At 37.9% G+C, this 144,179-nt stretch overlaps 1 long non-coding RNA gene and 1 pseudogene across 1 annotated transcript; one reads left to right on the top strand and one right to left on the bottom strand.

The window, feature by feature from the left end:
* Positions 1 to 33,806: 33,806 nt before the first annotated feature.
* Positions 33,807 to 34,387, bottom strand: LOC125118079 (ferritin light chain-like; annotated as a pseudogene).
* A 30,150-nt stretch (positions 34,388 to 64,537) lies between these two features.
* On the top strand, positions 64,538 to 138,248 carry LOC125118802 (uncharacterized). Its single transcript, XR_007132894.1, has 3 exons — positions 64,538 to 64,602; positions 88,062 to 88,110; positions 137,850 to 138,248. It is a non-coding gene; the product is annotated as an uncharacterized LOC125118802 (long non-coding RNA).
* The last annotated feature ends 5,931 nt before the right edge of the window (positions 138,249 to 144,179 follow it).

Here is a 144,179-nt window from a genome sequence, read left to right as displayed (position 1 = left end):
TTCTCCACTTATATGCTTATATGCGCCACACACTCAGCATTGTTAGAGGTCATTATCTTTCACATCAAACTTTCAACTACAAGTGATTTCATCTGTTAATACCTGAAATATGTAATCACAGGGTTAGTGTAGACATTTTTTTGTACCCTGTGCCCAGTCATCTGTCAAGTTCTGTATGATAAAATACTGCATCTCTTACTCTCACTTTTATCCCCGTCCCCGTCCATTCCTCTTCAACCATCTTATCTTGGCCCCTCATGACATATTACTCAGATTATAGTAAATCTTCCCTTTGTTCACCCTCTTTCACCTGTCTCTAATACATCATCTATAACCCTGGAGACTAAGCTGAAACATAAGTCAGATCAGAGTACTCCTCTGGTTAATCCCCTTCAATGGGTTCCTATGGCCTAGTAGATAAGAATATAGCTCAAAAGGGCTTCTCATGATCTGGTTCTAATCAGCCTCACATTTCATCATTTTGCCATAAATATGTTTCAGCCATACTACACTACTTAATCTGCCATGCTGGCTCTTGCTTACACATGTTGTTCCCTCTGTTTGGACTCATCTTCCTGCCTTCTCACTTATCCATTGTCTCTGCCTTGCTAACTCCTACTCAGCCCTTAAGACTTGGCTTAAATATCACCTCCTCCATGAAGTCTTCTTTTATATCCCCCATTGTGTTTGCATGGCTCCCTTGACATAATACTTTTCTTTCTTTTCTTCTCTTTCTTTCTTTTTTTTTTTGCCACACCCATGGCATATGGGTATTGAATTTGAGCCATAGCAGTGACCTGAGTCACAGCAGTAACAATGCAGGATCTTAACCGCCAGGCCACCAGGCACCTCTGACCTAATACTTTCCCAACACATTCTATTGCAATTGTTGATTAACTTATCTGTATCTTTCCCTAGACTGTAAGATCCCTGAAAACAACAATTTTGTCTCATTCGTCTTCATATCACCAAAGCTAAGAGGTTTCTTTGCTTAGGTAAATACATGTTTGTTAAATGAAAAAATGAATATAAACTTTATCATTAGCACAGGGAACTATATCCAATTACTTGTGATGGAATAGGATAGAGGATAATGTGAGAAAAAAAATATGTATATAAACTGGGTCACTTTGCTCTACAGCAGAAATTGGCAGAACATTGTAAATCAACTATAATAAAAAATAACATTAAAAAAGAAATTCTGACCAGCATACCACAGGGCAGAAATTGGAACATAAGTCACCAAGAGACTGTGGTTTAGATTAGGGAAACAAAGTAATTTACTAGAACCAAAGTATCACACCAGAGAAGGCAGAAAGAAGGAACACAATGTGATTATACTTAACGCCCAAGAGATGGGATGGATATACTAGGGACATAGAATGAAAACCAAGATCATAAACAATTTGAGCAAGATTAAGATTCTGAGTACCAAACACAGAAACCATGAAAGGAGGCTGTTGTTGATGAATCAGTCAAGGTCCTCAGGCTTTGGTGAGAAACTTTAGACCAGCCCTTGAGTGGGAATGTTCAAGAGATGTGTTATGCCTGACTTCTGGGCCTCTTGTATGATAAGTATTGGGCTAGAGAGAAAATATTAGTGACCTTGAGTTAGATCTAGAGATCTGGCATGTCTGCTGCACTGGGTTAACCATTTTTGCATTATGCATTGCTATATAAAGAGCAGACCAAAGTCTTATTTGTGAAAGCTGAGCTTAATGCAACATGTAGTTACAAAAATCAAAATTGTCATATTAAATTGGCCTTTAAAAGGTTCTTTTTAATGATGATTTTCATGGTTAATAAAGCTGTTAATTACCCAAAAGGAGTGACCTTATATACTTTACATTTTAGCTTTAATGTTTAAATCACTATACAATTGATTTAATTAAGGAAGCTGCAGATAGTTCTTTAACAACATGACTCACTTTACATTTGTAAATATTTCAACTGCCATGAATTTTGCTATAAGAAGTGGGACTTTTATGAATCTTAAATGCTTTTTAAAATAACTATGTACTGATTCCATATTAAGTATAGATCAGAACACATTGGAATGAGTTTCTTAGGTCTGAAACGTATTCATTTTAATCTCTGTCATATTTCTTCTACCAGATATGCTTTTTAGCCAATCACATTAGCCTAATTAACTCCCTGGTTTTTTTTTTCCTTTGGCAAAGACAACAGCTCTTCTACTCTGGGGAGATAAAGTAACAATAAAATGTTTAATAAAGTTACTTGAATAATTTTTGAGACACGTTTGATAGCATTTGGAAAGCCCGATACAGTCTGTCAAACTGTGGTAAATTGGATTCATCTGTTATACTGTTTCATTCATCATGTTTTACACTCTATCTAAAGTATATACTTCTTTTTTTACTTTATTTTTATTTTATTTTATTATTATTATTTTTTTTTGTCTTTTTGCCATTTCTTGGGCCGCTCCTGCGGCATATGGAGGTTCCCAGGCTAGGGGTCTAATCAGAGCTGCAGCCACCAGCCCACGCCAGAGCCACAGCAATGCAGGATCCGAGCCGAGTCTGCAACCTACACCACAGCTCATGGCAACGCCGGATGGTTAACCCACTGAGCAAGGGCAGAGACCGAACCCGCAACCTCATGGTTCCTAGTCGGATTCGTTAACCACTGCGCCACGACGGAAACTCCTACTTTATTTTTTTAATTAAAGTATAGTTGATTCTCAGTGTTGTGTCCATTTCTGCTATACAGCATAGTGACCCAGTCACGCATATATATACATTCTTTTTCTCATATTATCTTTCCTTATGGTCTATCCCAAGAAACTGGGTAGAGTTCCCTGTCCTATACAGCAGGACATCATTGCTTATCTATTCTAAATGTAATAGTTCGCATCTACTAACCCCAAACTCCCGGTCCCTCCCATTCCCTCCCCCTCCCCCTTGGCAACCACAAGTCTGTTTTCTGTCCATGAGTCTGTTTCTGTTTTGTAGATAGGAGTATACACTTCTTGAAGGCAAGGGTTATGTTTGATTCATCCTGTGAGTCACAATTCTTAGCACAGAGTTGGTACTCAATAAATATTGACTAAGTAAATGTGGCTTTAGATGGCAATTTTGCTGCTGTTATAATTAACATTCTTCATATTCCACCTCTGCAATATTTATAACCTATTCTCCTTTTTCTAACTCTTTAATGGCCAAATGGAAATTTATATGACCTAAGGCTAAAGCCATCAAATTTGGATTAAATCTTAGTTACCCATTGCAGTGAATAAGTTTCTTAAAATTTTTAGTTTAGACAGTCTATTTTTATTGAGCATGAAAATATAAAATTAGTATATATAAGTTGAAGTATCAATTATTTTTAAACAAAATATTATGCTTCCTTTTTAGATTTCTTTATTAGAGGCATGAAGTTTATCCCTGCAGAAAAAAAAATGGGTTGTCTGGTGAATTCATGGGCTCGAAAATGAAAGCCACCTTGAGAAATTATCCAGGACATTTCTTGGATACCCATCACAGTCTCTTCAAACAGTTTAGACTAATTTGCATTAATATTTTTTAGAGATTCCCTGGCTGAGCAAATTCCTATGGTAAACCAGTCTGAAATTTACCAGAAGTTTTTCTTTATATGTCATCTAAAACCTTTCTGGAAAAATGCCAACTTGTTTCCTCTTTGCTATATTCAGGGAAGATATCAAAGGAATTATCTAGGAACCTTTTAAAAATACTTTGGGATTAAAATATGCACAGTAATATGTATAAAATAGGTAAACAACAAAGACCTACTGTATAGCATAGGGAACTATATTCAATGTCTTTTTTTTTTTTTGCCTGTGCCTTGTAACATGTAGAATTACCAGGCCAGGGATCAAACTCACACCACAGCAGTGGCCTGAACAGTGGCAGGATCCTTAACCTTGTCACCACAAGAAAATTCCTCAATGTCTTTTAATAACCTTTAATGGAAAAGAATCTGAAAAAGAAATATATATGTATAAATATATATATATATACACATATATATATACACACATATATATATCTGAATCATTTTGCTGTACACCTGAAGCTAACACAACACTGTAAATTAGCTATATTTCAATTTTTTATATATAATGATTTTAATTTTTTTAAAATTATAGCTGGTTTACAGTGTTCTCTCAATTTTTTACTGTACAGCGTGGTGCCCCAGTTACACATACATGTATAGATTCTCTTTTCTCACATTATCATGCTCCATCATAAGTGACTAGATACAGTTCCCAGTGCTACACAGCGGGATCTCATTGCTTATCCATTCTAAAGGCAATAGTCTGCATCTATTAACCCCAAGTTCCCAATCCATCCTGCTCCCTTCTCTCCCCCTTGGCAATCATGAGTCTATTCTCCAAGTCCATGATTTTCTTCTCAATATTTCAATTTTTAAAAAAAGGTTAAAAAATAAATTAAAATATAAAAATCCCAAATACCACCCCCCTCCCAAAAATGAGGCTGTAGTACAATAAAATTTTTTTTAAAAAAAACCAACTCCACTTTGCATCATTGATGGAAGGATTCAATTTATTCTCTGCCTTCTTAGCTTTGGCTGATTTATCCTCACTTATGTTCCTGACTCTATGACTCTATTTTTTCTGTCCCACCTATCTGGAATACTCTCTTCCAACTCTTCCAGGTTATTATTTGCCATTTTTTTCCCATTCATTTCAAAAGTGGTTATTGGAACTTAGAACTGCTTGAAAAAAAAAAAAGCCCCAGGTTTCCTCTAGATGAAGAGTTTGTAATGTAATATAACAAAATCAAATGATAATATAAGGCAGGGTTTGGCAAACTAAAGTCCATGGATCTGCGAACCAAGTCCAGCCTCCCTCCATTGTAATAAAGTTTTATTGAAACATAGTCAAGCTCATTCATTTGCAGATTGTCAATGGCTACTTTTGCCCAAGGAGTAGAATTGTGGCTGAAACTGCATGGCCTACAAAGCTGAAGATTCAGGATCTGACCCTTTATGGAAAAAGTTTTGCTGAACCTTGATTTAAAGCAGTCAATGATTAAGGGCTATTGGAGCGGTCAACATTTAGTAGGTACAAGTAGGAAGTGGTAGAGGCGTGTACTAAATCTGTGCTTCTCCACCCGCATAAGAAAGAACTAAGGTTTTTTTTTTTTTTTTTTTCTCATCTTTTTAGGGCTGCGGAGGAGGAATATGGAGGTTCCCAGACTAGGGGTTGAATTGGAGCTGTAACTCCTGGCCTACACCACAGCCACAGCAACACGGGATCCAAGCCAAGTCTGTGACGTACACCACAGCTCACGGCAACACCGGATCCTTAACCCACTGAGCGAGGTCAGGGATGGAACCTGCATCCTCATGGATGCTAGTAGATTCATTTCTGCTGAGCCACAATGGGAGCTCCAAGAAAGGACTAAGTTTTTTTTCCTCTAGTTTATCATGGGCTAATACTTTTTAAAAATTTTGTCGAAGTATAGTTGATTTACAATGTTATGTGAGTTCCTGGTGTACAGCAAAGTGATTCAGTTATGCACATATAGATATAGAGTCTTTTCCATTATGGTTTATTACAGGATATTGAATATAGTTCCCTGTACTATACACTAAGACCTTGTTGTATCCATGACTGACACCTTTTAAAAAATACAATTAAAAAAAAAAACTGGGAGTTCCCTATTGGTCTAGAGGTTAGGATTTGTTGCTTTCACTGCTACAGCCTGGGTTCAATCCCTGGTCTGGGAACTGATATCCCATATGAAGCCGCTGCACCCCACAGCCAAAATAATAAATAAATAGGTAAAGACAATATAACTTTAAAAAATACAATAAAAACAAGTCATTAGAAATGTGAAAGAAAGACATACAAAATACAAGCCCAAAGTGTTTTTAGTATTAGATTCAACCAGTATAAAATCACTTTGTTAAATGGCTATAAGTTTCTAATTGCTTACTCTTAGCTTTGGTACTCCTCATGGACCCATAACAAAGAGTTCACATAATGGAACCAGCTCAAGGATTGTACTTTGAGTAGCACTTGTCTAAAAAGTTTCTGACTGAATCAACCTCCCTTGCTTGACATATTAGGTTATTACACAATCTTCAGTCAAGTTATGGTCAACAATACCTGCAGGCCTGTGAAATATTCTGTCTCTTGAAGGTAACTTTTTGTGATTCTGATCTGATACATTGCGCTGATATAATTTCCATCTGAGAGGACAATTCTCTTTTTCTTTATTTTCAAGTGTTAGTCAGTGCATTACAAATGGACTCATTCTAGCCAAGCTAATAGGACAATATTATTTTTTTTTTTAGTAAAAAACAAGTGTTACTGGCATGTCTTTGGGAGCAGTGTATTTTCCTCCTTGTTGACAAATTTATATAAGTTAGGTCATACATTCTATATCTAGAGTGTGGTGGTGGTTATACATCCATATGCGTTTGTCAAAACTCAGAACTAGGGAGTTCCCACTGTGCTGCAGTGTGTTGAGTCCAGTGTTGCTGCAGCTGTGGTGTAGGTTGCAGCTCTGGCTCAGATTCAATCCCTGGCCCAGGAACTTCCATATGCCACAGGTGTGGCTGAAAAAGAAAAAAACAAACAAACTCATATAACTGTACCCCTAAAAGGAGTGATTTTTAGGAGTTCCCGTCGTGGTGCAGTAGTTAACGAATCCGACTAGGAACCATGAGGTTGCAGGTTCGGTCTCTGCCCTTGCTCAGTGGGTTAATGATCTGGTGTTGCCGTGAGCTGTGGTGTAGGTTGCAGGCGTGGCTCGGATCCCACATTGCTGTGGTTCTGGTGTAGGCCGGTGGCTACAGCTCCGATTCGACCCCTAGCTTGGGAATCTCCACATGCCGCGGGGAGCGGCCCAAGAAATAGAGAAAAAAAAAAAAAGAAGTGATTTTTATAGTATGTAAATTATCCTGGAATAAGGCTGACTTTTTAAAAAAATGCAGTTTATAGGGCACCTCCCATTGAAGTTTCTCTTCCAGTAGATAGGAAATGCTAGCACCAGTGGGGTTAGAAATATGAGAAGTCTATTGGCTGAAAGCACCCATACCCTCTCCCCATGACGGATGTCTTGCCTCAAGGAACAAAAATATTCAAGTTCAGGACCCAAGCCTCTGTCTCCTGAGGAAGATGCTTTTTGGACAAAACTAGCAGGCTCTAGGTTTTGAGATTTGTTATCCCTTTAGTGATCAACTCTTGCTTTCCTTAGAGACATAAACTATTTCAATTAAAACACGATCAAGTGTGGGAGGGCTGTGAGTCATTCTGACCATAATAGGTGACTTTGCATGTTTCTGTTCTGACTAATTTTGTAAAATTTCCTCCTTCATGACCGAGTTCTTGTGGTTGAGGTGGAAGTTAGCAAGAGATATCAGAGTGTAGCCTTCAGATCAAGTCAGATTCAGATCAGTGGTAAGAGTATTCGGTGAAGGAAAAAGACATAAAGTGCCATAGCCGAGAAGGTTTCATGGAAGAGATGGGATTAATATGGCTACCCATAGTTGGGATTTGTACAGAAAAGTATTCTGGATGGGAAACTTGAGGCATATTGCTTAAGCCATTCTAGCTGGGCCAGAGGATTACCACTGGGGTATAGTGTATGTGATAAGGTGAGAAAAACAGATTTATTCTGTCAGCAATGAGAAGCCATTACAAGTTTTTCATAAGGGATGTGTAATCCTTGTTAAAAGTCTAGCTAAAACCCCACTTGCTCAAGCCTATACTTAAAGTTCATATTGTAGAAGACTTGCTAGCATCCTACTGTCTGTGTTTGCACTTTGTTTTTCTGATGAGACCATGAGCTCTTACAGACAGGAAATCTCTTGCTTGTCCTGAGTGGGCAGTACTTACTGAATTAGCTTGAAAGCATTTCTTATTTCTTTAATTCATCACAGTCTTCTAGGTTGATTTTTTAAAATCAGTATCAGATTTTCTACCTCTCTCTTGAGTATTCAGTCTGAATCTTATAAGATTGTGATCTAAAGTTGGAAAGTTACCTAATAGTTCCTAGATGGTATGCTCTAATTACTACAAGCCATTGTCATGGCCCCTCTTTGTTTTTTATCTTAATAACAGTGCAGTGCTGACTGGTGTTTATCTTGAGTTGATACAATTTCAAATCCTTGGCAGGAGATTTAGATATTTGTTGTGCAACACAATCTTTGGAAATGTACCATAAAATGCTCTCTGAATATGGAAACTATGTTATGAAAGGCTGGCACCCTGCAGAATAAAGTAGATTATCTGGAAAGTTTACAGCAAGATTTATGGTTGTTTCCCAACTTGTTCTGCCCAACAACCCTGTCATGTCTCATAATGGTTGCTCTTGGTTGCCAAGCTTGAGTGGTAATCAGAAAATCTTGCGGTAACATAAATTTTGGTGGGTCACTTTAGGGTTTGGAGAGGAATAAATAATCTACCAAAGACTTTCTTTCCTTGAATAAAGAAGATGGGAAGAAAGCTGTCATTAGTGTTTTCAATAGCAAATGTGCCCTCACTCTTCCATCTGTCCCACCCCAATCCTATCTTGAGTGAGCCTCCTGTATATGCTCAGAGCACCCTGCAATTATTCTTTCAAAGTGCTTACCACATTGTATTGACATTGTGGGCATATGGGTTGATTTATTCCACATTGTGTTGCTTTTTCAATGACGGGAACTGATTCATCTCTGTATCCCTGATGGCTAATGGAATGTTTGACTCATGGTGGTTAGTTAATGAATATTAGTTGAATTTAACTAAGACTAAGACTAATAATAATAATAGCTAGCATTGAGTGCAATTACTTTGTACCAGCCATTGCTTTAAGGACTTTTCAAGTATTAATCCAATTACCCCTCTACAATTCTATTCAAAATACCCAATTCAGATAAATAACAATGAAGTTAAGTATCAGGTAAATTCAAGATTGTAAAGCCGATGAGTGGTAGACATATATGTTTTTTTGTCTATGCATGTGTGCTTTATGTAACCATGTACATGCTTTATAATGTGCTTTAACAATGGATGGAATATGTCTTTACCCATTCCCCTATGGATGGACATTTAGGTTATTCTCTCCCCTTTTTTTCCTACTATAGAGAATACTGTAGGACATATTTGAGTATGGATATTTCTCCAGAATTGACGAGGAGGAATTGATGGGTCATAGGATGAGTGCATTTTTCCTGTAATAGACATGACCAAATTGTCATCCCAAATGTCTGTTACAGTGATGATAGTAGTTTCTCCACACCAAAGATAGCTGGAGTAAATGGAGAAATATACCATATCCTTATAACGAAAAGCTCAGTTTACTAAAAATGGCAGTCCTCATCAAATTAATTTGCAAATCCTATGGAGCTTCAATTAAGGCCAAATAGAAATTTAAAAAAATTTTATTACTCAATGAATTTTATTTATAGTTGTACAATTATCATCACAGCCAAATTTTATAGCATTTCCATCCCAAACCCTCAGTGCCAAATAGAAGTTTTTTATTAAGTTTGACAGACCGATTCTTACTTTTAAGAGGTAGAGAGGATTTCTCTTGTGGTGCAGCAGGTTAAGGATCTGGAATCGTCACTGATGTGGCTTGGTTCACTGCTGTGGCTCGGGTTCAATCCCTGACCAGGAACTTCCACATGCTGTGGGCAGAGACAAAAAAAGAGGTAGGAAAATAAGCAAGAAGAGGTAAGAACTATTGAAAAAATAACAAAAATAGAAGGAGTGGTAATACTACCATGAATAGGAGAGGGGAGGGCATGAGAGGAAAGGAGAAGAGATGGCTGAAGAGAAGAAATAAAGAAAGGCTACCAATCAGAACATTTCCCATGATATGTTACAAAGCAAGCCTGAAGAATATAATTTCTATCTTTAAAATGAATGCAAATATGTGAAATTTGAAAATGCATATAAGCAAGGACTAGAAGAAAGACTGCCTAAAGGAAAACATTGATTCAGTTAGGTGATGGGATTGTAGACTATTTTCGTTTTGGAATGCAGGCATTTTAATATATTTTTTCAATAATGTGCATAAAAATAAACAAGATCCGGAACCTTAAAGAAAATATTTTCTTCCATCTTCATCCTTCACAATGTTGCCAATGACAGTTCAGGTGTTATTGATTATTGCTCCTTTCTCTGGAAGCTAAGCTAAGAATTTTTTTTTTCCTTTTTATTCTGGAATTTCACCACAGTGTGTCTAGGTGTGGGTCTTTATCTATACATCCTGCTATCCTGCCTGACTTCCGATGGGTCTCTTTTATCTGAGAACTCATGTCTTTCTTCTATTCTTTTTTTTTTCTTTTTATGGCCACACCTGCAGCATATGGAAGTTTACAGGCTAGGGGTTGAATCAGAGCTATGCCATGGCTTCACAACTCGGGATCCAATCCGAACCTGCAACCTTCACCACAGCTCACAACAATAATGGATCCTTAACCCACTGAGGGAGGCCAGGGATTGAACCCACATTCTCACAGACACTACGTTGGGTTCTTAATCCACTGAGTCACCATGGGAACTCCTCTTTGTCCATCCTTCCTATCCCTCTAAAAAAAAGAAAAAAAAAAGAAAAGAAAAATCTCATCTTTGAGTTCCCATTGAGGCTCAGTGGAAACGAATCTGACTAGTATCCATGAGGATGCAGGTTCCATTCCTGGTATGGCTCAGTGGGTTAAGGATCTGGCATTTGCCACGAGCTCTGGTGTAGGTTGCAGAAACGGCTTGTATCTCCTGCTGCTGTGGTTGTGGTGTAGGCCAGTAGCTACAGCTCTGATTTGACCCCTAGCCTGGGAGCCTCCATATACCAAGGGTGTGGCCCTAAAAAGACAAAAAAAAAAAAAAAAACCAAAAAACAAAACCAGCAACCAAAAAACAAAAAAGCTCATCTTTTTCTCATCACTGATTGTAGACAAGTGTTGGAAATTCCAGATACATGCTTTGTATTTATAAATTTTCTTCCTTGTTCCCCTGCATTTCATTCTTACAGACATATTTGTTTAATTGAAGGGGAGTTAATGACTGTCATTGTCAGGGCAGGTGGGTCAGAAGAATTTCCCAATTCCTATAGGGGTGATAAAAAAGAAGAGTTTATTGAGAATAGAAATGCTGCTAGTGCAGGGGGATGACTTCCTGACAATCAGGGAAAGCTGACCCCCAAGGAGGACAAAGAGTTTATTGAGTGTGGCGAGATGGAGAGAAAATAGAATTTATTGAGATAAGAGGTGCTGCAAGCACAGTGGGACAACTTCCTGATGATCAGGGATGGCCAACAATGAGCGTGTGGTCATGTCTGTTTTTATAACCCAGGGAGAGGAGAGGTCTCACGATACATTTGCTGCCTGGCTGATTAGTTGGGGAAAGAGGGGTCTTATCATACACTTGGTTTGTTGGGGGCATATAGGGCCCCCACAGAGGTGGGGTGAGGAGTGGGCCACATACTTTTCCTACTAGGGGGTAGGAGAGAGTAGGCCAGGTTGCTCAAGGTGGGGCAAGGGGCATTATAATGAGATGGGTGGGGTGATGATAAGGGTCTGATAATTTTTTTCTTGGCCAGAGGCTTTGCATTCAGTCTCCTTGAAGGGGCCTTGAAACCCAACAATGACTGGAGGTGGGGAGTCTAAGGAAGGCTTCTGGGGAATTGTTAAAGTTCTGTTTCTTGATCTCAGGTTAGTTACATGTGTTTGCTCAATTTGTGAAAATTCTTAAACATTAGTTGTCTGATATATACAATTGTTTTCATAAAGAATTTTTTGAAAAATAATAACTTTAAGTTTTTTATAGACCAGAACAACTGGAAAGATTGTTGACCAAAAAAAATGCACAACCTAAAAGTTTAGAATTATGTTTTATTCAGTAGACTTTCTGAGGACTTAAGACTGGACTTCAGTCTCTCAGAGAGTTTTGAGGGACTTTGCTGAACAGGTTAGGGAGGAGCTAGGATATACAGAAGTTTTGCAACAAAAACCAGGTAGTTGGAACATCAAAAGATTACTGTTACAGAAAACCAGACATCTCAAGTTAATAAGTTTAGTGCTTTTTTTGCATGGGAAGACTCAAGAGTCTGAGCTCCTTGAAATCATTCCTTTGATATGCACATTAGCTATCTAGGGCCAGTATTCTGTTCTTTTCCAGCCTGAGTCCCCTCTGGGTACACTATAATGGGTGGCTGCAGTAGCTGAGGGCTTGGCAGTGGGCAGCCCATTTTTCTCCATCCTGACTTCCCTCAGGGCTCACTGTCTGGGCTGACTGTAGTGGCTTGATAGCTGCAACATCCTTTGTTGATATGGCAGGGAACATTTTTCATTCACAGATGAAATTGCCATCTGAGATGAGATCTGACATGAGGTAGAGTAGATCTGGGAGAAGACCAGGAGTTCAGGTTTGAACATCTTGAGTTTGAACTGTCTTAGATATATGCAGGAAGAGATGTCAATTATTTTGTCCAATTTTCCTGATGAGCTGTCTTAGTCTATTGAGGCTATCATAACAAAACACCACAGATTAGAGGACTTATAAACAACAGAAAAATTTTTTTCAAAGTTCTGGGGGCTGGAAGTCTGAGATCAGGGTGCAAGTATGGTCGGGTGAGGGCCTCTCTCAGGTCACAGACTGTCATTTTCTTGCTGTGCCCTCACACATTGGAAGGAACTTGGGAGCTCTGCAGAGCCTATTTTATAAGAATACTATAATACCAGGAGGGTGAAACCCTTATAACCTAAGCACCTCCTAAAGGCCTCACCTCTTAATATTATCCCATAGGGCATTAGAATTTCAACATATGGATTTTGGGGACACAAATATTCAGACCATAGCACAGGTCAAGTAAAATGAGGACTGAGGATTAGCTATTGGATTTAGCAATTTGGAGTTCACTAGTCACCTCCATGACTGTTGTTAGAGTTAACCAAAGGGCTAGAAGCTGATGAGTCATCTAAGCGCATGAAGAAGAGGAACTGGAAACAGGAAGTATAGGCAATTTTGCTGTTTGTTGTCTGGCCCAAGATCAGGATGGAGGCATTACAGTGGGGTCAAATTTCTGACTGCTTCTTCTGTATGGCTCACCTGTCATCATTTTTGTTGCCCCATGGTTTCAGCCAACTTTGTGTTAGAAGCACTCCAGAAGTTTTCCTCACTTCCAGGAGTCCCTCCTGTGCACCTTTGGACTATTATTCTTCCTTCCTTCCTTCTCTTTTTCTTTCTCTCTTTCCTTCTCTCCCTCTTTCTCCTTCTCTTCTTCTTTTCTTTATTTTCTTTAATTTGATCTCACCTGATTACTATCTTTGGGGCATTTCTTTTTCCAGTCATCAAGAGCACCTTTTCTTATTTTCCAGCCTGTCATATCAATTCAATTTTTTCACTTTTTGAAACCCCAGTTTCCTTACCTAGAAAATATGCCAAAGAATGGAGTCTTAACCCATGGATTAAGAAAGGAAAGTGCTATGTAAATTGTATACTCTATTAAGAAAGGGTAAATTTCTTTTAGCTTTTACTTTTTTGAGAGTAATTGATTTCATCAATTGACTATATGGACTCTGTTTTCTTTCTTTCTTTTTTTACTTTTATTTTTTGCTTTTCAAGGCTGAACCTGTGGCATATGGAAGTTCCCAGGCTAGGGGTCGAATCAGAGCTGTAGTTGCTGGCCTACACCACAGCCATAGCAACACGGGATCCTAGCCATGTCTGCAACCCACACCACAGCTCATGGCAACACCGGATCCTTAAGCCACTGAGCCATGCCAGGCACTGAACCTGCATCCTCATGGATACTAGTTGGGTTCATAACCCACTGAGCCACAACGGGAACTCCCTGGGCTCTGTTTTCTAATTGTGATGATTTTCCGTGAGTTTAGATGGCTCACATTTTAGTGAGATCCCTTCCCCATATCCTCTGCTTTAGCTTCTCTCTGAAGTACCTAGATAATAGTATCTGATGCACATTTCCTGAGTTGTTTTGCAGATGCTAAAACCCCACCAAATAGAAGTTAACTACTTGATGACCATGAGCACATAGCCCCCAGACCTACTGGAGCCTAAGGATTGATAACATTAACCCCTGTGACACTGCCCTGTTACAGCACTATCGACCAATTAGAGAATTGTGCACCAGCTATTCACATGCCCTGGGACAATGCTCCCTCACCTGGCCTTTAAAAAGCCCTCCCTGAAACTCATTGTGGAGTTCAGGTGTTTTGAGCACTAGCTGCCTAGACTCCTTGCTTAGTGCCCTGCAATAAACACTGCACTTTTCCTTTACCACAGCCAGGTGTCAGTAGATTGGCTTTACTGTGCACCTGAGTTTACTTCGGCAACACCAGCACATTTAATCAACTCTTCTGCCTCTAATTTGTTTCAAGTCGAGTAGGTAAGGAATGTCAGCTGGTGGCAGCCTCATACAATTTCAGTTTTCTGTTGTTGGGGTACCGTATTTACCCTGTTTTTGCTCCATTTATTCACTCTTTTTTTCTGGGGGTTAGTGTTAAATAAAAGTAGTTCCTCATCCTCTTATTCTATGTCAACCTGACTTGCTTTTTTTCTTTCCTTTTTCTTCTTTCTTTGTTTTGGTTATTCAAACTCACACTGAGGTTCTGAAATATCTCATCAGTTTTAATCCCTAATTTTTCCACAGGAAGAAGAGAAATGGCTTTTTTCCCCCCCAAAGAACTCTATCTAATTTTAGCATTGTTTATGCAATGATTTTGGGAGTATGTTTTCAAATCATTGTTAGTCTCTGTGTAGCCATTGTGGCCAAAGCAATGATGAAGATTAAATGTTAATACATTTAGAGAGAGAAAAGGGCCTGATCTAGGAAAATGCAACAAATATTTATTGAGTGCCTACTATGTGTCTGTGTAGTTATAGGTCCTGGAGAAACCTAGCAGTGAAAAAAACATACAGAAAAAGTGGAGATACAAAATGTATACTTATACTAAAAACTGCTTAAATGGCAATGAAAAATGCATTTTAAAATTCCTCTATAGGGAGTTCCCATCATGGCTCAGTGGTTAAAGAACCCGACTAAGATCCATGAGGATATGGGTTCTATCCCTGGACTCGCTCAGTGGGTTAAGGATCCAGCATTGTTGTGAGCTGTGGTGTAGATTGCAGACAAGGCTTGGATCTGGCATTGCTGTGGCTCTGGAGTAGACCAGCAGCAACAATTCTGATTAGACCCCTAGCCTGGGAATCTCCATATGCCACCGGTGGGGCTCTAAAAAGACAAAAGACAGAAAAAAATTCCTCTAGAGATGATGTAATTTTCCTTTGAAAACCAGTTGTATACATTTGTGGGTTTAATCTCTGTGCTGTAATAATTTTATTTTGAAGGATTAAAACCAAAGAGTTACTTGCCAATTTTTTCCTTTTTCTCTTTTGGTTGCCTCAAAACATCTGCTAAGTTTGCATTTGTATCTTAGCCTTTTGGTAGTAACCATTAATTTAAAGCAATTTGGGGCATTGAATGCGTTCACTTCAATGAGGACTTCTGCTCAAAGCTTACTCTACATTTTTCTGGAGTTACATGCTGTTTGCCATAAAAAGCAGACTATAATATTTATCATATGTTAGTGAGATTGAAGATCTTAAAGTTGAGGAAGCTGTTTTTTAATGCTTTGGCAGGAATCTTAATAATTTTGTAGTACGAGTGAATACAGCTTATTTTGGGGAGAGGGATTTAAAATTCTTTAGCAAACTTTTTCAATTTTTCTGTATGTACCCTGTGATGAAGGTGAATACAAAGTGCCTTTTTATTCCTGGTTTGTTGGTGGTGACACATGGATGGCTTGTCAAAGAATGACTCCCAAGAGATTGTCTTGTAGCTTTGGAGCATAATAGATGCTTCCCTACTCTGCTCCACCCAATTCCAATTTCTCTTCCATAGTTAACCCCCTGCTGCTGTTGAATATTTAATTATAGATTTGTTCTGATAGTACTTGTTAACTGATTCTTGTATGCTGACCTCACTAATGAGAATTTTATATTATTTCAAAACTCCTGGCAACAGGGTCAGTGTCTTGAAATGTAACACACCTTTCTTTCTTTTTTTAAAAAAATATTCTATTGATGTATAGTTGATTCACAATGTGTTAATTTCTGATGTATAGCAAAGTGATTGTTATATTCACTGACATATACATACTCTTTTTCATATTCTTTTCCATTATGGTTTATTCACAGGATATTGAATATAGATCCCTGTGCTATACAGTAGGGCCTTGTTGTTTAACCATTCTTTACATAATAGTTTGCATCTGCTAATTCCAAACTACAAATCCATCCTTCCCCCACTTTCTTCCCCCTTGGCAACCACAAGTTTGTTATCTATGTCTGTGCATCTGTTTCTGTTTCATAGATAAGTCATTTGTGCCATATTTTAGATTTTGTGTATGTGATATTGTATCACATTTTTCTTTCTCTTTCTGATTTGCTTCACTTCGTATGATAATCTCTAGGTCCATTTATATTTCTGCAAATAGTATTATTTCATTCTTTTTTATGGACTGAGTAGTAGTATTCCTTTGTATGTATGTACCACACATCTTTTTTATTCATTCTTCTGTCAATAGGTTGTTAAAACACTTTTATTTTAAACTTTATTTTCCCCTTCAACACATACCACATTGATAAGCATTTAGTAGGAATTTGAGTGTTACTTTTGGATTCATTCATTTAGTCAAGATGTGAGGACTAGTATAAGCAGTGTGTTGCCATGGAGTGAATGCCAAACTGAAAGTCCGGAGAACTTGATTCAAGACTGAGCTCTACCCTTTACCAGCAATAGGACCTTAAGCTCTTCATGATCTCTCTGTGAGATGTGATTTTTTTCCTTTTAAAAAAAGGTGACCTAAGTAACTATTTTGTTTTTGGAAATTCACTTCAATTCTATGAGCTAGTGATCCAAATGAGTGAATAAAAGTCCTCTATGTTTCTAATTTCCCACCCATGCCTTATAGTTTGTGGATGTTCTCTTATCCTCTGGGATTTATATTTTTGGTTCCTCCCTGATGGTATGTAACAAAATGATTTAAAGAAAGGAAAGAACTTGCATACAGTGTAGTATGTTCAGTAGAGAATTAGTAAATACAGAATTTAAAAAGAAGATTTTTTTTTCACAGTCTATTGTTTTTCCAGGCACAGTTACCAATGGTTTCAAAACACATCCTTCAAAGAATAACAAGCCTTTTTCTCTTCCATGCTTTCCTTTACATATTTGCTTTATTTTTAGCTGACATGAGGATCTGTGTGTTATAGACCAAATTTCTTCAAACTGGCCTTCATTTTAACATATGAAATTTTTCTAATCACAGTTATTTGTGAAAAGAAACTGTGCATGCTGATAGGAAATACAACAGAGTCAGCTAGTTTTAGAAATAATTATACCAGTCATAAAAATAAAGTATTGGTCTATGTGTTTAGGGCCTTGGAAGAAATCAGTCTGGGATAAATACATATATGAATCTCTGATATGAATAAAATTCTTTTTTATTCAAGTATAGTTGATTTACAGTGTTGTGTCATTTTCTGCTCTACAGCAAAGTGTATATATACATTCTTTTTCTCATATTATCTTCCATCATGTTCTATACCAAGAGGTTGGACACAGTTCCCTATGCTATGCAGTAGGATCTCATTGCTTATCCATTCTAAATGTAATAGTTTGTGTCTACTAACCCCAAACTCCCAGTCCATCCCTATCCCACTTTTCTCCCACTTGGCAACCACAAGTCTGTTCTCCATGTCTGTGAGTCTGTTTCTGTTCTGTAAATAGGTTCATTTGTGCCATATTTTAGATTTCACATATAAGTGATATCACATGGTATTTGTCTTTCTCTTTCTGACTTCATTTTGTCCTTTTTTTAGATTCCACATGTAAGTGATACCATTTAATGTTAGTGTCTCATTGTATGGCTGACTTCACTTAGCATGATAATTTCCAGGTCCATCTATGTTGCTACAAATGCCGTTAGTTCTTTCCTTTTAATGGCTGAGTCATATTCCATTGTGTATATGTACCACTTCTTCTTGATCCACTCCTCCCTCGATGGACATTTAGGTTGTTTCCATGTCTTGGCTATTGTATATAGTGCTGCAATGAACATCGGAGTACATGTGTCTTTTTGAGTAATGGTTTTCTCTGGGTAGATACCCAGGAGTGGGATTGCTGGATCAAATGGTAGTTCTATTTTTAGTTTTCTGAGGAATCTCCATACTGTTTTCCACAGAGGTTGCACCACTTTACAATCCCACCTACAGTGTCGTATGGTCCCCTTTTCTCACATTCTCTCCAGCACTTATTCTTTATAGACTTTTTGATGATGGCCATTCTGGCTAGCGTAAGGTTTGGATTTGCATTTCTCTAATAATTAATGATGTTAAACATCTTTTCATGTGTTTTTTGGCCATCTGTATGTCTTCTCTGGAGAACTGTCTGTTCAGATCTTCTGCCCATTTTTTGATGGGGTTGTTTGTTTTTTTGGTATGGAGATACAGAAGGTGTTTATAAATTTTGGAGATTAATCCCTTGTCAGTTGATTCACTTGCAAAGATTTTCTCCCATTCTGTGGGTTGTCTTTTCATTTTATTGAGGGTTTCCTTTGCTGTGCAGAAACTTTGAAGTTTAATTAAGTCCCATCTGTTTATTTTTATTTTTACTGTCATTGCTCTAAGAGGTGGATCTGAGAAGATGTTGCTGTCCTTTATGTCAGAGAGTGTTTGGCCTAGGTTTTCCTCTAAGAGTTTTAGAGTGTCTGGTCTTATATCTAGGTCTTTCATCCATTTGGAGGTTATTTTTGTGTATGGTGTTAGGGAGTGTTCTCATTTCATTCTTTTCCATGTGGCTGTCCAGTTTTCCCAGCACCACTTATTGAAGGGGCTGTCCTTTCTCCATTGTATCTTCTTGCCTCCTTTGTCAAAGATTAGTTGGCTGTAGGTGCATGGGTTGAATTCTGGGCTTTCTATCCTGTGCCACTGATCTGTATTTCTGTCTTTGCCCCAGTCAGTACCTTATGGTTTTGATGACTGTACCTTTGTAGTATAGTCTGAAGTCAGGGAGCCTGATTCCTCCAGCTCCATTTTTCTTCTTCAGGATGTCTTTGGCTCTTCTGGGTCTTTTGTGCTCCCCCCCCCAAAAAAACCTATAAAATATTTTGTTCGAGTTCTGTGAAAAGTGTCCTTGGTAATTTGATAGGGATTGCATTGAATCTGTAGATTGCCTTGGGTAGTATAGTCATTTTGATAATGTTGATTCTTCCAATCCACGAGCATGGTATGTCTTTCCATCTGTTTGTGTCATCTTTGATTTCTTTCATCAGTGTCTTATAGTTTTCAGAGTACAGGTCTCTTGTCTCTTTAGGAAGGTTTATTCCTAAGTATTTTATTCTTTTGAATGTGATGGTAAATGTTATCACTTCCCTAATTTCTTTTTCTGATATTTCATTGTTAGTATATAGAAATTCAATCAATTTCTGTGTATTAATTTTGTATCCTGTGACTTTGCCAAATTCACTGATAAGCTCTAACAGTTTTCTGGCAGCATCTTTAGGATTTCCTAGGTCGTCTAGTATTTCATGTCATCTGCAAATAGTGATAGTTTTACTTCTTCCTTTGCAATTTGGATTCCTTTGATTTCTTTCTCTTCTCTGATTTCTATGGCTAGGTCTTCCAAATCTATGTTGAACAGTAGTGGTGAGAGTGGACATCCTTGTCTTGTTCCTGATCTCAGTGGGAATTCTATCAGCTTTTTACCATTGAGAATGTTGTTAGCACTGGCTTTGTCATATATGGCCTTGATTATGTTGAGGTAGGTTCCCTGTATGCCCACTTTCTGAAGGGTTTTGATCAGAAATGGGTGTTGGATTTTGTCAAAGGCTTTTTCTGCATCTCTGGAGAGGATCATATGGTTTTTATTCTTCAGTTTGTTAATGTGGTGTATCACACTGATTGACTTGCCGATATTGAAGAACCTTTGCATCCCTGGGATGAATCCCACTTGATCATGACGTACAATCCTTTTAATATATTCTTGGATGTGGTTTGCTAGTATTTTGATGAGGATTTTTGCATCAATGTTCATCAGTGAAATTGGCCTGTAGTTTTCTTTTTTGTGATATCTTTGTCTGGGTTTTGGTATCAGGGAGATGGTGGCCTCATAGAATGAGTTTGGGAGTATCCCTTCCTCTGTAATTTCTTGGAATGTTTTCAGAAGGATAGGTATTAACTCTCCTCTAAATGTTTGATAGAATTTGCCTGTGAAGCCATGTGGTCCTGGACTTTTGTTCATTGGATGTTTTTTATTTACATTTTCCATTTCAGTTCTTGTGATTGGTAGTTCATTTTTTCTCTTTCATCTTGGTTTAGTCTTGGAAGATTATAGTTTTCTAAGAATTTATCCATTTCTTCTAGGCTGTCTGTTTTATTGGCATATAGTTGCATGTAGTAGTCTCTTATGATCCTTTGTATTTCTGTGATGTCCATTGTTACTTCTCCTTTTTCATTTCTAATTTTATTGATTTGAGTCCTCTCTCCTTTTTTCTTGATAGGTCTGGCTAAAGGTTCATCAATTTTGTTGATCTTTTCCAAGAACCATCTTTTAGTTTCATTGATCTTTTCTGTTTTTTTTTTTGTTTGTTTCTATTTCATTGATTTCTGCTCTGATCTTTATGATTTCTTTCCTTCTACTAACTTAAGAACTTGTCTGTTCTTCTCTCTCAAGCTGCCTTAGATGTAAAGTTAGCTTGTTTATTTGAGCTTTTTCTTGTTTCCTGAGGTGGGCTTGTATTGCTATAAACTTGCCTCTTAGAACGGCTTTTGCTGAATCCCATAGTTTCTGGAGTGTTGTATCTTTGTTGTCATTTGCTTCTAGGTATTTTTAAACTTTTTTTTTCCTGCCATTTCTTGGGCTGCTTCTGCGGCATATGGAGGTTCCCAGGCTAGGGGTCTAATTGGAGCTGTAGCCACCAGCCTACACCATAGCCACAGCAACTTGAGATCTGAGCCACGTCTGCAAGCTACACCACAGCTCATGGCAACGCCGGATCGTTAACCCACTGAGCAAGGGCAGGGACCGAACCCGCCTCATGGTTCCTAGTCGGATTCGTTAACCACTGAGCCATGATGGGAACTCCTGCTTCTAGGTATTTTTAAATTTCCTCTTTGATTTCCTCAGTGATCCTTTGGTTGTTTAGTAGCATGTTGTTTAGTCTCCACGTGTTTGTGTTTTTTGCAGTGTTTTTCTTGTTGTTGATTTCCAGCCATATAGCATTGTGGTTGGAAAAGATGCTTGATATGATTTCAATTTTCTTTTTTTTCTTTTCTTTTTTTCTTGTCTTTTTGCCTTTTCTAAAGCCACTCCCATGGCATAGTGATGTTCCCAGGCTAGGGGTCTAATCAGAGCTGTAGCTGCCAGTCTATGCCAAAGCCACAGCAATGCTAGATCCAAGCAACATCTGTAACCTATGCCACAGCTCACAGCAACACTGGATCCTTAACCCACTGAGAAAGGCCATGGATCAAACCCACAACTCATGGTTTCTAGTCGGATTCATTAACCTCTGAGCCATGACAGGAATTCCTGATCTCAATTTTCTCAAACCTACTGAGGCTTGATTTATGTCCCTGAATATGATCAATCCTAGAGAATATTCTTTGTGCACTTGAGAAGAACGTGTATTCTGCTGCTTTTGTATGGAATATCCTATAAATATCTATTAAGTCCATCTGATCTAATGCTTCATTCAGGGCCTGTGTTTCCACGTTGATTTTCTGTCTGGTTGATCTGTCCATTGCTGTAATAGGGGTGTTAAAATTCCCCCACTATTATTGTGTTATTGTCAATTTTTCCTTCTCAGGTTGTTAGCAGTTGCCTTATATATATCTAGGTGATCCTATGTTGGTTGCATGTGTATTTAAAATTGTTATATCTTCTTCTTGGATTGATCTTTTGATCATTACATAATGTTCTTCCTTGTCTCTTATAATATTCTTTATTTTAAGGTCTATTTTGTCTGATGTAAGTATTTCTACTCCAGCTTTCTTTTGATTCACGTTTGCATAGAATATTTTCTTCCATTCTCTCACTTTCAATTTGTATGTGTCCCTAGAAGTGAAGTGGGTCTCTTGAAGACAGCATATGTATGGGTCTTGTTTTGTGTCCATTCAGCCAATCTACATCTTTTGATTGGGGCATTTACTCTATTTACATTTAAGGTAATTATTGATATGTATGTTCTTATTTCCATTTTATTAACTGTTTTGGATATGTTTTTGTTGCTCTTTTTTTCTTCCCTTCTTCTACTGTTTGCTTCTCTTGTGGTTTGATGACTATCTTTAGTGTTGTATTCAATTTGATTTTTCTTATTTGTGTGTGTATCAATTGTAGATTTTTGGTTTGCAGTTATCCTGAAGTTTTGATATAGGAGTCTATATATATATGAGATTATTTTTAGTTGTTGGTCTCTTAATTGCAAGTGCATCTCCAGTGTCCTGCATTTGTACCCTCCTCTTCTCACAATTTCTGATTTTGGTAGCATATTTGTGTATGAATGATTTCTCACCTTTACTGTATATATGCCTTTACTGGTGATCCTTGTCATTTGTGGTTTTTTTGTTTCTGGTTGTAGCCTTTTCTTTTCTGTCTAGAGAAGTTCCTTTAGTATTTGTTGTAAAGCTTGTTTAGTGTTGCTGAATTCTCTTAGGTTTTGCTTATCTTTAAACCTTTTGATTTCTCCTTCAAATCTGAATGAGAGCTTTGCTGGGTAAAGTAAGCTTGGTTGGAAGTTTTTTCCTTTCATCACGTTAAGTATATCATGCCACTACTTTCTGGCCTGCAGAGTTTCTGCTGAAAAATCTGCTGATAAACTTATCATCCCAGAGTTCTCTTAGGCTGTCTTCATTTCTTTTCAATCTCTTTTTCTCTTTTCTGTCCCACATCAGTGATTTCTACTAGTCTGTCCTCCACCTTGCTTATTCGTTCTTCTGCCTCCTATATTCTGCTATTGGTTGCTTCCAAAGAATTTTTTATTTCAGTTGTTGTATTTTGCACCTCCACTTGCTTAATTTTTTTTTGTCTTTTTGCCTTTTCTAGGGCCACACCTGAGGCATATGGAGGCTCCCAGGCCAGGGGTCCAGTTGGAGCTGCAGCCACCGGCCTATGCCAGAGCCACAGCAATGCCAGATCTGAGCCACATCCATGACCCACACCACAACTCATGGCATCACTGAATCCTCAACCCACCGAGCAAGGCCAGGGATCAAACCCACAACCTCATGGTTCCTTGTTGGATTTGTTAACCACTGAGCCACAACAGGAACTCCTAAATTTTAAATCTTGTATTTCTTTGCTCAGTGTTTCCTGTAATTATCAGTCTTTGCCTCCAGTTTATTTCCAGTGTCTTGCATCATCTTTAGCATCATCAATCTAAAGTCTTTTTCCTGGAGGCTGATAACCTCCAGATCACTTCACTGTTTTTCAGGGTTTTTTTCTAGCTCCCTTATCTGAGTCATAGTTCTGTGCCTTTTCATTTTTATAGGCTTTTGGTGTTGTCTCCTCTTTGCAGACAATAGATTTGTGGCCTCTCTTACTTCTGATGTCTGCCCTCCTTGTGGCTGAGGTTGGTATGGGCACTTGCTGTAGACTTCCTGATGGGAGGGACTGATGCCTTCCCTCTAGTAGGTGGAGCTGATTCCTATCCCTCTGGTGGGTGGGGCTTTGTATCTGGGTGAGATTAGAGGCAGCTATGTGCCTGGGTTGTCTTTCAGCAGCCTGTTTACTGATGGTTGGGGCTGTGATCCCACCTGGATTGTTGTTTGGCCTGGGGCTTCTCAGTGCTGATGGGTGGGGCCAGATTTTCCCAAAATGGCCACCTTAAGAGGAATACATGGTGATGAAAATTCCTGAGACCTTTGCCTCCAATGTCCTTCCCCCACAATGAGCCACAGTCACCCCCTGTTTTCCCAGGATGTCCTCCAAGAACTGCATTCAGGTCCAATCCAGATTCCTATGGAGCCTCTGCTTTGCCCTGGGACCAAATGCACATGAAAGCCTGTGTGCACCTCTCAAGAATGGGGTATCTTCTTCCCCAAGTTCTTTGGAGCTCCTGTACACAAGCCCCCCTGGCCTTCAATGCCAGATGCTCCACGGGCTCCTTCTCCCAATACCAGATCCCCAGGCATGGTGACCTGACGTGGGGCTCAGAACTCTCACTCCTATAGGTAAATCTCTGTGATACAGTTACTTTCCAGTCTGTGTTCTTCCAACCTGGCAGGTATGGGTTTTCTTATATTGTGTAATCACCCCTCCTACCTCTTGCTGTGGCCTCCTCTTTGTCTTCTGGATTAGGATATCTTTTTGAAAGTTTCCAGTCCATTTGGTTGAAGGTTGTTCAGCATTTGGTTGTAATTTTATTGTTTTTATGAGAGAAGGTGAGCTCCAGTCCTTCTTTCATTCTTTAAAATCTTTCTTTTTCTTTTTTCTTTTTTTTTTGCCTTTTGTCTTATTAGGGCTGCACCAGTGGCATATGGAGGTTTGCAGGCCAGGTGTCCAGTTGGAGCTGTAGCTGCCAGTCTACACCACAGCCACAGCAACACCAGATCTGAGCTGTGTCTGTGACCTACACCACAGCTCACAGCCATGCCAGATCCTTAACCCACTGAGCAAGGCCAGGAATCAAACCTGCAACCTCATCGTTCCTAGTTGGTTTTTTTCCACTGTGCCATGATGGGACCTCCCATTCTTTAAAATTCTTAATCAAATTAGAAAAAGGATCCTAATGGGACATGTTATCTAATCTGTCTCACCTTCCTACATCTAAGAGTTATTGCAAGGACTTAACAAGACTCAACACATTGATATTACTTGACCATGAGTAACACCTTAGATCTATCTCCTTACCACTAATGCCTACTCTGGGGTAAGGAGAAAGGCACACTCTTCAGTGCCTCTAGGATACCTTAAATTGCCATTGGTGAAGACCCCCAAATTGGCATTCCAACCTTGTTTCCTAACTTAATTTCCAATTTGAAATTTCTAACTATCAGGAATCAGGCATGTGATAGTGAATCCCACTATCATTACAAAGTCGATAGAATCACAGTACAATTGATCACATTTATCTTACCTCAATTATTTTTTTCTTCCTAAACTTCCTAATTTTTCTCCAGTCCAGTTTTTCCCAGTGTAAACCAGAAAAGGAAAGATGTCTTGGGCTTTGCCTAAGGTGATCTAAACTTCCAAGATGGAATGATAGTGAGAAAGAAAGTAGCTAGGTTATTGGAAGTTGGAGAGGTGAAGCAGTAAAGGAGGTGGAGACAGAAAGGTTTGGAAACAGGAGGATTCAAAGGCTAAGGAAAGCACAATGAAATTAAACGTTAGTTCAGGAACTAATAACACAAATTTGGTTCATCTATTTCACCATCCATCTCATGTGGCTCAAGCACATTTGGGGGCTAGAATCTTATTTTTAAAGAGCCAGAGAGTTTAGCAAAATTTCCATTAATATAAACACTACTTTTTGAAGTCCTAAAGGCTTGAAAGCCATTTTGGAATCTTCACACCCTCAAATATTCCAACAACTACATGGCACCCAACAAATGCTTGCTAGAATGAATGGACAAAAACCCTATTGATTCTTCCTCCCCTAGGCCCTTTTTTATCCTTTATACCCCATTTCCACAGTTAGCCTAGGCAAAACTCTCCCCTTTAGTACTTGAATTCTTCCAAATTTTATTTCCAACTTCATCTTTCCCTACTGCTCATCAAGACCTCCCCACTCATGTAAAGCAGTCTCCATCCACTGTCTCCTGGTCATGTTGATTCTTTCTTTTTTAATGGCCACACATGCAGCATATGGAAGTTCCAGGCCTAAGGGTCAAATTGAAGCTGCAGCCAGAGCAACACAGGATCTGAGCCACGTCTGTGACCTACGCTGAAACTTGAGGCAACACTGGATCCTTAACCCACTGAGTGAGGCCAGGGATCGAACCTGCCTCCTCATGGAGACTACCTCGGGTTCTTTACCCACTGAACCACAATGGGAACTCTCCATTCTTTGGTTTCTTTATTCTTTCTTGTGCATACACTCTCTTCTTCTTTCAACTTAGTCCAACATCCCTAATACCCAATTCAAGTCCTTATCACCTCTGTGAAACCTTCTATATATATTTCAGTGAAGATAAATCTAGTTTTTTAAAAAATTTCCATTATAACTCCTGTTGTATTATACATGTTGGCACTTAATATTTTTCTCCTGAATGGTGTATGTGTCTTGACTTTCTAGAGAGTGTGTGTGTCTCTTTGAGAGAAAAGACTATACATTACACTTCTTTTGTGTTACTTACAATGTTTAGCAAAAATGCTTTTGAATGAATGATTCATGTTGAGTACAGAATAGAGAAAAATGAAATAATATGAACATATTTAATTTTTTTTGTCTTTTTGCCTTTTCTAGGGCTGCTCCTGCGGCATATGGAGGTTCCCAGGCTAGGGGTCTAATCGGAGCTGTAGCTGCCAGCCTAACCTCCAGAGCCACAGCAACGTGGGATCTGAGCCGCATCTGCGACCTACACCATAGCTCACGGCAACACCGGATCCTTAACCCACTAAGCAAGGACAGGGATCGAACCCACAACCTCATGGTTCCTAGTCGGATTCAATAACCACTGCGCCACAACAGGAACTCCAAATTTTTTGTTTTTTTAAACATATTTCACTTTATTATTCAAGGGATCAGCAAAATACCTTAAAGATGGACAATATCCTTAACATCCCAAGTTTATAATCACACAACGTATACACAGTTGATACACAGATATATACAAAGATTACTATATATATCATCTTTACAATATGTAATTGTATATAAAAGACGGAGGAGACAATTTTCTAAAATAAGGGCTTAATAGTTGAAACTAACATAAAAAACTTCTTTTTACAAACATATTTGAGAATTTGGAAAGGAATTTATGCTCTTTGGAGTTTAGAATGAATCTATTCGGCTTCTAATAAAAGATAAATTGATCCCTGAAACATGTCCTTTTTTGATAAAGTTCTATTCAGTAAATAGAGATAACTGCTGTTTTACTTCTTTCAAAACTTGAAAAAAAAAAAACCATTACCATTGAATGCAGATTTTTAAGGCAGTGATCTAATTATCTCCACATATTTCCAGGAACAATTTAAAACTCTGATAACTAAAGTCTTGGAAGAAACAATCAAGCCATTGAAGGCAAGAAATCTTTTGAGGCTATTACTGGTAAGCAAGGTAAAAATAGGTGAAAATTGTAATTGTTACAAATGTTATTTTTCAGATAGGTAAACTTTAAGCAGAGAGAAAACTTAGATTAGAAAAATGTTATCTGAACATTTCTGAAGTGGAGACTGGTCTATTGGTCTGAAGATTATAAAATAATAATAAAATTAGCTCCTTCTGAATAAAATGCTAATCTTGAACCACTTCATGAAATTGACATGCGTGCCTTTAATGGCTCATTTTTCTTTTTTCCCTTTCTAATTTTTTTCTCCTTAACATTTTATAAATGTCATAATACACATTAAGAATCATGATGCCTCCCCTGTATTTCTGAAATCATTATCTTGGGTATTACTGAACAATTTCAAACATTCTAAATGCTGACATTGATTGATAAAGTTATTCATAATACATGCCTATTGCTGATTTAATTACTTTGGGGTTAAATGAAGAAGCATTTTAAATGGTGTGCTCTGATAAAGTTCAATTATTGAAAACAAATCAAACAAGAAATATGTCTCAAGAAAGAAAGATGATCAAAGGACATCATTTTTGTGAAAAAGTTTGTTTTCAAATGTAGAATATTTATAAATTAATGGCACACAGAAAAGATGAATTCCTTGTCTTTTCTCTTTAAATATCAGCATCATCAAATATTAAGTGCCTGTAAATATCTACTCTAATTGATCTCATGCTTTTCTTTGACCTTGATACATAGTTGGATGTTTCCCTGTTCAGTCCTGCTGCTTTGCTGGCTAAATGATTTCTTCCTGTTACTAAATCACTTGTTCCCCAAACCGTTTTCCAGGTTTTAACCTCTCCTCTCAAAAGTTCCTGTCTGTGCCACAACCCATCATGTTAACACTGTCTGCAGGACTTGTCAGTAAGACAATTCTGCAGTAAAAGTAGTGCCACAGCTTTTAATGCAACTCCAAGCATAATACAGTCAGCTTGCATTGGGAGATGATGTAAGATGAAGTTTCAGGGCTGTGGTGAAGAGGTCTTCAAATCTAAATAGCTTCTGCAAGGCAAATGGTTCTGTGTTTCTCAGGTAATTGTAATCCTTGAAGCCAAAACACCTCTCAAGGTGTGTGATGACATGGTTATCAAATGTTTTCAATGATTTCTCAAGCATCCGAGCTGCCTAGAATGGAAGATTTAGATTTGTTTGAAATTTATAATATTTGTCATTCAGCCTCTGAACCAGCTTGTTCCCATCATTTGGAATGGGGCTATACAGATGGCAATCCACTGGAATGCTTTTTTTCCCCCCCATAGAGTAACTGCTCTCCTAGAATTGTAGCAGCATATTAAAGAAAAAAAATTACACCCTTTAAAAATAAATTTCCCAGCTCCCATGGGATGTTATCTTGGGAAAACTTGATACTTCATTAAAAAAACAGAAAGAGCTCATACACAACAATATCTCATGTCAGTTAAGTGCTTTGAGGAAAAGTTTCCTTTGGTGAATCTTATATGTTTCTCATTGGAATTTTAAATTTATTTTGCTTAAATATTTCCAGTAAGATTAGCTTATATAATTAATAAGAGCAATTATACTCTAAGATGTTTTCTCAACAATAAACTCATATTTTGATCTTGAGGACTACAGTGCAAAAAATATGAATCTGCCCTAAACAATGCTTGTTAACCATTAGTGAGAAAAATAACAAAGAAGTTAATGTCTTTTTAAAAACTTGCCTTGGATGACTATCTGCTTCATTCTTTAATGTTGGTGCTTAACTTATTTTAAGAAAGATTTCTGTTTTTTTATCATAATATGGATAATGGAGTATAAAGCATGCTAATTACTTTCCCACACATATAGGGAACAGAACTCTTCAAAGCAAAAGAAAATATCTGAGAATTCTCTTGTGGCGCAGTAGGCGAAGGCTCTGGAGGTGTCATGGAAGTGGCTTGGGTTGCTGATGTGATGTGGGTTCAATCCCTGGTCCAAGAACTTCCATATGTGGCAGGTGCAGCCAAGAAAATATCAATCAATCAATCAATCAAAGAGCATATCCAGGTCAGTATAGATGACATGGTGGCAGCGCCTCCTAATTGCAGGCAGAGAACATTAGCAATGAATAAAAATGCAGGGAAGCCTTCAACTGTGCTATTTTGCAGTTGTTTATGGGCATGCCTCTTGCATAGACTATGCTTCTTGAAGGTAAGGACCCTACTTTTCTTTTTCCTTTTTTTTATTTTTTAAATTGAATCGTAATTGATTTACAGTGTTATATTTAAGTACCCTGTTTTGCACCTTCATTAAACCCCTTCACTTAGCACATAATATTAGGGGCTAAAATAGGTCTGCTGATTGATGGAACACCTTATGATATAAAGACCCATGAAGACAGTGACTCTGTTTTATCTCTTGAGCACCTAGTATACTTTCTGGCTACAGAGATGTGGAATAGGTGGGGAAAAAGATTTATATTTTGTGAATACATACATCGTCTTATTTCAGCCTTTCCTAAGCTTCATGGACTAATAGATAGGGTATTTTATTATTTAGCCCCATTTTATAGATGGGGAGACAAAGATCCAGAGTGATGAACTAACTTACTATAACTTATAACTATTTAGTGAAAATGGGGCAAAGGGGCTCATCTATGGGTCAGTAAGTGCCCTTAAGAATAGATATTTTTCTCATACGATAAAAAGAATATATTCATATATATATGAATGACCAGGTCACTTTGCTGTGCAGCAGAAATTAGCACAACAATGTAAATAAACTATCCTTTAATGAAAAATTTTTAAAAAGAATAGGTTTTGATGAGGAGTTCCCTGGTGGCTCAGTGCATTAAAGATCCAGCATTGTCATTGCTGTGGTGCAGATTCCATCCCTGGCCTCAGGGAACTTCTGAATGCTGTAGGTGTGGCCAAAAAAAAAAAAAAAAAAAGGTCTTGAGCAGGTCTGCTTCCACTCCTAAACAGAGAAAAGAATGTTGTGATTGCAAATGGATAATGTCAAGTACTTATTCTTCCAAGATATTTGAGTGTGTTTGGTGTTTGGTGACATTCTTTCAGCTCTTTCAAGGATGTGAGGACTGATTATTTATACATCATCTAATGTTTAACAATTTTTTTTCCACATTCTTTGTGATGTGCCAACTAATGTGTGGCCTCTTTTAAGGTGGTGGAATATTTCCTCAACTTTTGTCAAAAGCAGACAATCTAAATGAAAGTGTGATCATAGAGCTGATACTCTGGAGTTGAAAAACTATCCCAACAGTTTGATTAAAAAATTAATGTCAGAACATTCTGGAAAAATAGTTTAGTTCATGTTAAAATTGACTGGAACTGAGTGTTTTAAGGAAAGCAAAACTTAGGGAAGATAATAGAAAATAACTTTTTCCACTTATTGCTAAGAGATTCTAAAGCATACTTTCCTTAATGTAGTCCATGCTCTGCTTCATCCTCACTCATAATGGTTTTCCAATAATACAGAAGTTTGATGTTATCATTTTAAGTGGAAATCCACTCTGATCAAATCTTAAGTTGCTGCTACAGTGTTTGATTAACTCCAGATATTTGTTACTGCTGCTCTTTTTTCATTAATTAAAAACCTCCTAGCAGGTCACACGATCTTATGCTATTCAGCAATCAAAAAGCTTTTGGGTCATTGCCAGTGTGAGGGAAGAAATAGAGACATGTGCGATGACCTCTTCAAATTAGTGAGCTTTAGAGGACCTTGTGGGTGGAAATATTTTGCTAACTTCTGAGTTCTTTCCTTTGAAAAGATTTTAAATGTGTTACATGAGGATTATTAAAGACAGTCTTTATTTCAGTCTTCCTAAGATCTTCATCAAGTTGAGTACAACTCCTAGAGTCTTAAACCTATCCTGCTTGGCTCAGAGCCAACTCATTTCTAGGAATCAATCTCCTTTTTTGGGGATGGGAGGTGGAATGGTAAGTAAAGAGTGGAGCAGTTCCATTCTTCCTTCCCTTAATTCTTCCATCCATCTCTCTTTTCTTCCTTTTTCCCTCCCTCCCTCCTTCCCTTCTTTCCTTTTCTGCATTTACTAGGAGCAGCCCTAGTGGGAAAATTCACAAAACAAAAGCACTCCAAAAAAACCTCAAACAATAACACCTGTCCAGGTCTTTGTTGGTAAAGTCTGGAGTTTCTTCGAGGATAGAAGTTTGTACCTGCTGTCAACTGGCAGATGATTATTACTGGAAAGGAAGAGGTTCTTTGAGACTGTGGTCAGGGATGTGGCAATACTACTGTTGGTGGAAGGCATATGCAGGAGACTGATTAAAAAATCCAAGGTTTTGGAGTTCCTATTGTGACCCAGCAGAAACGAATCTGACTAGTATCCATGAGGATGCAGGTTCACTCCCTGGCCTCACTCAGTGGGTTAAGGATCTGGCATTGCTGTGAGCTGTGGTGTAGGTCACAAATGTGGTTCACATCCTGTGTTGCTTTGGCTGTGGTGTAGGCCAGCAGCTATAGCTCCGATTTGACCCCTAGCCTGGGAACTTCCATATGCCACAGGTGTGGCCCTAAAAAGAAAAAAAAAATCCACAAGAGTTTTGTCAAGAGGTAAATCCTAGAGACACTGGAAGTATGGAAAAAAACCTCATCTTCCTGCCATGCACACCACAGAGTGTTGGTACCTGGCAGATGAGAGAAAATCAGAATTCAATGGCCTCACTGGATAGCAGAATCATCAGTAATGATGGTGGCCACCTGATATTAAGGATTTCTCATTTCCCTGTGACTTAGTTAACGCTGAGATTCCTATAGAATCTGTTACTGTTGTAAGCTCCAAGAATGATTGGTAGTGAGTACCCTATCAGCTAGGAGTGTGAGGGTTCAGAACTAAGTTGAATTTTATTTTAAAAACAAAACAAAAAATGTGCTATTTCTTATAACAAAGCAACCAGTAACAAACTTATGCCTATCACAAATACATTTTAAAAATGGAAGGATGGCAGTTCCCTAGCGGCCTAGAAGTTAAAGTTTCAGCATTTGTCTCTGCTGTTGCTCAGGTTACTGCTGTGGCACAGATTTGATCCCTGCCCTAGGAACTTCCACATGCCATGGGTGTGGCCAGAAAAAAAAATGGAAGGCTGCATCATACCTCTAGGAAGTGGGATGGGGTCCAGAAGAGCTTTTACTTTTTACTTGAAATGTTTATGTGCATGTGTGTGTATCTGTGGGAAGGGAGAATAATCTTTTCCTTTCAAAACCAAAACAAAATTCAATTTGGATTGAGAAGAGGATCTGGAGATGCATAGATATCTTCAAAGTCATGTGGACCAGCTCTTAACCTGATGCTTATTCTTAGGATGACTTTGAAAACCTGGAAGCCCATAGATTCAGACAGAGCTTTGAAGGGGATAAGCTATGAGGAAAGCAAAAGTGTATGTTCTCTTCTACTCATTTTCCAATTCCACAAAGGATGTTTGCAAGTATGAATATTTTATCCTATTTCATAAGCTGCAATTATATGACCTTTAAATACCACTTATTTATTTATTGAACATTTAGTGACTATCTCTTGGTAGCCTATTATGTACCACGCACTCTTCTAGGCACTTAGGATATATAGCATGATAAAAATAAATGAATTCTTCTCTTTCTGCCTATTTTAGTTGACTATTTTTGTGTGCCTCCACACTGTTGGTATGGGATATACCATTCTATTATATTGTTTATCAGGTTGTATTAATCAGTTTATGCAATTTGGGTTGAAAATAGCTTTTATGTGCCTGTTGGTCATCTGTATGTCTTCTTTGAAGAAATGTCTCTTTAGGTCTTCTGCCCATTTTTCAATTGGGTTGAAAACATCTTTTATAATATAAAAGTAGAAAATATGAAAAGATGAGAATAATGGATTTGACTACATGAAAGAAACTGCACAGGAAAAAAATCAAGGACAATGTTGAAGTAGGAGAAATATTTGCAACATAAATGACACACAGGTTTTCTATCTGTAATATATAAAGAGTTCTTCCAGGACACTAAACAACAAATCAATAACCAGTTGAAAAATCTCCAGAGGGCACAAACAGAAAGTGTACTAAAGAAGAAATACATAGCTAATAAATATATTTAAAAATTAGAAATATTTATGCTCACTAGTAACCAAGGAAATGTAAATCTAAGCAACAAGATACCATCTCTGGCTATTGAATTGGCAAAGACTAAAATTTCTAAAACTCCAGTTCCAATTCTTTAACAGTTTCTCAAAATCCAAACTATTGACATTTGGGGCAGGATCATTCTTTGTTGGTGGGGTTGGGGGAGGGTTGTCCTGTGCATTGTAGGATGTTAACAGAATCCCTGGCTTCTATTTACTAGATGCCAGTAGCTTCCCTTTCCTGTTGTGACAACCAAAAATGTCTCCAGGTGTGACCAAGTTTCTTCTGGGAGGCAAGATTGCCTGAGTTGAGAACCACTGCTCTAAACACATAGGGGTGCTTAATCTTCTTCCCACCCATCATCCCCTCTTTCAGATCTGTGCACATTCTTTTTTTTTTTTTTTGGTGCTGCAAAAAGCTTTACTATTCCCATTTGGTCCAAAGCATGGGAGAGTTTTCCTGGTTGGTTAAAAAGCTGCCTAATGGCTTCAGAGAGGGGCTTCAGGCAGACCCCTGACACCAGAGGGTCTCCTCAAAGGCCACTGGGTTCTGGAAGCCCCTTGGTCATGCTGGAGGATGAGCCTTTCCAAGAGATACTCGCCTGGCCCAGCCTGGGAACCAGCCAGCCTGTGGAGGTTGGTCAGGTGGTCGCTGTCTTCTGGATGAGTTTCACCTGCTCATCCAGGAAGTGGCTCTCCAGGAGGTCAGAGGTGAGAGTCCACTGGGCAGAACCCAGAGCAGGCAGAGCCAAAAGGCTTGGTTCAGGTTCTTCTGCAGGAGCAGGGTGGCTTCCCAAGCGTCCTGGGTTTTACCCTGTTCATCCGGAGATGGCTTCTGCATGTCCTGGAAGAGGGCTCTGCAGCCATTAAGGAATGGTTGGTGCCCTCGTGCTTCTCTCTAGCCAATTTGTGGGAAAAAAGTGGCCCCAGCCCTCCAGAGCCACATCATTACATTGGAAATAGAAGCCCAGAGAGAGGTAGGTATAGGAGGCCTGCAGGTGCATGTTGACCTGTCAGTTGATGGCGGCCTCCACCTTGGTGGAATAATTCTGATGAATCTAGGAGCTCATGATTGGTCTATAATAAGGATATAAGTTCAAAAACTGGTGTTGGTGAGGCCTAGGATAGCTGAGTGGACATTTAGGTTGCTTCCATGTCTTGGCTATTGTGAATAGTGTTACTATGAACATGTGGGTGATGTATCTTTTTGAATTTTAGTATTGTCCAGCTATATGCCCAGGAGTGGGATTGCTGGGTCATATGGTAGTTCTATATTTAGTTTTCTGAGGAACCTCCATACTGTTTTCCATAGTGGTTGTACCAATTTACACTCCCATCAACAGTGTAGGAGGGTTCCCTTTTCTCCACACTCTCTCCAGCATTTGTTATTTATAGACTTATTAATTATAGCCATTCTGATTGGTGTGAGGTGGTACCTCATTGTAGTTTTGATTTATGTTTCTCTAATTAGTAACATTGAACATCTTTTCATGTGTTTTTTGGCCACCTGCCTGTCTTCTTTGGAGAAATGTCTATTTAGGTCTTCTGCCAATTTTTTAATAGGGTTGATTTTTTGTTAAGTCATATGAGTTGTTTGTATATTTTAGAGATTCAGCCCTTGTCAGTTGCACCATTTGAAACCATTTTATCCCATTCCCTAGCTTGTCTTTTCATTTTTTTAATGGTTCCTTTTGTTGTGCACGAAATAATTTCAACAAAGTCAAGATATACTTATCTAATTAGGCCTTTTTCTACACTTATTTGTGCTCTAGTTTTGATCTACTTGAAAAATATTCCACATTGTCTCATCATATTTATTACTAAAATATTTTTGATATGATTTTTAAAAAATTTAAAGAGATCCTTGATCATCTGGCCTTTCACTTCATTTTGATATCAAATACTTGTGGTCAGAGTTCCTGTTGTGGTGCAGTGGTTAATGAATCTGATTAGGAACCATGAGGTTGCGGGTTTGATCCCTGGCCTCACTCAGTGGGTTAAGGATCCGGCGTTGCCGTGAGCTGTGGTGTAGGTTGCAGACGTGGCTGGATCCCGAGTTGCTGTGGCTCTGGTGTAGGCCGGTGGCTACAGTTCTGATTCAACCCTTAGCCTGGGAATCTCCATATGCTGCAGGAGCGTCCCCAGAAAAGGCAAAAAGACCAAAAAAAAAAAAAAAACGAAAAAAACCCACTTGTGGTCAAACTGAAAATATAGGCCCACGCCCCTGGTATATATCAGATTACTTCATGTGGATTCTTCTATAATTTTCTACTGGCTTTCTTTTATTTTAAAAAATAAGAATATAATAAAAAAATTTGCAAGTCTAATGGAATGTGTAAGTTAACTGACAATTAAAGCGTTCATTTTGCTTTGCTGGCACTTAGAATTGTGGTTCCAACAGTTTTGTGAATGTATAATATTGTCAGTGCACCTAAGGGGTCATCAGGCCCTGCCATATTTGGGTTCATAAGGCCCTACCATATTTATCTGTTCTAACCAGTATATAGTCCTGCCTTCAAAGATTTCAAAGATTAGTGCTATTCATAATACAGTTTCCCTCCTAGAATTAGAATGCATGCATATAGTCAGCCCTCTGTATCCACAGGTTCCAAATCTGTAGATTTATCCAATCATGGACCAAAAATTCTCAGAAAAAAAATTCTAGAAGGCTCCAAAGAGCAGAACTTGAACTTGCTGCATAGTGGCAACTATTTACATAGATTTTACATTGTTTTGGGTGTTGTAAGTAATCTAGAGATGATTTAAAGTATACAGAAGGATGTGCTTCGGTGACATGAAAATACTATGCTATTTTATATAAGGAACTTGAGCGTCCTTGGATTTTGGTATCTGCAGGGGTTCCCAATTTGTAACCAAAAGCCTACCAAGTATTTATGGAATAAGAGCAAAATAATTGATAGTCTTGGGAGAAGAGTACATCATAGGTGTTTTTTGTTTGTTTGTTCTTTTTTTAGGGCTATACCAGCACATATGGAAGTTCTTAAGCTAGAGGTCACCATGGGAACACAGGATCTGAGCTGCATCTGCGAATTACACCACCACTCACAGAAATGCCAGATCCTTAACCCACTGAGCAAGGCCAGGGATTGAACCTATATCCTCATGAATACTAGTCAGGTTCCTTAGAGCTGAGCCATGACAGGTACTCCCATAGGTGTGTTTAAGTCAAGCAAACTACTCCTATTCTAATCTATGGTATATCTTTTTAGCTACAGAATATTTATGTCCTCCTGCTCCTTTAGCCACTGTTCAAAATGTTGTTTTTCTAAAACTAGGAGTCATGATGTTGTCCTTCTTTTTTAATTTTTTTAAAAAAATTATAGTTGATTTACAATATTCTGTCAATTTTTGCTAGACAGCAAAGTGACCCAGTCATATATATATATATATATATATATATATATATATGCTGTCTTTCATTGTCCTTCTTGAATTCAAAATTTTATACTTTTGTAATTTTGCAATTCCCATGAAAGCAGATATTATTCACTGATAGCATGTTAGGCTGTGTGATTTGTAATGACATGGCCAAAAGCTCTTTTGTTTTATTAATAACATCTCTCTTTGGAAGGTCCCATCGTGACACAGCAGAAACGAATCTTACTGATATCCTTGAGAATGCAGGTTCAATCCCTGGCCTCAGTGGTTCAGTGATCGGCATTGCTGTGAGCTGTGGTGTAGGTTGCAGACGTGGCTGTGATTCTGCATTGCTGTGGCTGTGATGTAGGCTGGCAGCTGCAGTTCTGATTCAACCCCTAGCCTGGGAACTTCCATATGCCTGGGTGTGGCCTTAAAAAGAAAAAAAAATAGCATGTCTCTTTATAGGATGGATAATCTTTAAACAGCTTTCCCATTGTGTACTAAATCCAGCTGAAGAATGTGAATTCTTATTTGATTCTACAAAAGGTGTGGCTTAATTTGGTTTCTCTTTGTTTTCCGCTTCAATTAAGCCTCCCTAATCCTTTTTCATCAGAATCAACTGCTGTTACCCTGAACTCTCCCAGTAGGGTATTTGTATCTCTATTTAGTACTTATTCTGCTTTGGTTATTTGCCTAGTTGTCTTATCTATTACTAGAAGGAAGAAGGTACTCTCTTATTCATCTCTGTGCTCCCCTCAGCCCCTAGCATATGACTTGTACAGAGTAGGTCTCAAAATATTTTTGCTGGATTAAAAATAATTACAAAGATGAAATAGAATTTGTAATACCCATGATATTCAGACCTTTAATGCATATTTTAAGAAAGTATACAAACATTTTAACAGTATGGGTGTGTGAGTATATTTGGTGGAAATCCTGTGTGAAATCTGCCTAGATTTTTTTTTTTTCAAACAGGATTTTCATCAGCTAAGCAGCATTTAGTGTCCGCAACCTTATCACTACCAGCAATAAATTTCTTTGAAAATGCCAAGTGAGGGTCATTGGGCTAATGGATTTATCCATTATGATATTCTAGGAAATTATGCTATCCAACTTGCCGGAAGTTGCTTCAAGGTCAAATACTGTAATATCTAATTAGATTACAAGAGTGCCTGGAAGATCCTTTTTTGACAATCTTGCCTATTTATACATCTCTTTTCTCAACTCTGACTATATATTTCTACTATCCAATGTTCAGATGTACTTTCTTTACCACTCTCTATTTACATTTAGGATCTGGCACTTATTTGAATTTTCAGCTCACCGGCATTTCAGAAAATTTTGCCCTTTGGCAAGCACTTCTTTGGCTCTAAGGAACCAGAAATAAAAGCAGGAGGATGAAAATAGTAATACTTAATTTAGAAATGGCTTCCTATAGAACAAATGAATTCTGGTTAGGAATTAGAATGTGATGCACTGAATGGGCTGAACAACCTCTCTTATGAATTCATGTGTAATGATTGGCAGGTATTGGACATATTGTTAGACAATGAAAATATACAGTTCCTCTGCAGTTGATTCCTCTGAAAACATTATCCCTCCCTGGCCACTTCCTGTGCAGTGATTCACTCAAGACAGGTCTTCAATTACTTGGCCAATTATAAAATACAACATGGAGTTCCCGTCGTGGCGCAGTGGTTAACGAATCCGACTAGGAACCATGAGGTTTCGGGTTCGGTCCCTGCCCTTGCTCAGTGGGTTAACGATCTGGCGTTGCCGTGAGCTGTGGTGTAGGTTGCAGACGCGGCTCGGATCCCGCGTTGCTGTGGCTCTGGCCTAGGCCGGTGGCTACAGCTCCCATTCAACCCCTAGCCTGGGAACCTCCATATGCCGCGGGAGCGGCCCAAGAAATAGCAACAACAAAAACGACAAAAGACAAAAAAAAAAATACAACACTAGCTACCTGGTTACCCTCTGGCTTCCTTTTTGACAGATCTCTGACCTGGGTTAAAGGAAAAAACATCATGGAAAGACATCAGGTATATAACAAAGGTCCCCAGCTTGAGCCTAAATGGTCCTCAAGTATGTTTCAAAATGCCCTGAAGGCAGAAACCATCTCTCACATTTTCTGAGCTACACTTATATGTTCATTGTCACTTTTGGACTTATTAGTTTGATATTTATCCTGTTTGATTTTTTCTTTTTTTTTCTTTTTTTGCATTTTAGGGCCACACCCGGACACATGGAAGTTCCCAGGCTAGGGGTCGAATAGGAGTTACAGCTGCTGGCCTACACCACAGCCATAGTAATGCCAGATCTGAGCTGCATCTGTGACTTACACCACAGCTCACAGCAATGCCAGATCCTTAACCCACTGAGCGAGGCCATGGATCAAACCTGCATCCTCATGGATCCTAGTAGGGTTCATTAACCGCTGAGCCATGAAGGGAACTCACTGATTTTTTTTTTCTTGATGCCACATTTTATTTTTATTATAAAAATCTTTAATTGAAGTGTAGTTGTTTTACAGTATTATATTAATTTCAGGTGTACAACATGGTGATTCAAATTTTTTTATAGATTATACTCCATTTAAAGTTATTATGAAATTTTGGCTATATTCCCTGTGCTGTACAATATATCCTTGTAGCTTATTTATTTTATACACAATAGTTTGTGTCTTTTAGTCCCCTACCTGCCCCGCCCCCTTCCCTCTCCCTGTTGGTAAGTGCTATATCTGTGAGTCTGTTTCTGTTTTGATATGTACATTCATTTATTTCTCCAGTTTGATTTTAAATTCCACATCTGTTTTGGCTTCATTTGATTACATATGACTTCCATACTATATGTGTTATTGGTACTTTGGGGAATGGAGGAGGAAGAGTGCTAGATGAGGGGAGGAGGATGGAGTGGGGAGATAAGAGGTCATCAGCTTTCAGACATATGATGATAAGGGGATGGAAAAATCAGTAAGGGATGTATTTTGGAATGACATTTTGTTTCTCTAGTCACTAACCCCCACCCCAGAAATTCTTGGATTTTAGGGAGGCTGCTGAAAAGTTCATTGTATAAATCTTGGTGATCTATATCATTTTATATCCCTGGTCATCTAAGTGGTTAGGATTCAGCAATCTCAGGTATCATTTTATAATTGGCTATTACATGAAAGAGTGGCTTCAGAAGTGTGGAGAACTTGGCATGATTTGAATACTTGAGTAAACCTTTTTTTTACATTGCTATTCAAATCTATTAAGAATTCTGTTGTCATCTGGCAATTGTATACAGCTATGTTTATTTAAAAAAAATCCTGGGTTGGATTTTAACCTGGCTGAAGAGGAAAAGCAAAGAGGGGGCAGAGAAACCTTTACCTCTGTGCCAACGGAGTATATGAAAATTTCAACACAAAAAGTAGCCCTGGATTTGATTCAGGAAAATACCAGCAAAGACTATAATTGAGTTCCTATAAAGAAATAAGTTCTTTAATTCAATGTCATCTTTTACTTACTAAGTAGAACATACCATCTCAGTGTGCCAGTAAAGTAGAATTCTATTATATTTACCTTGAGGTGCTGGATGTAATGGAGTCATTGGCAAAAGCTACATATTTTTTAAAGGCAAGCAAGAAAAAACAAATGATAAAACTCGAACCTCTACATTTCTATTGATCACAGGATGCAGATCTTATTTATTGTCTTTTTATCTGTCAAGAAATGGGAACATATAGTTTTAAAAAAATGTCAAAACTTTGATCTAGTTTTCTTCTCTTCTTCTCTGGCAAATTTTATGAGTATTTGAAAAGATGGAAAGATTAGAGAAAACTTTTCTTTTGATGTCTGTGCACTATTTGGTTAGAATCATAGCAAACATGTTTTGTTTTTGAAGAAGTAGTGCAGAATACTGTGTCAATGTAATGATAAAGTATACAGTGGTAATACCTAAGTGTTAAATAGTCTTTAAACACTAATACTTGAATTTGTAATAAATTTGGGGAAATTGCATTTACTGAGTTAAGTGATAAATTATAAAAACTAGACTTAGTTGTGATGTGTAACATGTTCAACCAAAGAATAAATATGCTTGTAAAATGAAATAGTTTAATTCTGTATAATTTCTCAGTATGTTATAGTTATGTGTCTTTTCTTTGCAGGAAGAAGTAATGGACCAAAATATAGTCTGTTAGCAAACTAAGTATAAGAAATCATAAAATTTTTATATCTATTGATTCTTTCTTTTCAAAGTGGAAGGGATGTTGTATCTACTCTTTGGTAATGTTTAGTCCTTGCCCTTGTTTTTTCTTCTTCTTAGGGCTGCACCCATGGCATATGGAAGTTCCCAGGCTAAGGGTCAAATGGGAGCTGCAGCCACATCTATGCCACAGTCACAGCAACACTGACCCAAGCTGCATCTGTGACCTATGCCACAGCTCGTGGCAACACCAGATCCTTTACACACTGAGCGAGGTCAGGGATTGAATTTGCATCCTCACAGAGACAAGTTTGTGTCCTTAACCCAAACAACGGGAACTCCTCTTTGCTTCTTGTTTCATTTGCAGGGGATCGATTATCACAAAGTCTTGCTTTGGGGTCTGGTGGAAGCAGATGCTTGAATTTGTACTGTTCAGTCACCATGTTTCACAGTGGTTTCAGGCAAGAAATAATAACTACTGTGATGACTGATAGTTTCCTGTCTATGCAAGTCTAAATAATATGGAGGGGCGCCTGACACATCACTGTCACTGTCACTGTTGTGTGTTTAGGAGACTCATTGATGTTGCTCACCTATATTCAAAGGAAAAGAGCAGAGGCATGAACTCAGACAATTATTCTAAGTTCTCAAGCCCAGTCCTCCATGTGTTGAAAATCAAAGGCCCACATAGAATTAGAGATACAATTTTTCCTCTTTTCATAGGAAAGGGGAATGTGAGGAAATTTATTAAAATAAAGTGTCAAATGTTCTCAAGCAATTTGAGGATGGTCGTTAGCTTTTTTTTTACAGGAAAATTATTTTTCTATCTGTGTTATGGTATGAAGGTTACTTTTCATTTGGAGGATTTTGTAATTTTGCATTGATCGGGAGACTGCTACTTATTTCCAAAACTAGTGTATGCAAATTATGATTAAATTCATGAGTATTTAATATTTTGAATATCATTTTAAAAATAGGAATGATGGTACACTGAGATGATAATTAACTCATTATGAATAATTTATTTTATACCTTGAAACTCTGCATAAAGCAAAGTCGATGTTGCCTAAATTTTCAAGCGGATTCTAGTCAAGATAGCAGTAAGTTCAAGTTATAGTTTTATATATTAAGTGAGAAATCTCATTACAAGTGTTTTACATTTAATGTTTCTTAGTTTATAATATTCATGCTAAAAACCCCCAGCTTGGGACCCTTGAAGCAATGTAGTATCCAAATAATTTTTCCTAGTAAATGTATTTTAATTATTTTAGCCTTCCTAAAGAAAAAAAGGTAATTAAATCTACTTTGACTAGAGGTAGGTTTTATATATTAAAAGTTTACAGCAATTACAATTAATTTTTTAAGCTGATGAGTGAATATAACCATCTTTTGATTACAAATTTCAAATAATGGAGGCCATTGGACATCATACGATATTCCAGGATCAAACAGCATATCATTCATAGATTATGTTTAATTCTGATGACAAGGAGGAATGCCTCAATCCACTCTTTGTCTTTTTATTTTATCCTTAATGCATTTTGTTTAACCATTTAGCCTTTACTATGTGCCTGACAATATTCTGAGTATTTACAATAATCCTATGAGGCAAGCACTGTTATGATCCTCATTTTATTGAGGAGGAGTGTGGTTTGATTAAAAAAAAAAAAGTATGGGGAGTTCCCATTGTGGCTCAGCAGTAACAAACCCAATTAGTATCCGTGAGGACACAGGTTTGATCACTGGCCTTGCTCAGCAGGTTAACCAATCAGGCACTGCCGAGAGCTGTGGTGTAGGTTGCAGACATGGCTCGGATCTGGTGTCGCTGTGGCTGTGATCTAGGCTGGTGGCTACAGCTCTGATTCGACCCCTAGCCTGGGAAGTTCCATATGCTGCGGGTGTGGCCCTAAAAAAAACCAGAAAAAAATGTATGAAATTTAGCATCAAACAGACTTGGATTAAATCCTGAATATAACACTTACTAACAATGTGGCCATGGGCATTTAATGTGTACTGATGTCTCTGAGCCTCAATTTCCTTTAGACAAAATGAGGGAAGATACTAAGTACCTTCCAGGGTTACTGTGAACATCAAATAAGAATATTGGAAAGCACCCAGCACAGTTTCTGGCATATCATAACTTTTCAATACAGTTTAATTTTCTTCCCATTCACTTTAGCTTTGCATTAGGCAGGACTTTTAGTTACAAGTGATGGAAACCCACATCAAACAGGCTTTAAAAAAAAGGAATGTGTTCATCATATATCTGGGAAATTCAAAGGGTTCCACCAATGCCATTAGAAAGTTTCATGGCTAGAGGCAGAAGAATCAAGTGCCCCACATTTCAATTGCAATCAACCGTTCCACGTTTGGGATCTGTTACTTTCCAATATTACTCTTCTAGATGTCAATGTCAATTTTATGAAATATCCCTTTGGACCATGACAGAGGTTTGACTGCTATTGGTCCCTTTAGCAGTCCTTGCAGAAATATCAGCAAGGTGATTTCCCTTAGCTTCCAGAATCAAGTCAATCATAAAAACAGCTAAAGCAGCAGGTAGTGCATTCAATAATTCCCAAACAAAGGGGCCATTTTAAATTTTCTTTCCATTAGAAATAAGGAAGCCATGTTGTTTATATAACATTCCAAAATCATAAGCTACTCCAAAAGCATACCTGCTATCAGTGTAAATTTTGGCACTTTTGTCCGTGGCTAAAACATAAGCCTGTGTATGATCTTATAATTTAGCCTATTGCACCAAAGTAGCCGTAAGTAAATATGTTACCTCAATAACTTCAAAAAGATTTGTAATACCACACCTGGCACAATATTTACCATTGCCATCATTTAAATAAAAACCATCAGTGAACCATGAGAAGTCAGTGTTACCCAGTGGAATTTCCTGTGGATCATTACGAAGAGTCAGGAGGTGGTCCATCAGCCTTAAGCAGTCCTGAGGTACATCATTGGTGACAAAGAGAAAAAGCGGCTGGGTTAAGGTTATTACAATGTGGAGAGTTAAGTGAGGAGCAGTTAACGAAAGGACTTCATAGGAGGTGGCTGGCTGAGAAATGTTTAGTGTGATGAGAATTCAGGAAAGTTCCTGAATTAAAGGAGGTGGGGTGGGGGAGGGAAGTATTGGGAGTTTGGGATTAGCAGATGCAAACTATTATATATATGATGGATAAATAACAAGATCCTACCGTATAACAAAGGGAACTATACTCAGTATCCTGTGATAAATCATAATGGAAAAGAATATGAAAAAGACTATATATATATATATATATAGATAGATAGATAGATCCATATATATATAACTGAGTCACATTGTCATACAGCAGAAATTAACACAACATTGTGAATCAACTATACCTCAAAATTTTAAAAAGAGAAATATGGACAAATGGGATCATATAATATATTTTTTTAAATGGTTAAAGGGGATCCCACAATGATGGTCTCAGTGGCTTTAACTAAAAGAGCAGTGGACTTAATGACTCCAATGCAAGGGACATATCTCTGCGCCACAGGACCCAGTTGCTGGCTGTAACACCCTGTAGTTTGTTGGTGGTCCCCGTGATTTTGAGTGAGTACCCTGAGGGCATTTCCTTCTCTTTCATATACAAAAAATAAAAAGGGAATCTGATCATTGGGCCATCCAAGGGCAGGTCGATTCTTCAAACTCTCCTTCAAGGCTTTGAAGGCTATGTCATCTGTTTTTTTCCCCATAAAATTGGGTTGCAATTATAACCATTTAGTAAAGATATAGAGGCTTGGCCAAAAGAGAGATATTTGGAATCTAATTTTAACCAACTAACCTGAAAAAACCTCGCAGCTGGGGCTTAGTTTGGGGAAAACTTGGATCCCATGAAGTCTATCTGGATCTAGGTATAGCCCTGATTCTGATAGCAGATGCCCTAAATATCAAACCTGGGTTTGGGAAAACTGTGATTTTTCTTTTGTGACCTTATGCCCTTTATGCCTAAAAGCTTTTGCCAAGAGGGTGCTGTCTTCCTGTGAGGAGACTTGAGAAGGAGAGCAAAGAAGCAAATCCTCCAGATATGACAAGAGGGCAGAACCCCTGGGGAACTTTATATCATCCAGATCAGCCTTCGGGATTTGTGAGAAATAAGGACTCTCACTACAACTCTAAGGTGATTACCATCCAGGTGAATTGTTTCTCTTCCCAAGTGAAGGCAAAAAGGTATATTGGCTAGCTTCACCAAATGGAATACTAAAGAATGCCCTGCATGAATCAATTACATAAAGAATTTGCTTCCAGTGGGAGTGGATGTTAGTAGCCTATGGAGTTGGGAACAACAGGATGTGGAGGGATAATGGTGGTGTTTATTGGTTTGAGATGCTGTACAAATTCCCACTCTCAGCCCTTTCTCACCAGTAAATAGGAGTAATTCTGGGAGAAGTATTAGAGATAATGAGGCCTTGAGTCTTATAATCTTCTATTATGGGCTTTATGCCCTGAGGGTTTTTTACTTTTAGTGTATTGACTAATTGTGGGGAGAGGTTTTGAGGGGTCTGTTTGAATTTTGATGGGAGGTATGCTGTGAGTTTTGCTGACATAAGTTGGAGATTTTGCCCATAAGGAAAGTGGTAACTGATTTAATAGGGACAAATGATCAGTGTTTCCAGAATCAGCTCTAGTGCCATCAGAGAGAAACAAATAAAAGACGCCAAAGTGAAACTGACAGCACTAATGGCCTGAACCTAGCCAGAACCCAGATTGGGACTTGGACCCATGTTTTAAATTAGAATCACTCACCTGATATCTGAACTTACTGAGGTTCGGGTTCTTTATGCTTCCTCGCAGAAGGTATTCAGTGAGAGACAAAGTGATAGGCAAGAAATATATTTATTAAGATAGGATGCTTGTGAGAGATGCAAGTGAGCAGTCAGGGAAGCTCAGCCCCAAGGATCTGGTGGACTACAGTTTTATCATCCCAGGGGAGTGGGGGTCAGAAAAGACTGCCTCTTCCTTTCTGGGAGTAGTAGCTCCTCCTTGGTATCTGGTAAGGTGTGCATTCAAATCAGCAAGAAGGGCGTCCTCAAACTGCTGCCCTTGGTCTGAATCTGAATGCAGGCCTCATCCCATCCCCCACCCAACAACTTGAGGCAATTCTCACACCTTCACTAGTCAAGCAGGCCTGCCTTGTTCTGATGACTTTTTTGAGCAATTTATTAACTTACAGTGATCTCCCAACATCCCCCAGATTCCCCTCTCTATCTATGACCCTCTACTGAGACTTCTGAAACTACCTGTGTCTACTCCATCCCTATCATCTTCATAATTCTCATTAGCAACATGAGGAAAATCTTCACTGACTTGATTGAAGGGAGAGATGAGCACTTACATATATATTCTTGAAAGGGAAGATAAAAGCCTGCTCTCCAACTGACGAAGGCAGATTATTGAGTTTCACTGATCTTTTTTTCCCCTCTCCCCCTAAAATGGTTGCTTCACTTTTCCTCAGTTTGCTTTTCTCTACCAAATAATAACAAGACTTACTCTGTGGCTGAGAACTAAACAGCCAGGTCTTGACCTGAGCATAAGGGGAGAAGGACTTCAGATGTAATTCTAGCTGTTACAGGGTGGCTTTTTGCTTGCATTTCTTTGTAACAGATAAATAAATGATACAATCTTGAGAAAGCTTTCAGAATTCCCCTGAGGGGTGCCTTAGAAAAAGCCAACTCTCTGTTGAATTCAAGAAAGAAAGCAATTTCTGCCCATGCGAAAGACAGAGAGGGAAAACAGTGGGTTGACCACTGTGGGGATTTTAAGAGTATCTGGGGAAGATCTGTTTCCCTGGAGTATGATTTGAGTTTTATTCCATGGATGATATTTGTTGATGCAGTTCTGTCTTTTGTAAAGAAGCAAGCTAACTTACTGTTGACTTAGGAATCTAAAGAAAAAAGGCAGGGAAAGTGTAAAGCAGCAGTCTGGTTTATACCTGTCAGGTCTATATGGATTTTTTTTCTTTTTTGTCTTTTGTCCTTTTAGGGCCACACCCGTGGCATATGGAGGCTAGGGGTTTAATCAGAACTGTAGCCGCTGGCTTATGTCAGAGACACAGCAATGCCAGATCCAAGCTGCATCTGTGAACTACACCACAGCTCATGGCAATGCCGGATCCTCAACCCACTGAGCAAGGCCAGGGATCGAACTCACAACGTCATGGTTCCTAGTCGGATTCATTAACCAATGAGCCATGATGGGAACTACTCTATATGGATTTGATGTCAAAATGAAGATAACATTTGTCTTGGGAATCACTTTGAATAATTTAGAAATAATATTAAATGATTAACACCTCATATGTTCTGTCATTCTTGTTCCTACCCGTTCTCACACAATATAACTTATTATACATTGCGCTTCTTCCCAAAGGATCCCAAAGTGGTTTACAATCACAGCACACTTTTAAATCAGTCCAGGTCTCCTGGTTGAACAATGTATTTGGAATAACAGAATTATAACTTTCTTGGCAGAAATTCATTTTCCATGCATAATTCACCAGGAGTATCTACGGTACCAAAAAAAATCAGTTTATATATAATTCTTAGTAATGGAAAAATCACTCCTTTAGTTACATGTGTGTCAAACTGAGGGAGAAGGTGAAACAGTAATGCTGAGTAAGAGTACCAAATTTGTGTACAACTAAAGGATAAAGGTCACCATTCTGCTTCCATCACAAACAGGTTTGTAATGGATTGTGTAAAGGGGACTGATGCACGTAGTGAATTATATAGTTCATGTATCTGGATCCATCATTAAGTTATAATGCATTGCCATCTGGTCTAGAACTCTAGCTGGATGAAAGGGCTTCCTGGACATACGATAACCACTCTTAAAAACTTTTAATTTAAATTTTTAAAATTGAAGTATAGTTGATTATTTATAATATTGTGTTGTTTCATTTGCATAGCAAAGTGATTCTTTCCCATTATAAGTTGTTACAAGATATCAAATGTAGTTCCCTGTGCTATTCGGTAGGTCCTTGTTGTTTATCTATTTTGTATACACTAGTGTGTATGTGTTAATCCCAACCTCCTTATTTATCACCCCCTTTCACCTTTCCCTTTGGTAACCATAAGTCTGTTTTCTATGTCTAATAACTACTCTCCTTAAGTGATCTGTACCAAACACACTGTGTATCCTGCCTGCTCACTTGGTGTTCCCCAAATTTAAACTCTGTATTAATTTAGGGGCTACCTTTCATTTTCCTCTATTTTATTAATATATTAAGGAAAAAAAGGAAAGCAGATGAAATTGAACAAAATCAGCTTGTGAGTGAGAGCTTTTACAGCATATCTGCTAATAAAACGTCACTTATAATTTAAATTTTCTAATAGGTAGAGCTCAGCATAATGTTTAACTAGGGAAAATTTCCAAATTTCTTCTACTTACAATTTTAAGTTTTAACTGAAGATTAAGGGGAATTAGAATTCAGTAGTGTATATAACTATGGCATCAAAAACTTAAGGCATGTGAAAGAAATCATTTCTTGGTCTTAAATGGAATGCCAATATTTATGATGTACTGTTATGAAATGTAGTTGACTATGGTCATTTTTTCATGAATATTTTACATTATATGTACTACCATCTGTATCTCAATTTCTCATTGGTATGTTCAAAGGTGGAAAACACATTTTGAAAAATACTTAAAAATGTGGTCTTTTTCACCATGCCTGCTGGCTTTTTTTTTTTTTTTCTTTTTTTTCTTTTTAGGGCTGCACCCAAGGCATATGGAGATTCCCAGGCTAGGGGCTGAATCACAGCTGCAGCCACTGGCCTCCGCCACAGCCACAGCAACACCAGACCCAAGCCAAGTCTGTGACCTACACCACAGCTCATGGCAATGCCAGATCCTTAACCCATTGAACAAAGCCAGGGATCGAACCTGCATTCTCATGGATACATGAGTTGGGTTCATTAACCAATGAGCCATGATGAGAACTCCCCCTTCTTATTTCCATAGCACTTTGAACCCCTATAGCCCCAGTGGCAGTAAACTGTTGGCCATATCTACTTTGCTTTGAAAACCTAGAACCAGCAGGCTGGTGGCTCTAGGACTCCTTATCACTTTACATTTCTGTTTAATTTCTGGTCCATGGAGATGGATAAGTTTTTTTTTTTTTTTTTTTTTTTTTTGCTTTTGAGCTTGGTTGTGTCTTGTTTTTATCTTTATGTATTTTATCTAGAATTGCAATGTGTTTGGAGCACTGGAGATACATCAAATTTTGACCCTTGCCATTAAGAAGTCTTTTTGTAAAATTTTTTCACAATTTTACTTTTGGTTATTTTTTCCAAATAAATTATTCAGTATTTAGAGTATAAAAGAAAACTTCTTGGACTTTGAATGACCTCTGTAAAATCATTTACTCTTGAAATATCCTAAAATCAGGTTTTATTAGAACTTTTTGAACCGTGTCATATTTTCCAACAACAAACATTAAAATGTCATATTCATAGTCTCATACTGCTTTTAAATAAAGTATAAGATGCTCAATATTTTAAAAACTTTATTATGGGAATTTTCAGATAGAAAAGATAGAGATAATTAGTATAATGAATACTCATGTATTCATCATCCACTTCAGCTATTATCACTATTCTGCTATTCTGGGTTTATCGATCCCCTCTCCACCAACATTTAATTCTGCTTGTTTATGTTGGAGAATGTCAAAACAAATTTTAGCTATGATAGCATTTCAACCATATATACTTCATTATATATCTTTAATAGACAATACTTTAAAATTATAACCATAATATCATTATCATCACAAGAAAAATAACAGTAATTTGTTAATATCATCTAATATTGTTCATGTTTACTTTTCATAATGACCTCAAACATGTCTTTTTAATTGGCTTGAATCAGGATCTAATAAAGGTCACTACTGAAGTTGTTGATATCTTTCAATCTATTTTAATCAATAATAGGTTCCCCTCACCCGTTTGTCTCCTATGCCATTTATTTCTTTAAAAAATCCAAATTGATTACAGGACATAGTAATTTTACTTGCAAAACTGGTTAGAAACAATTACATTTTTGGAGAATGGGCTTAATGTCCTTCTATGTGTAGACAGCTTGTGAAAGACCTAAAAAAGAACACTCTGAAAAATAATTTTAACCTATAACTTAATATTAAAATATTCTCTATTAGTTATCTATTGTTCTGTATCAAATTATTCTAAAACTTATCAGGTGAAAACAATAAGCATGTTATCACATACAGCTTTGAAGGGTCAGGAATTTGGAAGCTGCTTAGCGGGGTGGTTGCTTGGGATCTCTTAAGAGCTTGTGGTCAGCCAGGGCTGCAGCTTCTGAAGATTTTACTAGGGCTGTAGGATGCTCTTCCAAGATGGCTCACTCACATGGCTGTTGGCAGAAGGCTTCAGTTCCTTGCCACCTGGATGTCTTCATGGCTTCCTCTGAGGAGGTGGGGCTAAGACAAAAATCACAGTCTTTCATCACCTGATCTTGAAAGTTATATACCATTACTTCTGCTATCTACTAATGGTGACAAAGACCAATTCTGGTACAATCCAAGAGGGGAGTGGTGAATACCGGAAGATAAGCAACACTGGAGACCACCTTGGTAGCTGGTTACCTAAATGGGCAGTAAACCAGAAATAAACTGACTTATCATTCTGTCTATCACTGATCTTACAAATAATGTAATTTCTTTCCTTGCAGTAGGCCACAGAATAGGGTACTGATATGACAATATTAATGGAAAACCTCTGTTTTCAGCTTCAGTTCACATTTTATATATGGTAGGGAAGTGCTTCTATTCATATGAACATTTCTGACACAGTACTTAGTGAAAGGATGCTTCTGTTTTTAGTATAAGAAACAATAACCTCTAATGACCCCTTCAACCCTGCAAGCCTGCTTTTCTATGAGCTAGCTGTTCCCAAGAATAACCTTATACATAGGAATTGCACCATTATGATCTCATCCCATTTTAGGGATGATTTCAGCAACAAAAGTGAATGAATTACTCAGAAAACACAATCATGAGTTATTTGTTAGCATTTGTAGGCTGTTAAACTTCTCATTAGCACAACATAATTAGTATTCCAGGCATGTATTATTAATGTTGTCATTATGGAAACAGGAAAAAGAGTACTTGTAGTAATACCATGGATTTCAAAAATGTCATCAGAATAAGAATTATGCATGCATGAATAAGACGTTCATTATTTTATTGCTTCTTATTTTCACTATATTTATATGCACACTTAGTCAAATAAATTTAAAGCATGGCCAAAAGTGCAATACTATAGATACAATAAAGGTATAATGAACATATTGTACTGGTAAGTATTCACTGGCTATTTTTTCATAATTCAAATAATAAGACATTAGAACTGGATAAGCCCCTTAAAATGCATATCATTTTATCCCCTAATTTTAAGACCCATACAGGTAAATTGATTAACCACAAATCAAAATGCAAATTTGCTGTCAAACCTTAACTAGAAGTGGAAACAAGGCTCTTAACTCTTATTTCAGAAATTGTTCTAATACATTGTACCAATACTCGAATCACTAAAAACAAGACTTACTCTCAGTACCACATATAAGGATATTATTAAATTCAGTGTAGTTTATGAGGCAAACTACTATAACATCGGCAGGAAAACAAAACCAAAATTAATCAAGTTGCAATTTTATTTTAAGCAGTCAAAGAAACACATTATGTAAGTGATGAGGAGCCTATTTAGTCTCTTGTTGACCACTGATCTACTGAAGAAATCAGCTGATAGACAACACCCAAATACTGATAAGCCGACAAAAATTTGGGGTGGTAATCTTTGACTCATATAAGGACCTTGAAAAAATATAAACAGCATTAAATTCCATTTTAATGATCAGGATCCATAAAACAAGATGATAAAAAGTTCTATAGAGTTTCTATTCATTTATTCTTTAAAACTCTCTTTGTTTGCAAAGAAAAAGCAGCCTGTTGAGTAGCACATACAGTAAAATAAGTGGGAAAATATAAATAGGAACTATCAGGGCAAGCCAAAATAAAATCATGAGCAGAAAGTCAATATCAGGGAAAATCAAGCATAAGAGTTCACGTAACTCCTGAAGTTGTGAGGCAAATTTAGCTTTGAGACTCCTGGGAATCAAAGAAAAAAAGAAACAGAGTCATTTTCATGATCCTCAAAGAATTTTTTTAAAACAATTTTTACTTGTTCCATTATAGTTGGTTTACAGTGTTATGTCAATTTTCTACTGTGCAGCAAAGTGACCCAGTTACACACACACACATATATTTACATTCATTTTCTCACATTATCCTCCATCATGCTCCATCACAACTGACTAGATATAGTTTCCAGAGCTATACAGCAGGATCTCATTTTTATCCACTCCAAATGCAATAGCTGTCATCCATTAACCTCAGATTCCCAGTCCATCCCACTCCCTCCCCCTCTCCCTTGGTAATCACAGGTCTGTTCTCCAAGTCCATGAGTTTCTTTTCTGTGGAAAGGTTCATTTGTGCCATATATTAGATTCCAGATATAAGTGATATCATGTGGTATTTGCCTTTCTCTTTCTGACTTACTTCACTTAGTACGAGAGTCTCTAGTTCTATCCATGTTGCTGTGAATGGCATTATTTTGTTCTTTCATGGCTGAGTAGTAGTTCATTGTGTATATATACTACATATTCTTAATCCATTCATCAATGGACATTTAGGTTGTTTCCATGTTTTGGCTATTGTGAATAGTGCTGCTATGAACATACAGGTGCATGTATCTTTTTCAAGGAAAGTATTGTCCAGATATATGCCCCAGAGTGGGATTCCTGGGTCATATGGTAGTTCTATATTTAGTTTTATGAGGTACCTCCATACTGTCTTCCATAGTGGTTGTACCAATTTACATTCCCACCAACAGCATAATAGGGTTCCCTTTTTTTCACATCCTCTCCAGCATTTGTTATTTGTGGACTTTGTTAATGATGGCCATTCTGACTGGTGTGAGATAGTATCTCAGAGTATTTTTGATTTGCATTTTAAAGAACTTTTTAAAGTGATAGTTGGATTCTAAAAAAAAAATCCACACACTTGGGGATTTCTGTTAGGAATACTGAGAGATATAATGGACAACAATTTTGATCTACAGCAAATTCTCTAGTGAAATTCTTATTATTTCTTGTGTTCTTTGAAAATTGACCTAATGTTAACACAAATTTGACTTGGTAAAGATTATTTCTGAAGGTCTAATGTAGCATAGGCCATGGATATACCATTCTGATAGTCTAGCTTAATCCAAAAGCAGAATTTAAAATATCCAGAAAAGTGAGGGAACTGAATAGTCATAATATTTGGTCATATTAAACATTGAAAGCAGCAGATAGCATGCCAAAATTAAGACCAAATATATCACTTATCGTGATAAGTGTGAATATATTAAACTCTCTTAATAAAAGACTAATATTCTAAGACTAGATCAGAGTAAGGTTAAAAGTGAAGTGAAGAACAAAGCTATACCAGGCATATGAAAATGAGAGAAAAGAGAGATTCACAGCCTCAACACCAGGCAAAGTGGAATTAAAAGCAAAGAGGATAAAACTACATTGAGAAGACCAATTTTTATAGACAAAACAATGGTTAAGTATTAAATAAGACATGAAAATGTATAATGTGAAAGTTGTTGACTATAAGGGAAAGTTGACAAAAGAATGAACATCAGGAGGGATTTTAGCATGTCTCTCATAATCTTTGACAAATTAAATAGGAATAGAAGAAAGTAAAGAAAGATCAGTAATACTATCAATTTGACATGCATATTTATAGTACAGAAAATACACTTTTTTTTTCCAAGTGTCTGCAGTAGATTTACCAAAATTTCTCATAGAGGATCTTTACTACTTTCCCCAAATTGAAAATTGTGTAAATCATTTTTTGACAAACATGCAGAGGACCATATATTAACAGCAGAGTTATAAATAGAAAAAAACAAAACCATTAAGCAACTAAAAATCACTCTCCTATAATTATTGACTCTATGAGAAAATCAAGCTTAGCTTAAATCACAATTTAGAAAATATTGTCAGTAAAAACAATACTATCAAAACTTATGAAGCCAAATCTGTATTCGGAGTAAACTTACTAGTTTTAAATGCATTTATTATTATTAAACAAGAAAGAATGAAAATCATGTTCATCTCAAGAGGTTGGAAAAAAGTACAATCTCCCTTAACGTCAAAAAGAACAGAAAGAAAAAGAAAACTGAGAAAAATTAGATAAATGAATTAAAAGTAAAAAATCTATTAAATAAAAAAAAATACAGGGAGTTCCTGTTGTGGTTCAGTGATGACCAAGCCAACTAGTATTCATGAGGAGGCGGGTTTGAACCCTGGCCTTATTTAGTGGGTTAAGCTTCCGCTGTTGCCACAAGCTATGGTGTAGGTTGCAAATGCAACTTCCATCTGGCCTGCAGCTGTAGCTCTGATTTGACTCCTAGCCTAGAAACTTACATATGCTATGGGTGTGGCCCTAAAAAGACAATATATATACAGTTTTATTGACAAACAATTATGAGAGCTATTTCTTCAAAGACAGGATTAAAATGGACAAGCTTTTAGGAATGCCAAACAAGAAAAAAAATCATAAATTTGCAATACTAGAAAGTAAATAAGTGGGATAACTACAGATAGAAAGGTACTTTTAAAAAACCTATTTAAAAAAATCTGAAAACCTTGGTGTTCCCTGGTGGCCCAGTGGTTAAGGAATTGGCATTATCACTGCTGTGGCTTGAGTTTGATTTCTGGTCTGGGAATTTCTGCATGTTGCAGGCATGGCCAAAAAAAAAAAAAAATCTGAAAATCTCAATATAATGCAGGGATATTTGGGGTAATATGAATTATTAAAATCAATCCAAGTAGAGGTAGAAAACTTGATTATAATTGGGACTTGTCACAGAAAATACCTTGTAGAAAGCTACCAAGACAATTTCATAAGTTATTTCAAACTTCCAAATAACAAATGATAGGGAAAGAAAGAAAGCTTCCACCAATTATTTTACAAAGCTAGTATAAATCTGCTGCCAAAATTTGACAACACAAAACTAGAAAACAACTGTCCAACACCAATTGTGAATGTTGGTGCAAAAATCTAGATGCCAACGAATTGAATCCAGTGACATATTCAGAGACTAATAATTAAGTAAATGCTATACTATTAATGCATAGATGGCTCAATATTTAGAAAGTCAGAGTAATTCAACATAAATCAAAGGAGAAAATATTTCAACAGTTTCTTAAATATTTTTTGGAGGGAGGAATTCAACAAACATTCCTAAAGAAAACCTCTGGTGAAATAGAAATATAAAAATAATTTCTTCATGTGATAAAAGCTAATGCAAGTCAAAACTAACATCATAGTTAATGAAGAAGTACTAGAAGAATTCCCTTCGTGGCTCAGAGGAAAGGAATCTGACTGGCATCCATGAGGATACAGTGGGTTAAGGATCCAGCATTGCCTTGCCGTGAGCTGCAGCGTAGGCTGCAGATGTGGCTTGGATCCACCATTGCTGTGGCTGTGGTATAGGTCAGCAGCTACAGCTCTGACTCAACCCCTAGCCTAGGAACCTCCATATGCCTTGGATGCAGCCCTAAAAAAAGACCAAAAAAAAAAAAAGAAGTACTAGAAGTCTAGAAGCATTCCCATTAAAATTCAAAACAAATAAGATTGTTCACCACTCCCTCTACTATTTAACATAATATGGACATGTTTGTCAATGAGTTAAATATAAATATACAAATCAAGTATAAATGAAAAATTGAAAAATTTTATTGCTTGTAGGTGGTATGATTCTCTATTGCCAAAACCCAGAAAATGAAGTACAAAACTATGATGTTAATATAGCAAAATCACTATTTTTTATTTTAATAATCCATTTGATAATAAAATGGAAGAAATCACAATATTAATAAAAAGAACCAAAATAATAAAGCTAACAAAAACATGTGCATCACCAAATTAATAAGACAACTACAAATTTCTACTAAAAACATAACACCTTAGTAATTGGAGGAACATATTATAGAAAATATATTTTTATGGAGAGACCCATCTACTTATGATGCCAGAAAGATGTTACCAGAATCCAGGTTCTTATCCATGCAGTCAAAGAAGAACTTCATGAACACACAGGCAGCAAACAAGCAAAGTCTTTATTACATGAAAGCAAATAGCTCCCAGGGCTGCTGGGAGAGGGGAGAAGAGCCCCCACTCTCTATTGTCCTATAGGGGTTTTTATCCCTTAAATATGGGGGAGGTACAAACATGGAGTCCAGAAAGATGTGGTTTTCTCCCATTGGCCTTGCCCAGTTACATCTATCAGTCCTTGTCCAATAGGGGTTTTAAGGATGGAAATGTCCCGTAAGTTTTATGGTTTCTTTGTCCTTCTCTTCCCATAGACTAAGTCACCATTCCTCTCATTCCCTTTCTATCAGTTGAGTGGGTTAGAGATTAAAGTCCATAGAGGGATAGGTATACTTCCTAGAGTAAATAAGGCCTGTGGGAAGGCACACTTCATATAGTAAACAAGGCCTGTGGGGGTGTTACTCTCTGGAGCCCTTAAACCACATGTTAATCAATAGCCATATCAAAGAATGCATCGAAGCCCATGCTCCTACACTGACTACATGAGTTAGTATTCTGCCTCACTTATGCAACACACTCTCAATCAAAACCACATCACAGTATTTATTATTATTATTATGTATTTATTTAGTATTTACGTGTATGAAGAAAGAGATGTGATGTGACCAGAGCATCTTAGAATTCATCTGAAGATGTGGTATATATACACAATGGAATACTACTCAGCCATAAAAAAGAATGACATAATGCCATTTGCAGCAACATGGATGGAGCTAGAGAACCTCATACTGAGTGAAATGAGCCAGAAAGACAAAGACAAATACCATATGATATCACTTATAACTGGAATCTAATATCCAGCACAAATGAACATCTCCTCAGAAAAGAAAATCCTGGACTTGGAGAAGAGACTTGTGGCTGCCTGATGGGAGGGGGAGGGAGTGGGAGGGATCAGGAGTTTGGGCTTATCAGACACAACTTAGAATAGATTTACAAGGAGATCCTGCTGAATAGCATTGAGAACTTTGTCTAGATACTCATGTTGCAACAGAAGAAAGGCTGGGGGAAAAATGTAATTGTAATGTATACATGTAAGGATAACCCGACCCCCTTGCTGTACAGTGGGAAAAAAATAATAATAATTAAAAAAATTAAAAAAAAGAATTCATCTGAAGAAATAAACATGAGAAGATATCCAATTAAATTCTGATAAAGAACAACTAAAGAATGGGAGGAGATGACTAGATATAAAAATATATTCTAGAGCTACAGAAATTGACATGGGATGCCAAAGCTGAACAATGAATGCAACAGACACATGCAGCATTTCAAACTAGTAGAGAAGGCACTGTTTTTCAATAAATAACTCTAAACACCTGGATAACCATTTGCATAGGAATAAATTCAAGATATATTGAAGAATAAATCTACCAAGTAATAGATCCCAACATATATGAGAAGATAATATATAATAGAGATGATATTTCCAATTCAGTGGTAAGAGGATGAAATATTTGATCTATGGTTCTGGGACAACTGGGTATCTATATGGAAGAAAATAATTTTAGACACCTATCTCACACCATATTAAAAAAAACACACCAGAAACACAGGGAACTATATTAAATATCTTGTAATAACCTATAATGGAAAATAATCTGAAAAAGAATATATATATGTATATAGATAGCTGAATCTCCTCATTGTATATCTAAAATATCATAAACCAACTAACCTTCAATTAAAAAATAAAAAAATTTTAAAAGCACCAGAAAAACAGATGGGTTAAATGCTAAGTGTAAACAAAAATAAAACTATTGGAAGAAAAATAAGACTACATTTACAGTTTAGGAATAGAAAAGACATTGGTAAATTATATTTTAAAAATGTAAACATATCTGACTATGTAAAAGTGAAAACATTTGGTAAGGGGAAAAATCCAATAAATCAATGGAAAAATTTTTAGATTTGGGAAAATTCTGGTACTGATGATGACTACAAATTAATATCTATAAAATATATAGGAACAATTACAAAATGACAGGAAAAAGAAAATAACCCAATATAAAATGAAGGATATAAAAAAGGAAATCATAGAATATTAAATCCTTCCCCCAAAATGTAAATATGCTGAGCTCAATGGCAGTCAGAGAAATGTTTTTAAGCAAAATGTTGCGTTACCATATTCTGTTAGTTCAAACCCCTTTTTTTCCTCTCAGTTTTTCATTTTAAAAATTGGAATGTGCCTTAGAATTGATGACATTCTACAGTCGATGTAGGCTAGGTAATAATCCTGCTATGGTTACCCTGGCTGCACAGGCATGAATATGGTTGTTGCTTGGAGGCATGGCTAGAAAACTGCAATCCCTCAATGTTTCATTCAACCAGATCGTTGGGGAAAAGAATGAGTCCTGACTGCTTTTTGAAAACCCTGTATTGCCACTTTCTTGTATGATCAAGAATGCAGCATCAGAATTTGGAGAATTGATGTAAGTGGCTTCAAATAAAATCTCAGTGATGATAGTGAAGCTCTTTTGAGAAAAATGCCTCACAATCAATTGTGTGCAAATCTATGGGTGATGATAACTCTGACTTGAGAGTGTGCAGAGAAATTGGACTCGTGAGAAAGTTTTCTTTTAAGAACTGCTGTAACTAATTTAGTTCTTTTATAGTTTTTTAAAACATATGCACAAGAATAATATATAAAATTCTATGTGTTAATATGTCTCAAAGAACTCTTTCTTTCTTTTTTCTTTTGGTTATGCCGAAGACATGAGGAAGTTTCTGGGCCAAGGAACAAACCCCCACTACAGTTGTAATCACAGCCACAACAATGACAACACTGGATCCTTAAGTTTACTGAGCCACCAGGGAATTCCAGAACTCCTTCAATAAGAATAAAAACTCTAATAAGAAAACATTGTGTCATATTTAAGTGGTAGCACTTTTTCTTTCCTAGTGGTACATAAAGTAATAAAATTAATCTTTCAATCAAAGGCATTTTAAGACTTAATGAAATACAGTAATTATTATGTCTCACCTATCAGGAAAACAAGAGCCTTGGTCCAAAAAGATTTGTATATTATAATACCATTTTTGTAAAACAAATGGTGATCCCAAACTCTCATATATAATGATAGGTAACGTTTACATTACACATACAATGTGCCAGAACTCTTCTAAGGAATTTACATGTACGCACTCAGATAGGTATTATGATGATGCTTACTTTAAAAAAGTAACTGAAGTATAGGGAGGTAAAGTCTCTTGTCCAAGTTCACACAGCTAGTAAATAGCAGAAATGTGATTTCAACATGGACATTTAGGCTCCAGTGTTCATGGTCCCATTCTCCTCCCTCTCCTCTTCCTCTCTCTCTCTTCTTTCTCTTACATGTCCACTTGTGTGCGCACACACACACACACACCCACACTTTGTTTGCCTTTTTCTGTCTCTCTTATGGTGCTTGATTATATGAGGATGGGAGAACTCTGGAACAATACACACTAAATTTTTAACATAGGTTCTGATGGTGAGGGTGATATAGATGTATGTCAAGCAAAATGAGAAAGGAAAAAAGAGAAAAACTTCACTAAAGCTATAGCTGTGTATGATGTGGTTGTCTTTATAACTTATGTACACTTAAATATGTGTATATGTATAAAACATAACAAAAGGAAAAGTGATTTAAAGTTAATAAAAGATAGTTCATAAAATAGATACAAAGGGTCAATGCAGGGAGTTCCCTGGTGGCTCAGTGAGTTAAGGAACTGGCATTGTCACTGCTGTGGCTTGGGTTGCTGCTATGGTGCAGGTTTGATTCCTGGCTCAGATGCTGTGGGCATGGCAAAAGAAAGCATACTCCCCAAAAAGGGTTAATGCATATGTTTGAATTTTACTAATTATCAAAAAAATCAAATTAAAAAAAATGGCATATGATTTTTGCCCATCAAATTTGCAAATATGGGGAGTTTCTGTTGTGGCTCAGTGGATTAAGAACCTGACTAGTATCCATGAGAATGTGCTTTTGATCCCTGACCTCGCTCAGTGGTTTAAGGATCCGGCCTTGCCGCAAGCTGCAACATAGGTCACAAATGCAGTTTAGATCCTACATTGCTGTAGCAGTGGCATAGGCAGATGCAGCTCTGATTCGACCCTTAGCCTGGGAACTTCCATATGCCACAGCTGGGGGCCTAAAAAGAAAAAGAAAAAAAATTGCAAAGATGAAGAAATGAAATATACAACGTTACTAGTAAAGCAAGGAAATAGGAGCCCTTATATGCTGTGGGTGAATATTTAGTCCAACCTATTTGGAGGAAAATGACAATATAATATTAAAAATTTCAATTTAGTAATTCTATTTCTAGGAATTCATCTTAAGGTAAAAATCAGAAATGATGACAAATGTTAGTATTAAAGATGTTCAAAACAGTGTTATCATCTATGTATCTAACTATCCTTTCCTTTATCAATACATTTATTTATATTCTGGTACCAGCATGCATATCTAAATGTTAATTACAACAGCAAAGAAGGAGAAGGAAGAGGAAGGGGAGGAGGAAGATGCAGCCTAGATGTCTAAAAATATGGATGGTTAAATAGTGGTACATTTATTCAATTGAATGTTATACAGTAATTAAAATTCCAGTCACATATTTTATGACAGAAAAACTTCCTATTACATCACAAGGTAAAAAATTACCTATATTTAATGATTTTAAATTTGTGTGATAGCTTTAAGAATTTATAGAAAATTGAACAAATTACAGTGGTTATTTTTGTGTATAGGAACTATTTAATTTTTAAAAATCCTTAATCATATTTCAAAATATTTTATAATTTTATATTAGCTATTTATAGTTATATTACTACATATTATATTTATTTCTATACTTTTTATACTATATAATTAAGATGTAATGTTCATTATGTTATTTAAAATGAAAAAACAGAAACAAACTAATACTAGCTCATGTTTTATACTGGAAAAAAAATAAAGCATTCTAGTAAAGTAGAAGGTGGTTCAGGAAGGACAGTCTTTCTTTGAGGAACTCTCTTTCATAGTTTAATGTCACAATTAACATTCCTAAGAGCCAACAGTTATAGAGCATGAACATGTTCCTGGCCTGAATATAAGTGTTTTATATGTACTAACTCCTTTAAAACTCACAACAACCTTGCTCAGAAACTGAGGCACAGAGAGTTTGAGTAACTTGCCCAAAGTCACACAGCTAATAAGAGATAGAGCCTGGATCTGAATCCATGTAATTTGGTTTCAAAACCTGGGCTCTTAATCCTCACACTTATGCCGTTATCACAAAAGAAAAAGACAATGATCACAAACATATCTAGACCAATGGTGTAACCATAGAGTGTAACTGGAGATGGGTCTGAGATATGGGGACATTTCGGTTGGATGAATATGCAGTTAAGTAAGAGTATCTGAAATATTGTCTGTGGTAGCTTGGGCAGAATGTGAAGTAGTGAGTTACAATCTTAGCTCTTTGCTGCATTCAGTGGATAGCTAATAATTTTGGGTAGATAATTCACAATGGCCCTTCCTCCCTCCCTCCCGCTTCCCTTCCTTCCTTCCTACCTTCCTTCCTTTCCGCTTTCCTTCCTTTCTGCCTTCTTCATTCCTGCCTTCCTGCCTTCTTCCTTTTTTCCTTCCTCAAAAAGCAATTCTCAGGTTTTTCTCCAGGCTATTTTTTTAAGGCCTCTACTAGCCCACAGACTCAATAGCTGCTTCTTTATAAAATACCCCCATGTTGGTTGTTGCTTTAGGCAGTCTCCCCAAACTTTACATTCCCAACCTCCTCCCTCCATCTTACGCCTCCTATATGGGACTCAGATCCAAATCTTGCCAGTGACCATCCATCCATCCCCCACCATGGTGCCATCTGGGATCTGATGGTCCCTTGCTTTACTATGCTGTCCTGCCTTGGACATAGGTTTGGTTCCCTTCCCACCAGCACTGGTGGGATCATGCTCTGCTGAAGCTTAGGGTAGAGTATCCACCCTTCTCTCACTGGAAAAACACAAAACCCACCTGTATGTCTTCTTTGGAGAAATGTCTATTTAGATCTGCCTATTTTTTTGATTGGGTTGTTTGTTTGTTTTTAATATTGAGCTGTATGAGCTGTTTATATATTTTGGAGATTAATCCCTTATCAGTTGCATCATTTGGAAATATTTTATCCCATTCTGTATGTTGTCTTTTCATTTTGTTTATAGTTTCCTTTGCTCTGCAAAAGCTTATAAGTTTTGTTTAAGATGTGATATATATATATATATATATACACAGAATATTATTCAGCCATTGTAGCAACATGGATAGACCTAGAGATTATCATACTAAATGAAGTAAGTCAGACAGCGAAAGACAAATACCATATATCACTTATATGTGGAATCTAAATATATATACACACTCATGAATGAATTTACTTTCAAAAAAGGAAGAGACTCACAGACATAGAAAACAAACTTATGGTTACCAAAGGGGAAAATGGGGTGAGGGGAGAGATAAATTAGGAGTTTGGGATTAATATATACACAGTACTATATATAAAATAGATAAGTAACAAGGACCTATTGAATATCACAAAGAACTGTACTCAATATATTGTAATAACTTTTAAGGGAAAAGATTCTGAAAAAGAATATACATATAACTGAATTGCTGTGTAGTATGCCTACAATTAACATGATATTGTAAATCAACTATATTTCAATTAACAAAATTTTAAATAAAGTTGGTGTCAGTAAAAAAATAGACAAAAGAAAATATAAAACCTAAAGCAAACATATAAGCAAAATGTTAACCAAAACGAAACCAATTTTTGTTCTTTTGGTTGAAAGCAGTTGGTGAATATGATGACTTGGTTGAAAATAAATAATATAACTGTATTAGTCTGCTCGGGCAGTGTATGGTCAGGCCCCATAAGATGGCTGCTCTCATTCTCTGTGCATCCCCTGCTTGACCTGGCCCTGCCTCAACCTTACCTTATGTGCATGATGGCCTCCCACTCCTAAGCTGAGAGTTTAATCAGTAACCACCTATGTGATTGGCCCAGCCCCCAGCTAATGATTGTTCTAGCCCTGGGACCAGAACAGCTCCAGTATATTCTATCATCTACAGGAGAACAGCAGCCCTAACCCAGTTGCCATGACAATGAAGGAGCCCTTCTGATATCTTGCCCCCTATAACTGATAAACTCCTCCCCTGTGTAGCAAAGATTGCTGCTGGGTCCTGCCTATCCTTGGCTGAACACCCATACACAGTGGGATGCTGTTCCAGGACCTTTGCTCTGACTTGTTGCCCCTGTCCAACAAATCATTGATGTCTCCATTGCTGACTCTGGTTTCTTCATTCAGTCTCCTTGCTGGGATGTTGCAAGAATCACAGGACTGTGGGGTGCAGTGCAACAGGCCACCATAACAAAATACCCTAAACTGGGTGTCTTAAGCAACAGAAATTTATTTTTCACTGTTCTGGAGGCTAGAAGTCCAAGATCAAGTTGTCAGCAGGTTTAGTTTCTCCTGAGGCCTTTCTCATCTTGTGGATGGCCATCTTCTCACTATCCTTACATGGGCTTTCCTCTGTGCATCCATATCCTTGGTGTCTCTTCCTTTTCTTCCAAGAATATCAATCAGAATAGATTAGGGCCCCACCCTTAGGACCACATTTTACCTCCTTGAAGGCCCTTTATCCAGTCACATTGAGAGTTAGTGCTTCAACACATGAACTTGGGGGAGATGATTCAATTCATAGCAATCACCCTCATGATTTTTTTGAGGATTGGTCATTTGTGTGCATTTTCATTTTATATGAAATGGGACATTACCATGATTGCTATATAGTGACTGGTTATATTGTATTTAAGTAATCAACTATTTAGGCATTTAAGTCAAAACTACCATTACCAGTGCTTCTAGTAATAATACTAATACCAATATCAATACCATTAATGATTAATTCCTAGGATTGATGTGGGGATATAATAAAATATAGACTGAAAAATAGATTCACCATAATTCCTGCCCCCCATTAAGTGGTTAATGAATGCTAGCATAATTTAAAAAAATTTCTTTTCTATCTCAGACCCATATTTCCAGCATTTCCTCTCATTTTTCTCCTGCTGCTCCTACAGTCTTCACAATAAAATACAAACCACTGAGCATATCTTGCAAGAAGTTTCCAATTTTGTGCCTGCCAAGTATATTTCTTTCAAGGACACTTTCCTTACTGCTCTAACACAAAGTTCGGTTGCCCTTTTCTGAGCTTGTGTACCATCTTTGATTCCTCCATTAGAGTGCTCATCGCAGCTCATTCTTAATGCTTGTTTAATTGTCTTCTCTGCTAGATCAGAAGTTTTCTGATTATGCAGCTTGTTCATTATGTCCTCAGCATCTAGTACTGTACCTGGCATAGATTTGGCACTTCCTCTGCTGGGCTTCTAAGTAGAGGCATGTCTTCTCTTTCTGCAATAGGCTTGCTAGCTGCTCCCCTTGTCTCCCAAGATCATTGAGAGGACCAGATGAGACAATACATGTGAAATAGGTAATGTATATAAAGTACTCCACAAATAAAAAGCATTTGAATAATTTGTATATAACCTTGCACAAGGTTAATAAATCTTAATAGTTCAGAAAATTATAATCAAGTTTTAATGGGCAAATGCTAATGTACATTCTCTACCAATATTTAGTCATTATACAGACAAAAAGTAGGAGACATTTCTTACAGTTGAGATCTTTATAGTGTATTTCAACACATGATAAATTCATGAACATATCTTATCTCCTAGAGCAGTTGTATATCTTAAAAACTCATCATCATAAGCATTCTCTGGATTTTTGCAGAATTAATCCTGAATAATTAATGAATATAAAAGAGTTAGACAAGTACTGTAGCATGCTAATCATTTGTTTCAATGTCAATTAGAGAAAAATAGTCCTTTTGGCCTGCTAACTTGTAATATGTACTCTAAAGTTAACTTTTAATTTACAAATATGAAATGTCTTGAATTGTTAATGAATATATTGAGATAGAGATCAATGTCATTGAAAGTTATATTTTGTAGAAAAAAATAGAAGCGCTGTGATTTAACAGAATTATTAACCACATTGAGAAGTTCTTGCAGGGTTTCCTAGTGGCATAGCAGGTTAAGGATCCAGTGTTGTCACTGCTGTAGCTTGGATCACTGCTGTGTCATGGGTTCAATCCTTGGCCTGGGAACTTCCACATGCCTCAAGCGTGCCCCCCCAAAAAAGAAAGAGGAAGTTCTTGAAAATATATTTAGTTTATAGATCAATATTTACATAATATTTACATATTTCCTCGAAAATGGTATGCTTTCTTAAGCACAAATGACTTTGGAATTACAACAAATGCAAGTCTTAAATAATTTTGGGCAGAATGAATATAAATTTAACACAAACAATTGAAGGGGCAGATAATGTTCATTCATACTTTGCATGTATCTCAAATGCATATAAGCCTTGATTATTCTGTTTCTAAGGATTTCACTCAGTTTCATCTCAGTCATGATTTATTGGTGCCTGCTTGAAGTTTCAGCCATAAAGTAAGGTGAAAGTCGATATAACTAAATGAAAATTCTTAAAATATGTAGACTTATTCCATTAATTTAGCTAAGAAAAGCAACTTCTAGGATGAAAAAAATAATTTAACTATTTATTTGTCCTTGAGTTAGGTTTCAACATCAATTGTAAGGATGAAAAAAAAGTCTTTCTGTTAGAAGGTGAAATTCCCTTATTAAATGGTTGAAAGATTGTTCATTTAGACTTGAAGAGTATTTTTCTTTCTTTCTTTCTCTTTCTTTTCTTTTCTTTTTTTTCTTTTTTTTTCTTTTCAGGACTGCATCTGCAGCCTATGGAAGTTCCCAGGCTGGTGGTCTAGTTGGAGCTTATGGCAACACCGGATCCCTGACCCACTGAGTGAGTCCAGAGATTGAACCCTCATCCTCATGGATCCTAGTCAAGTTAATTACCACTGAGCCACAGCGGCAATTCCCTGGAGAATATTTTCTAGGCATTGCTATGATTTCTTCATGGGGAATACCTCTGTCTGTAGTTATAGAATCTTTTGATGACAAACCAGAACTGAAAGTTTATGGAATTTGTCTTCTTTCATTGTTCATCTATGCACATGGCCAAGAGTTGTAAGGATTGGCCTTTTCCCTAGAATGGCGCATTAATGATTCTATAATGATCAGAACAATGTAAATTGTGAACTTAGTGGGAAAAGCACTGGATTATAATTCAGATGGCTGAATTTAAGACTTATATGGGAGTTCCCATTGTGGCTCAGTGGGTTAAGGACCAGACATTCTCGCTGTGAGGATGCAGGTTCAATCCCTGGCCTCCAGCAGGTTAAGGATCTGGCTGTTGCTGCAAGCTGCAGTGTAGATAACAGATGCGGCTCAGATCCAGCATTGCAGTGGCTGTGGCATAGCCCTCAGCTGCAGCTCCTACTCCACACTTAGCCTGGGAACTTCCATATGCCACTGGTGGGGCAATAAAAAGAAAAAAAAGAGAGAGAGCGAGAGACTTATTTGCCACTGATTAGCTCTGTGAACTACAGGAAGACCTGTAGTCTTGAGTTTGTTTTTTAATATGTAAAATGGTCATAATGCTTACCTCACAGGGCTGTTGAGAGGATTAAATAAGATGTTGGGTATCTAAGTACTTTGTAAACCACAGGATATCACACAAGTACAAATAATTTTTTTTTGTTTTTGTTTTTTGTGTTTTGTTTGTTTGTTGGTTGGTTTTTTGTCTTTTTAGGGGTGCACCTGAGGCATATGGAGTTTCCCAGGCTAGGGGTCAAATTGGAGCTATAGCTGCCAGCCTACGCCACAGCTACAGCAATGCCAGATCCCAGCCTTGTCTGCTACATACACCACAGCTCACGGCAATGCCAGATCCTTAACCCACTGAGCAAGGCCAGGGATTGAACCTTCGTCCTCATGGATATTAGTCAAATTCGTTTCCACTGAGCCATGATGGAGACTCCACAAATAATTTTTCATAGAAAATTAACAATTTTGGTTCACTAATAAATTAAAATCTTTGTTCAGTTTGTTCTTGGATAAATAGATTTTGTTTTGTATTTCAGCCTATTCCTTTCTAAAGACACTGAACTAATTTTAATGGACTAATTATTTTCATAAAAAATGTTGGAGTTCCCGCAATGGCACAATGGAATCCATGGTGTCTCTGGAGCATGGGGTTGCAGGTTTGATCCTTAACAGTGGGTTAAGGATCTGGTGTCTGCTTTGGCATAAGTGGCAGATTCGGCTCAGATCTGATCCCTGGTCCAGGAACTCCATATGCTGCAGGGCAGCCAAAAATAATAATAATAGTCTAATGTCTTAGGTAAAATGTGCTATTTTCGTACATGGAAATACAATAAGTTAATACTCAATGAATTTCAGATGACCTCTATTTTAATGTGCTAAAAGATTAGCATGATCTTGTGATTTTTAAGTTAGTGTTTTTTAGTATTTACAATGCTATACTTCCTTTTGCTTAATCTTGGGTAATTTAGACGTTTTAAATATATATTAGGAAACATGTTAATACCTAAATTGTATCTTTAGTAAATATGAATTTATTTTTGCTCTGTAAGATCTAAAATACCTCTTTGACCATAATCTTGCCATCAAAGCTGTAGTGTCCAGTGTTATTGATTTGCCCTTTCAGGAATCAAATACATTGTTCTAACTAGTTAAGAACTGAGCCACGAATGGAGCTCTTGTTAAAAAGTTACAAAGTCACAAACCTGGCCTGAGTTTATCCACTTGTCTTTATTTAGCCAGAGTCAGGAAACTGCCTTCACTGTCACAGACACACATTGGAGGGCTAAAGCATTGGGGCACAAGAGATGAGGCTGCTGACTAATGCTGTCTCTACAGTCTAGTTCAAAGCCAGCTGCCCTCACAGAAGGCCCTCATGAGGCTGGACCTTGGTCACTACAGGGCAGCTCAGATCCAGGTGGAGGGGGTTGGAAAACCAGCTAAGGGTGATTTTCCTTTGGTGGTTATTTTTTCAAGGTAAGGATGCAATTTATTGGCCAACCAATTGAAGTTACCCCTTGGGGAAAGAACATGTGCCATTGAGCAAGATGGGCTCTTTAATTTCCTAATGTTAATGGGACAATCCATCAACAGTCTCATATCTTTTTCCCTCTGAAGTCTGCACCACATCAGTCTTCCATATGGTTGCTAATCTCAAAACAAATAAAAACTTGTGCCTACATTTGAATTTCTGCAAAGCAAATATCATAGTTGTTAAACACAAATGCACCATTTTACACAATAAAGATGTACTAGCTATTCTCCATAAGGGCAGTTTAGGTATTGGGTTATTTGGATCAAACCCCCTGGCTGAAAATAACTCTAAATGAGTCACCTTAAAAGCACTGAGGAGTTGAAAAGATAGTACAGCCCTACAAGGCCAGTTTCGAGGGGAAGCTTGACCCCAGAGGCTTGAGGGTTATTTGACTGCCAAAGTTGCTTTTGCCTTGAAGACATTGGAGGGTCAAGGTGTAAAGACTCTTACAGGATACATTTTCCTATATTAAGCTGGATCCCAAAGGGCTATACTCTCAGGATTAGGATGGATCAGAACTAATCTGTCACCTCCTGATCCTCTCAACCCTATAGGCCCAGAGAGAAGACTTCTTTGGACCTAAGAAGAGCAGGAGAAGGGAAAGTAAGGGGGATAAAATACTCCTGAGAAGATGTGGTCACAGACCTGCCCTCATATAGATTTTTACCCCAAGAACATAAAACACAGATGGTCATGAATTTGGGTTGACGTGATTCCCAATTTGTAGAGCCCTCAAAAGGCAGCTAGAAGGAGGAAATTATACTTATTACAAGCCTTGGGGAATCTCAACAAATAATATTTTTGATTTAATAAAGTTGTATTTTGGGGGAGTTCCTGTCGTGGTGCAGTGGAAATGAATCTGACTAGGAACCATGAGGTTGTGGGTTTGATCCCTGGTCTTGCTCAGTGGGTTAAGGATCTGGCATTGCCGTGAGCTGTGGTGTAGGTCACAGATGTGGCTTGGATCTGGCATTGCTGTGGCTCTGGCATAGGCCAGCAGCTGTGGCTCCGATTAGACCCCTAGCCTGGGAACCTCCACATGCTGTGGGTGCAGCCCTGAAAAGACAAAAAAAAAAAAGACAAAATAAAATAAAGTTGTATTTTTCAAAATGTACTGTTGTGAGTCATGTACATGCATCTTTACCACCAGCTGTGGCATCTCCACCCTTGATATTTCTGGTGTAAATAACTTGAGCTCTGTGTTTCAAAACCAGTTTAATAAGTCCTTTACTAAGGAGCTCCTAAGAGGCCGCATCAGCCAGGGAACTACAAATTTTGTCTCTCAGAGACCACAACTGGGATTATAAGCTTATGGTTGGGAACTTCCTTACCATTAGTCATATGTTGCTTTGTCAAACAAGCCTAGGTTATTGAGCTTGTCCTAAACTTTGTCTTTGGACCACTTCTTATTTTTGGCCTTGCCCCCACATTTGTCCCCTGAGTCTTTGTCTTTCTTGACCAATTTTCTGGCATCTTTCTTCTTACCATCCTTGGGTGGCATAATGAAGCTCAGAGCAGCTACCACCACTGATGCCTTGCTAGGATGTAGGACCCAAAGTCCACAAATTAAGTTCTTAAAGGCAATAACCAGTAAACCAGTTGAAGATAATTAGACACAGAGGAAATTTAAAAAAATCAGACATGGACATCTTAAATTACATTAATTAGTAATTTTGATGAATATTATGACAAAATCAGACTAATCTGTTATGGGTCCTCTCTCCTAATGCACAAATTGTATTATGATGTAACTATCATGACCACCATCCTCATATTTCTCAATATAAGTAAAAATAAATATTCTGTAATAATTATCACAGAAGTAGTTGCATGTTATATGCTCTTCAGTGAAGTGTTGAAGATTAGTTAAGAGCACTAGTATTTAATTTTATGGAACAATGGCCTGCTTAGTACATTATCTGATGTTTCTAAAACAGACATCGATGACTGGTATGTAAACATATATTTCCAATAATAGTCATACAGAATTATTTCCTGAATCGTCTTTCTATTCCATAATATTTAGAGAATAGTAAAAGATAAACCTACTTTCCATTTTTAAAACTCCAATGTAGCTAGAATAGAAAATAAAACCAAACAATTAAAGTGACAATAATGAAACTTTCACTCAAATCCAGAGTGGTTACTATAGTAACTTAAAATTGGAGCATTATAATAAAAGTAGAATGAAAAGATACTTTCAAGTGCTATATTAATCTTTTGAAGTATGGAGAGGGGAGTTGGTGTTTGATATTTGAAAGGGACTAGATTGCTCTTGCAGCTTCCAAGGCAACTGATTTCGTCTTGCCTGATTTCTCTTTTATGTTAATGTAGGAAACCTCTGACTGTAGGCATTAACTAGGAGAGAAGAGAACTGTTAATTTTGCCTCTATTAATCTCTCTAAGACTGACGACAATAACTTTATACAAGCAACTCATAATTACCTATGGGAGTGGAGGACAGATTGAATGAAAAAGTGCATTTACAAATGACCTAAAAGATCTAATTTTGATGTTTTTTTCCCTACTTTCTCCATCACCAAAGTAGGGGTACAGACACAGATCCATATAGAATGCAAGAGTTAACTAAAGAGGAAAGGAGTTCGGGATGAGTATGGTACAGCATTCAGCAGGTCCCATATTAAAACCCCTGGGAGTTCCCATTGTGGCTCAACAGGTTAAAAATCCGACTAGTATCTGTGAGGATGTGGATTTGATCCCTGGCCTCCCTGAGTGGGTTAAGGATCCAGCATTGCCACATGCTGTGGCATAGGTGGCAGATGAAACTCGGATCTGGCATTGCTGTGGCTGTAGTGTAGACCGGCAGCTGCAGCTCTGATTTGACCCCCAGCCCAGGAAATTCCATATGCTGTAGGTGCAGCTGTAAAAAGAAACAAAGAAACAAACAAATACACATACAAAACCACTGTGTTTTACTGTATTGAGGTCACTTTAAAACTTCATGCTAGTGGTACAGTCATTTTCATAAACTGATTGGTACTAACACAGCTTCCTGTGTCTGGAACCTAGAGATAGAAGTTAATAATTAAAAAGGGAGTGATAAAGAAACTAAGAAAGTAACTCTGACAAAGAGAAAAACCTCAAATAGTACTGCCTCTGACTCCCATAACAGGGAAAATCCACTCTCTTCTTAATGGAATACAATCCTCTTGCCTTCCCTCCTTCCTTGCTTCCTTCCTCTTACCCCTTCCTTTCTCCTTTTCTTCTCTTTTCCTTCCACAAACATTGAGCAACTTCTATGTTCCAAGCCCAGTGCTGACCCCATGTGCCATGGGGAATATACCCCTGAACAATATTGATTTAGTCCAGATGTCATCAAGCTTATGGTCTAGTGGAAGACAAAGACAATAAACCATTACATGGATACTTAATTACAATGAGATTTGGGTGTTCACTGGAAAAAATGCACAATGTGAGCACTGTGAGTTCAGTTTTATTTGGGGAATTTCTGAGGACTGTAGCCTGGGAGATAGCATCTCAGATAGCTCTGAGGAACTGGTCCCAAGAGGTAGAGGCAAAAGTTAGTATATTTGGGTGAAGGGGGTTCATGCAATCAAGAACACATGTTGGTAGACGGTTGCTGCTAGTCGTGAGGAGTAGATGTCTGTGTTAATGATGTCAGTGCTTTCTAAGTATGAGAAAATGCAAGAAATTAGGTTCATAAAATTTTGTCCGGAAAATATTTGACTAAGTGAAGACCTGTTCTGCCAGTTTTACCAAGAGCACAGAGTGCCTCATTCATGATCCCCACCCTGAACTCCTTTCAGGGTGTGCTAAAGATCAAGAACTGCAGTAGCTTGTGAATTCATTCTGTAGAACCAGATGGCAAACAATATTCCTTATTTTTAAAAATTTTTTTATTTTTAATCACATCTGTAGTTGTATAATGATCATCACAATCCAATTACACAGGATTTCCATTCCACAACCCAAGTACATCCCCCCACCCCCCAAACTGTCTCCTCCAGAGACCATAATTTTTTCAAAGTCTGTGAGTCAGCATCTGTTCTGAAAAGAAGTTCAGTCTGTCCTTTTTTTAAGATTCCACATGTCAGTGATAGCATTTGATGTTGGTCTCTCATTGTCTGACTGACCTCATAAGTGATAATTTCTTTGTAATTATAATTTCTAGGTCCATCCATGTTGCTAAAAATGCCAGTATTTCTTTCCCTTTAATGGCTGAGTCATCTTCCAGTGTGTATATGTACCACCTCTTCTTGATCCACTCCTCTGTCGATGGACATTTAGGTTGTTTCCATGTCTGGGCTATTGCAAAGAGTGCTGCAATGAACATCGGAGTACATGTGTCTTTGTGCGTCATGGTTTTCTCTGGCTAGATGCCCAGGAGTGGGATTGCTGGATCAAATGGTACTTCTATGTGTAGTTTTCCGAGGCATCTCCATACTGTTTTCCACAGTGGTCGCACCCCTTTACAATCCCACCAACAGTGTCCTAGGGTTCCTTTTTCTCCACACCCTCTCCAGCACTTAATGGTTTGTAGACTTTTTGATGGTGGCCATTCTGGCTGGTGTAAGGTGGTACCTCGTAGTGGATTTGATTGGCATTTCTCTAATAATGAGTGATGATGCGCATCTTTTCATGTGATGTTTGGCCATCTGTATGTCTTCTTTGGAGAACTGTCTGTATACATCTTCTGCCCACTTTTGGATGGGGTTGTTTGTTTTTTTGGTATGGAACTGCAGAAGGTGTTTATAAATTGTGGAGATTAATCCCTTGTCAGTGGATTCACTTGCAAAGATTATCTCCCATTGTGTGGGTTGTCTTTTCATTTTGTTGAGGGTTTCCTTTGCTGTGCAGAAACTTTGAAGTTTAATTAAGTCCCATCTGTTTATTTTTATTTTTACTGTCATTGCTCTAAGAGGTGGATCTGAGAAGATGTTGCTGTCCTTTATGTCAGAGAGTGTTTGGCCTAGGTTTTCCTCTAAGAGTTTTAGAGTGTCTGGTCTTATATCTAGGTCTTTCATCCATTTGGAGGTTATTTTTGTGTATGGTGTTAGGGAGTGTTCTCATTTCATTCTTTTCCATGTGGCTGTCCAGTTTTCCCAGCACCACTTATTGAAGGGGCTGTCCTTTCTCCATTGTCTATCCTTTCCTCCTTTGTCAAAGATTAGTTGGCTGTAGGTGCATGGGTTGAATTCTGGGCTTTCTATCCTGTGCCACTGATCTGTATTTCTGTCTTTGCCCCAGTCAGTACCTTATGGTTTTGATGACTGTACCTTTGTAGTATAGTCTGAAGTCAGGGAGCCTGATTCCTCCAGCTCCATTTTTCTTTTTCAGGATGTCTTTGGCTCTTCTGGGTCTTTTGTGCTTCCAAACAAACTTGAAAATATTTTGTTCGAGTTCTGTGAAAAGTGTCCTTGGTAGTTTGATAGGGATTGCATTGAATCTGTAGATTGCCTTGGGTAGTATAGACATTTTGACAATATTAACTCTTCCAATCCACGAGCATGGTATGTCTTTCCATCTGTTTGTGTCATCTTTGATTTGTTTCATCAATGTCTTATAGTTTTCAGAGTACAGGTCTTTTGTCTCTTTAGGTAGGTTTACTCCTGGGTATTTTATTCTTTTGGATGCGATGGTAAACGGGATTGCTTCCCTATTTTCTCTTTCTGCTCTTTCATTGTTCGTGTATAGGAATGCCATCGATTTCTGTGTATTAATTTTGTATCCTGTGACTTTGCCAAATTCATGGATGAGCTCTAACAGTTTTCTGGTGGAGTCGTTAGGATTCTCTAGGTATAGTCTCATGTCATCTGCAAATAGTGATAGTTTTACTTCTTCCTTTGCAATTTGGATTCCTTTGATTTCTCTCTCTTCTCCAATTGCTGTGGCTAGGACTTCCAAAACTATTTTGAGGAGAAGTGGTAAGAACAGACATCCTTGTCTTGTTCCTGATCTCAGCAGGAATTCTTTTAGCTTTTCACCGTTGAGAATGATGTTCGCTGTGGGTTTGTCATATATGGCCTTGATTATGTTGAGGTAGGTTCCCTGTATGCCCACTTTCTGAAGGGTTTTGATCAGAAATGGGTGTTGGATTTTGTCAAAGGCTTTTTCTGCATCTCTGGAGAGGATCATATGGTTTTTATTCTTCAGTTTGTTAATGTGGTGTATCACACTGATTGACTTGCCGATATTGAAGAACCTTTGCATCCCTGGGATAAATCCCACTTGATCATGACGTACAATCCTTTTAATATATTCTTGGATGTGGTTTGCTAGTATTTTGATGAGGATTTTTGCATCGATGTTCATCAGTGAAATTGGCCTGTAGTTTTCTTTTTTTTGTGGTATCTTTGTCTGGTTTTGGTATCAGGGTGATGGTGGCCAAGTAGCATGACTTTGGGAGTATCCCTTCCTCTGCAATTTTTTGAAATAGTTTCAGAAGGAGAGGTGTTAGCTCTTCTCTAAATGTTTGATAGAATTTGCCTGTGAAGCCATCTGGTCCTGGACTTTTGTATGTTGGAAGATTTTTAGTCACAGTTTCAATATCAGTTCTTGTGATTGGTCCCTTCGTCTTTTCTCTTTCATCTTGGTTTAGACTTGGAAAAGTTTACTTTTCTAAGAATTTGCCCATTTCTTCTAGGTTTTCCGTTTTATTGGCGTATAGTTGCATATAGTAGTCTCTTTGATCCTTTGTATTTCTGTGATGTCCATTGTTACTTCTCCTTTTTCATTTCTAATTTTATTGATTTGAGTCCTCTCTCTTTTTTGCTTGAGAAGTATGGCCAGGGGGTTATCAATTTTGTTGATCTTTTCCAAGAACCAGCTTTTTGTTTCATTGATCTTTCCTATGGTTTTCTTTGTTTCTATTTCATTGATTTCTGCTCTGATCTTTATGATTTCTTTCCTTCTACTAACTTTAGCTCTTGTCTGTTCTTCTCTCTCAAGCTGCCTTAGATGTAAAGTTAGCTTGTTTATTTGAGCTTTTTCTTGTTTCCTGAGGTGGGCTTCAATCACTATAAACTTTCCTCCTAGAACAGCTTTTGCTGCATCCCATAGGTTTTGGAGTGTCGTATCTTCATTTTCATTTGCTTGTAGGCATTTTTTAAATTTCCTCTTTCATTTCTTCAGTGATCCTTTGGTTGTTTAGTGGCATGTTGTTTAGTCTCCAAGTGTTTGTGTTTTTTGCAGATTTTTTCTTGCTGTTGATTTCCAGTCGTACAGCATTGTGGTCGGTAAAGATGCTTGATATGGTTTCAATTTTCTTAAAGTTACCCAGGTTTGATCTGTAGCCCAGGATGTGGTCAATCTTAGAGAATGTTCCATGTGCACTTGAGAACAATGTGTATTCTGGTGCTTTTGGATGAAATGTCCTATAAATATCTATGAAGTCCATCTGGTCTAATGCTTCCTTCAGGGCTTGTGTTTCCTTATTGATTTTCTGTCTGGTTGGTCTGTCCATTGCTGTAAGTGGGGTATTAAAGTCCCCCACCATTATTATGTTATTGTTGATTTGTCCTTTTAAGGTTGTTAGCAGTTGCCTTATATATTGTGGTGAACCCATGTTGGGTGCATAGATATTTAAAATTGTTATACCTTGTTATTGGATTGATCCTTTGATCATTATGTAATGACCTTCTTTGTCCCTTGAAATATTCATCATTTTAAAGTCTATTTTGTCTGATATGAGTACTGATACTCCAGCTTTCTTTTGATCTCCATTTGCATGAAATATTTTCTTCCACCATCTCACTTTCCATTTGTATGTGTCCCTAGAAGTGAAGTGGGTCTCTTGAAGACAGCATATATATGGGTCTTGTTTTTGTATCCATTCAGCCAGTCATTGTCTTTTGGTTGGGGCATTTAGTCCATTAACATTTAAGGTAATTATTGATATGTATGTTCTTATTGCCATTTTATTAACTGTTTTGGATTTGTTTTTGTTGCTCTTTTTTGTTTCCTTCTGATTTTGGTGGTATAATTGTGCGTGGATGATTTCGTATCTTTCCTGTACATATACCTTTACTGGTGAGTCTTGTCATTTGTGGCATTTTTGTTTCCTGTTGCTGTCTTGTCTTTTCTGCCTAGAGACGTTCCTTTAGTATTTGTTGTAAATCTGGTTTACTGTTTCTGAATTCTCTCAACTTTTGCTTATCTGTGAAGGTTTTGATTTCTCCTTCGAATGTGAATGAGAGCCTTGCTGGGTAAAGTAATCTTTGTTGGAGGTTTTTCTTTTCATCACGTTAAGTACATCATGCCACTCCCTTCTGGCCTGCAGAGTTTCTGCTGAAAAATCTGCTGATAACCTTATTGGGGTTCCCTCCTCTATGTTATTTGTTTCTTTTCCCTAGCTGCTTTCAAGATGTTCTCTTTGTCTTTAACTTTGATCAGTTGGATTAATATGTGTCTCAGGGTGTTCCTCCTTGGGTTTATTTTATATGGTACTCTTTGCACTTCCTGGATTTGAGTGAGGGGTTCCTTTCCCATGTTAGGGAAGTGTTCGGCTATTATCACAGCAAATATTTTTTCTGTCCCCTTCTCTCTCTCTTCTCCTTCTGGCACCCCTATAATACGGATGTTGGCGTGTTTAACATTGTCCCAGAGTTCTCTGAGACTCTCTTCATTTGTTTTCAATCTTTGTTCTCTTTTCTGTTCCTCATCCATGGTTTCTACTAATCTGTCCTCCACCTTGCTTATTCGTTCTTCTGCCAAGAATTTCCAATGTCTTGCATCATCTTCAGCATCAACAGTCTAAAGTCTTTTTCCTGGAAGCTGTGAATCTCCTCCTCGCTTAGCTGATTTTCTGGGGTTTTTCTTCTCCCTCATCTGAGTTATAATTCTCTGTCTTTTCATTTTTTTGTTGTTGTTCTTTTTGCCATTTCTTGGGCCACTCCTGTGGCATATGGAGTTTCCCAGGCTAGGGGTTGGAGCTCTAGCCACCAGCCTACCCCAGAGCCACAGGAACATGGGATCCAAGCCATGTCTGCAACCTACATCACAGCTCACAGCAATGCCAGAACCTTAACCCACTGAGCAAGGCCAGGGATCAAACCTGCAACCTCATGGTTCCTAGTCGGATTCATTAACCACTGAGCCACAACGGGAACTCCTGTCTTTTCTTTTTTATAGGTTTTGGTGTGGTGACCTTTTTACAGTTAATAGAGTTGTAGCCTCTCTTACTTCTGGTGTCTACCCCCTTGTGGCTGAAGTCAGTATGGGGGCTTGCTGTAGGCTTCCTGATGGGAAGGACTGATGCCTACCCAACTGGTAGGTAGAGCTGATTCTAATCCCTCTGGTGGGTGGGGCTTAGTCTCTGGATGGGATTAGAGGCAGTTGTGTGCCTGAGGGGTCTTTAGGCAGCCTGTTTACTGATGGGCAGGGGTGTGATCCCACCTGGATTGTTGTTTGCCTGGGGCTTTTCAGCATAGACTGACGGGTGGGGCCAGATTTTCCCAAAATGGGCACCTCCAGAGAAAGGCATGCTGCTGAATATTCACTAGAGCTTTGCTTTCAATGTCCCTCCCTCACAACAAGCCGCATTCACCCCTGTTTTCCCAGGAGGTCCTTGAAGAACTGCAGTCAGGTTTGACCCAGTTTCCTAGGGAGACCTCACTCTGCCCTGGGATCCAGTGTACGTGAAAGTCCGTGTGCGCCTTTTAAGAATGGGATCTCTGTTTCCCCCAGTCCTTTGGAGCTCCTGCACACAAGCCCCACTGGCTTTCAATGTCAGATGCTCCAGGGACTCTTTCTCCCAGTGCCAGATCCCCACACGTGGGAGTTTGATGTGGGTCTCAGAACTCTCACTCCTGTAAGTGAGTCTCTCTCTGTGAACCAGTTAGTTTCCAGTCTGTGGGGCTTCCCACCCAGGAGGTATGGGGTTGTTTATATCACATAATCGCCCCTCCTACCTCTTGCTGTGGCTTCCTCTTTGTCTTCTGGAGTAGGATATCTTTTTTAAGGTTTCCAGTCCATTTGGGTGAAGATTGCTCAGCCTTTAGTTGTGAATTTTGTTGTTTTTAGGAGAGAAGTTGAGCTCCAGTCCTTCTATTCCACCATCTTAATCCCATCCCTTTACCTATTTTTGCACGATTATGTGAGTCTGAAAAAGTACCTTGTAGATATCTAGGCAGTGTGATGTTGCTCAGACACAGCAATAGGAACTGACCTGAGGTTCTAGACTTTTGCATTTTGATCTTGGTGTATGACATATGTGCTAACTGTTCCCATCATTCATATTATAGGTATTCTTTTCTGTTATTGTTAGGATTGGCTGGGGGAGAGGATGTGCTGGAAAGGAAAAGAGAGGTCTTGATGAAAATAATGAGTAACATGTAGCATGTTTGTCATGTGTTGTTGTAAAGACTTCACACATGATTTTCTCATTTAATCCTCCCAGTGTCACTATGAGGTTGGTATTATTTATTGTTCTTATTTTTTGGATGGTAATCCAAGGCACAATGGGGCTTAATGACTAGTAAATAGTGAATCCAACATTCAAAACTGTGTAGTTGATCCCCAATTTCCCTAGCACTAATATTGAGCATCTAGTAAGTACCTCATTCAATATGTAAGTAAATGTTAAGTGTTAGAAAAGGCTGTAATTGTATTTGCATACCCCTGGTACTCTTAGTTTGCTTGTACACTGGATATAAAGAAAATGTTTTCTATGGTTCTTGTACCTATGATTTCCTCCCCCACAGTCAGTGCTGGCAGATCATTGGTACTGATGATGGAAATGAGAATTGTATTTGCTGTCTAAGAGACAACTATGGTTACCACGTCCATAGTAGCATTGTTTATTTTATCCCTCAACCTTGCTCTACCTTCAGTCTCTCTGATGTCACTTAATCCTGTTGACTTTCTCTTCAAAATATTTCCAAATCTGACCACTTCTCATGACTTCCCCTGCCACCACCAGTGAACTCCTGACCCTCCTGCTTCTGCCCTGGCCTCTTTTCAGACCCCATTGTTATCTCATTAATAACCTAGGTCAAGTCAGGTCATTGCCCTGTTCACTTCAATGACTCCTATTTCACTCTGAGTAAAAGGCAAGGACCTTACAAATGGCCTCCAAGGCTCTATAGGTCTATCTCTCTGACCAAATCTTCTAAGTCCCTATTGTGCCAATGCTCACTCCACATCAGCCACACTGGAGTCTGTGCTGCTTCTCCAACTCATAAGAAACACTCTCCACATAAGTCTGCATCTCTGCCTGATATTTTTCTTTCCCCATACTTGTATGGCTCACTCCTCACTTCCTCTGAGTCTTTTCTTGTATATCAGCTTAGTATGGTATATCCTGACCCCCTATTTAAAATCTCACCCACTATATATTAAAAAAAAACACTAATTCAGAAGGATACATGCACTACTATGTTCACAGCAGCACTATTTAAAATTACCAAGATAAGGAAGTGTCCATTGACAGATGAATGGATGAAGAATATGTGGTTTGTATATACAACAGAATACTACTCAACCATAAAAAAGTATGAAATTTTGCCATTTGCAGCAACATGGTTGGACTTGGAGGGTATTACGTGAAGTAAAATAAATCAGACAAAGAAAGACAAATACTGTATGATATCTCTTATACATGGAACCTAAAAAATAAAACAAATGAGTAAATATAACATAAAAGAAGCAGACTCACAGATATAGAGAACAAACTAGTGGTTATCAGTAGGGAGGAAGGCAGGGACAGAGTAGAGGTGGGGAGGGAGAGGTACAAACTATTGGGTGTAAGATAGGCTCAAGGATGTATGGTACAACATGAAGAATATAGCCAATATTTTATAATATTTGTAAATGGAATGTAACCTTAAAATTTTATAAAAATAAAAAATTTAAAGTAAAAAATAAATAAATAAATAAATAAAATCTCATCCTCACTCCTGTATTTCAGATCCCCTTTACGCTGCTTTATTTTTTTCTAAAGACCTTAGTTTTAGAATGTTTAATAAAATGTACTGATGCATTCTGTTTATTGTCTACCTCCCCCCACTAGAATGGTAATTCTCTAAGGGCAGTATTTTTATTTGGTTTGTACACTGATGTATCCAAAGCACCTAGATTAGAGCCAGGCATCAAGTTAGCCATCAATTAATATATGTTTATTGAATTAGCAGATTCTCATGTGGAATATTTATGAACAGGCCTCAGGTCAAGGAAAATCAGTGTGGTTGCCCTTAAAGCAATATTTTGAAGATAATCCAAGTCAACAATAAACTGTTTAAGCAGGTAAAACCTACCCCCAACCCCCACCTTGTTTATTCTAAGCCAGTATGGATATATTCTAACTATACTGGTATATTCTACTTATATTCAATAAGCACAAGACAAATCCACCATCCATAACAAAATGTAAACCATTACACAAAAGAGTCAACATAAAATAAAATGAGTGCCCTGAAAATGAGCAAATGAAAATACCATTTATTATTACAGAAGTAGTATATATGCAGTGCAGAAAATTAGAAAATACAACCAAATAAAAACTTAAAAACAGAGTCTTCACACTGCCACCTCCAGAGATTCCATGTGTTAACTCTAATGCATATGCTTCTTAACTTTAAGCATATATCTATATATCACTTTAAGTAATATATATATTATGAAACAAATAATTTTTTATAATATATATATTTCTTTCAATTTTCTTTGTATATTTTTGACCAAATAACTTTATACTGTATAGAACCTGCTTTTAAGTCAGCAATCTTCATCTTTCCATTTCAGTATGATCTCACCTCATCTAATACCCAAACTATATTGAAATTCCCCAAGTAAATGATGAAAAATGGCATTTCTTTTTTTAAATTTTTTAATTTTCTTGTCTTTATTTAGGGCAGTATCCGCTGCATATGGAGGTTCACAGACTAGGAGTCAAATCAGAGCAGTGGTCGCCAGCCTACACCACAGCCATAGCCATGCCAGACAAGAGCTGTGTCTGTGACCTACACCGTAGCTCATGGCAACACCAGATCCTTAACCCACTGAGCAAGGCCAGGGATTAAACCTGCTTCCTCACGGATACTAGTCAGATTAGTTTCCACTGAGCCATGGCAGGAATTCCCCCTTTAAACAACATTCTTGAAAGGACAAATTTATAGACAGGGAAACTAGATTAGTGGTTGATAGGATTTAGGGACAGGGCAAGGTCTGGGGAAAGTAGGAATTGTTGCAAATAGAAGAGATTCGTGTGACAATGGAACTATTTTGTATCTTGTCTGTGATAGTGGATACAGGAACTTATTCATGGGACACAATTGTGTAGAAATAAATACCCCCCCACACACAAATGACTGAAAGTGAAACTGGGAAAACTTGAATAATATGAGTGGATTGTATCATGCCCCAAATCCTTATTGTGATATTTCATTACAGTTTTACAAGATGTTACTATTTGAGGAAACTGAGTAAAGTATACCGGAGCTCTCTTCCTATTACTTCTTACAACCCTGTATGGATCTCAAAATATTTACAACTGAGTATTTACAACAAAATTTTTTTCCACAACTGAAAAAAAAAATGTGTCATTTATTGTCTCATGAATTTGCTTTTTTTTTTTTCTTTGTATGGCTGCACCTGTAGTATATTGAAATTCCTTTACTGGGGGTCAAATCAGGGCTGCAGCTGCCAGCCTCATTATAGCCACAGCAAAGCCAGATCCAAGCCACATCTGTGACCTATGCCACAGCTTGCAGCACCAGATCCTTAACCCACTGAGCAAGGCCAGGGATCAAACCCGTGTCCTCACAGACACTGTGTCGGGTTCTTAATCTGGTGAGCCACAATGGGAACTCCTCATGAATTTGCTTTAAACAGGTTTTTTTGGGAGACTCCAGAAGGCACCATTACATTCCCTCAAACTCAAAGAATATATGAAAGTGGAAAGAATTTTTTTTAATGACAAGAATAAAGCCAGGCTTGTTTTTATTTTTTATCTTCTTTGGAGGTATTGGGGAAAAGAAAGTTACTTGGCTATACATCCTTTGAAATATAACTATTCAGCTTTTCTTTCATATGAATATTGCCTAGATAGTCAGACTTGTACCCATTTAGGGCCTGTGAATCAAGGGGAAACCAGAGTAGAGGAAATTGATCTCAACCAATGTTGGTTGAGGGAGAAATATAATACCCCCCCTCCTTTGGATGATCCTGCAATGGTGAGGGAATGAGGAAAGAACATTCTGGGAAAAGAAGAGTTCAGGTATAAAACTGAGCAAACCCCACCACCTGGCCTTTACTTCTTGAAAAGTTCTGTTTCATAACCTCACTGTATCAGACATATATAGCTTAGACCATTCTACTTCAACCAGTCATATTTGGATCTGCTTCCAGATCTTCACTTTGCCTAGAGTTTCTGTTTTCATTCCCTTTGCCTCCACCCTTACGGACATTGGAAGTAGAGATAGATTATTTCTTCTAGAAGATTCTCTATCATATCCTCACTTTATCAGAAATATCCAGGGGACTAAGCTTAGCTCAGATCTCTTTCAACCAAGCGACATTGTTACCATCAATGCTCCCAGACATTTACTTTTCCCAGAATAGTTTGTCCCCTTCTCGGCCTCAATACAGAAAGCTTCTATGAAGTGAGCTTTTTAATTCATGGTTATCTAATCATGTTCTGAACTAGCAATGACCTTTACTTCCTCCAAATAGCTTTGTCTTTATCCCCTCACCCACTGTCACAGAAATCTCAGTAGAGAGACTTAGTTGATTCAACAAATTGCATTCTGTCTTCACCTCTAGACTTTTCATTTTCAGGAAACATTTGTCTTCATACCCTTATTCTATCAGAAATACCTAGGCTAGGGAGCTTAGTTTAATTCTCCTTCAAATAATCAGACCTTTACTTCTTCCAGAAAAATCTGCCCCCAGACCTTTACTTCTTCCAGAAAATTCTGTTCTTACCTCCCTACTCACAAGCTCAGTCTTTAAAAAACCACATAAGAGGTATTTTAATTCATATTCCTTCAACCAATCACTTGACTATACTTCCTGACTTTGATTTCTTCCAGAAAGTTCTGTTCTCACAACCACTATTACAGCAATCCCCAGGGCAAGGACCTTAGTTCAGTTCTCCTTCAACTAATCATGTTCTAACCCCTTCTTGTACTTTCTTTTTCCCTAGAATGTTTCATCCTAATCTCTTCACCCTAGAAGTTTCTGTGAGGATGAGTAAATGAAGATATAACAGTCTAGGAAAATTACAGGTCTGGGATGGTATATGAATAAGATTGCTCAAAGGAGAATTAAAATATGTTCCCACTTCTTTGGGTTTCTTTGAATATGTCTAGGTAAGGCAGGGATGGAAATAGAACTTTCTGGAAAGAATAAAGGTCAGGAGGAAGTCTCAGAACATAATTGGATGAGGGAAGACTGAAAAAAGTTCCCACTCCTGGGGTTTCTTTTAGATTGGGTACATAAGGACTGAACATTCTAGGACAAGTACAGATCTGGGGAGCAGATTAGAACATGATTGGCTGAGGGAGAAATGAACTGATTTTGACCCAGTAGGTTTCTAATGTAGTGATGGTATGAGGATGAAATGTTATGGTGTCAGAAAGTGATTGATGGAAGAAGTACTGAATTATGTTTTCTCCTATGGGATTTCTATTAGGGTCTATATTGGGTTGAAGCGTAAGGACAGAATTTTCTGAAAGATTGGCTCAGAATGTGATTTAATGAGAAATAACCCAATAAGTCCACACACCTGGGTGTTTCTATGAGGGTAGGTTTGAGAACAAAATACTCTGGGAAAAATGACTGTCTTAGAGCAGATGTGAACATTTGGCATTGAAGGAAAATGGAAATAAGAAACTTCTTCTAGATGTTTCTGATATAGTGCCATTATGAGCACAGAACTTTCTAGAAGAGAGAAATGCCAGGTGGGTCAGCATGCAGAATGTGATTAGATGAAAGAGAACTGAACTGAGTTCCCTCATTTGGGGGTTTTGTTAGGGCTTTTGTGTATTTATATCTATGGAGCATAGGAAGGGGCCTAATGACAGAACTGTCTTAAAGAAGTAAAGGCAGGGATGGGCTTCATACATGATTGGATAAGGAAGAACTGGGTAAATCCATTTTTTTGGGAGTTTTATGTGAGGGTTGGGGGGATAAGAACAGAACATCCTTGAAAAGAGCCATGTAATAGAAGACAGAGCCAATCAGAGACAATTTCTACAAGGGGACAGACGTTATTATATAGGAGAATAAGCTTCAAAGTTGTAAATAGGTTGGAGGACCAACTTTTATTACATGGATTTTCTTTGTCTATTATTTCAAAGCTGGCTTTTGTTTGTTTGTTTGTTTTGTTTTTTTAGGGCAACACCCATAGCATATGGAGTTTCCCAGGCTAGGGAATTAGAGCTACAGCTGCCAGCCTACTCCACAGCCACAGCAACACCAGGTCTGAGCCAAGTCTGCGACCTATATATACCACAGCTCATGGCAATGCCAGATCGTTAACCCACTGAGCAAGGCCAGGGATCGAACCAGCAACCTCATGGTTCCTAGTCGGATTCGTTTCCACTGTGCCACAATGGGAACTCCCCCCAATGTACTTTCTTACCTTCTGCTTCTCTTTTCTGTCTTTTTTTTTTTTTTTTTGGTCTTTTTGTCTTTCCTAGGGCCTCACCCGAGGCATATGGAGGTTCCCAGGCTAAGGGTCGAATCGGAGCTGTAGCCGCCGGCCTACACCACAGCCACAGCAATGCGGGATCTGAGCCATGTCTGCAACCTACACCACAGCTCATGGCAATGCCAGATCCTTAACCCACTGAGCAAGGGCAGGGACCGAACCCGCAACCTCATGGTTCCTAGTCGGATTCGTTAACCACTGCGCCACGACGGGAACTCCTCTTTTCTGTCTTTATAGTTTTAAAATATGGACTGTGTTTATCAAGCCTACAGAATAAAGTATGTGGAGTTCAGACACTTCTTAAAGTAGGCAGTCAAGTGATTATGGAGGCCATCTCTAAGAAGGTATTCTAGCGGGGATGGTAATGAAAATAGGTCAGTAAAGGAAAAAATGGGAATGGAACTAGGTTTAGGGGAAAGAGTGAGTTTGGGGTTAGACAAAAAAGCAAAGCTCAAAATCAAAACTACAATGAGGTACCACCTCACACCTGTCATAATGGACATCATTAAAAAGTATACAAATAATAGGGAGTTCTCATTGTGGCTTAGTGAGTTAAGAACCAATGTAGTCTCCATGAAAATACAGGTTCGATCCCTGGCCTCACTTAGTAGGTTAAAGATCCAGCCTTGCTGCAAGCTGTGTGGCATATGTTGCAGATGTGGCTCTGATCCAGTGTTGCATGACAGTGAGGTAGGCCTGGAGCTGCGGCTCTGATTTGACCCTAGCTAGGGAACTTCCATATGCTGCAGATGCGCCCATGAAGAGAAAAAAAAAAAAGGTCTGCAAATAATAAATGCTGGCATGCTGGAGAAAGTGTGAAGAAAAGCAAACACTCCTACACTGTTGGTAGGAATATAAATTGGTGCAGCCATTATGGAGAACAGTATAGAGGTTCCTCAAAAAACTCAAAATAGTTACCATATGATCCAACAATCCCATTCCTGAGCATATATCCAGAGAAAACTCTAATTTGAAAAGACACATGCATCCCAATATTCATTGCAATACTCTTTGTAATATCCAAGACATAGGAGCAACCTAAATGTCCATCAACACTAGAATGGATAGAGAAGATGTATTGTATTACAATGGGATATTATTCAGCCATAAAAAAAGTGAAATAATGCCATTTGCAGCAACATGGATGGACCTATAGATTATCATACTAAGTGAAGTAAGTCAGAGAAAAACAAATATCATATGTTATCACCTATATACAGAATCTAAAATATGATACAGGGAATTCCCTTATGGCACAGTGTGTTAAGAATCTTGTATCACTGCAGCAGCTCTGATTGTTGCTGTGGTGCAGGTTTGCTCCTTGGCCCGGGAACTTCCTCATGCTGTGTGCACAGCCAAACAAATGATATAAATGAACTTTTTTACAAAACAGACTCAAAGACATAGAAAACAAGTTTACAGTTACCAAAGAGGAAAAGGGGAGGGGGATAAATTAGGAGCTTGAGATTAGCAGAGCAAACTATTGTATATAGAATAGATAAATAAGGTCCTCCTGTATAGCACAGTGAAATGCATTCAATATCTTGTAAGAAACTATAATGGAAAAGAGTATAATACAGCGGTGATTCACAAATTCACCTATATATATAAAACTGAATCACTTTCCTGTGCACCAGAAACTAACACATTGTAAATCAACTATGCTTGAATTAAAATACACACACACACACACACACACACACACACACAAAGCCCAGCAGAAAATGTAGGCTCCAGATGAACATCAAATTTAATTTCAGTGATATTTGATCCTGGACAATAGAAATATGTGACCTGATCCATAGAAATAAATATATATCTGAAGTATGATAAGAAAAAGTATACATGGTAGTCTGATCCATATAGGAAAAGTCTTACATGAAAGCAGACAGAGAAAATCAAAACCATCAAAATGAATTCCAGTGATATTGGATTCTGGATGAGTTAATCTTGAGGTTGTAATCTAAATAAATGAGCACCTATCTGAAGGAGAAGAAAAGGAATTCAGTTCCAAAATTATATCCAAAGATGTCGGTTTTCTGACTGGTTGGTTGTGTTGTCTAATCTATACAATTAAAGGTTTCTCTGAAACAAAAGGAGGACATATGCCACAAGTAAAATCAATTTCAGTGATACTAAATCCCAGACAAATTAGTCCTGGGGTCTGATCCCTCTAACTAAATGCCTAACTGAAGAAGGAAGGGCAAACTCCTACTAGCAAGATTAATTCCAGTGATACTGGATCCTGAACAATTAGACATGGGGTCTGATCAATATAGGTAAATGCTCAACTGAAGAAGGAGGGACAAACTGCTATCAAATTAGTTCCAGTGATATTAGATTCCAGACAAGTTAGTCATGGAGTCTAGTCACTATTAAGTAGTCACATCTGAAGGGGGGGGGGCACCACCCAACATTAAATTCAAAATGTTTATTTCTAGACTAGGTAGTTGTGTTGTTTGATCCATATAAATAAGTGCACCTCTGAAGGACAGGGGGAAATCTAGATATTTATTGAAAAGACTATGTGGCCATGACTGGTACAGATTTTGTCCTCAAGTGTAATTGTGGTGAAGAACAATGCAAAGGAGTGTGAGAGTCTCCTACTGTGAAGAAAACACCAGGGTATAATAGAAGCAAGTTATAATAGACAGATGTGGTCTTGATAAGTCTTGTCTCAAAGTGGGCAGGAAATTCAAGAATGGTGGTCTAATCTATAAAAAATATATAAAATGGAATCACTTTCTTGTACACCAGAGACTAACACAACATTGTAAATCAACTATACTTGAATACATACACAGTTATTCTGGATTATTATGAAAAATAAGGTGGGCTACTAAAGTGGGCAGGAAACTCTAAATATGATGTTTACCAACCAAGAAATCTCTCAGGAGATAGGACACTTCAACTATAATATAGAGGAAATCCATTATCTTGGTAAAAAGGAAAGTAGACAACTGTATAGCCAGGGAATCTATATCATGGACGATCACTTTCTTCACAGTGGAAAGAATCAAGCACAGCTAGGAGAAGGAAGGGAAGTCGGAAATTGTTGAATTACTATTCAACAATTGTAGTGGAATAGAAATATGTGCAGATTAGGAAGTAGATAGAAATATGTGCAGAAAGTGGCCAGCCAACCATGATCTGCAAGGTCTGCATTACAGAGGCAGATATCTTGAAGACTGGGCTACTAGCCGTTCCAGAGAATTTCCAGTGAGTTCCTGAGACCTTACCCCCGACCCCACCCACAGGTGAAAGCAGCAACAGAAGGACTGGAAGCTGAAGACATTCTGCAGATGGGTAAGACATCAAAATGTATGTTGAATTTATTACATTGATCTTAATGAGTATTTGGAGGGAATTAGGAATTGTATTTCTTCGTTCTGGTCAGTATGTTCCCATGAGATGGCAGTTGCAATGCACTAAAGGAGAGAAATCAGAGTGTGCTCAGTCATGCCACACTCTATACTTTTCTCATGGTGGTAGAGGATGGGGGGTTGAATATTAATAATGCAAACTAACAGGAAGAATTTTCAATCCAGAGAATTATTTCCTACTGGAAACATTTTTGCATTTAATAATTTTCTAGAAATGACATTGCTAAACATATGTTGAGTGTAAATATTATTTCCTAAGGTGACTTATTAAGACCAGGGTGAAAATTTATCTGAAAGTGAATTCTGATTTAGTGTACTTTCTAGGTGAACATTTTATTATACAGCAAGTCAATGATTTTCCAGCTCTTTAAAGAGCAATTTCTGATTGTGTCTATGTACATGTGCTAGAAAAGTATCTCACAAATAGTAGATTCTTGGAATAACAGTGATAGTATATGTAGTAAAAATTTATACTTTAGAATTTCTTAAAGTGCTCCTTTATATTTTTTAAAGTGCTCTTTTATCTTAACCTTAGAGCATTTTGCAACTACAGTTAACTCTTTGTGAAGAGCATTTAAGCTTTATCTTCCAACTCCAACAGGAGAGAGTGCTACTCAAAGTCAGTTTATTAAAGTCTCAGAGATATAGGGCTTGACAAAAAATTGAGCTATGGCTCTCTTCCTCTGAGGGAACAGGCTCAAAGTTTTAAGTGATGTGCTTAAGGAGGTAGTAATAAAAAGTAGCAGAGCTGGGACTAACCCAAATCTTGCTTTTTTAGGTCAATTCTCTTTGTTAGCCATACGGATTCAACTTTAAAGGACAACTAAAATGTTATAAACTTAAACTTTAGTAAGATATTAAGAATTTTCTGGGAGTTCACACTGTGACACAACAGTATCAGTGGTATTTCTGCAGCGCTGGGATGCAGGTTCCATCCTCGGCTGGCACAGTGGGTTAAGGATCCAGCATTGCCACGGCTCTGGTGTAGGTCACAACTGAGGCTCAGATCTGATCCCTGGCCTGGGAACTCCATATGCTATGGGATGGCTAAAGAAGAAGAAGAAAAAAAGAATTTTCTGGATAGCATTGTTGCTTTTGATAGCTTTGGTATCCCATAGGCATGAATGCCAACTGGTGGTATAAATTTAAGGACAGAGTTGGAAACTTAATCTTTAGCGAGATAGAAGACATTTTCTGGATAGAGGTGCAGGATTTTGTTGGCTTTGCTCTCCTTTAGGCACTGGGGTACAGACAGAATTTGGCTGAGTCTTAGTGTGTGTTGTTTTCTTAAAGGAGTCCTTGCCACTGTCTCTGTTGAAGGTATTTTTGGAAAAAAAAATAATATAATGTGTAGTCTTTTCTCCAAAATAATCTAGTGAAATGGGGAACTGGATATGTGTGTAAATAAAAGAAGATGGTCCATGTGTTAATAATTTTTGAGGCCACATAATTAGTACATGGAGGTCTGTTATACTACCCTATCTATGCCTGTATATACCTGAAATTTTCCATTATCAAAACTTTAAAAAATTATTATTTATACTGTAAAAGATGGTACAAGCCTGATGGGTAATAGAAGCTAGCTAGTAATAAAGTAACAAAGCTAAGAGCAAATGATACACCTGGTAGATTTTACTTTCTTCTATGCCATCTTTCTTCTATTTTAGTGTATGTGGATAAAATTGAACTTACTCTTAGTGACCTCGTTTATATCAGATTGAAGACATAGTGATAAATATAAAAGGCACCTTTCTGATCTGAGTTAAAATGAGAGGGAATTTGCAGATTTTATGTAAAAATGTTCATTTTCACCAGCAGTTGATCTATGAAGTATAAAATTTACTGTTAAAACTTCCTGCTGTGGTGCAATGGGATCATCACCATCTCTGTAGCACCAGGACACAGGTTTGATCCCTGGCCCTACTCAGTGGGTTAAAGGATCCAATATTGCCACAGCAGCAGTGTAGGTCACAACTGTAGCTCAGATCTGATCCCTGACCTGGGAACAGGGTGGTCAAAATAAATAAATAAATAAATAAATAAATAAATAAATAAAATAGTAAATTACTGTTATTTTTATTCATAATTTTGATTACTAGGGAGTAAATCACATTTATAAAAGAAATAATGGAAGTTATGAGACTTGTAGTGGGTGAAAACAGAGGAATTATTTTTGCTGAGGAATACTGAATATTCCCCAAGTTGTCATTTATTTCCCAAGCAATTAGGCCATTCCTGCCCTGCCCTCTATGTCCCTACAATAAAACTACGTGTACTCAGGCTGGGCGTTCATGCCTTACTGCATAAAGGAAAAGATAACTAATGTGGAACAACATATATTGTTTCTTTTTTAAAAAATTATTGTAGAATATAACAGATACAGAAAACTGCATAAACTAAATGTATACTTTAAGGCATTATTATGAGGCAAATACTCTTGTAAATACCCACCTAGGTTACAAATTAGGTTAATTTTTCTAGCTTCTCCAGAGAGCTCTTCTAATCACAACTGTCTCCATCTCCTCAAAAGTAATCTCTATCTGGACCTTTCCAGTAATCAAGTCTTTACTTTTGTTTTTAGTTCATCACCTAAATGCTCATTCATAAACACTGTTTAGCTATGTTTATCTTTCCCCATCATAATTTCTAAGTCTCTTTTAATTTAGAGTTTCTCCTTAGTCCTTTTTTCCTTGCAGTTCATTTCTTGAAGAAACCACATCTTTTTTTTCCTCTAGAGTTTTCTATTCTTGATTTTGCTCTCAACTGCATTTTCTGGAAAATTGGAGCTGGTTCTTCTTCTTCTTTTTTTTTTTCTTTTTCTTTTTAGGGCTGCACCTGAGGCGTATGGAGGTTCCCAGGCTGGCTAGGGATTGAACTGGAGCTGGAGCTGCAGCTGCATTCCTACACCACAGCCACAGCAACACCAGATCCAAGCTGCACCTGCTGCAGCTGTAGCTCATGGCAAAGTCAGATCCTTAACCCACTGAGCAAGGCCAGGAATTGAACCCAAATCCTCATGGAGACTATGTGGAATTCTTAACCTGCTGAGCCACAACAGGAACTCCTGGGAGTTGGTTCTATAGTCTTGATTAGATTTTAGTTGATTGCTTTTCTCTTTTGGCTTCCTACGTGGCAAATGCCTCTATCAGGAGATATAAAACATTTGGTTTTTTGGCTGCTTTCATGGTCAATCCCATCAAGTTTTATTTATTTATTTATTTATTTATTTTTCATTTTTGTCTTTTTAGGGCTGCATCCGCAGCATATGGAAATTCCCAGGCTAGGGGTTGAATCGGAGCTATAGCTGCTGGCCTACACCACAGCCACAGCAATGCCAGATCTGAGCCATGTCTGTGACCTACACCACAGCTCAAGGCAACACTGGATCCTTAACCAACTGAGTGAGGCCAGAGATAGAAACTGTGTCCTCATGGATATTAATCAGATTCGTTACCACTGAGTCAGGAGGCTAACTCCAATGCCATCAGGTTTTAGACTGAGGGTGCCTCTCCAGACATTTTAATTGTCAGAAACTCATTATCTAAAATGTAAAAAGTCTCAGAGGAACAATATTCCCTGAGTTCTTGCATGCTGATAAATCTGTGTTTTTTTTTTCTTTTTTATTTGAAAATCAGTCTGGATATAAATCTTTGGCTTACACATCTTTCTTTTGCTATCTTGAGTATGCTACTGCTTTTTCTGCTGGCATAAACTTTGCTGTCAAAGCCTGACTATAATCTGATTTCCTTTCCTTTATGAATGATTTTGATCCTTTTAGGCAAATAGAATTGTTTTCCCTTAAAGTTGAGGAAATTTACTAGAATATGTCTTTCAATTAGTTGATGTGGGTCAACTTCCTAAGGTACCTGGTTGTGCTCTTTTAATAGGCACTTCTAAATATTATTTCAGAAAAGTTTTCTTCATTACACTTTTAGAAATTGTTTTGCTTTGTTACTATAATTTTCTTCTTTGGGTACTGAAAACCTATGGAAAGTAAAAAAGATTTTGAACAGCTGCTAGGGGCATTATCACAGGGATGAATGAAAAATTGCCAGTTGTATTAAAGACCCAATTGAGAGTAAATGGCATAAATTTGTAGTGGAACCAATTGACACTGTTCTCCAATTTTATGCAGCAGAACTTAAAACAAGCAAACAAAATAGATATTTGGGTTTTTCAATGCTCTATACTGGCAAGGCCAAGTGTAAGGTCAAGGGGATGAGATACTAGTTGAACTGTACTTGAAATCATTATCAAAATGTCAATTGTACAAATAAGACATAAATACCTCCTAGAATTTTAGGACAGCTTTAATTATATGCTATTTTTTTCAATAAAGATAATCTAAATGTATGGCTAAAGATAATTTAATTCTTATTTGTTTGTAAGAATGTTTACAACACATAAACAAATCAGGAAAAAAAATACTGATAAACCATTTGTCCCCAATTTTTATTTGGATGGAAATATTCTATATCTGTATGTCTTCAGCCAGGCCATAAAAAAATACACATGGATTGTGTTGTGCAGAAATAATGTCAATGAAATTAGTGCTTGCGAGAAAAAGACCCTTTAATTTGAAAACTTTTTAAAATTAGTCATGCAAAAAAATGTCAGGAAGTTTCAGATTCTTACTAATATTATTTCTGCTAATAATTTGATATTTGTCCATAGACTCCCTTTCTGAAATGGAAATCCATCAACGTTTGTTTTTTCTGCATTTACACTCAGCTTAAGGTAATAGTAGACAACACTGTAATGATGAAAAGGAATTGTTTTCTTTGGTCTCTCTATCCTCATAAGAATGGTAAACATGCCTATTAATCAAATCCCTTCTTTTTCTCCTTTAAGTGTCTTAGTGTTTACTTCCCTTTACATGTGATCCTGTCATTGTTGACTTCATTTATGCTTACTGATTTGTTGACTTTTTGATCACTTTCCTATATCTTCCTATTAATCAGTAAGGGGCAATGAATGGAGCTAATGTTCATCTCCACATGGTGGTGGCTTCAATGCCAGCAACTCTAGATATACTAGTCCCATTCATAAAACTGAAGAAATTCTGTGCTCAACTTTAGAATCTCATTTGAGGTTTTATTACCTCTAGCTATCCTCTCTTTTCTCTTCCTGTCACTACAAAGCCTATCCTTTCTTGGTGCCCTTCCTTGCAATTGTCCAGTCGATACTCATTTTATCATTTTTGTCCCACTTTTGTTTGCACTAAATAATATGATGAAATGTAGTTGGGATATACTGGGATCAGCTAATCAGGATTTTTTTTTGTCTTTTTATAGCTGCACTTTGAGCATAAGAAGTTCCCAGGCTAGAAGTAGAATCAGAGCTACAGCTGCTGCCCTGTACCACAGCCACAGCAACAGTGGATCTGCGCTGCATCTGTGACCTACACTGCAGCTTACAGTAATGCTGAAGCCTTAACTCACTGAGTGAGACCAGGGATCCAACCTGCATCCTCATAGAAATAACACTGGATCCTTAACCTGCTGAACAACAACAGGAACTCCAGCTAGTCAGGATCTTAATGTGAACTTCTTGACAATTTACCCCACTTCCAGCCCTTATAACAATCTCCTTCAGTAAGACCTCATTCATGTCCTATCCCCAACTACGTTTAAGACATATGCTGCTGCTCTCCACTGATGGCTTCAGGCAGATAATATTTTCACCAAGAACACCAATGCCTAGAGTTTTTGCTGGACAGAGGCAATATTATAGATGCTGGGTCCCTCCTTGTGACAATGCTGAAATTACTGATTGTAATGGGTTAGACAACATCCTCCCCAAATTTGTGTCCATCCAAAACCTCAGAATGTGACCTTATTTTGAAATAGGATAATTGAGGATGTAATTAAATTATGGATTGAGATGCAATCATAGTGGAATTGAGATGGGCTCTAAATCCAACAAAAGCGTATTTACCAGATAAAGAGAAGACACATAGAGACGGCCATGTGAAGATGGAAGAATTATGCTATCACAAATCAGGGAGTGCTAGGGGCCACCAGAAGCTAGAAGAGATATCAAATTTTGGATAATTCATTATGATATACCTAGGAAAGTAATACTCTGATGCTATACCAAAGAACCACATCATACTACTTCCAAAAGTGTTGGCACCAATGCTGCTGATTCTTTGACTTTGAATGTCTCAAGCAGATTTATTCTTTTAACTGTAGCCTTCTTGCTAATTAATTCAGACTTAACATTCTTGTGTCTGGCCTAGAATATAATCTTATATCCACCATATACTACTTTGAGTCTCCTTCTACTCTATCCTTAAACACTGGTATATTTCCAGACTTGAACTTGTTCATCTTGATTCTTCCCGTGTAATTCTTTCCCAGAAGAATCCTTAGACCCTAGTGTAATATAGATGGGTTCCTTATTTTGCACTCCCAACAACTCTGAAAATATTCAAAATGTGCCTGACATTCCTGCTATATTCTTCCCACCTCCATTACTCCTGCATACAACTTGCCTTGTCTCTTTCAAGAGCCTATCCCTACCCAATGATGAGTCCCTCTTAGAAAAATGGAGAAATTGCCACTCCTTCAGGTAGTTCTTACTCAATACCAAGTCATGGGGAAAAGGAAAAGATGGAGCCATCTGGTTCTTGCCCATCAGTTCACATAGATTGCTACTATTAGTTGCTACTGTCCCTTTCTGGGAGCCCATGGTAGCCCATGGGATCCAGAAGGATCTGCTGTTCATTGCCTGGTAATCTTTTTATTGCTTCTATAACACATGTGGCATATAATTTATGAGGCAGCCTATGGTCCCATATTAGACAACACAGACCACAGCCATTTCCTCTCTGGAGTCATGAGACATCACCATCCACACCTCAAAACATCAGAGTGGAGAACACCTATCTTCTTTGTTTTTATGATCTAGTGCTTCTTCCTGTTTATTTCTTCCCTCTGCAACCTAAGGGAAATATCAAGACTGTAAGGGAATGCCTACTTCTCCTAAGTACTCACTTACTCTTATTAATTCATCTAATTCCACAGACTTCTCCCATAGAGCTTGGCTGGCGTGCAGGTGGAGGTATGGTTAAAAGAGCCAATTAAAATATTTCTTAGAAAGCCTTCGAGTGGCATAAAGTGGGCTTGCAGTATGGTTAAAAAAGCCAATTAAAATATTTCTTAGAAAGCCTTAGAGTGGCATAAAGTGGGCTTGCAGCTATTTGCTACTTTCTTCTTTTTTTTATGGCCACACCTGCAGTATACAGAAGTTTTCAGGCCAGGAGTCAAATCAGAGTGGTAGCTGCATCCTACACCACAGCCACAGGAACACCAGATCTGAGCTGCATCTTCAACCTATGCCACAGATTGTGACAATGCTGGATCCTTAACCACTTGAGCTAGGCCAGGGGTCGAACCTGCTTCCTCACAGAGACAACGTCAGGTCCTTAACCCATTGAGCCACAACAGGAACTTCCATTTGTTATTTTTTTTTAGAATGGTGGGGGCGGGATTTTCATATTTATTATCTTCAGTTTTAGGATTTTAGCAGAAATTGTGATTAAAAAGTCCTATTTAAGGTAAGGTAAACTTCCACCATTAAATTCAGTCTTCTCGCAAGCACAGGAAAAGTACAGGGACGTCCCTGTCTCTTGTCTCTTGCCTAAAGGAACATTCTGATTCCAAGGCTGGGGAGGGTCCTTTCTAGAACCCTGAAACACAGACCTACTGTGATATTGAATGGATAGCACTGTGGAATAGCCCCAAGGGAAGTATTGGCAGAAAATTGGCTAATGAGGAAAATAAAAAAGTAGGAGTGGTGTTTTATTGTGTAATATGACAAACCAAGGCTCTGTGATTAAGTTGCTTCCAGTTTTGTCATCATCAGTCCATTGTAAAGAAATCAGGTGTTAGCACAGGATTCCAGAACAGGAAGCAAGAGCTCCTGTAGCCCAAGGATAAAAATACCTTGGAATCTTGCTAAGGATACATAGAGAAGGATAGGAGGCTGGCCCCAGGTAAGGTAATAGACTGCTTTGAAAGTGGTATGTTACTACTGTGGGCTACTCTCCTTTTTTGAGGGAGTACAGTAACCTATACATGGAAGTGATTCCCAATAAGATTTTTTAAAAGATGCATTCTGATTTCAGGATAAGCCTGGAATAGTGGGTTAAGTGATCAGTTTCCATTAATACACTGGAACCACAAAGGCAAACCTATGCATTCTCCCTTTGGGTCAGGTAGGCAGTGCTGCCATGAATGACTTTGTTATATGGTGATGAAGTTGGCAGTACTGCCGTTTGTTACAATATGCAGCAATCACAAAAGTCACATCTGGATTCAACACCTTCACATATAGCAAGCTAAAAGGGAGGCTCATGCAAGTTCTCCCACTTTGTAAGAAGATTCTGAGGAATAGAATGTATAGAACAAGCTGCTTATGTTCAACTTTTGTAAAACAAACTCAGGCTCATCTGTGTTCAGATCCCCACAGTAGGAGAAGGCATAGATCAAAGTTCTATCTCAAACTCATTTCTCTTGAGTGTCTTCTGTGTGTACTTCCTTTGTGATTCTCATGAGTCTGATATGATAATATTCTTTTCATAAATTTAGGATGATAAAACACTAAATAGTCCAAAGACACTTTTCATAAATTTAGGATGATAAAACACCAAATAGTCCAAAGACACTTTATCTTAGGGTTTCTGTTGGGATCTTTCCAGATTTCTTACTACTATGGTTATAGGCATATCAACAGTAGGATTAAGCAGTGATCCTGTTCTCCAAGAGTTCTTTGATTATGATTCTCTAGCACAGCCTTCCTCCTAGATTATTCCCAGAATGGCCTTGAGTCATTCAACTTTACAATGTGCTGCTCCTTTTGTGCTCACATCATAAGCAAATCAAGAGACACCTTGGTTCCTGCCTGAGATTTCCTCTTCAATCACTCTTAACTTCAATCCCAGGAAGTCTTCCAAAAGAAAGTCATTTTTATTTGTTTTGGTATTTCTTTTTTTTTTTTGTCTTTTTTGTTGTTGTTATTTCTTGGGCCGCTCCCGAGGCATATGGAGGTTCCCAGGCTAGGGGTCAAATCGGAGCTGTAGCCACCGGCCTACGCCAGAGCCACAGCAACGCGGGATCCAAGCCGCGTCTGCAACCTACACCACAGCTCACGGCAACGCCAGATCGTTAACCCACTGAGCAAGGGCAGGGACCGAACCTGCAACCTCATGGTTCCTAGTCGGATTCGTTAACCACTGCGCCACGACGGGAACTCCTGTTTTGGTATTTCTTAAACTGATTGTCAGAGGGAATAAATTGGAATTAGGAGTTACTTTCTTATTTGCTCCTATATTCTTATAAATTTGTATTAAATGTGTGGAAGGAGTGCTGGTAAATAGCAATTTACAGCATACTGCCGGTATCCCTATGTCAGGTGTTTATAAAGTACTTGGAGATAGTCCCAAATAATACCACACTTCCTCCATACCCTTCAAATCAGAATAATGCAAGTAGCTGCTTCACTTGCTTAATTTCTAGAATGTCTTATAGAAATTCCAACCTGACAGTTAAAATACCAATGATTTACCAAAAAGCTGTTCTCTCCACTCTTGTTCCTGAAATAGAGAACTTGATTTTTTTCAGGAAGTTAGCTAATATCTCTTAATCTCAGGGTAGAAAGATCCCTAAACCAGCCCCAGGGGATAAACTAATCACTCCAGTCACTTGAATTTTATCTTCTTCAGCAAGTGATTTGTCTAAGATTGGGCACAAAGCTGAGTGAGTTCTGATCACTGAGAGATAAATGAGTCTGGTGGGCTGTTTCTGGGAAATATTTTGCTTCCCGGTAAAGGGGACAGGGCATAAGGGGGGAACTTGTTCCTTCTCCCTTCTTCTAGCCATAAACTAAAAAGGGAAGACTGGAGCTCTGTCAGCCATCTTACCACCATGAGATGACAACATGAGGATAAAAAGCCAATAGAACAGAATGAAAAGATGGAGTTTATCAGGAAAGGACAAATACTACATATTCTCTCTTATATGTGGAATCAAAAAAAAAAAAAACCTGAAAACCTGAACTCATAAAAACAGAGTTGAATAGTGGTTACCAGGGCCTGAGCAGAAGAATAGAAGAGATTTTGCCTTTTCTAGGGCCATTCCCATGGCATATGGCAGTTCCCAGGCTAGGGGTCTAATTGGAGCTGTAGCTGCCAGCCTATGCCAGAGCCACAGCAATGTAGGATCCAAGCCACGTCTGCAACCTACACCACAGCTCACGGCAATGCCAGATCCTTAACCCACTGAGCAAGGCCAGGGATGGAACCCGCAACCTCATGGTTCCTAGTCGGATTCGTTAACCACTGAGCCACAACCGGAACTCCTGGAAGAGATATTTAAAGGAATTTAAAGGAATTCACTTGCAACTAGGAGATAAATAAGTCCTGAAGATTTAATAAACAGTACAGGGGTTATACTCAACAAAACTATATTATAAACATTAAACTTACTAAGAGACTAGATCTGAATTGTTCCTACCACTAGAAGAAATGATAATTATGTGATGCAACAGAATGACAATCATATTGCAATATGAATATATCAAATCAATACATTATACACCTTAAACTTACACAATGTTATGTGTCAATTATAACACAACAACAACAACAGAGTCTGGGTCTTTGATGCCACAGATGAGCAGCTGAAATAATACTAGCAATTCAAACTTAATGGGCTCAGAATCCTCTCCAATTATACTCACTATTGAAGAATGTTAATTTCCTAGTTTTGATAAATATGCTGTGGTTATGCAAGATGTTAATATTAGGGGAAGCTCAATGAAGGGTATACAGAAACTCTTTTATCTCCACAACTCTTCTCTAAATCTAAAATTATTTCAAAGTGAAAAGTTTTTAAAAATTATTGAAGACCCCCAAAAAGCTTTCACTTATGTGAAATACACCTATTGATATTTACCATATTATAATTAAAAATGGAGAGATTTAAAACAAAATTTTTTGGCCATGCCCATGGCATGTGGAAATTCTGGGCCAGGGATCAAACCCAACATCATGGCAGCGACCAAAGCCTCTACAGTGAGAACGCCAGATCCTTAACCCACTGAGACACCAGAGAATGTCACAAATTCTTCTTCTTTTTTTTTTTAGGGCCACACCTGAGGCATATAGAAGTTCCCAGGCTAGGGACGAAATTGAATCTGCAGCTGAGCCTACACCACAGCTATAGCAATGCCAGATCTGAGCCATATCTGCAGCCTACACCACAGCTCACAGCAATGCTGGATCCCTGACCCCCTGAGCAAGGCCAAGGATGGAACCCACATCCTCATGGATATCAGTTGGATTTGTTTCTGATGCACCACAACGGGAACTCCCCGCCACAAATTTTAATTATTAATTCATTTAAACACTAAAAACAATGCCTATTACATATTGATTCAAGTAACATATTTCCACAAACATTATATTTTCTAAAGGTAAATTTAGTGAGAAGAGTAGCTATGTTTTAATATCTTCAAATTTCTTTAATGTCTGGCATGAATAGAATAGGGCTAGAGTCTCATCTTCTGCATTCAACCTGTTGTGATATGTAGTTTTGGTTCAATTATATAAAGAGAATCTAGCCTCACACAAGTATTTAGTTTGAAAAAAAAGGTACTTCAGTGGCCTTTCTAGATAATTGTAGACACTTCTCTTTGATATTTCACTGAATTTCAAGAAATGGTAGTTTTAAAAAAAGTTGCAACATGGAATTGGAAACCACATCAATGAGCATTTCATGCTCTGGCACATTAAAATCTATTTGTCTATCTTGCATTTTAATTGATCTTTTACCGATTCATGATTTTGTAACATGATGTATTCATCTGTCATTTGAAAAATACTGGTTCACTGAGTTTTATACAGGGCTTCCAATTGTTGACACATTTCATTGTAGAATATAGAAAAAAATTCACATTTTTTTTTTTGTTAATACTACCATTAATCTCATCTGAAAAGTCTTTAAGTTGGAAACCTGACAACCTCATGATGGCAGATAAGTTTTCCAAAACTCTAATTTTCACTTGAAAGCACAAATGTTATTATGGGTAACAAATACTTTGAATTGTTTTCCTTAAAATGACAGGCTCACTTTATTCATTTTCTCAAAATATCTGCCAAATACCCAAGTCTGTGTAACCATAGTTTACCTGTCAGTCATTCTTTCATGTAAAAATGATGCTCCTTTAAAAAAAAACAAACAAAAAGTGGCCCACCTAGCTCATTATTCAATTGCACAAACTCTTTTCTTCTGGAGACAAGCATTCAACTCTAGTATGCAACAGAAGTACTTTATGCAAATTCCCACTTCAGTCCACAGAATATCAAGAAAATGACTATTCAAGAGTGAGAGTCAATAATATTCACATTTTTTACTGCCTCTTTCAGAGCATTCTAAAGTGGAACTGGCTTTCTTTCCTTCAAGTGCATTACAATGAAGAATACAATGGCTACTACTAGTACAGTTTGGTAACAGTCTGTTGATTTGTGCTAAGAAGTCAGCAGTTTTAGCTTCTGTTGCTTTCGTACCAACAGTGTAAATGTCAACAGAGTGAAAAAGGGACATAATATCTTATAGTTCTTATTAAAATTGTTTTGATCTTGCAGAAACCTGAAAAGTATCAGGAACCCACAGAAGTCTTTGAAAAACACTCCGAGAACTACAGTTAGACTCATGTCAGAAAAACAAACTTTTGGAGTTCCCGTCGTGGCTCAGCAGAAATGAATCCAACTAGGAACCTTGAGGTTGCGGGTTCGATCCCTGGCCTTGCTTAATGGGTTAAGGATCCAGTGTTGCCATGAGCTATAGTATAGGTCGAAGATGCGGCTTGGATCCTGAGTTGCTGTGGCTGTGGCTGTGGCATTGGCTGGCAGCTACAGCTCTGATTCAGCCCCTAGCCTGGGAACGTCCATATGCCGTGGGTGCAGCCCTAAAAAGCAAAAAAAGAAAAACAAACTTTTATTTGCTTTATCAACTCTTAATTAGGTTTTCTTTTATCTGCAAACTAAAAGCATTCCTGATACAGTCAGCATAATCCATTTTTGGATATTCCTTCAAATTCAGAATATCCATGCTTTACTTGAGGCAAAAAGATAAAGATTCTTGAGTCAAGTCTCTTCTTGTGTGGAGCCAGAGATAGTTCACTCCTCAACATCTTTTGAGATGGCTTTTTTCCTGACTGGTCCATGAGGGCTATACTTTTCTAAGTACTGGAACAATGTTAAGCAACTCTCATGTTTCATGTGGTCAAATAGCTTTGAAATATTTCCCATGACCTAATTTCTGGAATAGTAATCTTAAATGATTAAATTACTACTCATTTCCATAGTTGTATTTAGAAAGTTATCCTTGGCTACTTGTCCCAAGAAAGAAGCTACTTGTCCCAAGAGAGTTGAGTGAGAAACAGGGACAAGCTATCGCCAAAGGCGTGGCACTGAGACCTTGGCCACAGGTCCATGGCACATTTCAAGGTGAAGGAGAAAGAGAAAAGACCAAGGAATAAAGATGAGTTTCTCCCTGATTCTATTGCAGCAAGACTGTTGGTTCCATTTTAATTTATTTTATGGTTTAGTAGTGGTAAAGAAAATCACTTCATATTCTAAATCCTTCTTCACTATAATATGTAATTATAACACTTCACATTTGAATATGTTGTATGCAATAAAACCAGTAAGTAACATAGGGAGGGGTTTGTGAGATTTGAGAATAGAAAAATAAATTTGACAAGGTTTAACCACAGGCTGAAGGTTAGGAAAAAACTTTTTTTTTTTTTTGGCTTTTCTAGGGCCACACCTGCACCATATGGAGGTTCCCAGGCTGGGAGTCTAATTGGAGCTGTAGCCACTGGCCTAAGCCAGAGCCACAGCAACGCAGGATCCGAGCCACATCCGCGACCTACACCACAGGTCATGGCAATGCCAGATCCTTAACCCACTGAGCAAGACCAGGGATGGAACCCACAACCTCATGGTTCCTAGTCGGATTCATTAACCACTGAGCCATGGCAGGAACTCTAGGAAAAAACTTTTAAAAAGACCTGGAGATTCTGATGCTCTGATATGCTATGCAGCAAAATGAAATACTTAGTAATGGAGAAATCATGTTTCAAATACCTGTTTAATTGCATATATTTTTATTTAAAATATATGATTTCTTAAATCAATCACAAAAAGACAAATATTGCATGATTTCACTTATATGAAGTATCTAAAATAGCGAAATTTATAGACTCATAGTGGAATGGTGGTTAACAGGGACTGATGGGAGGGAAAATGAAGAATTACTAATCCATGGGTATTAATTCTCAGTTAAATAAGATGAATAAGCTCTAGAGAGCTGCTATACAAAATTGTCAACAATAATGTGTTGTACACTTAAAAATTTGTTGAATGTATCTTTTTTTTTTAAGTACAGCATGTGGGAGTTCCCAGGCTAGGGGTCCAATTGGAGCTACAGCTGCTAGCTTATACCACAGCCACAGCAATGCCAGATCCGAGCTGCAACTTCAGATCCTTAACACACTGAGTGAGGCCAGGGATTGAACTTGTATCCTCATGGATACTAGCCGGGTTAATTTCTGCTGCACCACAATAGGAACTCCCAAATGTAGATCTTAAGTTGTGTTCTTACTACAATCAAATAAGATTTATTTTTTTGCTTTTTGGGTTTTTTTTTGCCATTTCTTGAGGCGCTCCCACGGCATATGGAGGTTCCCAGGCTAAGGGTCGAATCGGAGCTGTAGCTGCTAGCCTATGCCAGAGCCACAGCAACGCGGGATCCGAGCCGCGTCTGCGACCTACACCACAGCTCACGGCAATGCCAGATCCTTAACCCGCTGAGCAAGGCCAGGGATTGAACCCGCAACCTCATGGTTCCTAGTTGGATTCATTAACCACTGCATAAAATAAAAGATATGAGTCCTTACTAGGAATATAAGAGGGCTTCCTGAACTAATAAAAGGCATCTATGAAGAACTCATCACTAATGTCATATTTAATGGTGAAAGACTACATGCTTTCATCCTAAGATCAGGAACAAGACAAGGATGTGCACCCTTGCCAATTCTACTCAATATTGTATTAGAGCTGGCAGCCAGAGCAATAAGATAAGAAAAATAAATAAAAAGCATTCATATTCGAAGAGAAGAAGAAAAACTATCTTTATTCCTATATGACATGATCTCATATATAGAAAATCCTAAGGAATCTATTAAAAAAACTATTTGAACTATTTGAGTAAGACTATAGGAAACAAGATTAATATAAAAAGATCAATTGTATTTCTATACACTTGCATTGAAAAATCTGAAATGAAATAAAGAAGATGATTAAATTTATAATAACATAAAATAATGAACTGCTTAGGAATGAGGTGAACAAAATTTAAACACTGAAAACTATAAGACACTGTTGAAGGAAACTATGGAAGATGGACATAAATGGGAAAACATCTCTTGATCTTTGATTGAAAGACTTAATATTGTGAAGATGCAATACTTTCCAAATTGACCAACATATTCTATGCAATTCCTATTAGAATTCCAGCTGACTTCTTTGTAGAAATTCATAAACTGATTCAAAAACTCATATGAAATTGCAAGGATTCATAACAGCCAAAATAATCTTGAGAAAGAATAAAAGTTGGAGGATACATACTTCTCAATATCAGAACTTGTTACAAAAGAATAGAAATCAAAACATTGTGGTACTGCTATAAGGATAAACATAAATCAGTGGAAGGAAATTGAGTCCAGATATGAATCCATTGTCTATGGTCAACTTATTTTCAATAAGGGAGCCAAGACCATTCAATTGAGGAAAAAATATTTTCAAAAAATGATTCTGGGACAACTGAATATCACATGCAAAATAATGAGGTCAGACCTCTATTTCACACTATATACAAAAATTAATTCAAAATGGATTACCAACCTAAATATAAGAGCTAAAGCCAGAGAACTCTTAGAAGAAAATTTAGGGATAAATCTTGATGTACTTGGATTTGGCAATGGATTATTAGATATGAAATTTAAAACACAAGCAAGAAAAGAAAAAAATAGATAAATTATACCTCATCAAAGTTAAAAACTTCTGCATCAAAAGACATTATCAAGAAAGCAAAAAGACAACCTAAAGGAGGGGAGAAAATATTTTTAAATAGTATATCTGATAAGGTTCTATTATCTAGGATATATTAAAGAACTCAGGAGTAGGAAAGGGATGGACTGGGTGTTCGGGATTAGCAGATGAAAACTATTATACATAGAATGGATAATCAACAAGGCCCTACTATATAGCACAAGGAACTATATTCAATAAATATCCTGTAATAAACCATAATGGAAAAGAATATTAAGGGAGTTCCCATTGTGGCTTGTGGTAATGAACCTGACTAGTATCCATGAAGACAAGGGTTCAATCCCAAGCCCCACTCAGTGCGTTAAGGATCCAGCATTGCTGTGAGCTGTGGTGTAGGTCACAGACATGGCTCAGATTTGGTGTTGCTATGGCTGTGGTGTAGGCCGGCAGCTGCAGCTCTGATTTGACCCCTAGCCTGGGGATTTCCATATGCTGGGGGTGTGGCCCTAAAAAAAAGAAAAGAATAGTAAAATATATATACACATTCTTTTTACTATATATATATATATATCTGAATCACTTTGCTGTACAGCAGAAACTAACATGACACTGGAAATCAACTGTACTTCAATAAAACAAATTTGAAAAAAAAGAAACCTTATAATTCAACAACAAAAAGACAACTCAGTTGAAAATGGGCAAAGGTCTTAAAGTAAACATTCTCTAAATAAGGTATACAAATGGCAAACAAGTACATGAAAAGATTTTCATCATCATTAGTCATTAGGGAAATTCAAATTGAACCCATAATGAAGTGCTAGTTCACAGCCAGTAGGATGGCTATAACTGAAAAAAATAAATAAAAAGTAGCAAATGTTAGTGAGGATGTAGAGAAATTGGAACCTTTAGACCTACTCTTGGAAATGTAACATGGTTTATCTGCTGCAGAAAAGGGTTTTTTCCCTCAAAAAATTAAACATAGAATTACCATATGATTCTGAAATTTCATTCTTAGGTATATACCCAAAAGATTGGAAGCAGATGTTCAAACGAGTGCATGTACTCATGTTCATTGAAGCACTATTCACAATAGTCAAAAAGTGGAAATGGCCCAAATGTCCATCAGTGGATGAAATGATAAACCAATTGCAATATATCTATATAATAAAATATCATTCATCCATTAAAAAGGAATGAAGTACTGACACATGCTACAACATGGATGAACCTTAAAATCACATTATGCTAACTGAAAGAAGTCAGTCACAAAAGATCATCCATTATATGATTCCATTTATATTAAATGTCCAGAATAGGCAAATCTGTAGAAACAGTAGATTAGTGGCCACTTAGGGCTAGGGAAATGAGGAGACATACATGAAAGCTAAAAGGTAGATTATTTTTTTTGAGGTGATGAAAATATTCTAGAATTGACTGTGGCAATAGTTGCACATATCTATCACTATACTAAAAAAGATTAGCATATATATTTTTTTAAATGGCTGTATCCATGGCATATGGAAGTTCCTGGGCCAGGAATCAAAGGTGAGCCACAGCTGTGACCTACACCACAGCTGCAGTAATGCCAGATCCTTAACCTGCTATACCACAGTGGGAACTCCTAGCAAATATATTTTTAAAAGGGTGAAATATATGGTTTGTGAATTGTACCTTAATAATGCTATAAAATTTCCTAGAAAAAATAGAAAAATGCAGTTTGTATATATTTTCTATTTCTTTAATGTCTCTCAAGCCAAACAGATTTTTTTCATCACTGTATTTGAAGACAATTTCTCTAACTCTTGTCAGCCTACTTGTGCTAACCATTATAATACAGAGCACTAAGAATCTGGGTACAGGCCTAGAAAAACTACTCATGAAAAGAGCACTTGGCACAAGTCCTTTAACAAAAAGTATTTGAACTTGGGACAGAATTGGCAGCACTAAATAATTACTATTCAGTGGGGTATTGATGTATCTAGTAAGATAGAAGCTGAATAGATAGATTGAGACAAAGGCATTGAGGATCACTATCTGATCCATGAGTCGAGGTCACAAAGGGCAAGCATCAAGCTTTATATGGGAAGATTTCTAGAAGTTTCCATGGACTGATTTAGTACAAGCTGTAGGGTTAGGTGTGCTCAGTGTTTATGAACTAAGAGAAACAACTAAGATAACTGAAAACAGGAAGCACTAGGTGATCTAATTGCAGGAAGTGATTTTCTTTCAGTGAATCTTACACTTGCCAACATTTTAAAGATGTTTCTTGCCATTTGAAAATAAAATTATGAGGAAGTTCCCATTGTAGCTCAGCAGTAACAAGCCCAACTAGTACCCATGAGGATGAAGGTTTGATCCTTGGCCTCACACAGTGGGTTAAGGATCTGGCATTGCTGCGAGCTGTGGCTGTAACATAGGCTGGCAGCTGTAGCTGATTTGACCCCTAGCCAGAGAACTTCCACATGCCGCAGGTGCAGCCCTAAAAAAAAAAAAGCAAAGAAACTTATGGGAGTCCCAATTGGAGTCTGTGTGTGATTCACAAATAGACATATCCAGCACACCAGTTAAATAAGCCGATAAAAGTATATGAGTTCTGAGGAGCCTCTAGGAAGCACTCTTTGTCAGGGAAGAAGGATCTGGGAGTATAGTCTTAGTCCTCTAAGGGGTGCAGTGCTAGTGGCTGTCATCTGTGTTGATGTCCTGATCCCAGCTGGAATATGACTCATGGTTAAATCCTAAACTCTTATCAAATCATTGGTAGTATAAGCATCATTGCATGGATACCTTATTAACAGTAATATTAGAGACAAATAAGAGCAAGGTATAGCAGCAGGTAGTCTTGTGGAGGCACTACTGCATTCATGGAAGCCAACTTGATTTGGAATACACATGAGGGATCCCTCATAACCTTCCAGAAATACTTAGTGCAGGACCTTTGAAGAAACCTGAAGTCATGTGTCATGCAGATGGGTGCATGAACCAATTGTGTGAGGTATTACTGTTTTTGTCATCCCCACAGGCTGGTGAAGACTGAAGAAATGGGAAACCTGGACAAAGCTCCTAATCCTTCTGGAACAGTTAAATGGGATCTTAAGGTGGAAGTGACCTTTGACCCATGCTTTAAAGAAACGCAAAGTGTTTACCACACTGAGAGAGGGTCCAAAGGGAATGTTCAAATATACAGATGCTCATTATGCCTATTAATGAGAAATTACTTGCACTGACTGAATGTTTTCCATTTTGTGGCTATATATATACATATTTAGTGGGGATCCTGCCATTTGACCATGGTCACCAGTGAGAACAGCTCAACTAGTTCCTATAACTGTTGGAATTATGAAAATATTAGAATTAAAAGGAACCACACATGCCATCTACTCCCACTCTCCCTCCCTGTCAACTGTAAGGGATAATTGCAAAGCTATTAGTAAATTCCAAGACTAGAAAAACATCTTGCTTATTACAACATCTGCTTTGTCATGTAAATTTAGGGGAGATTAAAAACCCCTGTAAGATTTAGAAGCTTGCAGGGATGCTAAAAATCTGGTCAGCAGGTCATAAATGTTTCTTTTGTTAATCCAATGGTCTAGTAATTCAACACACAATGGAGGGAAGAAAATTACCTCTAATTCTTTGAGGTTCAGATAGAATTTATACTTAGGAGACAAAAGAAAATGGCACTGAGAGTGTTAATGCTTAATTTTTTGTGGATCATATTGTTTAACTCTAGCATCTAAATGTCATGATGACACCTACAAACTGAAGGTAATATATATATATATATATATTTCCAACGAGAGTATTTTAAAAAATAATATATACATTTTGATTCTAATTTAAATTATTTCTGTGTAACTTTACAACATTTCTTTCACATTGTCTCAAATAAGTGGCTGCATTTATTCATCAGGAAATAGGCAAAGTAGAATTCACCTTATATTTTTATATAGAAAGGATGACCTTGTGTTAGTGTGGTCAGATAACCTAGAGCAAGCACTAAAAACAGTACCACATTTGATTTCTTTGAAAACCCAGGCCAAAAAAATAATTAAATAGAAAAGCACAACTCTAAAGTTCAGTAAACAGATTAAAATAAAAACATAACATTTCCTGGCTTTTGATTTCTAATACAGTTCAACTGTGGTAGTTTTTCAGAGATTATAAATGTAAACATTGATAACATATACAAATACTTTAATACAGTTGACCCTTGAACAATGTGGGAATTAGGGGCATTGACCCTCAGCATAGTTGAAAATCCACATGTAACTTTATAGTTGGCCCTTTGTATCCTAGATTCCACTTCTGGAGCCAACCAACAGGATCATGTGTTAGGGTAGTACATATTTAGTGAAAAAATTCTGCATATAAGTGGACCCACACAGTTTTAACTCATGTTGTTGAAGGGGCAATTCTACTTATGTATAAATGTATATGCATTATTTTTAGCCTTTTCTTTGTGAGATGATCAAAACCACAGTTGTCAAAATTAAACATCAAAAGTGTTCTGTACCAAAGCTAAAATAGTCACCAATATTTCATTTTTAATACCTTTAACTTTAAACAATTCTTAGGTTCATAGGGTCATATCACTCAAATACTCTTTTATTATTGTCAGGCATTACAAGCAGTAAAAGTGCTTAAAATAAGATCTGTGTGTTATGCACATTGCAGTAAAACTCTTAATTAGCACCACCTACAAGGATTTATGATCTAATGGAAGAGATGAGACATACCTAAAATGTTCAACATATGACAGTACCCTTGTGTCAAATGAATGTGACAACCAATAATGGCTATAAGAATTAAGAGGAAGGTCTGAGATTCCTCTGTACATATCGCTTTGCAGGCCTAGAATTTCTAAAATTTTCTTTATGCTGGGCAGTTTAGCTGCAATTAGAGCTGAGATACTATTTATTAGACCATAGTGTACTGCTGAGTGTCTCCTAAACCTGGGATGGTTAATTATATCAATTGCAGTTGTTTCATACTACCATATATAGCTATATATATTTCCAACAAGAGTATTTAAAAAATAATATATATATATTTGGAGTAAAGTTTAAAGAAATTAAAATACCTAAATATCTTGTGGTTTTATTTCTTAACAGTCTCACATATTTTTTCTCTCTACACTCTTTGGCACAAGGATTATCTTGAGCTGGTTATTTTTAAGAAAGAGAAGACACAGGAAAAGCTCTGAAAATTGAGTAGAAGTTATCCTTTTATAAGAGAGATTTATAGGGGAAATCTCCATTTGTAAGATGTCTCCCTCTCTGTATCAAAAAGAGAAGGATGACTTAATCCCTAGAAACTCATCAGTGGAGAAGGCAAGGACTTAAATCTGTATAACAACATTACCCTTGTTTACTATGCTTTTCCTGGTCACTTCCTTTAACTGGTCTTCCACCCACAACTTCTTTAGTCTTTAGCTGAGGACGGTATTTAAGGTGATGGCTTTGATCATTTTGGGGAGTCACTCAATCTTCCTGAGTCTCTCTTCTGTATATAGGAGGTACACCTGTTATTAAATTTCTATTTGATTTTCTCATTTTAATTTGTCTTTTTATTACAGGGGTGTTTTAGTCAAGAACGTAGAAGGGTAGAGGAAAAATTATTTTTCCTCCTCTACAGTATTTTTCTTGCAAAACTAATTTTCTCTTATTTCTCTCCAATAATTCATTACTTCATGAACCAATCCTTCTCAGTCTCTTTGAAACACTATGGGGCCTCCTGCAACAAAAACATTCATTTCTGTGTCCCCCCAATCTCTGTTTGCAAAAGGCTTTCAGCCTCCTAGACCTTCCCTGAGTTCCAAAAAGCAGATTCAAACAGTTACTACTTAGGGGAGTGGGAATGTAGAAACCAAGGAAGAACAGTCAAGAAAGAATAGTGCTTGGATGAGGCAGGATCCTGGTTCCTCCTCAAGGGATACAGATAACAACCTGATAAAAATCTCTGAGTTCTCCTACAGGAACAAAGGCCCACACCAAGGTGGAAAGTTGTGTAACTTCAGGCTGATGACAAGCATGTAGACTCCAGACTGGTTGGAATTAGAAGGCTGATGACTGAGATTCTTGAAACACCGCCATGTAAACTCACCAGCAACCAATCAGAGGAGGGTCACAGCTCTTCCTTCAAATTCTGCCTATAAAAAATCTTCCCCCGGAATCATCACAGAGTTTGGGCCTTTTGAGCACAAGCCATCCCCACCTGTTCTCCTTTGGCCTTGCAAAAAACCTTTCTCTACCCCAAACTCCAAATGTTTTGGTCTGTTTGGCCTCACTGTACATTGGGCATATGAACTTGGGTTCAATAACATCTTTGCTTGTAGAAAAAAAAATATGCCTGTTATTTGAATAAATATGACTTGGCAGGAGTTCCCATCATGGCTCAGCAATCTGACTAGCATCCATGAGGATGCAGGTTCGATCCCTGGCTTCACTCAGTGGGTTACGGATCTGGCATTGCCATGATCTATGGTGTAGATTGCAGATCATGCAATGGTGGATTGGATCTGGCATTGCTGTGGCTGTGCCATAGGCCAGCAGCTACAACTCTGATTTGACTCCTAGCCTGGAAACCTCCATATGCCACAAGTGCAGCCCTAAAAACACAAAAGACAAAAAAAATATATGACTTGACAGATACAATAAGAAAAATAGTAAAATATACAACCTTATTCTTGTTTTCTGTAATGACCGTGTCCTTCTACTCATAAGCAAGTCATTTTTCTTTTACTTCACTAATTCGATAAGCATTTATTGAGCACTTACTATGCACCCAGAACCACACTAGATATCCAGCGTACAAAAATGAAAAGGGAAAAAAGTCTCCATGATCATGTATGCAAATAATTGCAACAGAATGGGGATAAACAAAAGAAAATTGTTCACTAAAGGTCTCTAAGACACTTGCTTCCCTTTCTAATCTCATTTTGGTCACTAGGTTCCTGCCTTACTGGCTTTCTCTTTATCTCAAACATACTAAGTTGCTTGTCTGCTCAAGTCTTTGCACTTACTTCCTTTTCTTGGACTGTTCTGCACTGCATTCATCAGCTAGCTGAGTACTAGTCACCCTACAATAATCAATGTAAATATCATTTTCTCATAAAAACTTTATCCCCTCAGATTAAGTTTTCACCCTATCATATACCCTCAGTGCCCCTTATATGTTTTTAGCCCTTGCAAACTAAAGAATACTGTTTGCGGGAGATGGAATTAAGATGGCGGAATAGAAGGACTGGAGCTCAACTTCTCTCCTAAAAACAACAAAATTCACAACTAAAGGCTGAACAATCTTCACCCAAATGGACTGGAAACCTTAAAAAAGATATCCTACTCCAGAAGACAAAGAGGAAGCCACAGCAAGAGGTAGGAGGGGCGATTATGTGATATAAACAACCCCATACCTCCTGGGTGGGAAGCCCCACAGACTGGAAACTAACTGGTTCACAGAGAGAGACTCACTTACAGGAGTGAGAGTTCTGAGACCCACATCAAACTCCCACGTGTGGGGATCTGGCACTGGGAGAAAGAGTCCCTGGAGCATCTGACATTGAAAGCCAGTGGGGCTTGTGTGCAGGAGCTCCAAAGGACTGGGGGAAACAGAGATCCCATTCTTAAAAGGCGCACACGGACTTTCACGTACACTGGATCCCAGGGCAGAGTGAGGTCTCCCTAGGAAACTGGGTCAAACCTGACTGCAGTTCTTCAAGGACCTCCTGGGAAAACAGGGGTGAATGCGGCTTGTTGTGAGGGAGGGACATTGAAAGCAAAGCTCTAGTGAATATTCAGCAGCATGCCTTTCTCTGGAGGTGCCCATTTTGGGAAAATCTGGCCCCACCCGTCAGTCTATGCTGAAAAGCCCCAGGCAAACAACAATCCAGGTGGGATCACACCCCTGCCCATCAGTAAACAGGCTGCCTAAAGACCCCTCAGGCACACAACTGCCTCTAATCCCATCCAGAGACTAAGCCTCACCCACCAGAGGGAATAGAATCGGCTCCACCTACCAGGGGGCAGGCATCAGCTCCCCCCATCAGGAAGCCTACAGCAAGCCCCCATACTGACTTCAGCCACAAGGGGGTAGACACCAGAAGTAAGAGAGGCTACAACTCTATTAACTGTAAAAAGGTCACCACACCAAAACCTATAAAAAAGAAAAGACAGGAGTTCCCGTTGTGGCTCAGTGGTTAATGAATCCGACTAGGAACCATGAGGTTGCAGGTTTGATCCCTGGCCTTGCTCAGTGGGTTAAGGTTCTGGCATTGCTGTGAGCTGTGATGTAGGTTGCAGACATGGCTTGGATCCCATGTTCCTGTGGCTCTGGGGTAGGCTGGTGGCTAGAGCTCCAACCCCTAGCCTGGGAAACTCCATATGCCACAGGAGTGGCCCAAGAAATGGCAAAAAGAACAACAACAACAAAATGAAAAGACAGAGAATTATAACTCAGATGAGGGAGAAGAAAAACCCCAGAAAATCAGCTAAGCGAGGAGGAGATTCACAGCTTCCAGGAAAAAGACTTTAGACTGTTGATGCTGAAGATGATGCAAGACATTGGAAATTCTTGGCAGAAGAACGAATAAGCAAGGTGGAGGACAGATTAGTAGAAACCATGGATGAGGAACAGAAAAGAGAACAAAGATTGAAAACAAATGAAGAGAGTCTCAGAGAACTCTGGGACAATGTTAAACACGCCAACATCCGTATTATAGGGGTGCCAGAAGGAGAAGAGAGAGAGAAGGGGACAGAAAAAATATTTGCAGTGATAATAGCCGAACACTTCCCTAACATGGGAAAGGAACCCCTCACTCAAATCCAGGAAGTGCAAAGAGTACCATATAAAATAAACCCAAGGAGGAACACCCTGAGACACATATCAATCCAACTGATCAAAGTTAAAGACAAAGAGAACATCTTGAAAGCAGCTAGGGAAAAGAAACAAATAACATAGAGGAGGGAACCCCAATAAGGTTATCAGCAGATTTTTCAGCAGAAACTCTGCAGGCCAGAAGGGAGTGGCATGATGTACTTAACGTGATGAAAAGAAAAACCTCCAACAAAGATTACTTTACCCAGCAAGGCTCTCATTCACATTCGAAGGAGAAATCAAAACCTTCACAGATAAGCAAAAGTTGAGAGAATTCAGAAACAGTAAACCAGATTTACAACAAATACTAAAGGAACGTCTCTAGGCAGAAAAGACAAGACAGCAACAGGAAACAAAAATGCCACAAATGACAAGACTCACCAGTAAAGGTATATGTACAGGAAAGATACGAAATCATCCACGCACAATTATACCACCAAAATCAGAAGGAAACAAAAAAGAGCAACAAAAACAAATCCAAAACAGTTAATAAAATGGCAATAAGAACATACATATCAATAATTACCTTAAATGTTAATGGACTAAATGCCCCAACCAAAAGACAATGACTGGCTGAATGGATACAAAAACAAGACCCATATATATGCTGTCTTCAAGAGACCCACTTCACTTCTAGGGACACATACAAATGGAAAGTGAGATGGTGGAAGAAAATATTTCATGCAAATGGAGATCAAAAGAAAGCTGGAGTATCAGTACTCATATCAGACAAAATAGACTTTAAAATGATGAATATTTCAAGGGACAAAGAAGGTCATTACATAATGATCAAAGGATCAATCCAATAACAAGGTATAACAATTTTAAATATCTATGCACCCAACATGGGTTCACCACAATATATAAGGCAACTGCTAACAACCTTAAAAGGACAAATCAACAATAACATAATAATGGTGGGGGACTTTAATACCCCACTTACAGCAATGGACAGACCAACCAGACAGAAAATCAATAAGGAAACACAAGCCCTGAAGGAAGCATTAGACCAGATGGACTTCATAGATATTTATAGGACATTTCATCCAAAAGCACCAGAATACACATTGTTCTCAAGTGCACATGGAACATTCTCTAAGATTGACCACATCCTGGGCTACAGATCAAACCTGGGTAACTTTAAGAAAATTGAAACCATATCAAGCATCTTTACCGACCACAATGCTGTACGACTGGAAATCAACAGCAAGAAAAAATCTGCAAAAAACACAAACACTTGGAGACTAAACAACATGCCACTAAACAACCAAAGGATCACTGAAGAAATGAAAGAGGAAATTTAAAAAATGCCTACAAGCAAATGAAAATGAAGATACGACACTCCAAAACCTATGGGATGCAGCAAAAGCTGTTCTAGGAGGAAAGTTTATAGTGATTGAAGCCCACCTCAGGAAACAAGAAAAAGCTCAAATAAACAAGCTAACTTTACATCTAAGGCAGCTTGAGAGAGAAGAACAGACAAGAGCTAAAGTTAGTAGAAGGAAAGAAATCATAAAGATCAGAGCAGAAATCAATGAAATAGAAACAAAGAAAACCATAGGAAAGATCAATGAAACAAAAAGCTGGTTCTTGGAAAAGATCAACAAAATTGATAACCCCCTGGCCATACTTCTCAAGCAAAAAAGAGAGAGGACTCAAATCAATAAAATTAGAAATGAAAAAGGAGAAGTAACAATGGACATCACAGAAATACAAAGGATCAAAGAGACTACTATATGCAACTATACGCCAATAAAACGGAAAACCTAGAAGAAATGGGCAAATTCTTAGAAAAGTAAACTTTTCCAAGTCTAAACCAAGATGAAAGAGAAAAGACGAAGGGACCAATCACAAGAACTGATATTGAAACTGTGACTAAAAATCTTCCAACATACAAAAGTCCAGGACCAGATGGCTTCACAGGCAAATTCTATCAAACATTTAGAGAAGAGCTAACACCTCTCCTTCTGAAACTATTTCAAAAAATTGCAGAGGAAGGGATACTCCCAAAGTCATGCTACTTGGCCACCATCACCCTGATACCAAAACCAGACAAAGATACCACAAAAAAAAGAAAACTACAGGCCAATTTCACTGATGAACATCGATGCAAAAATCCTCATCAAAATACTAGCAAACCACATCCAAGAATATATTAAAAGGATTGTACGTCATGATCAAGTGGGATTTATCCCAGGGATGCAAAGGTTCTTCAATATCGGCAAGTCAATCAGTGTGATACACCACATTAACAAACTGAAGAATAAAAACCATATGATCCTCTCCAGAGATGCAGAAAAAGCCTTTGACAAAATCCAACACCCATTTCTGATCAAAACCCTTCAGAAAGTGGGCATACAGGGAACCTACCTCAACATAATCAAGGCCATATATGACAAACCCACAGCGAACATCATTCTCAACGGTGAAAAGCTAAAAGAATTCCTGCTGAGATCAGGAACAAGACAAGGATGTCTGTTCTTACCACTTCTCCTCAAAATAGTTTTGGAAGTCCTAGCCACAGCAATTGGAGAAGAGAGAGAAATCAAAGGAATCCAAATTGCAAAGGAAGAAGTAAAACTATCACTATTTGCAGATGACATGAGACTATACCTAGAGAATCCTAAAGACTCCACCAGAAAACTGTTAGAGCTCATCCATGAATTTGGCAAAGTCACAGGATACAAAATTAATACACAGAAATCGATGGCATTCCTATACACTAACAATGAAAGAGCAGAAAGAGAAAATAGGGAAGCAATCCCGTTTACCATCGCATCCAAAAGAATAAAATACCCAGGAGTAAACCTACCTAAAGAGACAAAAGACCTGTACTCTGAAAACTATAAGACATTGATGAAACAAATCAAAGATGACACAAACAGATGGAAAGACATACCATGCTCGTGGATTGGAAGAGTTAATATTGTCAAAATGTCTATACTACCCAAGGCAATCTACAGATTCAATGCAATCCCTATCAAACTACCAAGGACACTTTTCACAGAACTCGAACAAAATATTTTCAAGTTTGTTTGGAAGCACAAAAGACCCAGAAGAGCCAAAGACATCCTGAAAAAGAAAAATGGAGATGGAGGAATCAGGCTCCCGGACTTCAGACTATACAACAAAGCAACAATCATCAAAATCACATGGTACTGGCACAAAGACAGAAATACAGATCAGTGGCACAGGATAGAAAGCCCAGAATTCAACCCATGCACCTACAGCCAACTAATCTTTGACAAAGGAGGAAAGGATAGACAATGGAGAAAGGACAGCCCCTTCAATAAGTGGTGCTGGGAAAACTGGACAGCCACATGGAAAAGAATGAAATGAGAACACTCCCTAACACCATACACAAAAATAACCTCCAAATGGATGAAAGACCTAGATATAAGACCAGACACTCTAAAACTCTTAGAGGAAAACCTAGGCCAAACACTCTCTGACATAAAGGACAGCAACATCTTCTCAGATCCACCTCTTAGAGCAATGACAGTAAAAATAAAAATAAACAGATGGGACTTAATTAAACTTCAAAGTTTCTGCACAGCAAAGGAAACCCTCAACAAAATGAAAAGACAACCCACACAATGGGAGATAATCTTTGCAAGTGAATCCACTGACAAGGGATTAATCTCCACAATTTATAAACACCTTCTGCAGTTCCATACCAAAAAAACAAACAACCCCATCCAAAAGTGGGCAGAAGATGTATACAGACAGTTCTCCAAAGAAGACATACAGATGGCCAAACATCACATGAAAAGATGCGCATCATCACTCATTATTAGAGAAATGCCAATCAAATCCACTACGAGGTACCACCTTACACCAGCCAGAATGGCCACCATCAAAAAGTCTACAAACCATTAAGTGCTGGAGAGGGTGTGGAGAAAAAGGAACCCTAGGACACTGTTGGTGGGATTGTAAAGGGGTGCGACCACTGTGGAAAACAGTATGGAGATGCCTCGGAAAACTACACATAGAAGTACCATTTGATCCAGCAATCCCACTCCTGGGCATCTAGCCAGAGAAAACCATGACGCACAAAGACACATGTACTCCGATGTTCATTGCAGCACTCTTTGCAATAGCCCAGACATGGAAACAACCTAAATGTCCATCGACAGAGGAGTGGATCAAGAAGAGGTGGTACATATACACACTGGAAGATGACTCAGCCATTAAAGGGAAAGAAATACTGGCATTTTTAGCAACATGGATGGACCTAGAAATTATAATTACAAAGAAATTATCACTTATGAGGTCAGTCAGACAATGAGAGACCAACATCAAATGCTATCACTGACATGTGGAATCTTAAAAAAAAAGGACACAATGAACTTCTTTTCAGAATATATACTGACTCACAGACTTTGGAAAACTTATGGTTTCCAAATGAGACAGTTTGGAGGGGGGATGCGCTGGGGGTATGGGATGGAAATGCTATAAAATTTGGTTGTGATGACTGTTGTACAACTATAAATGTAATAATATTCATTGAGTAATAAAAAAATTTCAAAAAGCACATAGACTTGATCCTCTGTCCATTGGCAGATTAAAAAATAATAAAGAAGAAATTAACAAACAACTAGATTACTTAGGGGGAAATAGAAGTCTCAAACCTTCAAAATACACAACACAAGTAATAGTAGACAGTGTCAGAGGTACCCCAGGTAATCTGTAAAGCAAGTTAATATGTGACTATATTTATTATTTCTATAGGGCATTTATATTTTGACTGATTGCTTATTCAGTTCAACAAACTACTATCTCAATTCATAACTGGAGTTTAGAATGGGTCAGACCAAGACTGACTGGAACTCACATGTGACTGATCACTAGAAAGGCAGGACAGGAATATGGATATGAGAGTATAAGATGAGAGTTCCTGTTGTGGCACAACAGGATTAGCTGTGTCTCTGCAGTGCAAGGACATAGGTTCAATTCCCATTGGATCTGATCCCTGGCTGTGGAGCTGAATATGCCACAAGGAGACCAAAGAAGGAAAAAAAAATTTTTTTAATTTAAAAATTGGCACAATGAGTTCCTGTCGTGGTGCAGTAGAAATGAATTCGAGGTTGTGGGTTTGATCGCTGGCCTTGCTCAGTGTGTTAAGGATCCGGCGTTGCCATGAACTGTGGTGTAGGCCAGCAGCAACAGCTCTGATTAGACCCCTAGCCCGGGAACCTTCATATGCTGCAGGTGTGGCCCTAAAAAGACAAAAAGACAAAAAAAATTTTTTAAATAAAAAATAAAAATTGGGAGTTCCCGTTGTGGCGCAGTGGTTAACGAATCTGACTAGGAACCATGAGGTTGCGGGTTCGGTCCCTGCCCTTGCCCAGTGGGTTAACAATCCGGCGTTGCCGTGAGCTGTGGTGTAGGTTGCAGACGCGGCTCGGATCCCGCGTTGCTGTGGCTCTGGCGTAGGCCTGTGGCTACAGCTCCGATTTGACCCCTAGCCTGGGACCCTCCATATGCCTCGGGAGCGGCCCAAGAAATAGCAACAACAACAACAACAGCAATAACAGCAACAACAACAAAAAGACAAAAAATAAAAATAAAAATAAAAATAAATAAAAATTGGCACAACATTGTAAATCAACTATACTTTAATTTTTTAAAAATGGGAAAAAATGATGAGACCCAAGGAGGTCTGCTATTAAGTCCTGAAAGACACAAACAGCAGCAAACTGGCTTCAAGTAAAACTTTATTAGGCATTACCAAGCCAGCAATAGCAACTGGGATTTAGGACAGAGCTGAGGTTCTGCCAAGACCCACTCAGAATTCTAGACTTGGAAGAATGGTATAAAAACCCAGGTAGGGACTTATATCTAGACCAAGATCTAGTTATAGGAACTAGGGTACCTATTAGAATCTGATACACAAAAACTAGGGTGAGAACCAGAGCATAGGCCAGCATGGAGACATCAGCAAGTCACCTTGATTTTGAGTAGGTGAGCTATTAACTCGCCTAGGGCTCCCTTTCTTCCTCCTGCCCAAGACCTTAATGCATCTCAGAGATTGAGGTAGCCTTAAACCTAGATTAGAAGGTTAAAAGGCTCAGAAAGGTTTAGGTGCAAGGGACCTGGTATGCCATTTCTCCCTATAGAATGGCCAGTGTCATTGCCATCTGCCTATTTTGTTTTTGCATTTAAATTAATCAGCTCTAGCAGCAAATCATTTTAAAAATTCTTTAAGAAAAGTATTGTTCTAACGGCATTGAACTCATTCTTCATTTTCTTTTGCAAAAGCATGTCACTAGCCTATAAGAGAACTTGTCCTGGCTACTGTTCTTTCCTGAAGACGTCACTATACAATCCTGCCACTGGGACTAGTTGTCATCCTAGTGTAGGGTTTCCAATTTCATCCATCAGCATTCACATAAAGACTCGAGTCTCACCAAATAGCAGAAATTATATACTACTTACTTTTCCCCAGGACAAATTTAAGGAGAAGAAGGAAGGCAATCAAGAATCACCTAGATCGCCTCAGGGGGAAAATTTTAAAAATAGTAAAAGTTGATTTCTGTGATATATGTTACCTTGCAGCGAGACTGAAGCAATGTAGCCTCCCTGGGGCTTCGTTGGTCCACCACCTGGAAGCGTCAGTTGGTACAGATTGTAACAGACGGTCTGCTTAAAGGCATTGGCCTCATGGAGCCTGTGACATCTGTGGGTTTTGGTCTTTAATGACTGTGTACATGATTCTAGTTCCGAGATGTGTTTTTATCCACTGTGGGATCTGGAAGATAGTTAAAAAATGATATTTTTAAAAAACAAAGTAAATGGAATCTCTTGGTTGCATCTTATCGTGTGTCACATTGAGTCAGTGCTTTACAAATATTATATTCCAACTTCATAATATAGAATGTGATTGGATTTCTTGTTCAACATTTGAGTGGAAGAGTTAAGGAAAGCTAGAACTCGAAGGGGTATCCAGCCATCATTTTGCCCTGTGTTATGTAATGAATTGTGGCCCACCACGACCCGCCACCAAAAAAAAAAAAAAAAAAAAGTTTGTCAAAGCTTAAGCCCTGGCTCCTATAAATGTGACCTTATTTGGAAATAAAGTCTTTGCAGATATAATCAAGTTAAAATGTGGTCATAGTGGATGACCGAGGTCTTTACCAGAGAAAATGTGGATACATGGAAACACAAGGAAGATGATCATGTGAAGACAGAGGCATTATGCTTCCACAAGTGGAGGAAAGCCACCAGAAGTTGGAAGGAGCCACCCGTGGAGGCTGTAGAGGGAGAATGACACTGCCAAATCTTGATTTGAGACTTCTGGTCTCCAGAACTGTGAGGGAGTGAGATTCCATTGTTGTAAGCCACCCAGTTAGTAGTACTTTTTTTTTTTTTTTTTCACAGAAGCCCTTGGAAAGAAACACACTGTTTTGTATCTCTTGTCAGGACTGTATTTAAACAAGGCCAATTAGATTTTAGAGCATTCCAGGCAGTTTTTTTTTTGTTTGTTTGTTTGTTTTTGTTTGTTTGTTTTTTTAAGATCTGTGGCTACTAGTGAGTTTTGGGGTTTGGCTTCTGGGAGTGGGGCTGCTGAAGAGACCTAAGCTACCCAGTAAATTAAGTACAGGGAAACTGGACTTGAATAACTCAAGACACTTAAGAATATTTTTTGGGGTGAATAACTAGGCTTTTGGAGCTGCTGGTTTTTGGCTTTTGTTTTTAATTTCTTGTTTATGTATATCTCAGAAACATCTGAAGTGTCAAGAGAGGAGAGAGGATTTTCAATCATTCTGGTTATATTCATTATTAACTGATTCAAAATGTGGGAGTAATGCTGTATGGGGAATTAGCTGGTCGGCTTTTGAGCAGGTTTCAAATCCATTTATGGCAATCTGGGTGAGCTATATCTCCCCCCGCCAGCAAGGTTTTTAACTATTAGCTATTAGAGATTCTAGCACAAATTCTGCTAAAATCTTAGTAAATAAACTGTATTGTTTTCACCCATGATAGATTTATTAGCAGGCTGATGTCTGTCAGTGATCAATTGCTCACTGTTCTTTTGGAAAGGTCTGTTATGGGAGTGTTTAACAATATAGATAAACAGTTGAGGTGTTTGTATTACAAACATTAAGACCTCTTAAGATAGCAGTAGGGAATATGGTATATACTCTATAATTTCATTTTATTGGCAAACACAAAGAGACAGAAATGTAAAGCCTCGTCTTATAAAAATATTACTTCTCTGCCACATCCTGACTTTCAGTGACTTATGCCCAGAAGCCACAAGTTTTGGTGTAGGACACATATGGTTTTTGTTTTTTGTTTTTTGGGTTTTTTCACCATTTACATTACTCTGCTCTTCTGGCCATCAATGCTCATAATACCAGGTGTTCCCACAGATCCACACAAGTGGAAGGTTCACTCATTTAGAAATGAGAAGGAGTTAGAAGCTTCAGAAAGTCAGGGGATGAGAATTTGCTGGAGATTTTCAGAGAGGCACTATAATGTGTCATAGGAATTACACGAGTAGCACATTTACATTCACTTTTGTAGAGAATCAATGTATTCAATAAAAACAACTAGGAATTAAAGTAGATAAATTTTTAGGATTTTGCAAAAATAAATTAAAAGCTTTATGTATTTCAGAAGCTTACAAATCCAACACCCAATATTCCCAGATACAGATATTTTCTGTTTGGCATTATTGGTAATTGGATAACAAAACCTGTATTTACAAAGTACAATTGCAGAGTCATTTTAGAAGATGTTATTACAATATGAACATTTCTGCATTTTTTTGGTTTTACTTAGAATGTGACTATAATAACTGAGTCTTGCTAGAGAAGATAGAGCTGATGAGATTTATACTTAAAGAAAAGTGAAATCCAAGTGAGTTGGGACAGTCAGAAGCCCACAAGTGGGTACGAGATTATTTAAACTCTCTGAAAGCCAGAGACAAGTAGTGGAAGAAGGGCAAGAAATTCAGTGCACATAGTTTGACAGTATCTGTAAATAATGGTATACATTCCCTTTCTGTAGTTATTATTTAAAGCCAGCTAGCAGACAGGAGCTATAAAAATAGCTGGCCAGAACAACTTTTTTTTTTCACTTTTAAAAACTTACTGAACGTTTTCATTGCCACGATCCAGTATCTCAATGACTATATACACAAATATTGATTATAGATGGAATGCACATGCACACGCACACATATACACATACCACACATACACCCTTTAGTCTCCAGAGTTTTTCATCACATTTAATTGAGAATACTGTGCTATGAGTTGGCATATAATTTATCACTTAGTAGATGGAAAAATAGGTCAAAGACATTAGCCCCCAACCAAGATTTAGTTTAAGTCCCATTTGGCATATGTTACAGTCCACCAATTTAAACTTGGCCTACAATTACAGAGCATTAGATTTGGAAAAGACCAGAGAAACAATCAATCTTAGCCATTTATTTTGATACTTTCATGCATCCTTTGGATCAATTATTGAATAACTACCATATGCTAGGCTCATTAGTAGATGTTAGGGTAGGAGTTCTCCTGTGGTTCAGCAGTTTAAGGATTGATTTTGACAGGGCAGCAGCTTGGATTGCTGCTATGGCCTGGCTCAATCCTTGACTCCAGAACTTCGGAAAGCCTCAGGTTTGACAAAAAAAAAAAAAAAAAAATTGCTGGGGATAATAATGGTGAATACAATAGTCTCTGTCCTCAAAAATCTCATAACCCAGGGCAGTGCCTCTCAAACTTAAATATATATATATACAGTTCAACTGGGAAATACTGTTCATCCATCATCCATTCAGTCTAGGGTAGGGCATAAGAGTTTGAATTTTTAACAGACTCTCAGGTGATGCCCACACTGGTGGGCCACACTTTGAGACACAAGGGTTTAGAGGGTGAATAGATGAGAAACAGATCTAAAGAGGCCCAATGGCCTATCCAATACAACAAACTAACCATTGAGCCCAGATTCCTGACTCAGCCCAGTGCTCCTTGTATTCCTTCAAGCTCCTCTGACAACCAGTTTTTTTAAAAAATTATTTGGCTCACAAGTCACCCACACATTTAAAGTGATTATAACTGTTGAACTTAAATTTAGTGGTAAAGAGTTGCAAATTTCCATTTGCTCTGAAGGAGGTATTGAAAAGTGTATGCCTCAAAAGGTGGCCATTCCACAGAAATTCTAAAACCCAGGGGAAAGATCTCACTATCCATTACTGCATGTACTCATTTGTACAAGAAATATTTATTTGCAGGCTGCTCTATGCATAGACTAGTCTTTAGCCACTTCTGCACCCATAATACATTGCGCAGTGCTAAGAACACAAAGAAATGCCCATGAAGTCCTTTTGACTAAATGATAGCAATAAGTAGATATTATGGAAGATCAAGTGTACTGTTTGAACCCTCTCCTGAAGGAATTTGAGATATAGTTGTAAGAACAAGATATTTTAAAATATCATTCCCAGAGAATAATTTCTTACATATGAGCAAGATTATGATCTTGTGATATAAACTAATAATAAGTGCTGGAGGAATTTGAAGTTGTAGAAAATTCCGTATAGACTGGGTCTCATCAGAAATCTTCAGAAAGTACATGAAAATGGAGGCAAAGTATAGAGAGATTGAAGAATTGAATGGGGAGGGACTGTGAAAATATTTAAATTAGGGAGACCTCATGCATGCAGGTGCAGTGATAGAACTGACTGTGAAGTTTAGTTGATGGTAGTAGATTGACCTGATATGGAAGTATTTGGAGCTTGGAGGTCCTAAGATTAAGGAAAACTATTATATCAGTACAGGATGAACCTCCTTAAGAAATGTTCTCTACAAATCAGTTTCTATGTCTGCAAGTTTGTTTCTATTTTGCAGATAGGTTAATTTGTGCCATATTTTAGATTCCACATATAAGTGATATCATATGGTATTTGTCTTTCTCTTTCTGGCTTACTTCACTTAGAATGAGAATCTCTAGTTCCATCCATGTTGCTGCAAATGGTGTTATGTCGTTCTTTTTTGCAGTTGCCAAAAGGGAGGGGGGAGGGAGAGGGATGGATGGGGAGTTTGGGGTTGGTAGATGCAAACTATTACATTTAGAATGGATAAGCAATGAGGACCTACTGTATAGCACAGGGAACTATGTCTAGTCTCTTGAACTAGACCATAGTGGAAGATAACAAAAAGAATGTGTATATATGTATGACTAGGTCACGTCCTGTACAGCAGAATTTGACTCAACACTATAAATCAACTATACCCTAATAAAAATTAATTTAAAAAATGTTTTCTATAAACACACAGTAGAAATGTATAACACAGAAGTTTTTACTTTGTTCTGTCTTCTTCTTGGATAATTATTCTTTTTTTTTTTTTTTTTGTTGTTGTTGTTGTTGTTGCTATTTCTTGGGCCGCTCCTGAGGCATATGGAGGGTCCCAGGCTAGGGGTCAAATCGGAGCTGTAGCCACAGGCCTATGCCAGAGCCACAGCAACGCGGGATCCGAGCCGCATCTGCGACCTACACCACAGCTCACGGCAACGCCAGATCGTTAACCCACTGAGCAAGGGCAGGGACCGAACCCGAAACCTCATGGTTCCTAGTCGGATTCGTTAACCACTGCGCCACGACGGGAACTCCCTGGATAATTATTCTAATATTAACAGATTACCATCAGCCTATTGAGATTATCACTCAATTATTTAGTTAGAAGTCCACTTAATCTAACAGTAAGACATAGAAAGTAACATGAACTATTTTGCGACTGAAAAATATTTCTATGTTTTATTGACTTCAGAGAGTATGTCTCTAAGTAAACTTTCTCAGAGCCAGTTACCCAGCTTTTTTTGAGAGCAAAACAATCTTTTCAAAGCATAGCTATTACAAACACTGTGTTGTAATACATTAGAAGACTGTGACAACTATCCGGTGCAATCTTAGATTTATAACTCTTCAGAGAATAAATGCATTGAACATTCTACACATTATTCTACAGTATGTCTAAGGTTACTACTAAACACTTAATGATGGAAAGAATCAATAGAGATTTACATTTTATTGTGAAAGTTTTGAATATAAATCTCTGTAAATTTCAGTTTAACATATACTTGACCTATGAATGACTTAGAAGATTATAAGAAAGAGGAATGAGGGACGGTAAATCACTTGACCAGTATAAATGGAGGCCAAAATAACCCAATGATAATTGTCGATGTATTCTTAAATTCCTGAATGTGCTTTTCAGAATTTATGTGAACTTGAGTCAAATTCTTATCAATCTTTTAAAAATGTTTTTAAATTTTGTTTATTTATTTGGCTGTGTCTGCTGAGCTACAAGGGAACTCTGCTTGTCAATCTTTAAGAATTACTTGGTTGGAGGTCCCTGGTGGCCTAGGGGGTTAAGGGCCCAATGTCGTCACTGCTGTGGCTTAGGTCATTGCTGTGGCACGGTTTGATCCCTGGCTTTGGAACTTCCACATGCTTTGGGCATGGCAAGAAAAAAAAAAAAAAAAAGAATAGTAATTACTTGGAATTCTCCATGCTGCCTTCTTAGACTTTCCACTCAAATGTTCTATTTTTCTTTTGCAAATGCATTTTTGAATCTTTCTGATCAACCTCCTAATTTATTACCAAATGTGGAAATTCTGTTTTATCCCATCTAAAGGGGCAGTGGAAAAACTACCCTTTCACATATTACAGAATATATCTTTTTGTTTGTATGCGCACTATGTTGATCATACAAGGCTCAACCCATTCTATTTATTCATATATTCCTCTACTTTGGAGGTTAGTGCCTCTCTATATTTCCTCGCACTGAGCCTACAAGATAGAAATCCCTTGGGTCCCTCCATCCTTTGTTTGCTTCCTTTAACTCTTGGCAGCTTCAGTTCTGTCTCTGGCAGCTGCTGGGGGAGCCTCTTTTTTAACCTTCCCTGACAGGCCCTGAGATAATTCTGGGAAGCTTTACTAATTTGCCCTTCTAACCCCCTAGTGCTTGCTTTCCTTTGCAGATGTTTTGCTGTGCTTTTCATAACCATAAATGTATTTCAGATGAACCACTGTAGTTTACAGTTGCTGCAGCCTTTCTCATGCTAAGATTCTAAACAAGTTTTAACAGCTGCTAAGGAGGCTGGCAAAAAGCCTTGATTGCTAATTCTGCTCTAAATGGCTTTTCACAATGGGACATTCTGTAATATTTGATAGTCTTGAAAGCAAATAATTTCTACCTTGTATTATTACTACTTATATCATACTCATTCCCAGCTTTAAAAAGATTCCATGTCTGTACTTTCCTAAATGGTCTTCATTTTATTTAAAACTCTATAGAAAAGTTAGAGATTCCCAAAGGAATAAGGGAGTCATGATTGGAAAAACAGGTAAGAATGGTATCAATAGGGTCAAGTGAGGTGATGCATAAATATAGTAAACTGTACCTTTGTGATGGTGAGAGTTTGCTCTCTTGGCTTTAATTTGTAAATAGGTGGAAGGAAGGAGGGCTGCTCAGGTAAAATTTCAGCAGATTCAGGTGTTCCTTAGTATGTTTCCTGTGTCCTGGGTTGGGGGTGCTATTCAGTAATTGGGTGTGAAGTGAGGAAGATGTGCTCAGTATCTCACAAATAAATCCACATTGCCATAGGAGTTCCCATTGTGGCCAGTGGTTTACGAACTCAACTAGTATCCAAAAGAACATGAGTTCTATCCCTGGTCTAGTTCAGTGGGTTAAGGATCCAGTGTTGCTGTGAGCTGTGGTGTAGTTCGCAGATGTGGCTCGGATCCCGTGTTGCTATGGCTGTGGCATAGGCAGGCAGCTGTAGCTCTGACTCTATCCCTAGCCAGGGAACCTCCATATGTCGCGGGCGTGGCCCTAAAAAGACCAAAATAACAATAATAACAATAATAAATCCACACCGCTGTGAATCTGCTGCAGATAATAGAGCGCATTATGTGAAACAAAAAGGGGCACGCCATGTTATAATGAGGCAGTCATTGAAAACAATCTGAACTGTAACTGCTAGAGGTGGCTTTACAAATTACATTTGATCTGCTAATGTCTCCAAATTAGTTCTCTTATCTAACAAAATGTTTTTAGCATTCTAACAAGAGAACTGAGCCCTATTTTACTCTGTTTTATGACTCATGATTTGTCAACTAAGTTTCGTTGGTGGATCTCTTATTATAAATATATTTAGGTCATAAATAATAACACACTAATAAAATGAACAATATATTGAAAAACCACAGAGAATTTCAATTTATTTTTGTTTTCAAACAGTGCATGGACCCTTCCCCAGAATCAGTTATAGTCCTGATTTTTTTTTTTCTTTTTCAGCATGTGGAAGTTCATGGGCCAGGCATCAAACCACACCAGAGCAGTGATCCGAACCACTGCAGGGTCAACACAAGGGAACTCATATCTATGATTTGTAAATAAATCCCAATATACCTCTGATTTTTAAAAATCTTTATAAACTAGAAGCAGAAAATAATTCAATAATATGGTAAACACCAACACCATATTTAACAGTGAAATATTAGAGCATTATTTTAGAAATATACTCACATTAGCATATTCATTCTATGGTATATTAATAGGCTGATGATGATAAAGGGTTTCATAGACAAATAAGTTTGGAAAATGCTGGGTTAAAGTTTTTCATTTGATGTAGAATTTCTCAGAACATTTAATGTGTTAATATTCAATGGAACTCTCTAATAAAAATATATAACTTGGTGGTATCAGAAATGCATTTGAGGAGTTCCCGTCGTGGTGCAGCAGGAATGAATCCGACTAGGAACCATGGGGTTGCGGGTTCCATCCCTGGCCTCACCTAGTGGGTTAAGGATCTGGTGTGGCCGTGAGCGGTGGTGTAGTTTGCAGATGTGGCTCGGATCTGGCATTGCTGTGGCTGTGGTGTAGGCCGGCAGCTATAGCTCTGATTAGACCCCTAGCTTGGGAACCTCCATATGCTGCAGGTGCAGCCTTCAAAAAGACAAAAGACAAAAAAAAAAAAAGAAATGCATTTGACCACAGAAATTTTGTTCTAGAGCATCTCTAGTGAGAAAGGATCTGAGGAATACTGCTACCACTTTCAGCAGACAAAAGCCAGTATGTAGCAACCTTCTGTCAGCAGCTACTCCTATCTAATTCACCACAGATAGGTGTCATGCTGTGATGTGGTTAGATTTCATTGTGCATCAGAATCAGAATCAGATTCCTAGGATGTACTCTGATTCAGCAAATCTGGCCTGAGTTCCAGGAATCTACATGTTAATGAGCATCAGGTGAGGTTTCTGATGTAGATGTCTAAATTTGATACTTTAAGAGACACAAAATTAGTCAATGAATAAATTTGAAAAGACAGGGAGTTCCCTGGTGGCCTAGCAGTTAAGGCCTTGACATTGTCGTTGCTACGGCTTGGGTTTGATGACAGGTCTGGAAACTTCCTCATGCTGCAAGCATGGCCAAAAAAAAAGATATGTAATTAATTGTATAATTATGAAACCAAAAGTTTAATAACACTGATATCATATGTTGATATTGGGATATTATGAAAGTTTATCAACAAAAGGGCAATTAGGTACGGATAAAGCTGCTACATTCATTTGACTTCTTTATTAGTCATCTTTAATACTCCTAAGCCAAACATGGACTCATTGGCTAAATATCACCTTAAAATATTTGTGTGAGAGTTCCTGTCATGGCTCAGTGGGTTAATAACCTAACTAGAATCCATGAGGATGTGGGTTTGAACCCTAGCTTCTCTCGGTGGATTAAGGATCTGGTGTTACCACAAGCTGCGGCATAAGTTGCAGATGCAGCTTGGATCAAGAGTTGCCATGGCTGTGGCATAGGCCTGCAGCTGCAGCTCTAATTTAAGCTCTAGCCCAGAAACTTCCATATGCCTCAGGTGAGGCTGTAAAAAGAAAAAAAAATGTGTGTGATCAGCACTTTGGATCATGTGGCATATAACTGAAATCCATGATGATGTCTTTCCCTTGACAAACCTCAACTTGTAACTCCTCTTCCAACAATGGTTGCAGTTATCTACACAGAGCGTGGTATTTTGTGTTTTGTGCCTCTGCTCATGTTGTTCCCCTTGTCTGAAACGTCTTTTCCCTATTTTTCCCCTGTTCTCTGTTGAGTGTGAATATGTTTGGATCATTTGGAATGAGCATATATTTATATAGCTAAAGCGGTGATGACTGAGGCTAATAAGGTGTGGACGTGTAGTTGTAGGGACAGGAATAGTATGTTTGTCTGACACTAAAGATAGCCTAAAATTCTCAGGTGGATTCAGAAGGATTCAGGTGATCTGGGAAGCTAAATATATAGCATTTTAGGAAGGTATGAGTATGAGAAAGAGAAGCAGATGAAATTGTGCTCAGTGTCCAAGATACTTTTTTTGCACCTCATTGAATTTTACTGATCATTGAATCTGCTTTGCCTGTTTGTTGGTAATAATTTCATTCATTTTTGATTAATTTGCATACCTGCCTGGCTCGGTCTCAGCAATAGTACTTTATTGTGCATTAATAATGATTATTGGTTATTGGCTGAATGAGACGGCTCTTTCTACTGGGTAGGATACATCCTCGGATTTCAGTCAAAGCACTTATTTTTAATCCTTAAAATAAAAATACAATGTTTCTCAGCTATTTCAATCACCACTGCTTCTTTTCAATCTTCAGTTAGAGGAAGCGTCATGTCTTGGCATCTCCATTATTCATATTTGGTGCTACGATTTTTGTCAAGATGCCAAATATCTGCCATGATAGACATATATTGGTGGATGGATTGTGGTCATACTGTCTGATAATGGAGAATAATTCTATTTAAGTTTTTTAGAGATGTTAGACTTCATTCCCTTCTAATCTGAGACCTGTTTCCGGAGAAAAGAAAAGAAAGGATATTGCATTTAGTTATGATTCATGAATGTCAGGATTTAAGTGTTTTAGGGCCTTGTGGGAGGGGAAGAGATAGTGGAACAGGAAGCCAAGCTGCCATAAGAACATACATAACCAATAATTAATTGACTATAGACGTGAGCGAACCTACAGAAAATATTAGAAAATACTATTGTACATGAACTGTATTAACGTTAATATTGTGAACAGCTGGATGGCTGCATGTTTGATAATGAAGCAAGTCATTTTAATTTGATTTAAGTTTCAGCTTTTAATTGAATTTGTAAGAACATGGGAAAAATCAACAGGAAGCTTCTGGCAATTCAAAAATAATATTTTGGCTCAGGGTCTAAGCTTCTCTCTAAATTTGGGAAATTTGGCTCTGGATAAAGACAGAACAAAGCAAAATCACACTGTATATACCAATGACAGCAGATTTGTTTCTGATTTTAAATAAATGCAGATTGTTTGTCAGAAAGTTAACTATGCCTTTAGACAAAATTATATCTTACAGTGACTTGTAAGATATCTGACTTATATAATTATTAAATAGTTCTAATTATTAGTTTTATTTAATAATTAAGGCAGCTATCTAATTATTAAATAGTTTTTTGAAAGAGCTAGGTGATGTTTTCCTCTATGAAAAGTCAAGAATATCATGTAGAATCATTTTTCAAAGATCTTCAAAGTGGAACAGTATGCTGAGGCCAGAGATGGATCTTCTTTGTTAATAGACCCTGGAAGAACTGGGCAAGAATTTTTTTAATGGGACCCTGTGTCTTTTGATGAGGGCTGACGAAGACTTATGTGTTCAAAATTGCTGCTTCCTACAAGAAATATAAAAGATCATCAGTTTTCCTTTCCCGAAAAGGGTGCCCTGAGCAATCCCATTTGTATCCCAATAACCTCAGGGTATAATCTAACCTGTCACTGTTTTGCATCCTCAGATGAAACACTTTATCATCTTACTCCATCATTCAGTAGAACAATGCAAGGCAAAACAGACTATTCTGCAGTAGAAACATGAATCATATTCCAGAGAAGAGGAGGTACCTAAAGATGAAATATAGTTTTTCTTCCCCCTGCAGAGATGATGGATCTCTTCTGCCCATCTTTTTTTCTTATAAAACAACAGATTCAGTTGTTTTTATCCAGTTCCCAAATCACCAAGCTGAAAGTTGACTTTTTTCAAAAACTGTTGGGCCAGATTTTCTCAAGTAAGGAAAATACCCAGCTCAACAGTCATGTCCTTCAAGGAGTTTTCCCTAATTATCCTTATTCCACTTGATTTCTCCCTTTCTTTGCATTCTGTAGTATCTCATATATATATATTTTGAATGGATTATCAGACATTTTTTGTTCTTTTCTTTTGCATGTGTCTATCTTAGATCTCATTCTAAAAAATTAGATTATATAGGACAGGAATTCTCTCTTTTATGTTTTATGTTTTCTATAGTGTGTGGTGCTTAATAGAAATCAATATAACATGTTCATAAGTGTCCTTGGATAGCCTCCGTATTGGCAAAGAGTAATTGAAAAACAATTTAGTATCTGGTAAAAACTGTAAGTTATTTTTCCTTGGTAGAAACATTACATAGGAGTTATGTGACCAGTATACTTTGATATTGTTTATTATGTAGATCATAGGTTGGAATTTGAGTTAAGTGGGTTAAGGATCTGGCATTGTCACTGCTGTGGTGCAGGTTCGATTCCTGGCCCAGGAACTTCTGCCTGTTGAGAGTGTGGCCAAAAATATAAAATAGGTTGAAATTTGTAGGTTGATACATGAAGATAAGAATTCCTTTTTAAATAACTTTGAAAATACATCAATCCCTTCAACCTTAGGGATATCATATTATCTTAAAGGAATCATATCCAAAATGTGGAAAATAAGCAATCTCTAACTGAGAAGGTTGAGATCAAACTAGCACCAGGTTTGTTTGGATAATGAGCGTAATGTTATCTGCTGATATAAATGAAAGGCTATAACAATTACTTTGGATAATTGTGGTTGGTGGTTCAGAGTAGAGGAGGATACAGAAATATATAGCTGCTATGGAAGCCCACGAATGAAAGGCCTTTGGAAGATACAGTCAGTTTTTGATTATCTACAGATAGGTAATTCACACCTCATGATACATTTTAAATTTCATCACTGGCTAGCTTTTCCTTGTTACTCAGCCTCACCTTTTCCCTCTCTCAGTTTTGTGGTCTTTGGAAACTTCCACTTAGATGGGTATCTAGACTCAACAAAACAAAAGCAGCAAGGTGAATTTCTGGAAGAAATAACTGCATGGAATGAAAAACAAAACACGTAGGTATATACAGTAGACTCCAGGTCGTAGGTGAATGTGCTTCTGTGCTCATGTGGAATAGCTTTTGCACTATGAAAGTTCCTTGCACAATATAGGTTGTTTAATAACTTTATTTGCATCAATCTGTAGCACTCAACTGGGTGAACTAATTGGTAATTCTTTGTGAAGAATTTTGAATGCTGTTCGCTATTAGTATAGATATGGGCCAGACCAAATTTAGATGTCATGAGACATTATATATTCCATCTGTTTCTTCAGTTGCTGGATAATGTGTAGAAACAAGGTCTTCAGGATGAATGCAATGATACTGATAGATTGAAAATTCCTGAAAGTGAGTGTTGGTGACTTCTCTGTTCTGGACCTTGGATGGAATATACTCAAATTAATGGGAAAGATAAACCTGGGAGGATTAGATGTAGGATAAGTGAGGTGAGTGATACTGACCCTCCCAATACCTTTATTAATTTTTTTCTAAAGGTATGAATGAAATGTCCTTAAATAGTGGATGTTGTCTGACTAAAAATTTGTCAAGAGCTAGGTCGATGACTGAGAATAGTGCCTTCTTGGACTGATTTTTTTCTTGCATCTGATAACTCATTTGGTGTATTTGTCTTATCTCCTCACAAGCACTTTCAGGACTACAAGCATAGCTCCCTTACCATTTGTATTCCCCATAGATTGTGCAGAGCAGCACGTACTTACTCCGCACTTGATTATTGTTGTTTGCATGAATGAATAACCTGGTAAATGTTTTCTTCAAGCACATCAGTATCTATTTTATTAATGACAAGTAGTTGTCTTTTTTTTTGTCTTTTTGCCTTTTGTAGGGCTGCTCCCATGGCATACGGAGGTTCCCAGGCTAGGGGTCAAATAGGAGCTGTAGCCACTGGCCTATGCCAGAGCCACAGGAACTCGAGATCCAAGCTGCATCTGCAACCTGCACCACAGCTCATGGCAATGCCGGATCCTTAACCCACTGAGCAAGGCCAGGGATTGAACCTACAACCTCATGGTTCCTAGTCGGATTCGTTTCTGCTGCGCCATGACGGGAACTCCGGTAGTTGTCTTTTCTTAATAAAACCAGGAGACCAAGGCTTCCATGGCCAATTATATTTGTCACTCTCCATATGAAGGGGTTGTTCCAGTACCTTACTTCCAATATCATTTCTTAATCTTTTTGTTCTGAAATTATTTTCTATCTCTTTTATTATATTTGTACTTCATCATAAAATAAAAAAGTTTAGGTCTCTAAAACATACCCTCCAATTTCTTCTTAGGCTTTCCAAACTTGATTATCCATATGCATACTTTGTTATCATAAGGTATCAATTTTATTTTAAAGTGGCATTAAGTATTTATTTATATTTTCTTTTTGACAACTGTTTTTAAACGTGATAGTAGCCTGTGGCTATGTTGAATGTGTAAGCTAATTAATGAGTGGATCTTGAATTTGACTTGAGAACACTAGAACAAGGTTCCTGGAAGTGTCTGGCTGATTTTGTACCTTGGAGGTGTCCAAATGCTACAGTATCCTTTTCCTCTTTTCTAATTTAAGTAGAAAAAAAGATTTTGTTACTGTTTTTGTTAGTTGCATGAAGGCAGAGACTGTGGCTTTCACCTCCAGTCTCTAGAACAGTGCATAAAACATAATAGACTATCAATGTATATTTCTAAAAGGAATGCAAATGAAGGTAATATGACCAAGTAGCCACACTGACCTTCTAGCTATCGTCAAACCTGCCAATTAATTTTCCATCTCAGGGCCTTTACACTTGCTATTTTCTTGGTTCTGAATGCTCTAGATACCTATGAGATTAATTACATCATTTTATTTAGGTCTATGTTAAAATGTTACTTCTTTAGAAAAGTTTTCCCTCTACAGCCTATTAAAACAGTCTACCTCCAAATACCCCACCACAACCACTCTTGTCCTGCTTCACTTTTTCTTCATACCACATATTGCTATGACATTTTATTTTGTCATTATGTGTTTGATGTTTCGTCTCTTCCGCCACCCCCCACCTCAATACACTGCCACCATAAAATGTAAGGTCCATAAGTCCTGGGAGTGTATCACTCCAAGGTCTCATCAGGAAACAGAAATTCTTGCATCCTTTCAGATAGTCCAAATAAGGAGACTTTAAAGAATGAATTTTTCCCAGAAGTATGGACAGGATTGTGGGAATAAATAATGTATGTTGACAGGGCAAGTAGAAGAAAGAATTAGTAAAAAAAATAGTAGAGTAAGAACTGGATCTGGGAAGGAGGTTTGTCTTAAGGAAGATGTGGTCTTGGAGGAACTCTACTATGAATATAGAGAGACATGTCCCTGGAAGTCAGGAAGAGCAGAAGAAATTCCCAGCTCTTTTCTTGTTCTTCAATTTTCTGCCTGTGAATCCATTGTTAAAATCTGAGCAGAGGAGTTCCCTTCATGGTTCAGTGGTTAACGAACCTGACAAGGATCCATGAGGATGCAGGTTCAATCCCTGTCCTCGCTCAGTGGGTTAAGGATCCAACATTGCTGTGAGCTGTGATGTAGGTTGCAGATGAGGCTCGGATCTCAAGTTGCTGTGGCTGTGGTGTAGGCCATCAGCTGTAGCTCCGATTCAACTCCTAGCCTGAGAACTTCCATATGCCAAGAGTGTGGCACTAAAAAGAAAAAGAAGAAAGAAAATCTGAGCAGAAACCAGCTAGCAAGGAGCCTAAGTGAAGCAATTCTTAGTGGTCAGCCTCCTGGGGAACAGAGTGGGCCAGAGAAAGGTGAAGACGTGAATCCTGTGAAGGAAACAGGATGAATAGCACAGGTATATTTTTTGGCTCACTTCTATGTCCTTCATGCCCAGAACAGTACCTAGCACATTTTAGGTACTCGATAAATATTTGTTAAATAAAATAATCAATGGTAGTAGTAGATTGGGAGCAAAAGGACTGTGGCATTTATCCAGGATATTATCGTAGAGCATCTCAGATTTTATTTTGGGGTGAGGGTTGCTGTCCAAGGCATATGTGTGGAGAAATTTACAGACAGCCCCGGAAAGAATGACATTCAGTGTCCTTTATCATCTCAATCTAGTAATCACTTAGGTTGTAATTTATGGGTTAGATTTTTAAATAATTTATTTTACATTATATTAATTCATTATATATTATTTTCATATTCTTTTCTGTTATGGTTTGCCACAGGATATTGAATATAGTTCCATGTGCTATACAGTAGGAACTTATTGTTTACCTATTCTATATATAATAGTTTGCATCTGCTAATTCCAAACTCCCAGTCCATCCCTCCCCCACCACGTCTCCACCTTGGCAACCACTGGTCTGTTCTCTATGTCTGTGAGTCTGTTTCTGCTTTTGGAAAAGTTCATTTGTGTCATATTTTAGATTCCATATATAAGTGATATCATAGGATATTTGTCTTTCTTTTTCTGACTTCACTTAAAATGATAATCTCTAGGTCCATCTTTGTTGCTGCAAATGGCATTATTTCATTCTTTTTATGGCTGAGTAATATTCCACAGTATGTATGTATACACGTGTGTGGGTGTGTGTGTGTGCATATATGTATACATCACATCTGTGTCCATTCATCTGTCAATATATATTTAGTTTGCTTCTATGTCTTGGCTATTGTAAATAGTGCTGCTATGAACATAGGGATGTATGCATCTTTTTGCATTAGTTTTGTCTGGATATATGCCCAGGAATGGGATTGCTGGATCATATGGTAGCTCTAATTTTAGCTTGTTAAGGAACTTTCATACTGTTTTCCATAATGATTTCACCAATTTACATCCCCACCAACAGTGTATGAGGATTCAATTTATGGGTTAGATCTTAATATTCAATAATCCTGGGAGAAATTTTCCAAAAAGAAATTTTGTTAACTAGTTGGTTGTATTTCTTAGAGTAAAAGGCACTAGAAGATAGCTATGGATTACTTTATTGTTATACAAGGTAAGCATAAAGGATTTAATAACATCATTGATTGCTTAGCTTTAACTTCTAGCCTGATTCATGAGGATTCACAGGGATGAGCAGCCCTAATAGGGGATAGAGAGACAGCATGATGTCAGTTGTGTACCTCTACTTCTTTAGTTCTGCTTTATTATAAGACTACTCTGACACCAATGTGGATGATGGGTTAGAAGCAGATATTATTCACTGAAATAGGGAAATCAGGAGAAGGCTCACATATTAGAGGGAAGATGATGACTTGAGTTTGGACATGTTGATATATATATATATATATATATATATCTGAATCTAAAGTAAGAAGACTGAAAATTATTAGTACACAGGTAGTTGAAATCATGAGAGAGGATCATATCACTTAGGGAGAACCTGAAGCATGAAAAGAAATACAATCTCCTCTCCTCTTCACCTCTGAACAAACCCAGAACCAGAATGCCATGTCCCTAGATGCCCATACTGAGTGTGTGGGTTTGGGATGAAGTGTTCCACGGACTGCAGAGCATGCAGCTCAAAGTGACATGAGAAGCAGAGTCAAAGGATGACACTGGAATAGTGAGAAACTCATATTATACCAACCAAAAGTTCACTTTGAAGATGTGAGGCCAAGAAAGAGAATTTGGGCACAAGACAATGACAAATCAACGGCAGCTGATCAGAGTGTAGTAATATAGATGACCTCTCATGGGAAGGTTCCCTCAATGCTGGGGCAAAGCCACAAGGGCCTTTCATAGGACATCTGCAGTTACTGAGCACCCTTAGTAACATAGAAGAACTACTGAATGTGCACATAGAAACATAAGGTGACTATTGGTAGAGGCTTTTGCCAGAACATTTTCACTGCAATGGTGAGAGCAAAAGGAAAACTATAGTATATTGTGAAGTGATGAAATAGGAAAAAATAGAAACAACAATTCCAGACTCTGGGGTCAGTAACTAGAGGACTCTGCAGGCTGTAGAAAGGATTTTTGCTTTGCTATTTTTAAGAGGAGAGATTCTTGAGCATATGCGTAGTCTGCGAGAAATACCCTGAAAATGAGAAAGAGGGGAGGTGGGGGAAGAGAGAGAGAGAGAGAAAGAGAGAGAGAGGGAGAGGGAGAGATAGGGAGGGAGGGAGAGAATGAATGAGAATTACAAATAGGCAAGGTCTTAAGAACCATAAGGAAGGGGGTCAAGGACATGGGAGGAAAGATTTGTCTTGAAGCTGAGCAGCGAGTCCTTTTCTCCAGAGACCGCATTAAAGAAGTCAGGGTGGCAGAATAATAAATAGGTTTTGGGATATTGAGAGGAAAATTTGAGGGAGTTGATATTTTATTCTCTTTAAAGAAAAATGCAAGGCTGAGATAAAAGTTTTCATGGTGGTGGTGGTGGTGCTGGTGGAGATCACTTTGAGAAAGCTGACAAAGGTTTGGAATAGAAGAGTCCAGTCAATCTGGAAATTCCCTTAGAAATCTCTTAGTCCTATGGTTTTCAAACTTTTGTTTTTCTATCAGGAGAACCATTTCTGCAAATGACTCCCTTGCAGAAGTTCAGATGTGCAAATCAGAGAGCTCAATGGCCCAGATGGAAGTAGTGGAAAGAAGACCCTGAGCCTCACTCATCATCATCTTTGCTCCCTCCACCTGCGCATCCTCCTTGTTGCCTGATGCATGTCCAGAAACGCCTGTGAAGAATCCCTAGTGCTCCTTTGAGCATGGTTTCAGAATAATCAGCCTCATCATTTTGTAGATGAGGAATCAAACCCAGAGGAAAGAATTGACTTGTCTGGAGTAGAATCAGGACTAGAATCTATCTCTCCCAATTCCTAGCCAAAACATTTTTTTAAACCATGTTATGCTATCCCACTGCTTGTGAAACTAAAATCAATTGCCCTCAATAAAAGTCTCTAAGAATCTGGAACTTTAGATTTTATTTTTCTAACAACATTCATCCTTAGGTAATTCCTTTCTGTACTTCACATTTATTTGTTGAAAGATAAAAGGAAATGTCTTTTCCTACTTACCTCTCAACTTTTAGATTAAATAAGAAAATGTGATAGTTCCTCCTTAGAAGGAAGTTGTATTGCATATTCAAAATATTACTTGTGAAAAATATAAGGTCTTTTCTTTTTCAGTGATGATTGCAAGAGAAAAGCATTGGAATATTTTTAAATGCTAAATTGCTTCAGGTACTCTTCAGTAACTTTTTTTTCTACCTGGAATGATGTTTCTAAAGTTCATCATGTTATTGTGCATACATGTAAGTCATTCCTTTTCACTGCTGTGTAATATTCCACCACATGACTATACCACTATTTATTTGTAGTTTAGAGGTGCATTGTATATGTGACAAAATTAGGGTAGCTTTAAAAAGCAAGGAAAAGAGTTCCTGTTGTGGTTCATCAGAAACAAACCTGACTGGTGTTTATGAGGATGTGGGTTTGATCCCCAGGCCTTGCTCAGTGGGTTAAGGATCCTGCATTGCCATGAGATGTGGTGTAGTTTGCAGAAACAGCTTGTATCTGGCATTGCTGTGGCTGTAGCATAGGCCAGCAGCTACAGCTCTGATTCAACCCCTAGCCTGGGAACTTCCAAATGTCATGGGTGTGGCCCTAAAAAGAAAAAAAAAAAAAAGAAAAGAAAAGAAAAAAAGAAAAAAAAAGGAAAAAAATTTTTTAAAAAAGCAAGGAAATTATTTTTAAAAATCAGCATAGTAATGACCTCTTAAGGGGAGATAGGGGTATCAAATTAGAAACCCCAGAGTAGCTTTAATGTTATTAATACTATTTCATTGCAAGTGTTCTCTAAGTGTGATCTCAAGGCCACCAGCATCAGCATCACCTGAGATCTCGTTAGAAATTCACATTTTCAGGTCCTACCCAATCCTATTGAATCAGAGACTCTGGAATGTGCCCAGCAATCACGTTGTATCAAGCTCTCTAGTGAATCTGATGTATGCTGACATTTGAGAATCACTACTGTAGAGTTATGCTTTACAGCCAACACACAAGCTTCTCCCTCTCTCTTTCATCCTCTGTCACTTGTTCCTTTCTCTCTCATATTATATAATACAAAATAAAAAGAAAACATCTGAGCAGTGACTATCCAGAAATAAAGAGCTGGGGACATATTAGAGCTATTTGAGAGCATTTCTTTTTTGCTGGCTTTTTAGCCAGGAGGGCAAATGGTAGAAAAAAAGAGGAAAAGTAGAACCTTGGGGGTAATTCAGGAGGAAAGTGCAGGTGAGATAAGAGAGGGTCTTTTTAGTCCTATGTTATGGTAAGAGTATGGTTGAAAATACAGAGTATACTTTGAAGTGTATGTATGTATCTGTGCATGTGCTTGTGTGTGTGTGTGTGTGTGTGTGTGTGTGCGCGTGCGCTCGCGCGTGTACTTGGGCACTTAGAATGATACCTTGCTTAGAAAGGTTAGCATGCACCATTGGTAGAGATAATTACTCCCCCTCTCTATTTACCCCTGCTTCTGAATAATTTAGAGCCAGCAGGGAATAACTTACTCTCACCATAGGACACAACTGCTGTTATTCAAATGGATCTTGCTGCCTTGGCCAGGCATTCAAAAATGAAATGAATCTGTGTCATTGCTACTCTGGTGCCCTTTTTGTTTTCATTTTTTATTTTGGAGCTGCAGTTGCCTTTGCAAGCTATCTTTTTCCCTGCTGCTAGCATCGCATATCATCACATTGAAAGTGAATTCACACAAAGGAGAAAAAAGCATCGTCTTTATTTATTTTGAAAGAAACCTGTTATTAACTGAATATTTATTCTTAAATGGCTTACTAGTGTTCCATACTGCAAAAGGGAAGTCCACTCTGAAAGGTACCACACAGTCTCACAAAGATGCCATCCTAGTACACAGAGGACATGGAGGGCTTGAACTGCCAAATGCCTGGAGACACTTAGAGAAGAATTTCTTGAAAGAAATGAATTGCACGGCATACACACCCTAAATAAAACACCTCTAGCAGACAGAAAATAGCACCAAATTTGTTTATACATTTTTGTGGATTGTCAACAAAACTGGTGACATGTTTTGGGCCATAGACATACCAGAGCAATAGTTTATTCTCTTTATCAGACTTGTATTAAGGGAAACTAAATTCCATAAGAAAGTCTCTTTTTATCACCTTGTTGAGATCCTTGATATTATAAAACTTCCTAATGAGTCTACCAACATGATCCACATGCCAACCCATCCTTCACGCCACTGCTAGATTGACCTTCATGAAGCACAGCTTTGATCACGTCCTTGGTCCAAATGTTACTTCTCTACCATTGCTCTGGTGAATTAGAAATCTAAGGCTGACTGTGACCCCTACTGTTTTGGGGGTCTTTTCTGGCTGTGGCCACTGCATATGGAAGTTCCTGGGCCAGAGATTGAATCCAAGCTGCAGCCGTGGCCTATGCCCATTGCACCTCAGTGGAAACTCCAATCCCTTCTATTAATAATTGTGCAGGATCTTCCTTACACATTTTTTTTGTGCACTAACTACACCTAGTATAATTTGACTATTTTATTAATATTTTAGCCCTTCACCTTGATCTCTTTACATAGTTTTATCCTTTTCCATTGTTTTTATTGTTGTTGGTTGCCACAAATTCTTTTTGGAATGTGGAAAGTTACAAACAGATGCATACATAAATACGCAAGTAATTGTCCTTAAAGGTTTTCACTGCCTCTCTCATGTACTAAATAAACTCCGAACTTCTCAGCCTAGCTGACATCCTCCTTGATATAGTCTGAGCCCACTTTTTCAGTTTTATTGTCCACTTTCCAGGGATGGCCACTATGGCCCATCTGACTGCATCACTTGCCTTTCTCCAAACTTGTCATGTGTTTTGCTGCCTCCATACCTTTGTGTATGCTATTACCTCTGCCAGGATTATCTTCTCTTATCTCTGCCTGCTGAGATCCTCTCTATTAAATTGCATAGTTCCACTGCTACTTCTTCCTGAGACCTTTCCTGATCCAGCCACCATTTATAATCTGCCCCTCTCCAGAACATTTCCTTTATTGTTCTGATCATATTTTACCTTGTATTGCAGTTATTTGTACTCAGATTATACCACCTGCCTTCATGCCCTGAAAAACTAGAAGCTTCTTGAGGGCAAGAGACATTCCAATCCATTCCTGAGGGCAAGGGAAGTAAAATCCATTCCCACTACTGGAAAACCTGGCAAAAAGAGTAGGGCCCTGTTGTCACAGGGTCAGTAGCACTAGCTCCTTTATGAAGGATATTTTGCTTCTTTTTCATTGAAAAAGAACATTAGCCTCTGAGGATTGAATAACTGTGGGGAAAGGATGTAATAAACATGGAAAATATAGTTAAACATCACAGAAGAAAAAGTGGACACAATAACATGGTAATGCTAAACTCTAGGCAGAAAATAAGGATACAATTTGTTTATTCTCCTAGGGTACAGTCATTGGAATGATTAAATGTCCCATTGAGTTGTCCAAACTATCTAAAAAGTCAACAGACACCCTGAGTCAGTTTGAAGAATTTGATAATATGTCCTTAAAGATGGAGAGAGGATACAGCTACCAAAAATAGATCTGATGAGTGAGTGCAGCAGAATTCCTAGTATGACAAAATCAGGAAGCAGGAATTTATTGAGCTGAAAATCATAACAGGAAAGCAAAAGACAATGGTAATACTTGATTCTTAAAGTGGAGTTGTTAAATAAATATACAAAGATGCCAAAAGTTTAAAACGATGCTTATTTTCCTCTTCTTATTTTATTTTTATATACCATGTATGAAGAAAAGAATGTTGCCCACCATTCTGGCTCAACAAGAATCAAGCTATCAGCCACTGCAGTCACCCACTGACAGTGCACCTTGAGGATGTCCAGGATGGAGAAAAACAGGAAATATTCTGCGCTTTGGATATACTAGCCCCTAGCTAGTTAAGATGCATATCTAGGGAATAATTCAATGACCCCTGGATTCTTGCATCTTCCCACACATAGAAAAGCACTAAAGTAATTTACCTGAGACTTCTGTTCTTTGTGATTAGCAGTAATCTTTTGATATTCGACTACATGTTTTGTTTTTTCCCACCAAAAAAAAAAAAAAAGAGAGAGAGAGAGGAAAAAATCTCCCGTGCATCCTGGCTCTTCCCTTACCTCTTCAGAGCAGATCCTCAGAGCTATCTGAGAGGCTGTCTCCACAGCCATAGTCCTCAGCAAGTTTCCCAAATAAAACTTAACTTACAACTTTTACATTGGGCCTTTTTTCTTTCGTTGACACATGTTGCCTTGCTCATTATCACTTCTAAGAACTACATTCAAAATACCTTCTGTTGATTAGACTCAACATATACTTCATATTTACCTAATTGGTTAAAAAAAAGCAAAGAAAAAGCTGAGGAACAAAAGGCAAAAGGAACAAAGAAGACTTGAAAGTGATTATTTTGAAGATTTTTGTTTAGGCTTAGGGAAAAAAAGGCATTCAGCATGCTGCTGCTGACATATGGTTCACTCTGCGACCCTCAAAACCAAATAGTATGAATAATCCAAAGCTTGCTAGAATCCAAGACTTTTATATTAAAGTAATTCTTTTTTTTTTCCTTCAGCATTGTGTAGCTGCTTTGCTACACAAGATAAACACATTTCCTATCTTTTTCTTTTCATTTTTTCCCTTTTGTTTCAAGAGCAAGCTTTAGAGTTAATAAAACTCAAATAAAGTGGGACAGCAGTACTTAGGACTATCTTTATGTTTTTGTTCAGGACCTGGGTCACAGAAAAATGCTAGCTTTGAAGGTGGAAAAAAAAATGGCTTTTTTTTTTTTTTTTGGACATTTGGAAGATACCACATGCATTTTTTTTTTATTTTTATTTTTTGCCATTTCTTGGGCTGTTCCCACAGCATATGGAGGTTCCCAGGCTAGGGGTCAAATCGGAGCTGTAGCCACTGGCCTATGCCAGAGCCACAGCAACGCAGGATCCAAGCCTCGTCTGCAACCTACACCACAGCTCAAGGAAACGCCGGATCCTTAACCCACTCAGCAAGGCCAGGGATCGAACCCACAACCTCAAGGTTCCTAGTCAGATTAGTTAACCACTGAGCCACTACGGGAATTCCACCACATGCATTTTTAACATAGTGTAGTGAAGATGCCTAATTTCAGATCTTTATATGCCTTCCATTATTAATGTTCCAAGCAGTAAAATATATGAAATAAAATGGTACTTTTTAATGAATGTGATTGATCACCTTTGCATTCTTTTTTTTTTTTTTTTTTTTTGCTTTTTAGGGCCGCACCCGTGGCATATGGAGATTCCCAGGGTAGGGGTCTAATTGGATCTACAGCTGCCAGGCTATGCCATAGTCACAGCAATGTGGGTTCTGAGCCACATCCGTGACCTACACCACAGCTCACGGCAACGCCAGATCTTTAACCCACTGAGCAAGGCCAGGGATCGCACCCACGCCCTCATGGATACTAGTCGGGTTCATTAACTGCTGAGCAATGACAGAACTTCCCTGGGCAGACGTTCTTGATGCTTATGTTAAAACAAGAAGTAGTCAAAGTTCAGATTCCATCCAGGCTGAGATGTGCATAGGTCACACTTCCTCAATAGCCTCTTGGCTCTGTTTTAGAGAGCTCTTTTAGCAATACTGACTCCATTTTGATTTTCCTTTCACACATCATTTCCACCTATATTTTGAGGCCCAGTTTAGATGCTCCATGTTTCACAGTCTTTTATTTATTATAGTTTTTATATCTTACTTCCCCTCACTATTATTTACCCTCACGATAGCTCCTTAATTGCAGGAACCAACCTTATAATTCCATAGCAGTGTAGTATCCTTTCTTTT

The sequence above is a fragment of the Phacochoerus africanus genome, chromosome X, assembly GCF_016906955.1.
Source record: "Phacochoerus africanus isolate WHEZ1 chromosome X, ROS_Pafr_v1, whole genome shotgun sequence".
Lineage (NCBI taxonomy): Eukaryota > Metazoa > Chordata > Mammalia > Artiodactyla > Suidae > Phacochoerus > Phacochoerus africanus.
This window is presented reverse-complemented; position numbering and strand designations above follow the sequence as displayed.